This window comes from Musca domestica, unplaced genomic scaffold (genome assembly GCF_030504385.1).
Source record: "Musca domestica strain aabys unplaced genomic scaffold, Musca_domestica.polishedcontigs.V.1.1 66, whole genome shotgun sequence".
Classification (NCBI taxonomy): Eukaryota; Metazoa; Arthropoda; class Insecta; order Diptera; family Muscidae; genus Musca; species Musca domestica.
The window spans coordinates 2,053,617-2,197,795 of NW_026712376.1; the positions used below are offsets into that span (position 1 = coordinate 2,053,617).

At 35.5% G+C, this 144,179-nt stretch overlaps 3 protein-coding genes across 7 annotated transcripts; 1 reads left to right on the forward strand and 2 right to left on the reverse strand.

Moving 5' to 3' along the window:
* Window positions 1–6,113: 6,113 nt before the first annotated feature.
* LOC101900861 (probable serine/threonine-protein kinase DDB_G0282963) lies at window positions 6,114–106,832 on the reverse strand. Of its 5 annotated transcripts, none has more exons than XM_005186956.4 (16): window positions 105,785–106,832; window positions 85,614–85,962; window positions 85,209–85,514; window positions 82,640–82,895; window positions 81,918–82,567; window positions 81,724–81,851; window positions 78,354–78,615; window positions 77,565–78,297; window positions 77,344–77,499; window positions 22,240–22,675; window positions 21,902–21,922; window positions 18,198–18,365; window positions 14,093–14,233; window positions 13,970–14,007; window positions 7,976–8,000; window positions 6,940–7,083 (listed from the first exon to the last, which is right to left on the reverse strand). In XM_005186956.4, exons 1-16 carry the CDS (start codon window positions 106,775–106,777, stop codon window positions 7,078–7,080), a joined length of 4,668 nt encoding a protein of 1,555 aa, XP_005187013.1. In that variant the 5' UTR covers window positions 106,778–106,832; the 3' UTR covers window positions 6,940–7,077. The 5 variants fall into 5 exon arrangements, with proteins under 5 accessions (XP_005187009.1, XP_005187008.1, XP_005187011.1 ...); XM_005186957.4 differs by having other exon boundaries at window positions 6,942–7,080; XM_005186952.4 differs by lacking the exon at window positions 7,976–8,000 and having other exon boundaries at window positions 6,114–7,080.
* A 9,471-nt stretch (window positions 106,833–116,303) lies between these two features.
* LOC131805924 (uncharacterized) lies at window positions 116,304–117,961 on the forward strand. The gene is made up of 4 exons (XM_059129709.1): window positions 116,304–116,686; window positions 116,747–116,965; window positions 117,075–117,222; window positions 117,281–117,961. The coding sequence occupies exons 1-4, from the start codon at window positions 116,456–116,458 to the stop codon at window positions 117,940–117,942; spliced, it is 1,260 nt and encodes a 419-aa protein (XP_058985692.1). The 5' UTR covers window positions 116,304–116,455; the 3' UTR covers window positions 117,943–117,961.
* Window positions 117,962–118,072: 111 nt separating this feature from the next.
* LOC131805936 (uncharacterized) lies at window positions 118,073–119,419 on the reverse strand. The gene is made up of 2 exons (XM_059129724.1): window positions 118,897–119,419; window positions 118,073–118,414 (listed from the first exon to the last, which is right to left on the reverse strand). Exons 1-2 carry the CDS (start codon window positions 119,312–119,314, stop codon window positions 118,110–118,112), a joined length of 723 nt encoding a protein of 240 aa, XP_058985707.1. The 5' UTR covers window positions 119,315–119,419; the 3' UTR covers window positions 118,073–118,109.
* Between the last annotated feature and the right edge of the window lie 24,760 nt (window positions 119,420–144,179).

Genomic DNA, 144,179 nt, shown 5'->3' on the forward strand with positions numbered 1-144,179 from the left:
TCAATATAGTTTTTGTTTTTTTTTTTTTTTTTTGTTATTTTATACATATATATGTATATATATTTATTTTGTATATATTTCAAAAATTTATAAATATGTTTGGATGAAAACTAACATAATTTGCCTGTTTAGCTTAGCTGTTATGCAATTGGAATATGAGAATTGTTATAAATAGAAAACAATAGATTTTAAAGTGTGTCTGTGTGTGTGTGAGTACTTAATATATATATTTAAGTACGCATTTGAAGAATTATTAACAGAATTTGATTTACAACTTAAAAATCTAAATACATTCAATGGTCTAACTTATCGATAATTACAAATAAGAATAAATTGTAGTGAGAGAACATTATTGTATCTATGTAATAAGCGAATTTTAAATTATTTAATTTTTTTAGTTTTTCTTTTACTAAATATTAAAAATATTTGCATGGTGATAATGAGAGGGCGGGGCAGGAATCGAATATACAGGCCAACCAAGTTGTACAATGTTAAAATATTTGTTTGGTTTTATTAATATTAGTCAAATGTGGTTGTTTGTAATGAGATCATGTAATTGGGCAAAGGGAAGTGTTTGTTATACCCTATACAACTCTGTGAATAGGGTATTATTTTTTGCATAATTTTGAAAGGAAAATAATATAAGCGTTGGGTTTACTGAGTCCGCGTGAATGTACACTTCATTGAAAGACAATGGGGTAAACTTTGGGATCATACCAGCAATTGAATCCCTGTTGCTGTATAATTTATCGTTGATGGTATTATAACATTTTTAAAATATTCGCCAGGTTCGTTTAAAAATGATCCACTTTTATAAATAAATTATCCATATTATCGGAAAATATTATCCACATTGTTGAGAATTATTCAATTTTATGAAAAAAAAAAAACTATCCATATTGTAAGATGTACTATCCGATTGTATGAAAATTAAAAAAATAAGAACATTAAGAAACAAGTAAAAAAGCAGCTAAGTTCGGCCGGGTCGAACTTTTAATACCCTCTACCATTTCCAAAGAAATTGAAAATTTTCAAAAAAAGTTCCGAAAACTACCACTTAAATAAAAACCGTTATATGGGGACAATACGAAGACGTGGACCTGCATACGAAATTTTTTGTCATAAGCTGTAGGCCCATTACGAACATCAGATATAAAGTTTGTTACAATTACGGTGAATAATGTCGCAAAAATCATGAAAAAAAGGAGTATCGGGAGAAGGATGGAGGCTATACGAAGATGTGGGCCTGCATACGAATTTTTTTCCCATAAGTTGTAGTATCTATTAAGATCTCTCAATACGAAATTCGAAACGTTTCCGGTAAATAATGTTGCTGAAATCATTAAAATACCGACTATCAAGAGGTATCGTTATATGGGGGCTATACGAAGACGAACTTCAAATACGAAATTTGAAATAATTCCGGTAAATAATGTCGCTAAAATCATGAAAATACCGAATATCGGCAGGTACCGTTATATGGGGGCTATACGAAGATCTGAACCTGCATACACAATTTTTGCTATAGGCTGTAGTACCCATTGGGATCTTCCAGTATGAAATTTGAAACGATTTCGGTGAATAATGTTGCTGAAATCATTAAGATACCGAATATCGGGAGGTATCGTTATATGAAGGCTATACGTAGGCTGTAGTACCCATTACGAACTTCAAATACGAAATTCGAAGTAATTCCGGTAAATAATGTCGCTAAAATCATGAAAATGTCGAATATCGCGAGGTACCGATACGAAAACGTGGACCGACATGCCCCATTTACGAACTTAACCTGTCTACTAGTAAACTATGCATGTATGCAAAATTTTAGCCTTCAATCTCAATTCGTTCGAAAGATAGCGTGATTACAACAGACAGACAGACGGACATCACTAGATCGTCTTAGAATTTTACGCTGATCCAGAATATATATACTTTGTAGGGTCTATTATAAATATTTCGAGGAGTTACAAATGGATTGACAAAGTTAATATATCCTCCATAGAATGGTGGAGGGTATAAAAATTATCCAAGTTGGTGGTTGTCGTAAATTATCCATGGTAGTGGATAACTTATACACGTTAGTGGATAAATTATTTAGATTAGTGTATTAATTTTCCAGGTTTCTGGATCAACTATCAATGTAGGTGGATAAATTATCCTCATTATTATCCACATTGGTGGATACATAATCTACGTTCGTTGATACATTATCCGCATTTGTTTATAAATTACCCATGATGGTGGAAAATGTATACACGTTGCTGGATAAATTACCCACGATGGTGGATTACTTATCCACGATGGTGGATAAATTATCCATGATGTTAGATAAATTATCCACGTTGATGGATAAATTACCCACGATACGTTTTTTGATAAATTATGAACATTTTTGTATAAATTATCCACGTTTGCGGAAAAATTATCCAATTTGGTGGATAAATTATCCAATTTGGTGGATAAATTATACACGTTGCTGGATATATTACCCACGATGGTGGATAAAAAAATATCCACGTTGGTGAATACGTTGTCCATGTTGGAGAAGAAGTATCCACGTTGGTGGATATATTATTCACGTTGGAGGATACATCATCCACGAACAGTATCCACGTTAGTAGGTAAACTATTCACGTTTGTGGATAAGTCATCCATGTTCTACGATAAGTTATCTACGTTTTTGGATAAATTATGAAAGTCTTTGTATAAATTATACACGTTTGTGGATAAATTTTATTCGTTGGTGGATGTATTTGTCACATTTTTGGATGATTAATCCACGTTTGTGGATACAGTACCCACGGTAATGTTTAATTTATCCATATTGGATAAATATTATCGATATTTGTTTATAAATTCATATTGTCGGATAAATTTTCCACATTCGTATGCATGTAGGTGGATATATTATCCAGGTTGGTGGATAAATTATACAGGTTGGTGGATAAGTTACCCTGGTTGGTAAATAGGGACTTTTGCGTTAGCAAATACATTATTCGCCTTACTGGATACATTTTCAACATTGGTGGACAAACAATCGACATTGTTGGATAAGTTTATATATAGATTGACAATTTTCCGAATGGTTTGAAAATATATTCCCGATTTATTATACGCATTTTTTACTATCTACATTGGGAAAAAATATATTCGATATTTATAGCAGTTCATTGTGAATGGAAATAAAGATGTTGACCGGAATAAGTTTTGTGCGAGTTTGGTTGACCTGCATTTGTATTTCAAATATTTGTTCTTCTTCTCATTTTGTTCTCCAGTATTATTTTTATTTTTTTTCTTTCACATTTGTGTTTGTATAAATGTCCCTTCATCATTCACATACATACGATTTCAGTTTATAAATGTTGTTGTTTGACATTGGTAGTTTACATTTAGATTAGTTTTTCATGCTACAAATACGACTGACTATTACTACAACAACATTTCAGAGTGTTCCAAATTCAGAGGACCCAAATAAAGTGTAATTCAGAGGAAGATCACTGAGGAATTATTTAAAAAGAAAATGCTGAGTTTATGGGGCATTTGTATAATATTTAGGCTATGTCGAAATCCTGGAGAGCCTTCAAAAAATATTTAATTGAACCCTGTTTACCAAAATTCAGTCATAGATGAAAGAAGTCCGCTTTGAAGCTAAACTTTGTAGATCGTGTAAAATATATAATTCCACGTTTAATAACAAATCAGAAGATTGACTTCAATACCAGCAGCAGGCAAAAAAAGTAGAAAAGAAGATTGAAATAAGTTAAAAAGTACCTGTCGAGAGTATACATACCTAAGTCAGTTTATTATAATATTTTTGGCATGCCTTATGATTATTGTAAATGTGGACCCTTTATAGTGAAGGTACCGAAGGAGTGGGCCAATATTGTCCATTTCACATCTGACCTAAGTCTGATATAAATATTGCGACGTACCAGGATTGGGCTATACCGACTACTTTCATTCACTTCCTTAGCTTCCGAACCAAGTGAAGTAGGTGGTTGAAATTTTACTCAGCTGTGTTGTAGTTTAGTATTGAAAATGATAAATATACCGACAGATTTAAGGTTTATTTGGGTATTTTATTCCACATTTTATAAAAGTTGTGATTGTTTAAAATTTCGGCGAAGGAGAGGGCCGATATTGCCCATTTTCATACCTGACAATCTTAGCATTTTCCAAGAAAATCTAATAATTCGTTCTCGGTATTGCCCATCTCTGAACAAAATCTGATAATCCTTTCTTTTTTATGAGGTTAATTCTTTCTTCTAAAATGTTGACCTCTTATGTGTGAGGTAGCAGAAGGAGTGGACCGATATTATCCATCTCCGAACTCAATCTAAGTTTGATAATGATATTACGATGTACCACGTTTGAATCAAATCGGATCGGCTACAAATGCCCTGGAACGAATTTTGTCCAAGGAGTCCTAGGTTTCAAAGCCATTATTTCAATGAGCCACGTATTGGCCATATTATATCATATGGCTGATGGTATCAAAACTAAACGAATACTTCATTCAACTTATTTGTCGGCTATAAGTGGCAGAATAATTACTTATTTCAGGTGACATGTCTTTGTAAAAATAATGGATTAATAGGTTGATTTTTCCATTATTTGGTAATGGTTTTTTTGCTGGGTATCCAGATAACGGGGAATATAAAATGGCTTAACAAACCAGATTCTTGTACTATGAAGATATGAAATGAAGGTTGATTTTCAATTATTTGGTAATGGGAAAACTCATTATTTGGTAATGGCATTTTTTAGGTATTCAGACAACATGGAATATTAAATGGCTTAACAAACCAGGAGCTAGGTTTTTTTTTTGTTATGAAAATATGAAATTATGGTTGATTTTCCAATTATTGGTAATAGGTTAATCCATTATTTGGTAATGGAAAAATCCATTATTTCGTAATGGGATTTTTGCTAGGTATCCAAACAAACGGGAATGTTTAATGGCTTAACAAACCAGTACTACAAAAATATGAAATGAAGACCTTTTTTTCAATTACTTGTTAATGGGAAAATCCATTATTTGGTAATGGGAAAATCCATTATTTGGTAATGGAAAAACCCATTATTTGGTAATGGGATTTTTGCTGGGTATCCAGACAACAGGGAGTATTGAATGGCTTAACAAACCAGGAGATAGATTCTTGTACTATGAAAATATGAAATGAAGGTTAATTTTTCAATTATTTGGTAATGAAAAAATCCATTATTTGGTAATGGAAAAACCCATTATTTGGTAATGGGATTTTTGTTGGTTATCCAGACAACAGGGAATTTTAAAAGAACTTAACAGATCAGGAGCTAGATTTCTTTGCTATGAAAATATGAAATGAAGGTTGATTTTTCACTTATTTGGTAATGAGTTAATCCATTATTTAGTAATGGAAAAATCCATTATTTGGTAATAAGATTTTTGCTGGGTATCCAGACAACATGGAATATTAAATGGCTTAGCAAACCAGGACCTAGGATTTTTTTGTTATGAAAATATGAAATGAAGGTTGATTTTTCAATTATTTGGTAATGGGAAAATCCGATATTTCGTAGTGGGATTTTTGCTGGGTATCCACACAAAAGGGAATATTAAATGGCTTAACAAACCAGGAGCTAGATTCTTCTACCATGAAATGGAAACTTTGATCTTTCTTTATAAAATCTCCCTTTGACATTCTTTGAATGATTTCATTTTCAATTTTCACAGAATAAGTTATGTGTCTTTCTCTGGGTAATCACTTCATTTCCATCCACACCTTTTTGGAACACTCTGTATACATTTAGTAATACTTAAGTAGTAGAGTTTCTTTTTTTTTTTGTATTGTATGTATGTTTGCATGTCCGTATATATTTTGTATATAATAATTATTTATATAATAATAATTTTGATAATACTTTTTGCATTTGCTTTGTTTTATATCTGAATTTGCGTTGGTTTTTTCCACCTTTCAGCTATGATTTGAAAAAATATTGTATGTTTGTCGAAGTTTTGTTGTTGTTCTTTATTTTCATGAAGGCGATGAATGTTATTGTTGTTTTGTTTTTCTCTTCATTTTAGCAAAGATTCATTTTTTAAAGATAGAAAAGGTTAATGAGAGTTTGGGTAGGATTTATATATTGTACATAACGGGGTTTTTGGTTTTGCATGTTTGTTTAAAGGCGAATTAACAGGTTGTTACTATTATGCTTGTTGTTATTGTTGTTTGTGTGTGTGTTGTTACAGATACCAGAATCTGTGTTTAGTTTTTATGCGAAAATATATAGTTCTTTTTCATAATTGTGTGCGTTGATTTAATAACAATAAGTGTTGTCCATTTAATTAGAATAATCATAATTGTTGTTCTTGTTGTTGTTGAAAACTAAACTATAGTAACTGTTGGTTTATGATTATTGTGATGATGTGAATGTGAATGATGATGATGATGCTGCTGCTGTGCATGATTATGATGCTGATGATACGGATGCTGCTGGTATTTTAGCTGATGCTGAATAGGCGGCACAGATGTTGTCTGGCTAAACAATTCATTGGCTTTCACAATATCCTGTAACGGTTTAGAACTATGAGTATTTACTGGACGACAGTCTTCGCTTTTGCATTTCCCATTTATTAGGGTGTTTTTGCTTATTTCTTCATACTGTTTTTCATGATACTCCCGCTGTTTTTGTTGGCCATTACTACTATTACAATTCTTGACATTTTCTTCTTCTTCTTCGCATTTTGGTTGTGACTTATTGACACAGCCACTACTGCTCCACTGTTTCAAAGGATCGCCAATTAAAGTAATTTTCACAGGTTTATATGAGGGTGCAATTGGTTTGTCCCATGCAATCGATGCCCGACGCTCTGGAACTTTGTTCGAATTCATAATGGTTGGTTGTGAAAACATTTGTTGATTATAATTCGATAATGTGGTCGAAATAACAGTATGACGTCGAGTTTGATTATTATTGTTATTATTTTGTGTCATATTACCAGGATTTTGTTGCCCAGAATTATGATGTTGTTGCTGGATGACCGTTGTGCCATTGAGGGCCGGAAAATATGTTGTATAACTGGTATATTCCGGCTTACTTCTAAATTCAAATAGAAATGACAAAAAAAAAATTAAAAAAGAAGAAAATTGTTATTATTAATACATTTTGCATCATTGCAATAATTAATAAACACTAATACAACAAGATTTGGTGTTTTCTCTTATTTTTTTAAGGGGAAATGACAGTGGGCAATGGAATCTTAATACATTTAATTGCATGCTCTCTTATTGCACACAAACACACACACATTTAATTATCTTGTTAATATGTATTCAATTAGATAAAAATATTGGAAATTTACCTCAAATTTCTATATTTTATTTGCAGCATGCAATCAAAATTTTTAAATACATATGAATACGATTTTTGTTTGTGTTGTTGTTGTTGTTAATGTATATTATTAGGACAAATAACTGTACAATATGAACTATTAAAGCTTAGGCATATTGAATAACAACAATTGATTTGACATGGGATTCTAGTTGATAGTAATAAAAAAATCATTGAAATAAAACATCCTACTGTTCCGAAAAAATAAAACAAATCACATTCCCCGGATTCGTCCATGACCCCTATTAAAATATGCTGCCAAGAATGTATGGGAACGAAAAATTGAATACTGGTTGGAAGCAATCGAGAACAACTAACATAATATATATTTAATAATAACTAATACATGTTTAAATAAATGTTAAAATTTCTATTTAATATACAATTAACTTTTGTTCGCCTCGCAAATCAATTGTTGTTCAACGGTATAAATTAAAGCTATCACAAATCTGTTAAGTCTATAGTTAATAACAATAATGTTCTTAATCTAATTTAATCATGAGGGACAGTTGTGAGTACACGTATAGGTTAGATGTAGTATACAGATAAGGTTAATTGCACATAACAATATTACAGCCAAGAAAAAATCACAGTAGAATACCTTTTGTTCTCCAAATTGTTGTAGTCTATGTTTTGTGTGTTTCGATAGGATTACGGTCAGTTTGTTTTGTTATAAATTTTATATGGATTAAAAGTTTTTCGATTGTTTTACATAATTGTTTTGTTTTTTTTTTTTAACCAAAAATAGAGGAAAGAGAATGTTTAAGTGTTAGCAGTTATATAAATATAGAAGTAATAACTTATTTGCAAGGCATAGAAATAAATAAATAAGAAATATACTAAAAAAAATAAAAGAAATGTTATTAAACTAAACAAAAGAAATATCAAATTAATAAACAAAATAAAGTAATATAGTAAATGCAGATGCATAAATAATATTTACATAAACTTTAAGCTCTTCGCTAAACTGTGAACATGCATCTTCAAAATGATTTAAACTTTGTATACAATGTGGGTTTGCATATTTTTTTTTTGGATTATGAAAATCGGATGGAAGTTGGTAAGTCGTTTATTATGTTTTACATAATTCTTAGAAAATAGCGGTACTCAAGTCTGATGCGCCCTAAAGAATTTGTTCACCTGTTGAAATTAACTATATATTTATACCCTACAACACTATGGGTTGGGGGTATTATAAGCTTGGTTGGCAAAAATTATGAAACACTTCGAAATATTGGTTTCCCAAATAGGAAAGTAAATATGGATCTTCCTAGCTCGCCGAGCTGAGTCAATCTAGCTATGTATGCCCGTCCGTCCGTCTGCCCTTGTTAATTTGTAATCACGCTACAGTTTGCAATTACGGCCCGATCCGCATTTTTTCCTGATGTTGCAGTTGCTCTGCAGGTCGCAATTATAGCCCAATCAACGCGGAAGTTAGCATGGGGCTAGAGCTTAGGGCTGGCAGAAGCCTTCCAATTTGGATGGTCATCGGGAAATATTTAGTGGGTGAAATTGACCATAACATTAGTGTTAAACAAATGTCAAATTTTTCATTAAACTGCGAATATTTTTAATCCTGGCGAAATCACAAATAGATGAAAAGGTCAATTCTGACCGTTTCATAGATGCCGATAGTAAATATATTGAATATATATAGCGAAATATATGCAATGTGTATATACAATAATGGCTGGGCCAATTTTGACAAATTTTGTCAATTCAGAATGCCCTGTTGGCATAAAATAATAAGATCCAAAAAAAAAAATCCGCACAAAAATATAACAACAATGATGCAAATATAGTTTTTTTATTTCAGTTTTTTTATTTTGTGATTTTTTTATATTTTTTATCGCATGCGATTTTTATACCCTACAACACTATGAGTTGGGGGTATTATAAGTTTGATTGGGTCAAAAATTATGTAACACCACGAAATATTGATTTCCCACATAGGAAAGTATATATGGATCTTCCTATCTCGCCGAGCTGAGTCGATCTAGCTATGTATGTCCGTCCGTCCGTCTGTCCGTCTGTCCGTCTGTCCATGTTAATTTGTAATCACTCTACAGGTCGCAATTATGGTCCGATCTTCACGAAATTTAAAATGGAGGTGGGGCTTGGGTCAGAATAGAACCCTATTTCTTTTGGTGATGATCGCATAATATTTAGGGGTTGAAATGGACCAAAAACTGAAAAAATTCCTGATTTTGCACTTTCTCTACAGGTCGCAATTATAGACCAATCGACGCGGAATTTCGCATGTAGCTAGAGTTTAGGGCTGGCAAAAAGCCTACCCCTTTAGGTGGTCATCGGATAATATTTAGCGGGTAAAATAGACCATATCTTTTTTGTTGAAAAAATTCAAAATTTTTCATTAAACCGCGAATATTTTAAATCTCGGCGAAATCACAAAGCCATGATAAGGTTACTTCTGATCTTTACATTGATGTTAACATCCAACAAAACGGATATATAACAAAATATGTGCGATATATGTTTATCAAAGAAGATATGCTTGAAAAATCTCTTATATATCGAGAACGGCTGAACTGATTTCGACAGTTATCATTAATTCAGAATGGCCTATTGGCAGGAAAGAAAAAACGTCTAAAAAATCGCATAAAAATATCTCTCTAAAGATGAAATATTGATTTTGTAAAATTTTCTCATATTTTTTCAATTTTTTCATATTTTTGACATATTTTCATTTTGAATTAAACATTTGGTAATATTTCTATAGCTAACAAAACTAAGTAGTTAGGATATCAGGATATCATATACAGATCGCATTTATGGCCCGATCCTTACGAAATTTTGCATGGAGATAAGATGAGGGTCAGAATAAAAGCCTATTCTTTTTGGAGATGATCGCCATATATTTAGGGGTTGAAATGGACCAAAAAACTGCAAAATTATCAGCAGGTCGTAATTATGGGGGTTACCGGACATTGCAAAAGCCAATCAGTTTTGGATGGCCATCCAAAAATATTCAATGTGTGAAGGAGTTTGCCAACTTTTGTAGACAAAATAGGAAAATGTCCATTCCAGTGACTTTTTTGGAGAATTCAAAAATACAGGGAAGACGCACTTCTGACTATTTCGTTGAAGAATATAGTCAAATGTCTGTATCTCATATAGATGCGTTTCAGTCAAAAACCAATAATAAATGTTAATCTTTTGCCACTTCTGAGAGATTATAGGTCTTTGGGAAATATTGGTTCCAGATCTAGAAAGACCATTTAAGTGCAACATCTACCAATAAATTGGAAGTAAGCAAATTAGTTTAAGTTGCTACTATTCGAAAATTAGAGAACGAAACCTGATGGTTTTCTTTTATTATTTGTCACAATATCTTCTGGAATTCTTTCGAGTATCTCGCCTATATAAACTGTATCGTTTATTATAGTGTTGTAGGGTATTCAACGGTCGGCCCCGCTCGACTGTAGCCTTTGCTTACTTGTTTTAATTTGAGTTATAATATTGAAGTGTATGTTTTGTAATATTTTTTCACCTTACAACGCAGGAAGGGGTTATTATATACAGATTGCAATTATCGTCCGATCTTCACGAACATTTTCACAAGGCTAGAGTTATGATCAGAAGGGCTAGGGCTATTGTTTTCAAAGGTGTCAGCAAAATATATTTGGGGGTTGAAATGGACCAAAAACCAAAAATGTTCCTGATTTTGCAGCCGTTATGAAGGTCACAAATAGAAACCAAAGGACAAAAATCTCGCATGAAGTTAAAGTTAGGACAGCGAGAAGAATGGACCACTACCTTGGGTGGAAAAATACCAACATTCCCTTTCTACCACAGGCGATATGCAAAATACACTTAAAGGCGAACTTCTGGCTTTTTATGCTGATTTCGTTGAAGAATATAGCCAAACATTGTAGACAAGCAAATAATATAGATGAGTCTAAATTTGGAGATACAGAAGATTGGAGATAATTGCAAAATATTTAGGGGTTCAAATGAACCAAAAACAGAAAAAATGTCCTGATCACACAATTGAAGCCAATCGACACGCCTGAGCAGAGAGTTAAGGACAGGGAAGAATTCTGGCATTTTGGATGACCATTGGATTATAATTAGCTGTAAAATGGACCACAACAACTACCTGCACGACGGAGTGCGTAAATATTGGGCAAATGTCCCTGGTCAAAAAGCTAAGGGTAATATCTGGGCAGTGTTCCGTGGCATAATTTCAAAAGCGAAATCTTCCAAAATGGACTTTTACATAATGGGGCTTCTAACATATTTTAGTGTTGTAGGGTATCACATGGCCGGCCCCGCCGTCTATAGCCTTTGCTTACTTGTTTATTTATTTATATATTTATTATACCCTCCACCTTGGAAAGGAGGGTATATTAACTTTGTCATTCCGTTTGTAACATCCTTAAATATTCGCCGTAGACCCTATAAAGTATACATGTTCATAATCAGCATAAAATTCTAAGTCGATTTAACGATGTCCGTTTGTCTGTTGAAATCACGATACAGCCCACATTATTTGACGTAGAGCGCCAAAATTTAGCAAAACAATTTGTATTGTGTCTAGGATGGTTGGTATTGAAAATAAGATATATCGGTCCACGTTCTGGTATAGTCCCCATATAACGGTACCTCCCGATATTCGGTATTTTGATGATTTATGCCACAATTTTTTACGGATTTGTCTGAAAATTGGTATTTGTAGGTCATAATGGGTCCTAGTTCGCGTGGCGAGTCATTGTAATTATAGGTCCACGTTTTGGTAAAACCCCCATATAACGGTACCTCCCGATGTTCGGTAATTTGATGATTTTTGCCACATTTTTTCACGGATTTGTCTGAAAATTGGTATTTGTAGGTCATAATGGGTTCTAGCTCCTTTAGCGAAACATTGCATGTGTAGGTCCACGATTTGGTATAGCCCTCATATAACGGTACCTCCCGATATTCGGCATTTTAATGATTTTTGCCACATTTCTTCTAATGTTCTTTGTGGAGGGTATTAAAAGTTTGGCCCGGCCGAACTTAATGTTTATACCCTACACCACAAGGTGGTCAGGGTATTATGTCTTTGTGCATTTGTTTGTAACAGACAAAAGGAAACGAGATAGACCCATAGTTCCTTTTGATGATCTGCATAGAATCACTTTCTGAGTTGGTTTATGCATGTCAGTCCGTCTGTCCGTCCGTTCGTCCGTCTGTCCATGTACTCTTGTGAACAAAATGCAGGTCGCATTTATTATCCGATTGAGATGAAATTTTGCAAACAACATTTGTTTGGCCCAAGGACGAACCCTATTGACATTGGAGATAATCGGTACAAATTTAGATATAGCACCCATATATATCTTCGTCCGATTTGCCTTTTATTGTGCACCAAACGTGTAATATCAGCCCGAATAGTATGGAATTTTGCACAAACAACCAAATTAGGCCTGAAAATAAGTATGCCAAATTTTATCAAAATCGGTTCAGATATAGCTATAGCTCCTCCGCAGCCGTAATATGCACTCTGTAACAACAATATTTGGGGAAATATATCAAATGCAGCTCAGAAATACCTGTGCTAAATTTTATCGAGATCGGTTCAGATTTGGATATAGCTCCCATATATAACTTCGTCCGATTTACCTTATATTGTGCACCAAACGTCTAATATTTGTCCAAATGGGATGGAATTTGGCACTTTGGACCGAATTTAGTCTAGAAGCTGGCATGCCAAATTTGGTGAAGATCGGTTCAGATATAGTTATAGCTCCCATATATATTGTTCATCCGTTTTATTGTATTTGTTACCCACAGCCGTAATATGCACTCCGTAACAACGATATTCAGGAAAATATATATCAAATACAGCTCAGAAATATCTTTGCCAAATTTTATCGATATCGGTTCAGATTTGGATATAGTTCCCATATATATTTTTATCCGATTTCAAATTAATTTCGCACCAAATTGGCAATACAAGTCCGAATTTAAAAGATACAGATGCTTCGGCATATTTAGTCCTTTGAATTTTAAATTATAATTATAATCATAGTGTGTATGATTGAATTCTCCCATAAAAACTTTTAATTATTAAGTGGTGCTCAACTAAATTAGCAAAGTGGTGTTGGGTATCATAAAATCGGCCCCGCCCGACTTTAGGACTATCTTTACTGGTTTTAACTTGTTTTTTAATTGTTATTATAAATATAGTCAGGTTTAATCCCATTATTGTCGTTTTGTTTTATAAGAACATAGTTTGTTTATTTGTGGGGAAAGAGAAAGTGGAGAAAAATCAGCATTTACCTGATCAAGTCAAAAAAAAAATTGGTATTTTAAGGTGTTGGCTGATAAATCTTTTAATAAAAATGGACCTTTTTAAATGTAATTCTATTGGATAGAGTACGAAGAAATATGACTCCAAATGATAAGTATTTAAATTAAAATTGGTGAATTTATATGTACAGATTACATGTTCACAAGCCGAGAGCTTATCAAATCAATAAGAAGGAACTGATAAAGCTAAGTTTTATAATTTAAGAAATAATGAAAAAATTAAACCAGGATAAAAAACTAAATAATTAACTAACAAATATTAAAAGACTATCCATATTACCTCGATAAACCCTCCATGCCAATCGACAAAGGACGAGTCTGCAAAGAAAAAGATTAGATTTCGTTTTCTCAATTAAATAAAATAATTCCATACAAACACACACACACACACAGATACACATACCCTTTCAGTTTGAGTTGCCGTGGTAACACATTCCTTTGGCGCTTCAACACTAGTTGGAGCCGTTTTATGTTTTTCCGCCTCCAGCTGTTCAATGAGATTTTTCTGCAAACGTATTGTGCGATCACGATCATCAACTTGACCCTGTTGCCGATCCATGTTTAACAGTTTAATGATCCGAATATGGCGGAATAATGTGCAATGATTGAGAAAAAAAAAAACAATAAAATATTTATTACTTCAAATTAGCTGTTATCAATTTCAATGAACTTGGTATGTATGGTAGAAGAAGAAAGTGGATTGGTAGAGGTAAATTAAAAAGATAATATATTTTTATTTTTTTAATATATTCAATTGTCCAACATTAACGGTGAGCAAGTGTATGTCTTCCATAGGTTTATGCTACATTTGTATAATGTATGAATATATATAATTTTTCTTAAATTGAATCTATAAATTAAATATAAACGGATTTACTATACATTCTATGTATGTGTTGGTATTTGTGTATTTATAGGCAATTAAAATTTCAAAATTTCTATTTTCTGTTTCAAAAATATACAAAATCGATCAAACTGATTCATCAATTGTTTTTTTAATAGTTTTAGAAGTTGTTCCCCGGCTCTTAGTGTATCACTCCATAAATTTACAAGGTTCCAGTACTGAAAACACACATTTCATTCTTCAAAATTCATACCGATATCCTGGCTAATACAAACTTTTGTGTATAATTTTTAAGAATAGAAAAAAAACTATGTTACTCGAAATTGAGCAAATCCCACTCGATCCCAGACTCCCACTCCCAATGTTAAAATGTGCGTGAGGTACCAGACCGAAGTATTCCATTTGCATACTTCATCAAATACAGATAAAAATGTTGGTGTGGGCAAAATTACAAGAAAATCGAATATTTATGTAAAATTTTATGCGAAATCATAAATTCCATATTCATCTCAGGTTTCTGGTTGAGAGATATATTTAGATATAGCAATTTCTACAGAATCGCTGACTTATTTCGCAAGATATGGCTGGTAAAAGTTTTGAAAATTGTGACGCTTTGTGGTGGAGGTACCAGAAGGGGTTGGCAGATATTTATAATCTTCACAACAGATCTTGCGTATTCAAAAATGTTTGGATGTGTGCATTTTGAAGAAAGTTGGATGTTTATTTCGCTTTCTTTGAGCGTTTTGTTTTTTTAAAATCTTGAAGCCTATGTGAGGGAGGTACCAGAAGAAATGGTCCGATTTATAACAAATCTAACACAAAAAATAGTGGGATGTGTGAAAGATCTCAGGTTAATGAAAATATTGAACTGTACCATTTCGCGTTTTATGATCTTCATGGCCCTGCGTGGGGAGGTTCCAGAAAGAGTGGACCAATATATCCCATCTTCACAACAGATCTTGTGTTAGTAGCAATAATGGGATGAGTGAAATATAAAGTGAACCGGATACTTATTTCAGATTTTATAATCGCTGTGGCTATTCAAAACTTTGACCCTCTGTGGGTGAGGTACCAGAGGGAATAGTGCGACCATCTTTATGGCAGATCTTGTGTTGATAGAAATATTAAGATGTGCCAAGTCTGAATGGGATCGGATGTAATTTTGGAGTTTTATTAGCTTCTTGGATATTCAAAGTTGTGACCCTTTGTTGGGGGTGGTACCAGAAAGAGTGAACCAATATATTCCATCTTTAAACCAGACCTTGGGTTAATAAAAATATTGTGATGTATGTAATTTGAAAAAAATCGGACTCTTACAACACATTTTATATAAATTATAATTATTCGAAATTTTGACCCTCTGTGTGGGACGTACATATTGCAGTGGACCATTTTCGCACCTGACCAAGAACTGATACAAATATTAAGATTTGCAAGGTTAGGGCAAAATCCGATTATCCTTGCTTTTTCTGTGCAGTAAAATATTTTTTCGAAAATTTCGTTTTGGCCGTACCAAATGATATATACCCTATGTAGCCATTTGGTTGAGGATATGAAAAGGATTTTGAAAAAATATTAAATAGTCCTTTTTTCTGAATTTTCCAAAAAAAAAGTTAGTTTGTAGACCTTTTATATTGCAGATTCTGAAACTCAACTAGAAAGTTGGAAAGTATATGCCGGTTTGCCGACAGATATAAGTAAGAGCTCCGAAATGTGAAGACGAGCTTCATTCTCTACTCGAATTCGAGCGGGAGTACTCCCGCGAACAAGAAAAAAAATGATCGAGAATGCTCTCTTTTTCTTTACCATTCGATTAAGACCGAGTATTCTCTCGAAGTCGATCTTCTACTCACACACTCTTAGAGTAAACTCTTACTCTTTTTCGAACATTTTGAATCCCAAGGAAGAATACTCTCGAGTGCTGTCCTATAAAACAAAAGTATAGAGGGTACAATTCCTCTAAAACAGGTACTCTACGAGCATTTTCGCTAGCGAATTCTTTTTACTCGCGAGTAAAATTGAACTAATATAAGCTGTGATATAAACCTTCAGCCTATGACATTCCAGGCGAATATGTCAATACAAAACGAAATACGTGATCCATGACATTTTTAGGGGGCGTAGCGAAAGAAATTGGAATATGTTTTCCGTTTTGAGCCTTATGAAAATTTGATTGAAATATTGAATATTAGATCAGTTCAGAAATTCCATTTTGTGATTTAGGATATTTCAAAGTGTTGTCCGTTTATAGCAGAGGGGATACACTTAACTGAAACATTTTAATTTGCGAAGTTTGGAAAAAAATCCGTAACGTTTTCACATTTTATGACAATTAAAAATTGTGTCCCGTTGTAGGTACAACCAGAAAAAGTGGACCGATATTTTAAATTTTTCCACCTGAACTAAATTTTATACAAATATGACGCTGTGCAAACTTTGTTCGTAGTCTTGGACTCCATTCGCCTTATATGAAATTCTGAATTTCATACCGTTCCTATCCTGGAGAAATTATCCTTTTCCTGGAGAAATTCAAGAGCAATCGGTGTATTTCTGCATTTCATGACAGTTTTGATAAGTAAATTGTTTACCCCTTCAAGAGGGAGACAGATTAAGCAGATTTTGTCTATTTTCTCATACAAATATTACGATGTTCTTAGGTCCAGCCTTTTCCGATGCTCCCTTCACTTTTTAAAAGATATTTGATTTTTGAAAATCTTGAACATTTATTACAGAGTTAAGAGAAGGAAACGGTCGATATTATTTGACTTCGAATTCGATCTAAGTTTGATTATAATATTGCGATGTACTAAGTTCGGACCAAAGCGGATACAGCAGAGACACAGAAAGACAACTTCAAATGTCCTGACACGGATTTCAATCTGTTATTTCGATTAGGTATTTTTGGGAGATAAGGCACATGGGGAAAACAAAATTCGATGCAACCTTAACAATTGTGATAATTATAGGAACCTTGAGTAATGTCCCAGTTATTACTCTTTGTCCGAAAAGTATGTCTTATTCGATATGATGTGACTTGAGGAGGTTAATTCATAAAAGAAAAACTTCTAAATGATAAGGATTTTTTTTCTTCTGATTTCATACGAATACATTTTATAATAAGAAAAAAAAACTAATAAACAAGAAGCCACAAAATAAGTTTATCTAAAACGCCATTTAAAAATATAAACTTGTAAGAAAAAGGTTTGAAAATATTTTAAAAGTTTAAATATATTTATTTATGTATAGGGAACATGCTTTACAAAAAAAAAAAAACTACATTCGAATTTGGTTCTCGTTTTTGGTTTCCTAATTTTTTTTTTTTTTTTCAAACACAATATCAATGTTCGCCAATAATTTCAATTAATTGTGTTCAATTTAAAATATGTACTCTATATATAACAAAATGTTACCTTGCCAAACTGAAAATACACACAACGTTTTGTAACAGCAACTAAAGACTTCTGTCATAGAAAACTAACCTTTGATTTGTTATGATATTGTTATTGATTGGCTTCAATTGTTTTTTTTTTCTTTTTTTGTGGGATATTTATATAAATTATTGGTCGAATTGAAATAAGTAGGTTTTCAAAAAACACATAAACTCAACGTGTTGGCAGTCAAAATTAAGCAACAGAAAACTAAATACCAAATAACGTGCAAATACCTGAAGGTAAACCACCTGTCTTCGTAGATCCGAGAGTTCCTGCACCGGGTCATCTGTGGTCGATGATGTTAGGCTGGCCAAATCGATGTCGTCCAACAATTTGCTGTCCAAGCCACAGGATGTGAATAGTTGTCCATTATCATTCTCGAATGGATTGAGAGTTTCGGTCTGTAAGTGTGACATCAACAATAAATTACAGATGTTATTATGATATTGATATTAAAAATTATATAAATAAATTAACCAAAATAAATTAAATAAACTTTAAGCATTTATTCCATGTTAAATCTTGTAAAAAAGAGCTAAAAAAGTATTTTGTTTATTTCGAAAGAGTTGTATACAAATAAAATTAAATTAAGTGATTTTTAACAGTTTAACAATTCATAGGGACGGTTTCGTACACCGCTTGATTACTGTTGATAATAATTGTTAGCCAGGAATTCTTAGATATTGGCCCATGCAACGTCACTATCCTTTTTTTTTTTTTTGCATTTCGAGTACCTATAAAGATATCTGGCCTTCTCGCAAACATTGCATAATGTGGTTAAAGTTTTGCTCTAGTAATACTCTCACTATGTTTTGAGTTCTCAATCTCCCATTTAAAAACTTAGAGGTATTTTGAAGGTTCTTCTCACTTGTTTCTTAAGGGAATTTCCGCAATCTGTCACACGGAGTTAATAATGGTATTTATACCCACCCTTGTAAAATTTTTCAAGAAAGGTCCATGACTTGTGATTGGACATATATCTTGCTCTCTGAAAATCTGTAAGAAAATATTATCCAATACATAAACTTTGAGAATATGCCATAGAAAAATTTAACCAATTCTATAAATCTTAGAAAAACTTTCAGATGTGCGGAAACTTGTTATACCCTACAGCACGTCTTTGTGCATTTGTTTGTAACAGGGAGAAGGAAGCGAGATAGACCCATAGTTATTTTTGAGGATATTTATAGAACCACTTTCTGAGTCTATTTATTCATGTCAGACCGTCTGTCCGTCCATGTATTCTTGTGAACAACATGCATGTCGAATTTATTATCCGATTGAGATAAATTTCTGCAAACAAGGGCGAACCCTATACAATAGCCGATACCGGGTTCAGATAAGGATATAGCTCCCATATATATCTTTATCCAATATCAGGTTTATTGTGCACCAGATGGCTAATATCAGCCCAAATGGACCGAATCTTGGCAATTACGACTGAAATCATCATATAAATCAGTATTTCACATTTAGTGTAAATCGGTTCAGATATAGCTATAGCTCCCATATATATGTTTCATCCGATTCGGTGTTTAAGTCCCTCACATCTGTAATATGCATTCGACAACAATGATATTTGGTACCAGATATCTTATAAAGCTCGGAAATAGCTTTGCCAAATTTCATCGAGAACGGCCAAGATATATATCCTTAAGCAGATTTCAGGTTTATTGTGGGAATAATGGCTAATATCAGCCCAAATGGAGTGAATTTCGGGACATACCTTTCCATTTTTACAACTCGGCTCCGATATATATTTTTTTTTAATATAATCCTTCTCGGAGTGATATCAAGCACTCTATAGCAAACTATAACTGCTCTTAAGCCAAATGTTAATGGTATGATCTACTTGAAATAAATTCTTTTGCTACGGGAGCTCTACTAAATATGCACAGTGGTGTAGGGTATCATATAGTCGGCCCACCCGACTTTTGACTTTTCCTGACAGTTTTACATTCTGCTAGTTCTGTTCAAATGGTAGCTGCTTTGTTCTTAGCTGCTTTGTTCTTAGCTGCTTTGTTCTTAATAATAATATTAGAATATCGAAGTAAGTGCTTCTAGATTGAAATCAGTCGGATCTGCCGAAATGCATCGTATGTGGATTAATATAATACATATGGCGCCCAATACATATGGTTCAGAATAATACATGGACCGACAGAAGGAAAGACATCCATAAATCGATTCAGAAAGTGATTCTATGAGGATCCTCAAAAGTAACTTTGGGTCTATCTCGTTTTGGGCTATAAAAATAAATCCTGGAGGTTTGCAATGAATCAATGACAATCAATGTTGAGAGAGCTGTGAATGATATCAAAAATGTTCTACTTTTAAGCTATGGGAAATCTTGGCCAATTATCTACACTAAGATAATATCCCAGCCGGTTTGGTGGAATAAAAACCTTGCTATTCTTCGTAAAATAACAAGGAGGTACTTAGCATTGATTGGAATGCATATAAGGCTGACTGCAAGAAGTAAAAAAAATAGTTATAGAAGGCTTAACGTAAATCTTGGGTCAGCTTTATTGATTCTCCTCTGGATAGTCTGAAAATACACACAGAATCCCTAAATGAATAAAATAAAATAAATGACAATTATAGCGTCTTTAGGCCATTCTTGACTGCAAGAAAGCACTACGAACAAGTAAAAAAGCAGCTAAGTTCGGCCGGGCCGAACTTTTAATACCCTCCACCATTTCGAAGGAAATTGAAAAATTAAAAAAAATCCGAAAACTACCACTTAAATGAAAGTCCCATATAAAGACGTGGTCCCTAATACGAAATTTTTTGTCAAAGGCTGTAGTGCCCATTACGAACTTCAAATACGAAATTTGTTACAATTACGGTGAATAATGTAGCAAAAATCATGAAAATACACTATTAAGATCTTCCGGTGAATAATATTGCTGAAATCATCAAAATACCGAATATTGGGAGGTACCGTTATATGGAGGCTATACCAAGACTTGGACCTGCATACAAAAATTTTTGTCATAAGCTGTAGTACACATTACGAACTTCAAATAGGAAACTTTAAATAATTCCGGTAAATAACGTCGCTAAAATCTTGAAAATACCGAATATCGGGAGGTACCGTTATATGGGGGCTATACGAAAACGTGGACCGACATGGCCCTTTTACGAACTTAACCTGTCTACTTGTAAACTATGCATGTATACAAAATTTCAATTCGTTCGAAAGATAGCGTGATTACAACAGACAGACTCACATCGCTAGATCGTCTTAGAATTTTACGCTGATCCAGAATATATATACTTTGTAGGGTCTATTATGAATATTTCGAGGAGTTACAAATAGAATGACAAAGTTAATATACCCTCCAGTGAAGGTTATAAAAAAGGCTCTCTTCCTAAAAGCTGTTAGAAAATGGCACTTAGAAACCGGTTGCAAAGTATCTAGGACCATCTGTCCGGCAATATCCCGAAAAAGAATGTTCTCCCTTCTATCAATTAATATGTCCTATGTAAGAATCGGACATACTGATCGGCCCAATATGGGGTAGTTATTTTTAACATGATTATGACAAAATAATTTTTTGGGGGGAAATACCCCCTTACACGGCACCGATATAGAGTCTCTACATGAATTCTTTTTTTTTGATTAGACTTCGTATAAAACACATTTGTTTGTATCTCAAATATTTATATTTTTTAATGTTTGGGCTCCACTCTCAGTCTCTTTTGATGTCCCTAAATGATCATGCTTCATAATAGCGTCTACTAGATTTGACTCTTTAGCTTTCGAACCCTTATTTACTTTATATCCAAAATATAAACTTCCATAACCCCTGTCAAAATCATATATTTAAAATATTTTTTAATATTTTATTATATTTTTTTAAAATATTTTTTTTCAAGATTTAACATCAAATGAATGCATATGGTCTATAAATGATCAATTTTATAAACCTACCCTCGTCAAACAATTTTCATTCTTGAAACAACGAACAAAAAAGAACATAAGATCCAGAAAACGATTAAATACACAGAAAGTGTGCATGACAAGAAGTTGCAAAGTTTGTGCGTTTTTGTGCAGGTATTTTTTGCGTTATTTAATGTTGAGGCGATCATAATGTGCGATACCAAGTAAACCATATGAGTGTACATAAAAAAATGATATAGAAAAGAAGCAATTATTCAAAAAACAAGGAAAAAAACAAACAAAAAATTAAAAAAAAAACTTAAACAACCAGTCATTCCCACGGGAATTCCATGGGTCTTGCAGAACACACATCACTACTATGTACATACCTCCTGCAGTATTTTGCGCAAACGTAACAATTGCTTCTTGAACTGCAGCACATCTTGGATCATAGCATTCCTAAACGATTTATCATACAACATGAGATCGTCCGACGAACTGTGCGTATCGCGTTGATGCTGATGGTAGGCGGCCGATGAAGATGACGATGCTGGATGATGATGTTGATGCTGTTTCTGCTTCTGATGTCTACGCTGCAGCGATGAGCTGGCCGTATTGTTACCACTGCTGTTGTTGCCCTGATTATTGTAGTTGTTGGCCACCGATGATACTGTGGAATTACGTGACGATGTGGCCGTGTTATGGTGACGTCGCGAACTTAATGGAGATCTTGTGCTGTCGGAATCGTTATCGTTGTTCAAGGTACAGTGTTGCTGCATGCGAGAACGATTCAATAAACGGGTTGCACGTGCAGGCAAGTGAGCACTGGAAAACGAGAAAAAAGAGAGGAAAATTATAAGAATTTTTTTTTTATTACTGTGGGAAGACGATGCAGGTTATAACAGTAGATATTGGTTGAAAATGGCATATTTTATATCTGAATAAGGAGGCGTTTTTTTTAAAGAGGGTCTTTATACCCACCACCCCCATTCCATTTGTTATCCATGGACATGATCGGGTCCTAAGGTAATCACTCGAAATTTCGAGGGGATCGAACTATATGGTTTAAGTTTTGGTCATATGCATATTATGTCTGAAATTCTTATCCAATTAAAAATGTGGTGTATAGGTTCACGCTCCTGTACATCCACCCTATACACGGTACATCCCAATATTCGGAATTTGTATGATTGCAGCCACATTTTTAAGCAATTTATTTAAATGTTGGTATTTGAAGTTAGACGTGGATAACAGAATCTCGGACAGAAAGATGTCTATAAAGGTTTAAGTTTTCCTGTGAAGGTGCCTCCCAAAATTTGGCATTTTGACGCTTTTTTTATTATAATCAAAAGAAGAACCAGAAAGACGTTAATCTGTGTAACTAATTTTACCGGGTATATTTATAGAAATATTTTTTCTAAGATGTATTCGGTCGTACATTCGGACGAAGATAGATATGAGAGCTGTATCTTAATTTGGACCGATTCTCACAAATTTCAATAAGCTTCGTTCTTCGCCAAACCATTTCAATATAAAATCGAGTTTCATTTTAAACTTCAAATACCAGAATTTTTGGCTTAAATCGTCACAATATCAAATATCGCATGGAAGCCATGAGAAGATGTTGGCATGTATAAGCAGCTTTCTGCCATGGGATGTAATACCCACTACGAATTCAAAATACCAAATTTGAAACAATACCGCCGAAAAATCTGACATATAGAAACAATAATACCGACGATCACAGTTACATATACCAAAAGATGTATTGAATTCAAAATTTATTTTACCGACTTGAGGTAAACCTAATACCAAGTTTTAGCCGTTTGAGTTCGAAAACATTTTTAATATATCTTAAATCGGGTTGAACCGTTGAAGGAGAGCAATTCCCAAATGAAGGACCGATTTTATCTTTTTTTTTTGCAGAATAGAAGAACTCAAGGCAAACCCCAAATTCCAAACATTAGCCAATTCTGTTGCCAAATCTATATCGATCCCATTAAACAGTTAGACTGATGACCGCAGATGGACATGTGTAAATTATTTGTAAGGGTTATTTCGATGAGTTACGAACGAAACTGTAGCCCTATATATTCTTCTTGAGTTTCAATTAATCTATGTCTGTAAAAGAGGAAAATGTTTGTATGTTTGTAATTTATGGACTCGATAACCTCTGAACAGATTTTCCTGAAAATTTCAAGTATAGTACAACATCGGCTGAAATTAACATAGGCTATATAAATTTTTGAAATTCCACTTGGATCTGGAGATATAGGGTCAGAATCGGAGGTACCTCCCAAAAATTGAGATTTTATATGCACATATCTCTTGATCGGTAACGGAATTTGGAACAAGAATAAATTTGCCAAATTATATAGAAATCAGTTCAGATTTGAAAGCGGCCGAAAGTATGTATGGGAGATATTTTCGGCCGCTTTCAAGTATTTGATGCATTAAAGACGCCGCGTACGCAATTTGGAATTTGTAATGGAACTTGTCTAAAAAGTGTGTTTATCAAAGTATATTGAAATCGGCACAGATTTGGATATGGCTCCCATATATATTTTCGTTTATTTGATGCACCAAACACCATGTTCGATTCCATTGAAATTTGGAATGTGTGACGGGATTTGATTAGAAAATGAATTTGTCAAGTTATATTGAAATCGGGTTAGATTTGAATACAGATCCCATATATATTTTCGTTCGATTTCACATATTTGAGTCACAAAACACGATCCGGTTCCAATGAAATTCGGCATGAGTGACTAAATTTGAACAAAAATAATTTTGTCAAATTATATTCAGATTTGGATATAGCTCTCATATACATTTTCGGCCGATTTTATATATTTGTTGCACCCAACGCGATATGTATGTCCGATTCCAATAAAACTCGGACAGAGAAATTAAATTTGGTACCAAAAAAATTTGCAAAGTATATTGAAATAGGTTGAGGTTTGGATATAGCTCCCATATATATATATTTCGGTCGATATGTATGTCCGATTCCAATGAAATTTAGAATGTGTGGCGAAATCTGGTTACAATAATAATTTTGGCAAATTAATTAGAAATCGGTTAAGATTTTGATATAGATCCCATATATTTATATTCTCGGCCACATATTTGATGCACCAAACACGGTATGTACCTCCAATTTCAATGAAATATGGAAGGTGTGACGGAATTTAGTGTAAAAGTAAATTTTGTCAAATTATATTGAAATCGGTTCAGATTAGGATATGATTTCATTAAGAAGCATTGACCGACAACTCCTTTGCAATGGTATTAGGATTACGGGGAAGTATGTTGCTACCTGGTATTCTCTAATACCAACAAATCATGAAAATACCGAATATCGGGAGGTACCGTTATATAGAGGCTATACGAAGACGTGGACCTGCATACGAAATTTTTTTCCATAGGTTGTAGTAACCATTAGGATCTCCCAATACGAAATTTGTTACAATTCCGGCGAATAATGTCACGCAAATCATAAAAATACGGAATATCGGGAGGTACCGTTATATGGGGGCTACACGAAAACGTGGACCGACAGAGCCCATTTACGAACTTAACCTGCATACTGGTAAACTATGCATGTATGCAAAATTTTAGCCTTCTATCTCAATTCGTTCGAAAGACGGACCGACAGACCGACCGACATCGCTATTTACATCACTGATCCAGAATATATATACTTTGTAGGGTCTATTATAAATATTGCGAGGATTTACAAACGGAATGACAAAGTTAATTTACCCTCCATAGAATGGTGGAGGGTAACAAATTGATAGCTAAATTTAATAGTTTGTATCTGTACAAACATTGCTAATAACCAATATCCACTGTTGTCATTCTAAAATAACCACATTTCCTTTGGGTCTGTATGTATGTGTATGTATAAAACAGGATGCAGATAATAGACCTAAGGTATGATGAACCTTCGTGCGGTGCACTGGTGGACAGAATACGTGAATCATCGACAACATGTTTGGCAGCAGTCAGTATGAAATTGCTTCGTCTCAAATATCTTCGCGTGCTAGCAACAGTTGTTGGTACATTCGATGTTGTTGTAGTTGCATTGTGTGCAGCAGAGCTAGATGCAGTCGTACTGCGTACATTTCTTGCCGATGACGATGACGACGAGGCTAACGTCACCACATTGGCAGAGGTTGTTGCATTGCTTTTGTACAATTTATTTGGGGAATTTTTTGGACTACTTAAGGTTTGAAAATAAATATTGTCATGTGACGATTGTTGTTGGTGTTGTCTTGCAAGATAAGGCGAATGTTTACGTTGGTGTTGTTGCAGTTGGTCTCCTGCCGGATGATGTTGCCTCGTTTTTATAGCAATTGACGATGACGTCCTTGAACGTGTTGGTCCATATGATTTGGCCAAATAAACATTTTGTGAGGTTTTCAAATCGGTGCGTACTCGTCTAGCAGTATTCAGTGAGACATCACACACTTTTTCTTGCGAACTATTTTCCACAATATTTGTTGTAGTAATTGTTGTACATGACATATTGAAGTGTTTTATTGTTGTTCGATTTTATTTTATGCGAGAAATATTCAGATTTTACTTGGTTTCTTTGTACTCTAACTAAAGCTGTTCATTTTTGACTAACGTCATGTTACCATCCTTTTTCGTTTTGTTGTCCATGTTTTCGTTGTCAGTGTGTCATGAAAGTATGACACAATCATGACATGCGCAAACTCATACTCCAAATCTATTTTTTTGTTTTGGTCTACGAGTATTTGTAAGTTATGGTGATAGTTTTGGTCTGGTTCTGTCATTCTCATGGTTACAGGGTTACCTAGTGTATGTTTAGAGTAATGATTTTCGTGATATTTTAAAACTCAAATTATGGAACCTGCAAGAATCTACTATCATTACCAATTTTTTTTTGTGGAAATGAATTTATTAAATTTGTCATTATTTTATAATGTCTTCAAATATTCGTAGGAGACCCCATAAATATTCGTATATATTCGTTATCAGCGTCTTCTTGTTCACCACAAAGTCATAGCTTATCTAAAGTCAGTATGTCTATTTGTTGAAATCTACCAACTTCCCATTTTACTGTTTTGAATTATTACATACTTAAGCGATATGATTTCGAGGCCAGCGGTAATCCTACTTTATTGCTTAAATCTTATAATAAAATATGAACATATTTAAGGTGTATCCTTGGCCATTAGTTTTTGTTCTTTCTCATAGGATACAGGATTTTTTCTTTGTACGTAAATAAAAAGGAGGATTTTAACAAGTTAGGAAATTTCGGTTTGTGTTCGGACAGATAAATGTGCAATGTGCGAAGTTTGAAGAAAACTGGGAAACAATTTCGCATTTAATGAACGATTATTAAAAACTTGGAACCTTTGTGGGAAAGCTACCAGAGGGAACTAACAACTCACATCTTTGTGCTAAATTTAATGTTGCCTATTTCGAATATGTTAAGTTTGAAAACAAAATATTAGGAGAGTTGTTATTACCCAAAGTTTGGGTGAAGTTACGAGAAGTAACAGCCAATATTTTTCATGTTCGCTCCTGACTTTAGTTTTATATAAATGGTACCATGGACCATGTTTGGACCATACCGGGTACTCGAGATATTAGCAAACGCTCCCTACTACGTTAGTTAAAATGGAAACTATTTGTGCATCTCTAAACACCCGTTATACATTTTTCTTTTAATACTTTAAGAGAACTTTAAATTTTTCAAAAAAAAATCTCTCGGAAAATATGCTTAAATGAAACCGTTACATGGGAGCTATACGAAGACGTAGACCTGCGTAAGTAATTATCTGTCATAGGCTGTAGTACCGATTCGGAACTACAAATACGAAACAATTCCGGTGAATATTGTCTCTAGTATCATCAAAATACCAAAAAAAATGGAGGTACCGTTGCCGTTATATGCTTTGCTGCATAAACTATTTTTATTTCATAGGATGTAGTACCCATTGAGACCTTTGAATACGAAATTTGAAAAAATTCCGGTAGATTATGTTGCTAAAATCATCCAAATAGGGAGGTATCTTTGTATGGGGGCTATACGAAGATATGGATCTGTAGTAATAACTTTCTGTCATAGAATGTAGTACCCATTACGAATTTCAAATACGAAATTAGAAACAATTCCTGTAAATAATGTAGATAAATTCATCAAAATGCCAAATATTGGGTCGTACCGTTTATGGGGGGTATACGAAAACGTGGACCTATATGGCCCGTTTACGATCTTAACCTACCTGCTGGAAAATACACATGTGTGCATATTTTTAGCCCTCTATTGCAACTGACAGGCGGACATCGATAAATCGACTTAGAATTTTACGCTGATCCAAAATATATACTTTGTATTGGCTAACATGACCACCACCACATCCACTGTTACCCTTATACCAAAATTCATCCATATAAACCCACATAATCAAACTTATATGCCCAGCTCTATTCTTGCATTCTATACCAATCTGAATACTGCTTAGTACTTTTCGTACACTAAATGCTACGTATCTCAACCAATCAATTTAAATGCTTCAAACTCACAGAAGTCCTAATACCAACTTTTGAGCTCCCTTCCCACACTATATACCCAATTTAGTACTTTTTGTCAAGTTATAGTAAAAACTTCCAAAATTAAGTACAATTTAGTACAGTTCTTACACATAGTACACAATCCTAACTTTAACTTTATTTTTTCCTAAAATTAAACCCCCATACTACCACCTATCAGCATGAGGAGTGATTTCATAGAACATTTCATGCTATAGCTGTTACCGATCGCTGAATAACATTGCCATAACATTTTTTGGTCATTGCTGTGCTATTCGTGAATGAATTTCGAAAATGCCTATTTCTCTCGTTCTTTCACACCATCAGAGACCCTCATGTCACAATTTAGAATTGCAGCTCAAAATCTTCGATTCAGTACTATTTGGTACCTTAAATCGAGTTTCGAAAAAAATCGTAACGACGTCAGAAAACTGTTTTCCAAAATTTTTCATTACTTAGTATTTTTTATACCCTACACCACAAGGTGGTCAGGGTATTATGTCTTTGTGCATTTGTTTGTAACAGGCAAAAGGAAACGAGATAGACCCATAGTTCCTTTTGATGATCTGCATAGAATCACTTTCTGAGTTGATTTATGCATGTCAGTCCGTCCGTCTGTCCATGTATTCTTGCGAACAAAATGCAGGTCGCATTTATTATCCGATTGAGATGAAATTTTGCAAACAACATTTGTTTGGCCCAAGGACGAACCGTATTGAAATAGGAGATAATCGGTAAAAATTTAGATATAGCTCCCATATATATCTTCGTCCGATTTGCCTTTTATTGTGCACCAAACGTGTAATATCAGCCCGAATAGTATGGAATTTTGCACATACAACCAATGTAGGCCTGAAAATAAGTATTCCAAATTTTATCGAAATCGGTTCAGATATAGCTATAGCTCCCATATATATTGTTCATCCGATTTGTTAACAACAATATTTGGGAAATATATCAAATGCAGCTCAGAAATACCTTTGCTAAATTTTATCGAGATCGGTTCAGATTTGGATATAGCTCCCATATATAACTTCGTCCGATTTACCATTTATTGTGCACCAAACGTCTAACGTCTACGACCGAATTTAGTCTAGAAGGTAGTATGCCAAATTTGGTGAAGATCGGTTCAGATATAGTTATAGCTCCCATATATATTGTTCGATTTATTGTATTTGTTACCCACAGCCGTAATATGCACTCCGTAACAACGATATTCAGGGAAATATATCAAATACAGCTCAGAAATATCTTTGCCAAATTTTATCGAGATCGGTTCGGATTTGGATATAGTTCCCATATATATTTTTATCCGATTTCAAATTAATTTCGCACCAAATGGGCAATACAAGTCCGAATTTAAAAGATACAAATGCTTCGGCATATTTAGTCCTTTGAATTTTAAATTATAATTATAATCATAGCGTGTATGATTGAATTCTCTCATAAAAACTTTTAATTATTAAGTGGAGCTCAACTAAATTAGCAAAGTGGTGTAGGGTATCATAAAATCGGCCCCGCGCGACTTTAGGACTTTCTTTACTGGTTTTTTAATACAAATATCCACACATACTCCCACACCATAAGTCGCCCCATATTATTTTAAAAACTTTAGCTCTTCTACTTCGCATTGAGTGCATATTGGTATGGGTTTTGAAAACAAGGTTCACTAAGAATTTGTGCTTTGACAACGTTAAATATTAATGTTAGAAGTTCTGGCTTTAATAGTATAATATTTAGTAATTATAGCTTCGTTTTCTCACGAATTTCCACGAACAACACTTAATATAACATCCCCTATCAATAGATGCCAGCTCTAAAGAAATAGGATTTAAGTTCAAAAACACAGTGCTTACTACATTTTATTATTTTATTATGTACTTCCAAAAACCCCGTCTCACAGCTCAACTTCCCATCAATATTTAAAAATTCTAGTCCCAGCCGTTTTTCTGGGCATTAACCAGGGAATCAGTCACTGGGCATTAACCAGGGAATCAGTCAATCACCTTTTTATTATTTTATTATGTACTTCCAAAAACCCCGTCTCACAGTTCAACTTCCCATCAATATTTAAAAATTCTAGTCCCAGCCGTTTTTCTGCGCATTAACCAGGGAATCAGTCACTCTTCTTATGCAATTATATATCGTCTGACTTAATTGATTATTGTTTTTGATACATTATTTGATACGGCCGAAACGTGCCTTATCGAAATAACGGTTTTAGACCTTAGGTCTCTTCAGACCAAATCCGTTTCATGAAATTTGAAGTCGATATAGGGGTGTCCGTCTGTCTGTCTAGCTGGTGCGCAAGATAACTCTCGAAGGGACTATTCGATTTGGTCCAAACTTGGTACATCACAATATTATTGTCAAACTTAGATCGAGTTCGAAGATGGACATCATTAGTCCACTCCTTCTGGGACCTCCTCCACAAATAGTCAGCATTTTCAAAGAAAATAATTTACACACATAGAAAGAGAAAGGATCGGCCAGTTTTGAGAAGACTTTTCAAATCGCAATATTTTAATCAGTGCTAGGTCAGGGGAGAAAATGGAAAATATCGACTCACTCCATCAAGGACATCCCCCACGTAGGGTCAAAATTTGGAATAATTACAACACTCATAAAATGTGAAATAAAAGGCCAATTTTCTTCAAATTTCATTCATACCTCCAGGTACCTCCCACACAACGGTTTAAAATTTTGATTGGGCAAAACGTCATAAAACGAACAGCCGATTCTATTCAAACCCCGCACATCTCAATATTTCTATCACAAGATCTGTTGTGAAAATCGTAGACATCTGGTACCTTCTCACTAAGGGTTAAATTTTTTAATAACCACAACGTCATAAAAGGGGAATTGAACATTCAATTCTCTTTAAATTTTACACATCTCAGTATTTCTACTAAAGCAAGGCCTAGTATAAAGATGGACGCACTCCTTCTGGAACCTCCCCCACAAAGGGTCAAAATTTGGAATAATTATAACTTTTATAAAATGTGAAATAAGAATCGGATTGTCTTCAAATTTCACACATACCAATATATTTTTTAACATAAGATCTGGTGTGTAGATCGGCCCATTGCTTCTGGTAATATCATATAAAATAAGGGAAGTAGTCGATATAGTCCCAATTTTTGTACGTTGTAATATTGATTTCATACTTAGGTCAGATCAATAGATCTGACAACAGTTTAAAAAATTCGTAACGCAAGTCAAAATATTTTTAAATGAAAGGACATTTGATGAGGGTATACTTTTAAAGTTGTTTTAATTGTAAATTCCATGCATGAAGTGAATACTTTTTAATGATATGAAGAGTTTAAAATCATGCAAATACCTGCAAAAGTATAAAAAGTGTACTGTAACTTTGGTTTTGTCGGTCTTTTTAAAGTAGTAAGAAATTTAGTAGGTTTGGACCAAAATTGCTACATCACATTTATTCCAAATTGTTATTTAAAAACCTCTTTTTAATAAATTATATTATTTCTAAGGTTTTTACCAATTTTCTGTATGTAATTAAATTGAAAGATGGATCGATTTACTAACATACCTTCGTTGCCAAAATTGTTTCAGTTTTAGTACCTATACCACTAACTAACTTGAGATATTTTAGAGTTTTAGTAATAAAATTCTTAGATCGAAATTTCTATAAATATATTTGTTACATTTTCAACAATGTTTGAATGTTGTGGTACGACATTTCAGGTTTTCATTATTTCTGATAAAGCATTTCGTTTCATTGCGCTATGTGTGCGATCAGTCCAATGACAAGTTCAAATTGCCGTAAAACATTTCTCAACATTTTCTTCTATTCCACCTTCCAACATCAAACTGCGTATGTGTTATTGTATGTATTGTGTTTGGTAGATATCTTTTCCAGTTTTTTTATGTTATAGTACTCGAATAATGAAAAACTACACACAACATAAAGAAGAATAAATAATACGCAAAAAGATACCATAAAAGTACATTGATCTTGATTATTACCAACTTCTGTGTTAAAGGCCGGTTTGCAAGAAAAGAGAACCGACATTGAAAATAAATCATCAGACGGATGGCAAGAATTGTGTGTGTGTACATAAGATTGGAATGAGTGGTTATACATATTAAAAATAATGTAAAACGTTAGAACATGTCGAGGCCAAACTTCTTATACAGAATTTCATATATTATATCCAACCTTTAATAACAATACCATGAAGCCGCCTACTGGCCTCAGAATAAAATGTTTACTAATTTATAAGAAGTGTATTGGCACTTCAGTGCCACCCTAATACACATTATAATCAATAATGCGTTTCGCAGCATCATAGTGTATGTCATAGGTATGACATTCAAGATATTATAACCACTAAGAGGGGAGTCCGTCCGTCGCTTTAAAGGGAATAATTCAATATCTTCCCATATTGGAAAGCAATAAAAGCTAATGAGAAATTTTCATGGTAATTAACTGAGTTTCCTGAGTCTTATATTACATTACATTGCAATAAAATTGTCTGACACTTGTGGTTTGCCGTGCTTAACTAAAGAAAAACATTGTCGGTCATTTGTCATACAACACCCATAAAACGATATGTGGGAATACATATTTAGTTCGTTATCTATTTTTATTTGTACATAATCCGGTTTTCGTGGTTGGCTTTAAAAAAAATACGGAAAATGTCCACATAAAATGAGGTAAGGTTTAATAAATGTTTTTCAATATTTACTCACACCTTTGACAACTCTATAGCGCAGACAAGTACCATCCTTGATCTTGTATTGACAAAAATATTGGAATGTGTGAAATTTAAAGACCGTTGGACCCTTAATTCACTATTTAACAAGTGTTTTGATTATTCAAAATTTTGAACCTTTGGCGGAGGTACTTGATGGAGTGAACAATTTTGAGCCAAATTATTTTCTATGGAAATGTAGACCTTTTGTGGGGGTGGTACCAGAAGGAGTGGCCAGATCTTAGTTTGACAAGCAGAAGGAGTGGGCGATCTAAGTTTGACAATAATATTACGATGTATAAAGTTTGGATCGTATCGGATATTCCCTTCGAGAGTTAAGAGAGCCCCAGCCAGCCAAACAGTCAAACGGATGGATGGACAACTTAGGATGGACTCCAAATGTACTGAAACGGATTTGGTCCAAACCGTTATTTTGATTAGGCGCGTTTTGGCCGTATCAAATGATACACAGACTGAGATGAAAAAACTGCAACCAACTTTAGACTGCTGTCATTTCTAAGCCACTCGTCCGACAGCTGTTAAAATTATTCCAGCGACAGCTCATTATATTGTTTACAAGCGTACAAAAGCATTTTGGTGAGAGTTTTTCAGAAAAAAAGTTATTCGTGATGGAATTCAAGCGTGATAGTGTGATTTCTTTATATTTGGCTGGAAAACCACAAGTGGCTATCGTTAGAGCACTACAATTAAATGTGAATAAATTGTTTGTGTCTCGTACCATCGCTCGTTACCCTGATACTGGTAGCGTAGCCCGATGTCAAGGAAGGGGACGAAAGAAAACAGCAACATCAGCAGAAATGGTTCGAAAAATGAAGAAACGACTTGATCGAAACTCTCGTCGCAGTGGCCGAAAAATGGCTCATGAGCTGAACATATTGCAATATTTCGTTCGGCAAATATTGAAAAATTAGCTCGGGGTAAACCCATTGAAATTCCAAAAAGTGCAAGAACTTACACCGCAGCAGAAAGAAAAATGGACTCAAAAGAGCTAAAGAGTTGCTTCGCTTGGCCGAAACTGCCGAATTTGGCTTTCTCCGATGAGAAAACATTCGTTGTCCAGCAGTTTGTAAACAAACAAAATGATCGTGTTTACTTGCCCAAGAGGTCATCTGAAAATGTGCACCTTCGCCATAACAGCCGATGGTGGCTCTCCGTTCGTATTAATCGACCATGGCATCAGAATAAATGCCGAATATTATCGCGAAAATATTTTGGAGGGTGTATTAAAGCCTTGGGCACGCAAACATTTTGGCCGCAGACTTCGGACATTCTAACAGGACTCAGCACCATCAAACTCAGCACGCGCCACCCAAGAATGATTACAAAATACGGTTCCTCGCTTCATTGTCAGCGCACAAAAAATCTCCGGATACCAAACCGTTGGACTATTGTGTCTGGAGTATTTTGGAAAGCAAGGTAGGCACTAGGCCATAATACCGCAGAGCAACATTCGGGCAGCGTGTGACGGTTTCATTGGCCGTTTGAAGGTCAAATGCGTGCCAAAGGTGACCAGTTCGAACAAATCTAAAGTAAAATTGTCCTAACATTTAATGCTATTATCGACATTTTTTGCTTTCATTCAATAAAATTGAGTTAGGTTTAGGAGTAGTATGGAGTTAGGGTTAGGTTCAGAATTGAAGCTTATTATTTTTTGGAGATATCTAGATGATAAAATGGACCAAAACCAAATTATAGACTAATTGACGTAGAATTTCGCATGAGGTTAGAGTTTTGAACTGGGTACAAGGCTAATATTTTGAATGGTCATCGGAAAATATTTAGAAGGTGGATTGAACCATAACTTGTATGTGAAAAATACCAAAATTTCCACTCAGCTGCGAACGTTTTTGTTGCTGAAAGTCAATTCATGGTCAAATCACAAATACATGAAACAGCCAAATACATGAAACAGCCACGAATATAGTCGGATATCTAGAAAATATATACAGGAATCTAGAACAAAGACGAGAAATTGTATAGGCAATTTTCTGCTACTGTGGATGTTATCTATTGCGAATATCGGAAGATGCCGCCATTTGGGGCGATACGAAAGCATGGGCCGACATATCCCATTTACGAAAGCTCAACATCAATTCGTTCGAAGTAATTAGACAAGATATATATCACTAGACCGGCTAAGAATTTTACGCTAATGTAGGGTCTCTGGTTATTGTTTCGCGGTGATAAAGAGGGAATGGCACAATTAATAGACCCTCCATAAAATGGTGGTATAAAAATTCTCTAACCATAATTCATGTAAGCCAAATAACAATTTACTTTAGTTTCACATTTACAATATTTCCAACAATTTTGTATATAACCTACATACACACCATATTTCTCACCAATTATGTAAATACGCCAAGATTTCTTGCAGCAAATACAGACAACTACCTAAATGAACAAAAAAACTGTCATGGAGAACTAGATGCAAGTGGTCGTGGTTTGATATTTACTTGTAATGGAATTGAAATGACAGCAACTGTTTTTACTGCAATTGCCGTTTGTCGGAGTAATGCAGCGTTCGAAAATAAACAGTATGGTACTGTACCGTAGTGTTCTGTACCGTTCCAAGGTGGAGTGGTACACTAAGATAATGTACCGTACCGGAGCACAACCATTAAAAAATATTTTAGTGATACTGTACCGGAGCACAACAAGAATCGTACTGTACCGCAGTCGGAGCACTAAAAAACGTAGTGTTCCGCAGTCGGAGCACTACGAAATCGTAGTGTTCCGCGGTCGGAGCACTACAAAATCGTAGTGTACCGCATGGCGGAACATTAAAAAATAATGTATCGGTAGTGTACCACATATGTGTTGTTTACGATTTGTGAGAAAAATTAGATGTTTTATGTTTTTGATAATGCAAAAATTACTAGCATAATTCAATATTATGAAAATAAAAGCTGGATTTATTTTATTGGTCATGTATGTTTAGATTGGTTGCAAGATTGAAGAAAGTAGAAAAATATGGGAATAGGTAGAAAGAATAAAAAAGGACCAAATCTGAAGTCATAATAATTTGTATTTAACCATTGAAATTTGAAATTTTCTGCGAAAAAGGGTATTTTAGTGGTTGCATTGTAATGGGTTATTATGCAAATCATTTACCTGCTATTTTGTGGTACCGAAAAATGAATGAGTGTTGGTGTAAAAAACTAAATATTTTACAGTATATGGCTGAGTGTTTAAAATCAGTTTTATGATTTCGATTTTTTTTAATGTGGTACATGTGCTACACTACGATTTTTTAATCGTAACAATTGCGGAACACTACGTTTTTTTAGTGCTCCGACTCCGGTACACTACGATTTTTTAGTGTTCCGACTGCGGTACACTACGATTTTTTAGCGCTCCGACTGCGGTACACTACGATCATCGTTGTGTTCCGGTAAAGTATCACTAAAATATTTTTTAGTGGTAGTGTACCGGAACACTACCGCTAAAAATTTTTTTAGTGATACTGTACCGGTACAGTACATTATGTTAGTGTACTGTTTATTTTCGAACGCTGGAGTAATGTGACTCGAATAATGTTGGCCATAGATACAAATTGCATTATAATATGCAGCCATATTTTTTGCTCTCTTTTTTATTTATTTATTTATTTTTTTTTTTTTCAACTAAAACTGTTGGGGTCATATATAGCTAGCTTGCATTATTTCCAATGCGATTTCGGATGTGAAATAGTTAAACCGTTTCTCAATGGCATTTTTTTGAGACCTTCACTCGACATCGTTTGAACCATCATTGTTGGTTAAGATAAATGATATGATTGAAATGCTAAGAAGGTATTAAAATTGAGAAAAGAGAAGTGCAACTGAGAGATATCAAGAGAAATCGTTGTTTCGCAGACAAAAAACGGGTTAACATTATAATGAAAGTATCAGGATGTCCAGACGTACGAATGAAGAATCGGATTTAGTCCGAACATAGTACATCGTAATAATTTCACCAAACTAAGATCGAGTTCGGAGATGGGCGATGTCGGTCCACTCTTTCTGAAACCTCCTTCACAAAATGTCAACATTTTTTGATAAATACAAATCTCCTCTTGAGCAATGGAAGTTCCGTTAAAGTTCAAACTAGCAACTGAACGCTATTTCGTCAGCGAAAAGTCTACCTTAAAATTTTAGATTCGTTCTAACAGGTCGTGTTAGGCGTGTTAGTACTCAGAATTCACAATTTGTTAAATTTTATAAAAAAATGTTAATCAAAACTTCATATATCATTCTAAATTTTCAAACTCTCAAGGATTCTATATATTATTCAAGTTTTTCCTTTTTCGGGAAGAATAATAGGAAACTGTTTACCCTTTACACCAAAAAGACTTCAAAATCTTTCATTTTGAAGTTTGCTGAGGAGGATTTTAGTAAAACAATTGCACAATTGACTCACATTAAATTTTTATGTCCAAAACTATTTCAACGTCTCCATATGTAATCCCTACAAACCGACAGTGTCATCAGTATTACATTTCAGAATTGTAGCTCTATCCCTTCACCCAAAATATTGTAACATTTAGTACACATATCCGAAACAATCTACATCTCTCCACCCTAGACTCCAACAGTGATCCATATTTAGTACTTTTCGTACAATCTTAATACTCATTTGCAAAACCGTTCCATATATCAATCCTAGACACCAGCACTTATCGCAATATAAAATTTCACGGTTTCAGGCTTATCTCTTTACGCAATACAAAATGCACAGGGTGAGATGAAAAACTGCAACCAACTCCAGACTGCTGTCACTTCTAAGCCACTCGTCCGACAGCTGTTAAAATTATTCCAGTGACAGTTCATTATATTGTTTACAAGCGTACAAAAGCATTTTGGTGAGAATTTTCCAGAAACAAAAAATTAATCGTGATGGAATTCAAGCCTGAGAGTGTGATTTCTTTATATTTGGCTGAAAAACCACATGTGGCTATTGTTAGAGCACTCCAGTATTTAAATGTGAAAAATCTTTTGTGTCTCGTACCGTCGCTCGTTACCGTGATACCGGTAGCGTAGCCCAACGTCAAGGAAATGGACGGAAGAAAACAACAGCATCAGCAGAAATGGTTCGAAAAGTAAAGAAGCGACTTGATCTAAACCCGCGTCGCATTGGCCGAAAAAATGGCTCGTGAGCGGAACATATCACAATATTCCATTCGGCAAATATTGAAAAATGAGCTCGGGGTAAAGCCATTGGAATTCCAAAAAGTTCAAGAACTTACACCGCAACAGAAAGAAATTAGACTCAAATGAGCTAAAGAGTTGCTTCGCTTGGCCGAAAGTGGTGAACTGCCGAATTTGGTTTACTCCGATGAGAAAACATTCGTTGTCCAGCAGAAGTCAGCTGAAAGTGTGCATTTTCGGTTGGCCACCAGAAATCAAGCGCCGGCCGTGGTGATGGTGTGGGCCGCCATAACAGCCGATGGTCGATCTCCGCTCGTATTAATCGACCGTATTAAATGCCGAATATTATCGCGAAAATATTCTGGAGGGTGTATTAAAGCCTTGGGCACGAAAACATTTTGGCAGCAGATTTTGGACATTCCAACAGGACTCAGCACGCGCCACCCAAGAATGGTTACAAAATGATGTTTCTCGCTTCATTTCCAGCGAACAGTCGCCACCAAAATCTCCGGATACCAATCTGTTGGACTATTGAGTCAGGAGTATTTAGGAAAGCAAGGTTGGCACTAAAAAATGCCAAAGTGTCGATCACCTCAAGCAAGCGCTTCGCCGGGAATGGCCCAAAATACCGCAGAGCAACATTCGGGCAGCGTGTGACGGTTTCATTGGCCGTTTGAAGGCCATAATTCGTGCCAAAGGTGACCAATTCGAACAAATCTAAACAAATTCTAAAATTTCGAAATTTTTTGGTTTCATTCAATAAAATTGAAAAAAATGTAAAAATTATGGCGTTTGACTTTGTTGCAGGTATTTTTTATCTCATCCTGTATATATTTTCTATATATACGTGGGAGCTTTCTGAACCGATTTTCATCAAGTTAGATATATTTGCGTATACAATAAATTGGGTCGTATGTGCCGATTCATTTATTTTGTGCGGATATTACACATTTGCTGCGCAATAAACGTGAAATTGGATAAAAATATATATGACAGCAACATACAAGCACTTCGCCGGGAATGGGCCAAAATACCACAGAGCAATATTCGAGCAGCGTGTGACGGTTGCATTGGCCGTTTAAAGGCCATAATTCGTGCCAACGGTGACCAATTCGAACAAATCTAAACTTATTCTTAAATTTGATGCTATTTCCGACATTTTTTTCATTCTATAAAATTCACAGAAATATATAAAAATTTTGACTTTGTTGCAGTTTTTTATCTCACCCTGTATATGTATATAGGCATTGCACATCCTAATATTTGGATAAAACATAAGCCGGAATCGTACGTCACCCAAAATCCAAAAAAATGTGATTTCATATTTTTCATGTTCCCATTGCTTTGCCTTGCCAACATTAAAAAAGAGGTAAATGTCAAATATCCGTAAGCCATTTCACCGAAATTTCAAATAATAAAAATTTAAGTGATGGTTTCATTCCCCTCATGATGACTTTCAACAGTAATTTTTAATAACTATAATTATGATGTAATTTCTGATTTCGTGCTGTGTTTACTTTTGGTCGTTGATGTTTTTATTGTCTGTATCTTCTTTCAGTTTTGTTTTTTGTTTTTTTTTTTTTTGGTCTTTATCGAAAATTTCTTCATTAAACAATTACTAATGTTAGTTTGTTGGCCTTTTGTATTGTTAGAGACATACATTGGCGTAGGTAGGTAGAGAACGGTTTTTTGGAATATATCTATAATTTTGGAATATGTATAGTAAAATAATTCAGGCAATTTTTAGTGGGTCTTTCGTTATTTATAATGTTTTATTATTTCATGGAGAATAAAAAAACCCAGGATTTAAACCGAATGAAATTTTTGAAACCACCCAGAACGGTCAGTTTTCCACGTCAATGGTACACTGCAGTTACATTGCCATGGAAGCTATCAGTGAAAGTCATTGCGTGCCAAGCCAATGAAACTGAAATATATTTGAAATAACAGTTTTTTTTTTTGGTGTTTTCTTGAACTACGCGCGATGTTATCCATTCGTCTGGCCTCTCATTGTGTTGGTATTAATCGCATTAATTTTAACAATTAACAAGATACCCACCACCGTGACGAAATGAGCACATTGGAAATATTGTCCAAATGCATCCGTTCCATTTTTTTTTTCAAATACATATTTTGATTGCTAGCAATCCTAAATGACAATATACCGAAATAAAGCACACTGCTGGTAAACATTTGTAAGATATAGCTGTAGCTATCAGCGACAGGGGCAGGTTTGGGTTCCCATCGAACTAGTTATTATTTTTTTTGCCATTTTTATACCCTCCACCATAGTGTGGAGGGCATATTAAGTTTGACATTCCGTTAGTTCCCATTATGTAAGAAATATCCTGGCATTGAACTGTAGGTCTATGTTTTGATATAGTCGTCATATAACTGTACCTCCCAATATTCCGTATTTTAATGATTTGTGTCACACTTTTCATCGTCCGTCCGTCTGTCTGTCCATGTATTTCGGTCCAAATTTAGTTATAGCATATCTTCGTCCGATTTCAATTTTATTGGGCGCCATTGTGTAATATTTGTCCAAATAGGATGCCATCCGATCGAATTTAGCCCAGAAACAAGTATTTCAAATTTAGTGAAAATCGGTTTAGACATAGGCAAAGATCTTAAACAGTCGTAATATGCACTCCACAAAAATAATATTTGGTACCAGATATCAGATACAGCTTAGAAATGTCAGTTTCAAATTGTTATCGAGATTGGTTAAGATTTGGATATAGCTCCCATACGTTTATCCGATATCATGTTTACTGTACACCAAATGGCTAGTATCAGGCTAAATGGAGTGGATATGTCCCATATATATGTTTCATCCGATTTGTGGTTTAAGTTCCATTACATTTCAAATATGCACTCCACAACAATGATATTTGTTCCCGGATATCAGATACAGCTCAGAATTGCTTCTAACAAATTTTATCGCGATCGGTTCAAATTTGGATATAACTCCCATAGATATCTTCTTCCGATTTTACATTTATTGTTCACCATGGAGAGCATTTTTGCACTTTCGACCTAATTTTGCCTAGTAATAAGTGCTTCAAATTTGGTGAAAATCGGTTCAAATATAGGTATAGCCCCCATATATATATTTCATCCGATTTGGGGTTTAAGTCTCTCACATTCATAATATGCGCTCCACAACAATGATATTTGGTCCCGGATATCAGCTACTGCTGAGAATTACCCTTGCCAAATTTTATCGAGATCGATTCAGATTTGGATGTAGCCTCCATATGTATCCCCATCCGATTTTACGTTTATTGTTCACCACATATGTAATATCACCCACAATTGGATAGATTTTTTTCGCATTCAGACGAATTTTTTCTTTTGGTGAAACTCTGGACCCATATATCCATTGTTTCGATATATATTTCTATACCCTCCACCATACTATGGAGGATATATTAACTTTGTAATTCCGTTTGTAACTCTTCGAAATACTTATGTCAGACCCAAAAAGTATATATATTCATGATCAGCGTATAATTCTAAGTCGATTTAGCGATGTCCGTATGTCTGTCTGTATTTTGTATAACCTCCAATATTCGGTATTTTGATGATTTTAGCGACGTTATTCATCGGCTTTTTTTATACCCTCCACCATGGGTAGGAGGGTATATTAACTTTGTCATTCCGTTTGTAACACCTCTAAATATTCGTCGTAGACCCCATAAAGTATATATATTCATAATCAGCATAAAATTCTAAGACGATTTAGCGATGTCCGTCTGTCTGTCTATCCGTCTGTCTGTCTGTTGAAATCACGATAGAGCCCACATTATTTGACGTAGACCTTTGAAATTTGGCACAAGTGTGTGTATTGTCCCTAGGATGGTTGGTATTGGAAATGGGATATATCGGTCCACTTTTTGGTATAGCCCCCATATAACGGTACCTCCCGATATTCGGTATTTTGATTATTTTTGCCACATTTTTCCACGGATTTGTCTAAAAATTGACCTTTGTAAGTCGTAATGGATTCTAGCTCCAGTGGGGTAACATTATATGTATAGGTCCACGTTTTCATGTAGCCCCCATATAACGGTACCTCCCGTTATTCGGTATTTTGATTATTTTTGCCACATTTTTCCACGGATTTGTCTAAAAATTGACCTTTGTAAGTCGTAATGGATTCTAGCTCCAGTGGGGTAACATTATATGTATGGGTCCACGTTTTCATGTAGCCCCCATATAACGGTACCTCCCGTTATTCGGTATTTTGGTGATTTTTACCACATTTTTCAACGGATTTGTGTAAAAATTGACCTTTGTAAGTCATAATGGATGCTGGCTCCAGTGGGGTAACATTTTATGTATAGGTCCAAGTTTTCATGTAGCCCCATATAACGGTACCTCTCGATATTCGATAATTTGATGATTGTTGCCACATTTGTCCACGGATTTGTCTGAAAATTGGTATTTGTAGGTCATAACGTGTGGCAAATCATTGTATGTATAGGTCCACGTTTTGATATAGTCCCCATAAAACGGTACCTCCCAATATTCGGTATTTTGATGATTTTTTGACACATTTTTTCAAGAATTTCTCTGAAAATTGGTAGTTGTTGATCATAATGGGTCCCAGTTCGTGTGGCGAGTCATTGAAATTATAGATCCACGTTTTGGTATAGCCCCCATATAACGGTACCTCCCGATATTCCGTAATTTGATGATTTTTGCCACATTTTTTCACGGATTTGTCTGAAAATTGGTATGGGTTCTAGCCCCTTTGGCGAAACATTGCACGTGTAGGTCCACGATATAGCCCCTTATATAACGGTACCTCCCTAATGGTTTTTGCCACATTTCTTCTAATTTTTCCTTTACCCTAAGGTGGAGGGTATTAAAAGTTTGGTCCGGCCGAACTTAATGTTTTTTTACTTGTTTCAAATTTCTTATTTGAAGTTCGTAATGGATATTTCAACCTATGACGTATACCCCACATATAACGGTATCTTCTTTCGGTATTTATTATTATTATTCAACGGAATTATTTAAAATTTCGTATTTGAAGATCCTAATGGGTACTACAGCCTATGACAAAAAATGCATGTCACCGTCTTCGTGAAGCCCCAATATAACGGCTTTCGTTTAAACCGTAGTTTTCGACGAATTTTTTTTAGTTTTCCAAGTTCCTTCCAAATGATGGAGGGTATAAAAAGTTCAGACTGAACTTTTTTATTTGTTTGATATAATTCTTGTCGAAGAACTCATTTGGTGCGAAATAAAATTTTGTGATAATCGATTTGGAGTGGAATATAACTCCCATATATTAGTTCCTATCGGGTTAAAATTATATAACTGCTTTAAAGCCATAATATGCATTAAAAAAAGTTGGTATGATCGACTTCACATAAATTCCCAGTACAAACGTTTATTTAATACGGGTAGCCCCACTCAATATGCATAGTGGTGTAGGGCATCATATAGTCAGCCCCGCCTGACTTTTGACCTTTCTTTGCCGGTTTTAGTTAAAACAACACATTTTCCTTTTTTTTTGAAAATAATTATTTTGAAAAATCTTATATTTTCGTTTCTGTCGTTGTTGTTGTTTACTGCCATGAATATATAAATTAAACAAAATATTCTCATAATTTCGACAACAAATGGAAGAATGAGAAACGAAACGAAGTAAAGGTACTTATTAAGTTTCATGCAAATTTTTTTTAGTATTTCCGTTTCAGAATATTGGTATAGTTCTCAAACAAAAGAAAAAGTAACATGGCCACCACTGGGTATCACCTCCTTTTGACACACTTTTTGAAACAGAAAAGAAAAATAAAGAAGTAGCAACAATTAATCGTATCGTGGTGGTCTTTGCCTGTTGGATGGCTGTGTGGTAGGTATGAATGTAAATAAGACATACAAGTGTATTTAAAGAACTTTGTCTTAAATTACATCGTCAATTTAAGCGGCACCTGCAGTACAATTGCCGCTCTTGCCGCCACTGTTATAACCTAATACGTTTGTAGTTTGAAAGTCTCAAAAGGAAATGACTACTTCCCTTTGTTACAAAGTACTGAGTCATGAATAGCATTTCTTTATGGTTTTATGAAAAAGGTATTTTTATGAAGAAAAGAATTTGAAGAGAAAAAAAAATGTTGCTCATAACTTGGTAGCACTGTAAGTAACGTTGTTAGGTTAATCTTTTCTTTTAAAATGATTAATGAAATTCCAATTTAATTGATAACTGTTGTTTAAATTTATAATTATGGTCTCTTTGGGATAATTTGTTAATTTTTATATCATGCTATAGCAGAACCAAAAAAACGTGGCTTTGAAAAAATTATACTTTAATCTCCAGTCTAATAATTAGATATTTTTATACCATCCAACATAAATGGTATATTAACTTGGTCATTCAGTTTGTTACACCTCGACATATTAAAGCAAAAATATTCCTCCATGGTTTGTTAAAATCCATATTGAATGGCATTAAATACCAGGGGCAAATGAAAGCCTACTGGTTTTCAGGTCGAAAGTCGTTTGGGACCAACTATATGATACCCTACACCACTATGCATGTTTAGTAGAGCTCCCGTAACAAAAAAGGTTATATTGGGAATTGATGTGAAGTAGATCATACCAACTTTAAACCTTGTTTGAATGCGAATCATGGCTTTAGAGTAATCACAATTTTGGAACTATATCTAACTCTGAATAGATTTAAAACAAATTTGAAAGAGGCCTTTGTACCTCTAGTACAAAAGAACATTGTTGTATAGTGCATGATATGACTTCGATAAGAATTTTATTAAAAACTTTTAATTGGAGCATCAAATGTGCCGGACAAAGTTTCACAAAGTGGAAAAATTCGATTACAATTTGGTCCGATATTACATATATGATGAACACTAGCCGTAAAATCGGATGAAAATATTTATCGAATCTATATAAAACCGTACCGTATCTGAGCTGTATCTGATGTCCGGTATCAAATATTGTTGTGGAATGCATATTACGAATGTGAGAAACTTTAACATAAAATCGGATGAAACATATTTATGAGAGCTATTAGTATATCTGAACCGATTTTCACCTAAATTTGAAGTACTTACTTTTAGACTGAAATTGGTCGAATATCCAACGATTCAGGTCATTTGAACTGATATTGGCTATTTGGTTCACAATTAACCCGAAATCGGGTTATGACAGCTATATCCATATGGGAGCTGTATCCAAATCTGATCCGATCTCAATAGAATTTGACAGAGGTATCAAATTCTATTGATATATGTGGTATCTGATATCTGGTACCAAAGATCATTGTTGTAGAGTACGCATGTGAGGGACTTAAATATCAAATCGGATGAAACATATATACGCGAGCTATAGCTATATCAGAAGCGATTTCCACCAATTCTGATGTACTTGCTTCTAGACTGAATATGGTCGGATGTGCAATAAAATTCAGGTCATTTGGTCTGATATTGGCAATTTGGGGCACAATTAACACGAAATCGGTTGATGATATATATTGGAGCTATATCCTATAGGGTTCGTCCTTGGACTAAACAAACATTGTTTGGAAAATTTTATCTCAATCGGATAATAACCTACATGGACAGACGGACTGGCATGCATAAATCGACTCAGAAATAATTCTATAAAGCTCCACAAAACTAACTATGGATCTATCTCGCTTCCTTCTCTGGACATATGGAGGTAGTTTCGGAAATGTATACTATAATTATACGAAGAGATACAGATAAAATTCTGAAATTTTATATATAAATTACTTATGGTATCTCGAATAGGGGTTTGGAGGTGGTTTCGGAAATGTGTACTGTAATTGTACGAAAAGTACTTAATAATACTAAATTTGGTATTGAGTGAACGAATAAGGCTAAAATCCTCAAATTTGATATTGAGGTCTCTGTTGGTATCTGGTGGTTTTGGAAATGTGTACCGTAATTGTACGAAAAGTACTAAGTAGTAGTAAATTTTGAATCGAGCTGAAATCCCGAAATTTGATATAGATGTCACTGTTGGTACCAGGTGTTGAGATCTGGTGGTGGTTTTGAAATGTGCACTATAATTATTCGAAATGTACTAAGTGGTACTAAATTGGGTATTTGGTAAATGGATAGAGCTGGAATCCCGAAAACTGATTTCAGGTCTCTGTTGGTATCTGGTGGTGGTTTTGGAAATGTGTACTATAATTGTTCGAAAAGTACTAAATGGTCCTATTTTTGCATCAGTGGATCTCTGTTTGTTGTCTAGGATGAATAGATGAAGTTTTTGGATACGCGCACTAAATGTGGAATGGGACACAGCTTGAATTTTGAAACAGGAAATATCACAGAAAGTATTACATTTAATAATATCTGATAGTAAGAATAGTCTGAATTGTAAAAGTAATGTCGGACACGACTTCATATCGAAATAAGGAAGATTTTCCGAAATGTTGATAATTGGTTGTCAATAAAAAGTAAAGGATGTATTTAAATCTCTTCGTAAAATTAAGTATTCAAAAAATAATAATAATACAATCAGATCAAATTTTCGCTAAAAAAGTAGCGGGCACTTGCTAGTTAACATTTATTTTTAATATCTAAACTATTCTTTAGCAGCGTTTTAAGATAGTAAACTGAGGCTTCATTAATCAGCAAATTTCCTTTTTAATATGTTTCGCAAATCATAGATCAACTAGACTATTCCGACAATGTTTTATTGTTGGATTAAAAAAAATAAACTACATTACCATACTTTTAATGCACCACAGCTCTATTCAAAATATGCAAATTTAACGTAAAATGATCCAGTCTCCATGCTGTTGCGCATGCGTTCACAGATGCATAACGAGTTTAGTTTCATCCTCACTTATGGTGAATAGTATATTCCGTTCGCTTCATCCGTTCCGCAATGTTTGCAGTTATTTCCTTCAGTTGTGCAGGTGTTGAGAAATGAATGAACAGAAGAAGTAAACGAGGAGTAGTACTACATAAGCTACCTAGCAAGCTATCTGGCAAGTCAATGCAGCAAAATGCTTGAAACTGACAAATAGGCTGTGTTTAGCTGAATAACAAAGAGCTATACAAATTTGGCAATGTTTTCTTTCAGTTTTTTTTTTTTTTTTTTTTTTTTTTTTTTTTTTTTTTTTTTTTGTTGATTATAGTCATAATAAAGTATCGCAAGTGGTATTCACAATAAAGAAAATGTTATGCGGGTTCCATGGCATATAAGCTACCCAACCCAACGAACACTGGGAAACCGTATAAAAATGTTGTTGTTGTTTATTTCTTGGCAGTCAAATTCATTATCACGATTTGATTGTCAAAATAAAATTCAACAATGTTTAGTTTTTCTATTTTAAAAGCTTTCACATATTGACCTTTAAAATCCTGCAAGGTGTGTGTTTGGCTTCCTCAATGTTTTTTTTTTTTTTTTTTTTGGAAATTTTAAACCTGAAAATTTATTAAATTGTGTTTTTTTATTAAATTACATATTTTAGCAATTTATACTAAATCTATAATAAATAAGTATTCAAACTTCTATTTGCAAAAAGTGATGGAAGAATTCTTGTTAAGTCCGGAACTCGATCTTTGGCAAAGATAAACAAAATTTATAGAAAAATGTATGGGTCATATACAATATCCAGAAAAAGCTAAATAATTAGTAAAAAGCTAAATAATTGTCATTCACTGATTTGACCTTGCCTGTCCATGTCCTGGAAATCTTGGTAATCGCTTCAGACTTCAAATTTTGGCGACATTGACAAAAATGTTTGCCCTATGTTGCATGTAGCTAGAACCCGAAAATATTTATGTGTACAAATTCCATACAACAGTTTGTATCGCGCCGAAAAATGTGTTTTTTTATTTCTATCAGAGCTGTGAAATGCTCGCTCGAAATTGCGTAGACGGCAGAATTCGATCGAATTTGAACGGGAGTACCCCTGCGAGTGAGAACCAGTAAAAAAAGATAAAAAGTCGGGCGGGCCGACTGTATGATACCCCACACCACCCCCTGTACCAAAACACATTTGTGTAGAATGCAGGATATGACTTCGAGAAGGCTTTGATAAAAATAATATATATCGGAGCAATAGATTACTGATTGAAGGTGCGAAAAATCCATACAATTCGGGCTGATATTACATAGTTGGTGTACAATAGCCTTAAAATGGGATGAAGGTATATATATTAAAGCTATATTTAAATCTGAACCGATCTCGATAAAATATTGCAGGGCTATATCTGGAATCTTGTACTAAATTTCATGGTTGTACAGTGTATTCTACGTAAATGAAAGTCGGATTAAACATGTATATATAATCTTGGTAAGCATAAAATTCTTTGACGATATCCGTCCGTCCGTCTGTGGATATCATATCATGTCATATCATAGAACAGTCAATATAGGCCAAAGCTTCGGTATTTTGATGATTTGTGTCACAATTTTTACCGGAAATGTTTCAAATTTGGAATTTGAAGTTTTCTAATGACAGAAAAATGTATTTCCAGGTCCAACCCTTCGTATTGCCTCCACATAACGGTACCTTCCTATATTGGGAATTTTGATGATTTAGCGACATTATCTTACGTATTTAAAGTTCCTAATGCGCACTACCATATGTGACAGAATATTGTCTATGCAGGTCTACGTCTTCGTATAGACCCAAAATAGGGTACCTCCCATATATTCGGTATTTTGATGATTATAGCGAATTTACAGAGTGAGTTGAAAAAACTGCAACCAACTTCAGACTGCTGTCATTTCAAAGCCACTCGTCCGACAGTTGTTTAAATTATTCCAGTGACAGCTCATTATATTGTTTACAAGCGTACAAAAGCATTTTGATGAGAAGTTTTCAGAAAAAAATTATTAGTGATGGAATTCAAGCGTGATAGTGTGATTTCTTTATATTTGGCTGGAAAGCAATGTTCCATTCGGCAAATGTTGAAAAATGAGGTCGGGGTAAAGCCATTGAAATTCCAAAAAGTTCAAGAACTTACACCGCAACAGAAAGAAAATAGACTCAAAAGAGCTAAAGAATTGCTTCGCTTGGCCGAAAGTTGTGAACTGCCGAATTTGGTTTTCTCGATGAGGAAATATTCGTTGTCCAGCAGTTTGTAAACAAAAAAAAATGATCGTGTTTACTTGCCAAAGAGGTCAGCTGAAAATGTGCACCTTCGGTTGGCCACAAGAATTCAAGCGCCGGCCATGGTGATGGTGTGGACCGCCATAACAGCCGATGGTCGCTCTCCGCTCGTATTAATCGACCGTGGCATCAGAATAAATGTCGAATATTATCGCGAAAATATTCTGAAGGGTGTATTAAAGCCTTGGGCACGCAAACATTTTGGCCGCAGACCTTGGACATTCCAACAGGACAGGAGGTTCCTCGCTTTATTTCCAGCGCACAATGGCCACCAAAATCTCCGGATACCTATCCGTTGGACTATTGTGTCTGGAGTATTTTGGAAAGCACGGTTGGCACTAAAATATACCAAAGTGTCGACCACCTCAGCAAGCGTTTCGCCGAGAATGGGCCAACATACCGCAGAGCAACATTCGAGCGTAAGACGGTTTCATTGGCCGTTTGAAGGTAATATTTCGTGTGAAGGTGACCATACGAACAAATCTATACTTATTCTATAATTTGATGCTATTTCCGACATTTTTTGCTTTCATTCAATAAAATTAAAAAAAAAAATAATAATAAAAAAACTGTAAGTCCTGACCTGAATACCCTCCACCATTTGGAACAAATTTGGCAATTTAAAAAAATAAAATCCGTTTACAATTCCTTTAAAATCGTAAAAATACAGAATGTAGCCGTATATTACAATCTATACGACGACGTGGATGCATAAGCAACTTTTGTCATAAGCTATTACAATATTCAAATGCGAAACTTGAAAAAAATCCGTTTATAACGAAGCTAAAAATATCGAAATACCGAATATAGGGAGGTACCATTGGGGTTATAAAACGTGGATCTGCACAGACAATATTCAGTCATAGGCTGTAGTATCCATTACGAACTTCAAATACCAATTTTGAAACAATTCTTTTGAATAATGTAAATGTAAAAGCATCAAAATACCCAATATCGGGAGGTACCATTATATGGGGGCTATACGAAGACGTGGACCTGCGCAGACAATTTTCTGTTATAGGTTGTAGTATTCATTACGAACTGCAAGTGCGAAATTTGCAACAATTCTGGTAAATAATATCGCTAAAATCATCAAAATACCGAATATCGGGGGGTACCGTTATATGGGGGCTATACGAAGACGTCGACCTGCACAGACAATTTTCTGTCATAGGCTGTAGTAGTCATTGGAAACTTCAAGTGCGAAATCTTAAACAATTCCCGTAAATAATGTCAATAAAGTCATCAAAATACCGAATATCGGGAGGTACCGTTATCTGGGGCTATACGAAGACGTGGGCCAACATGGCCCATTTTTAATACCAAAAGTCCTGCAGACATAATACACATTTGAGTAAATTTTTATCAACTAACTTCATTTTGTTCGGAAGTTAGAGTGATTTCCACAGACGGACGGACATCACTAAATCGACATAGAATTTTATGCTGATCAAGAATATATATACTTTGTGGGGTCTAAAATGTATATTTCGAGGTGTTACAAACGGAATGACAAACTTAATATACCCTCCATACTATGGTGGAGGGTATAGAAAATTAAAAATTTGACTTTGTTGCAGTTTTATTTTTATTTCACCCTGTATTCACCGGAATTGTTTTAAATTTCGTTTTTGAATACCGCAAACAGGTCCAAGTCTTCGTATAGGACCCAATTTAACGGTACCTCCCTATATTACTTATTTTTATGATAAGTATTTTCAGTGAAATATTTTTAAAATTTGCAAATTCTCTCCAATTTGTGGAAGGTATTCCAAGTTCGGCCCGACTGAGCTTAATGCTTTTTCACTTGTTATTTTTTTGTTTGTTTATATTTGAAGTCATTCATCTTCAGAATTTCACAAAATTTCAATCATCAATCATTGGGAATTCTTATTTATAAAATGGGAGAAATGAGAATTTCACAAAATTTCAATCATCAATCATTGGGAATTTTTATTTATAAAATGGGCGCGATATACATTTTTACTTATTTAGAATCCATTGAGTTTGGATAAAACATTCAATTTTTCTATCAGAATTTGGCAATACCACTTGTTATTCTTTATTTCAACTTGATAGCCATTTAAACATCCAAAGGTATTGCAATTTCTTGGTAACAGCTCTTAAGACGTTGGGCGCCACTGTTATAAATAATCTAATTTATTCTGTTATAAATGCTCTAAATTATAATATATATGTATTGGCAACTATTTTAAAAATAACAATATATAATGAAACGTCTGACTCAAAAATGGAGAATATTTCAAATCGGAAAGTATCACAATTTAAGGGTTAGAATACCGTACAGGATAGAATAATTTTTTTTATTTAATTTTCCATTATTTTCCATTGTCAAAGAGGGCAGCAGCCAAACGTGAAACACTTCTTACAGATTATGTGTTTATGCTTTCAAAACGTGCGGAATTTGAATTAATAATATCCAAGAGATAAATACCACATTATTTAAAATAATCCGCTCAAAAGTTTGACTTTTTATTTTGAGGGTTCGTAGACTACACCCTTTTTATTTTTGTATGGCATTCTTTGAAATGTTAGGTAAAATATTTTTTTAACTACTGAATTTTCATTGGATTAAGTTTCAACCATAAATAATTTACTTCTATCACCTCTTTAGTATTTATTTACATTACTACGCGGTTAACTGTTGTTTTGTATCCGTTTAACTGCGTAAATTTTTGACAATAAAAAAAAATAAAAAAAATTAGTAAAAAACGGGATATTGGTTATTGTATTTTTTTTAATTTCTTTGTTTTAGTTTATTTCACTCCAACTCCAACACCGCACATTGACACCTTATTTACTGTGGGCGATGTGATGACTTTTGTTTGATATCTGCTTGCGTTGGAGTTCGATGGTGGTCTACAATTTCCCATTTCATTGTCAACAAAGCGTAACTGAGCAACCGGTATCTACGATGACGGCAAACAACAACAGCAACGCAAGTTATTCAATCCATGTGAATTGTTGTATTTGTGGTTAAAACCATGAGATACATTTAAACACACGGTTTTATGTTTAATTTCATTTGAAATTTTATCTTATCTTTTTCCTTGCGTTTTCATGGATAATTGGGAAAATTGAAATTTCGTTTTTCTTTCCTTTTTTTCAGGTGATAGGTACTAACATTTACTTTCCAGCTTTATCTTAACATTGGCTTGATATCACAGAATTTTAATCATAATTTCAGTTGAAAACATTGGTAGCGCACGTTGTGTTTTCGTTTTGTTTACGGCTTACGCTCACGTTTAAGGCACGTTTTTACTCCATAAGATCCGTTGTTAAACTAAGTCGTTCTTGCATTGCTACGAACCATATGAATAGAAACAAAATGGAATGTGGAACAAGAGAGCAGATACAGCAGTGTAGTGATAACCAAGCAAACCTAGTTGGGGGAATTTAATTTCAATAAACATAGGCGTAAGCGTAAAAGTAAACCAGCAAGGTAAAGTCAAAAGTCCGACAATTTATTACCCTACACCACTAAGCATATTTAGTAGAGCTCCCGTAACAAAGGAATTTATTTGAAGTAGATCATATCACCTATCAACATTTGGCTTTAGAGCAGTTTTAATTTGGTTTCAGAGAGAACTAACATATGGGAGGCATATCCAATTCTGAATCGATTTTTACTAAATTTGACGGAGACATTTCAATCTTTCATACCAAGTAACATTGCTATAGAGGGCACATATCACTTTGAGAAGGATTACATTAAAAAAATAAAATTCACTCCATTTGGGCTCATATTGGTCATTATTTTCACAATAAAATTGAAATCGGAATAAGGATATATATGGGAGCTATATCCAAATCTGAACCAATCTTGATAAAATCTATAAGGTATCTGGTATCAAATATCATTGTTGTCGAATGCATACTACGAGTTTGAGGATGAAACGTATCTTTGGGAGCTATAGCTATATCTGAACCGATTTTCTCCAAATTCGATGTGCTTGCTTCTAGACAGAATTCGGTCGGATGTACCAAAATACAGGACTTTTGGACTGATATTGGCCATTTGGTGTACAATTAACCCGAAATCGGTTAAAGATATATGTGGAAGCTATATCCAAATCTCAACCGATTTTGATGAAATTTGCAGAGGTATTTCTGGGCTGTATCTGATACCAAACATAATTCTTATGGGGCGCATATTATGAATGTGGGGGACTTAAACACCAAATCGGATGAAAGCTATATATGGGAGCTATATCCAAATCTGAACCGATCTTGATAAAATCTATAAGGTATCTGGTACCAAATATGATTTTTGTCGAATGCATATTACGAATGCGAGGGACTTAAGCACCAAATCGGATGAAAGCTATATATGGGAGCTATATCTGAACCGATCTTCACCAAATTCGATGTACTTGCTTCTAGGCTAAATTCGGTAGGATGTGCCAAAATGTAGGACTTTTGGATTGATATTGGCCATTTGGTGCACAATTAACCCGAAATCAGTCGAAGATATATAAGGGAACTATATCCAAATCTGGACCGATCTCGAAGAAATTTGGCAAAGGTATTTCTGGGCTATATCTGATATCTGGTACCAAATATGATTGCTGTCGAATGCATATTACGAATGTGAGGGACTTAAATACCAAATCCGATTAAACATATATATGGGAGCTATAGCTATATCTGAACCGATCTTCACCAAATTTGAGGTACTTGCTTCTACGCTAAAATTTGGACTGCTATTGGCCATTTGGTGCACAATTAACCCGAAATCGGTCGAAGATATATAAGGGAGCTATATCCAAATCTGAACCGATCTTGAAGAAATTTGGCGGAGGTATTACTGAGCTGTATCTGATATCTGGTCCCAAATATCATAGTTGTCGAATTTTTATTACGAATGCGAGGGACTTAAACACCAAATCGGATGAAACATGTATATCCGAGCTATAGCTGTATCTGAACCGATTTTCAAATTTGATGTACTTGCATCTAGACTGAATTCGGTGGAATGTACCAAAATTCAGGTCATTTGGACTTATATTGCCCATTTGGTGCACAATTAACCCGAAATCACCATTTTAATAGAGTTCGTCCTTGGGTCAAATAAATATTGTTTGGAAAATTTCATCTCAATTGGATAATAAATGCGACCTGCATTTTTTTTCACAAGAATACATAACATACAGACTGACATGCATAAATCGACTCAGACATCGACTCTACTCCGTCAAATTTAGTAGAACTTGATTCTGACACATCTCCCATAAATTAGTACCTTTCCGCTTTATACTATAACTGCTTTAAAGCCATAATACGCATTCGAAAAATATCGTAGTTGGTATGATTCAATTCTCATAAATTCCCCATAAAAACGTTTATTTGTTATGGGTGGCTATACTTAATATGCAAAGTGGTGTAGGGTATCATAAAGTCGGCCTCGCTCAACTTTTGGTTTTGTTACTTATTTTCTTTACATTTTTGCATTGCCCACGTGTACTTATTGTCGGTGTGTTCCCCCATTAAGTAAAATGAGTTACATCAACAAGTTTGCTACTGGAATCCTACATCAATTACGCAAATTGACAATATCCAATATGAACAATTTTAAGGTCGATAATACTGTTTCGAACACAACTCTCAGCGAACATTTCACATGTTCTCTTATTCACAACAAAAGAGAAAACATCCGCTCTCATGTTTCATTTTCAAAACGTTTCCACAATAGCCAAACTATCTTATATCTGTAGTTTTGCTTAACGTGCAACCGATTGTAGTAAATGAAATTATCTCCCAGGTATTTCAAATGGTCATGGACGTTTGTTGTCAGCGGTTGGTGGTGGTGGACGGGTACCCAATTTCTTATTTACTTCTTACTGTTGTTTTTGTTGTTCTTGATGTTGTTGTTTTGTATCCCACAATTTTTAAGAAGCAGAAACAAATATACTCTACCTACTCTTGTCGGCAAAAAAAAAAAAACGTAAAAATACAAATGCCAACATAAGTATATAATAAACAGGTTCACAGCCAACATTTGACGGCGAACATTTCTGTTTCTTGGTTCCAAACCGCCCAAGACAATAGCAAGTGGTTGGTTGCTTGCTTGCCTGCCTTTATCCGACACATTTTGCCCATACAAAATCGTCTGGCTGGTTAGTTAGATGGAGATTGGCGTTGATTGCCATTTTCGTGGACTGTGACAGTAGGTATTGCAAATGAGATTTAGTTTAATTTACACTTCTTGAAAAACGGCAAGAGTAGAATTTTGAACATATTTCATCTCAGATATTAGTATTAAGTGGCATATTTCGCCATTACTCAAAACTTCGTCTCAGGCGAATCTGTTCTTCTGTGTGCACACATATTCTATGTTTTATAAATATAACATTTTTTACGTTTCGTCGTTCGTTCTCATTCCTAAAAAATAATATAACATTTCGACATAAAAAATCTGTTACGATTTCTACCAATTTTATGGGTTTAGGAGCTTGAAAATATTTAAAAAATTCCGTAAAACAATACCTCTCAAATGAAACCCCTCATATGGGGGCTACACTAAGACGTTTTCCTTCATAAGTAATTTTGTGTCATAGGCTGTAGACAATTCTGGTGAATAAACTCATTAAAAATACGAAAACGAGAATTTGAAACAATTCCGGTTAATATTGTCGCTAAAATCATTTAAATACCGAATATCTCGAAATACCGAAGGTTAGGTTATATGGGTCTATAGTAAGATTTGAATTTGCATACGCCATTTTTTGGCATAGGCTGTAGTATATATTACGAACTTTAAATACGAAATTTTAAATATTTCCGGTAAAAAAATACTGTTAAAATCATCACATTAATTGGGAGGTACCGTTATAAGGGGGCTATATGAAAACGTGGGCCCATTTACGAACTTAACCTGCCTACTGGCAAAATACGCATGTGGGTAAAATTTTAGCTTTTTATCTCAGGTCGTTCAAAAGCTGGCATGATTACAAGAGACGGACAGACGGATATATATAGTATATTGTAGGGTCAGACATGAATACTTCGAGGAGTTACAAATGGAATGACAAGAATGGTGGAAGGTATAAAAAAACAATTACTTAAAAAACGGAAATCGATTTTTCCCGATAGTCACATAAAACTATAGAAAAAATGCAGAATTTTCTCTGAATTTCGGATCAAAACATTCGACACTTGTCTAAATTTTGAATGATTCAATCGAATTTTTCCCGATATGCGGGTAAAACTATAGAATAAATTCAGAGTTTTTTTTTTCCAAATTTCGTATCTGAAAATTTCGTATCATCTGAAAATTTTCAGAATTTCAGATAAAATATTCGACATTTTCCGAATTTCGAATCCAGATTTTTTCCGAATTTCGGATCAAACTTTCGAAAATTTTGCGAATTTCGTATCAAACATATGTTCCGAATTTTCCTTTTTATACCCTACAACACTATGTGTTGGGGGTATTATAAGTTTGATTGGGCCAAAAATTATGTAACACCACGAAATATTGGTTTCCCACATAGGAAAGTATATATGGATCATCCTAGCTCGCCGAGCTGAGTCGATCTAGCTATGTATGTCCGTCCGTCCGTCTGTCCGTCTGTCCGTCTGTCCGTCTGTCCATGTTAATTTGTAATCACTCTACAGGTCGCAATTATGGCCCGATCTTCACGAAATTTGGAATGGAGGTCGGGGTTGGGCCAGAATAGAACCCTATTTCTTTTTGAGATGATCGCCAAATGTTTAGGGGTTGAAATGGACCAAATACTGAAAAAATGTGGGATTTTGCAGTAGCTATACAGGTCGCAATTATAGACCAATCGACGCGGAATTTCGCATGTAGCTAGAGTTTAGGACGGGGAAGAAGCCTGCCAATTTGGGTGGTCATCGGATAATATTTAGCGGGTAAAATAGACCATATCTTTTGTGTTGAAAAAATTCAATATTTTTCATTAAACCGCGAATATTTTTAGTCCCGGAGAAATCACAAAGCCATGACAAGGTTACTTCTGACCTTTACATTGATGTTAATATCCAACAAATCGGATATATAGCAAAATATGTGCGATATATATGTCTATCAAAGAAGATATGCTTGAAAGATCTCTTATATGTCGAGAACGGCTGAACTGATTTCGACAGTTCTCATTAATTCAGAATGGCCTCTTGGCAGGAAAGAAAAAACGTCTAAAAAAATCGCATAAAAATATCTCTCTAAAGATGAAAATATTGATTTTGTAAAATTTTCTCATAATTTTTCAATTTTGTCATATTTTTGGCATATTTTCATTTTGAATTCAACATTTGGTAATATTTCTACAGCTAACAAAACTAAGTACTTAGGATATCAGGATATCATATACAGATCGCATTTATGACCCGATCCTTACGAAATTTTGCATGGGATAAGATGAGGGTCAGAATAGAAGCCTACTCTTTTTGTAGATGATCGCCATATATTTAGGGGTTGAAATGGACCAAAAAACTGCAAAATTGTCGGCAGGTCGTAATTATCGCCCGATCATCACGCACATTTGAAAGGGGGTTACCGGACATTGCAAAAGCCAAGCAGTTTTGGATGGCCATCCAAAAATATTCAATGTGTGAAATAGTTTGCCAATTTTTGTAGACAAAATACGAAAATGTCCATTCCAGAGACTTTTTCGAGAATTCACAAATACAGGAAAGGCGCACTTCTGACTATTTCGTTAACGAATATAGTCAAATGTCTGTATCTCATATAGATGCGTTTCAGTCAAAAACCAATAATAAATGTTAATCTTTTGCCACTTCTGAGAGATTATAGGTCTTTGGGAAATATTGGTTCCAGATCTAGGAAGACCATTTAAGTGCAACATCTACCAATAAATTGGAAATGAGCAAATTAGTTTAAGTTGCTATTATTCGAAAATAAGAGAACGAAACCTGATGGTTTTCTTTTATAATTTGTCACAATATCTTGTGGAATTCTTTCGAGTATCTCGCCTATATAAACAGTATCGTTTATTATAGTGGTGTAGGGTATTCAACGGTCGGCCCCGCTCGACTGTAGCCTTTGCTTACTTGTTTCTTTTGCGAATTCTAAAAAAATTCGTCACGAAACTCTAATGATCTTCCAGATCTTTTTACAAAAACTTTTAATACCCTCCACCTTAAGGTAAAGGAAACATTAGAAGAAATGTGGCAAAAACAATTAAAATGCCGAATATCGGGAGGTACCGTTATATGGGGGCTATACCAAATCGTGGACCTACACATGCAATGTTTCGCCAACGGAGCTAGAACCCATTATGACCTACAAATACCAATTTTCAGACAAATACGTGAAAAAATGTGTAAAAAATAATCAAAATACCGAATATCGGGAGGAACCGTTAAATGGGGGCTATATCAAAACATGGACATATACATGCAATGTTTTGCCATCAATCATCAAAATACCGAATATCGAGAGGTACCGTTATATGGGGACTATACCAGAACGTGGACCAATATATCTCATTTTCAATATCAACCATCCTAGACACAATACAAATTGCTCTGCTAAATTTTGGCGCTCTACGTCAAATAATGTGGGCTGTATCGTGATTTCAACAGACAGACAGACGGACATGGTTAAATCGACTTAGAATTTTATGCTGATTATGAATATGTATACTTAATGGGGTCTACGACGAATATTTAAGGATGTTACAAACGGAGGGTATAAAACCTTTCCAAGGTGGAGGGTATAAAAACTTTCATAATATTGGGCAATCATATACAATTTTTTCCGAGTTCATTCCGAATTCGACATCAAAATTTGGAAACTTGTGCAGAGTTCTTTTCAGAATTCGGAGAAAAAAATTTAGCTGGCAAGTAACTGCATCACAGAGTACGTATGTCAGTCTATAAACCCCAAGATCTATGGTTCGAATCTCTTTGCCAACAAATAAACAACTGACAGAGAATCGGTAGTATTCACCAGGATACTTAAGTTTTACATCTACCAAGCAAAAAACGAGATTTCATTTCCACCAAACATGGATTTTTTTGCTAAAATCTCTGTTGAAAACCCTACACCGCACTATAGCCAGTCAAACATGTTACCTGGAATCATTCGGAGTTAGCAACACAACAAACGCCAAACAGTCATCCTACCACTAACAGAAACGGTAACAAAAATGTTGCCATAGCAAAAGGAATGCGGCATTTATAAAATATAACATCCATAAATATGAGGAAAATGGGAAAAAGCGTCAAGCCACCATCTTCTAACTATGGGCAAAAAATGTACAATGGAAAGAAGACAGAAATATATTTACGGTAAGTGGATACATATATTTTCGAATTAATCGAAAAACTTTTTGGAAATACCAGCCAACTATATTATATTCCTTTCTAGTCTGCCCTATAGTGGATAGTAAAATAAGCTTGTCATTCCGTTAGTAACTAATCTATATAATAATAGGTTTAACCAAGCACGAGTGTCAATTTTTCGAAATTCGAAAATTGCAATTCTGGCACAATATCGAAATTGTCGTTTTTTCGAATTTGGTAGGAGATATCGAAAAAATTGTTAACGGCACAAATGACTACGATCCGAGTACAATACAGCACAAATTTAATTTTTTCGAAATTCGAAAATTGCAAATCTGGGATAAATTTTTTCAAAAAAAAAAAAAAAAAAAAAATAATAAAAATATTTTTCGAATATTTTAGAAATTTTTTTTTTTGAGAAGAATTGTAATTCGAATTATTCCATTTGTAATTCGATTTTCTCCTAATGTAATTAGAATTATACCATTTATAAATAGAATTATTCTAATCATAATTCGAATTGTTCCATTGAAATGTCGAAAAAAAAAATTGAAATAATTCGAATTAATTCAATTGTAATAGGCCGCCGATATTTGACGCAGAAGGAGCATAGAATGGTGTCTCCATTGACAAAATGGAAGTGTCGCGGAATAATAAATAAATAATGTACGACTATATGGTACTATAGTAAATACTGAAATTATTCAAAATATTACACCTGTTTCCATTGGAAATTGTGGCTGAAAATTCCCGTAATAGCGATGTATGAGGTATCCCTATATGTGAACTATATCAAGTAGACGCCATAATAAGAACTCTTTTAAATGGAAAACATTCAACCAATTTTGGTATTTCGATCCTTACGCGTGGACCTGCATAGGCAACTTTTGTCATAAACCGTTACAATATTCAAATGCGAAACTTGAATAAAAAATTCGGTGAATAACGTAGCTAAAATCATGAAAATTACGAATATAGGGAGGTACCGTTATATTGAGGCTACACGAAGACGTGGACCTGCGCAGACAATCTTCTGTAATAGGCTGTAATATCCATTACGAACTTCAAATACCAAATTTGAAATAATTCCGTTGAATAATGACGCTAAAATCATCAAATTACCGAATATCAGGAGGTACCGTTATGTGGGGAGGTACCTTCACAGACAATCTTCTGTAATAGGCTGTAGTATATATTACGAATCTCAAATACCAAATTTGAAGTAATTCCGTTGAATAATGTCGCTAAAATCATCAAAGTACCTAATATCGGGAGGTATGGGGGTATATGGGGGCTATACGAAGACGTGGATCTGCACAGAAAATATTCTGTCATAGGCTGTAGTACGAACTTCAAATACCAAATTTGAAACAATGTCGGTGAATAACGTCGCTAAAATCATCAAAATACCGAATATCGGGAGGTACCGTTATATGGGGGCTATGCGAAGACGTGGATCTGCACAGAAAATTTTCTAGGGTACGAACTTCAAATACCAAATTTAAAACAATGCCGGTAAATACTGTCGCTTAAATCATCAAAGTACCCAATATCGGGAGGTACCTTTATATGGGGGCTATACGTAGACGTGGACCTGCACAGACAATTTTCTGTCATAGGCTGTAGTACGAACTTCAAACACCAAATTTTAAACAACTCCGGTGAATACTGTCGCTTAAATCATCAAAATACCAAAGAAAGGTAGGTACCGTTATATGGGAGCTATACCAAAACGTGAACCTACATCATCCAGTTTCAATACCAAAAGTCCTGCAGACAATACACATATGAGCAAAATTTTATCAATCTACTTCAATTCGTTCGGAAGCTAGAGTGATTTCCATAGACGGACTGACATCGCTAAATCGACATAGAATTTTATGCTGATCAAGAATATATATATACATTGTGGGGTCTCCTCCGCCTCCGCCTCCATACTATGGTGAATGGTATAAAAATCTCTATCAAATTTCAAGGTTCCATCCTAAATGTTGCGAAATTTAACCCAAACTTTAGGAGTACCCTTGTATATTATGAAAACCATATAAATACCTTAACAAAGCTTGGCCTAAAAGTGCGATACGTTTCGGAGATATGGAATATTGAAAACAAAAAACTAAACAAATACAAAAACAGGTAAGTTCGGCCGAACCCAACTTTTTATAGCCTCCATTTTTTGGAAGGAATCTAACAAATTAAAAAAAAAAAAACTCCGCTTATAAACCGTTATATGTCGATTTTACGAAAACGTTGACCTGTCATAGGTTGTAGTACCCATCACGAACTTTAAATACGAAGTTTGAAACAATTCCAGTGAATAATATTGCTTAAATAATCAAAATACCGAATAAAGGGAGGCATCGTTGTATGGGGGCTATCCGACGTGGCCCATTCACGAACTTATCCCTGACTCCTATCTCAATTCGTTTGAAATATAGCGTGATTACAATAGACTAACAGACGGACTTAATCAACTTAGATTTTTACGCTGATTCAGAGTATAACAGGGTCTTGAGTACTTCCAGGAGTTACAAACCTTTGCCATACGTTATAGTTAATACACCCTCCATAGTATGAGGGAGGGTAAACTAATATAATATTATTGATTGTCCGACTCCGAACCCCTACCCGTGCTGCAAAAAAAAAAAAAAATAATAATAATATTCCATCAACATTCAAATGTATGGTCTTCACTTTGTTCTTGACCTAATAAGAATAGCGTCTCAATGTTTCACAGAAGTACACAATAGGTTAACAGAATACATTCCTTAGAAAAAGTTTATTTCATCATTATCATCATTTGATGATGATGCTACCCTGTTCTCTTCTCGAACGGAGTGGTAAAGTTGTTCCATGGCATGGCATGGAATTTGTTGAAGTTTCGTTTTAGTTTGTTTGCTGTTGTATGTAGTGGCGAATACATGTTACATTTGTTTAGCCAGTGTCGGATATACATTAGAACGTCTATATCTATCTGAAGTTGTGGCTAAAACCATGACAACAACATGAACTACCAATCGACATTCTTTTTTTTTTTGACTGGGAAGAATGTTGTTGCAAAAACAATTTTAACGGCACATTTTATGTTCCTCTATTATCGCCATAATAATATCAACATAAAACATGTACAGAAACGAACAATGGACAATTGGCACAACAGCTTTATTGTTGTTCTTTTTTTCGAGATTTTGCAGAGATATATGTAGGTATGTATATGCGGTCATATGAATATAACTGGTTTTGCTGAACATATTTAGCGAATGTTTTCGTCTTTGATTCAATGCCACACTTCTGACATCCTCTTTTCGCAGAAACAAACAAAACTTCGAAATAATTTGAAATGTTGATAATCATTATTTGATATTTTGAAAGCAATGTCGATGGAGTACACATAATTATACCTGGCTACGAGTGAGTAGATGCTTGAATTCGGGGATATTTTCAAAATCGAGAACTTAATGTTAAACTGTGTTAAATGAAGAGAATGTTTTAAAAGATCGGTTTGGTTAGCAGATTTATTCCTTTCGAATGTAACGCGAAGATTAAGTAATCTCCACCTAAATTTCCACCAACTTTGGAGGTCATCGAATGCACCTGCTTTAATTGCTTTGCAATTAAAAAAGGATTACTGCATTAAAATATTAAATTAATATTTAATTTCTTTCGAATTTTTACTCGAATACTTATATGTATGCACAATTCTGGCGAAATAATAAAAATTGTGTATTATTTCAAAATGGGAAATTAATAACATAAAAACGTAAATAAAAGAAGTAAGCAAAGGCTATATTCGTGCGGGGCCGACCATGTGATACCCTACAACACTACAATATATTAGAAGCCCCCTTATGTCCAAACCCATTTTCGAAGATTTCGCTTTTAAAATTATGACACGGAGCACCGTCCAGATATTACGTTACGCATTTCAACGTCGTGTTGTTAGTTGTTGTGGTCCATTTTACACCTGAATAGAATCAAATGGTCATTCATTCCATTCATGCGAAAATCCGTGTCGATTGGTCTCAATTTTGTGACCAGGAAGTTTTATTTTTTTGGTTCATTCCAAATTTAGACTCATCAATATGATTTGCTTGTCAACGATATTTGGCTATATTCGTCAATGAAATCAGCATAGAAAACCAGAAGTTCGCCTTTTGTGTATTTCGGTTATCGCCTGTAACTAATAATACCAGTATTAGTTCTACCCGCTGTCCTAAACTCTAACTTCATGCGAGATTTCGTGTTCTTTGGTTTCTATTTGTGACCTTTATAACGGCTGCAAAATGAGGAATATTTTTAATTATTGGTCCATTTCAACCTCTAAATATATTGCGGACATCTTTGAAAACTATAGACATAGCCCTTCTGAGCCTAATCCTACCCTTGTGAAAATTTTCGTGAGGATAATTGCAATCTGTATATAATAACCCCAACCTGTGTTATAAAGTGCAAAAATATTACAAAATATACACTTCAATATTATAAATCAAATTGAAATAAAAACAAGTAAGCAAAGGCTACAGTCGAGCGGGGCCGACCGTTGAATACCCTACACCACTATAATAAACGATACTGTTTATATAGGCGAGATACTCGAAAGAATTCCACAAGATATTGTGACAAATTATAAAAGAAAACCATCAGGTTTCGTTCTCTTATTTTCGAATAATAGCAACTTAAACTAATTTGCTCATTTCCAATTTATTGGTAGATGTTGCACTTAAATGGTCTTCCTAGATCTGGAACCAATATTTCCCAAAGACCTATAATCTCTCAGAAGTGGCAAAAGATTAACATTTATTATTGGTTTTTGACTGAAACGCATCTATATGAGATACAGACATTTGACTATATTCGTTAACGAAATAGTCAGAAGTGCGCCTTTCCTGTATTTGTGAATTCTCGAAAAAGTCTCTGGAATGGACATTTTCGAATTTTGTCTACAAAAATTGGCAAACTATTTCACACATTGAATATTTTTGGATGGCCATCCAAAACTGCTTGGCTTTTGCAATGTCCGGTAACCCCCTTTCAAATGTGCGTGATGATCGGGCGATAATTACGACCTGCCGACAATTTTGCAGTTTTTTGGTCCATTTCAACCCCTAAATATATGGCGATCATCTACAAAAAGAGTAGGCTTCTATTCTGACCCTCATCTTATCCCATGCAAAATTTCGTAAGGATCGGGTCATAAATGCGATCTGTATATGATATCCTGATATCCTAAGTACTTAGTTTTGTTAGCTGTAGAAATATTACCAAATGTTGAATTCAAAATGAAAATATGCCAAAAATATGACAAAATTGAAAAATTATGAGAAAATTTTACAAAATCAATATTTTCATCTTTAGAGAGATATTTTTATGCGATTTTTTTAGACGTTTTTTCTTTCCTGCCAAGAGGCCATTCTGAATTAATGAGAACTGTCGAAATCAGTTCAGCCGTTCTCGACATATAAGAGATCTTTCAAGCATATCTTCTTTGATAGACATATATATCGCACATATTTTGCTATATATCCGATTTGTTGGATATTAACATCAATGTAAAGGTCAGAAGTAACCTTGTCATGGCTTTGTGATTTCTCCGGGACTAAAAATATTCGCGGTTTAATGAAAAATATTGAATTTTTTCAACACAAAAGATATGGTCTATTTTACCCGCTAAATATTATCCGATGACCACCCAAATTGGCAGGCTTCTTCCCCGTCCTAAACTCTAGCTACATGCGAAATTCCGCGTCGATTGGTCTATAATTGCGACCTGTATAGCTACTGCAAAATCCCACATTTTTTCAGTATTTGGTCCATTTCAACCCCTAAACATTTGGCGATCATCTCAAAAAGAAATAGGGTTCTATTCTGGCCCAACCCCGACCTCCATTCCAAATTTCGTGAAGATCGGGCCATAATTGCGACCTGTAGAGTGATTACAAATTAACATGGACAGACGGACAGACGGACAGACGGACAGACGGACGGACGGACATACATAGCTAGATCGACTCAGCTCGGCGAGCTAGGATGATCCATATATACTTTCCTATGTGGGAAACCAATATTTCGTGGTGTTACATAATTTTTGGCCCAATCAAACTTATAATACCCCCAACACATAGTGTTGTAGGGTATAAATAGCATGTGATAAAAAATATAAAAAAAAAAATAAGAAAAATGTCACAAAATAGTACAAAATCTATATTAACATCATTATTATTATCTTTTTATGCGAGTTTTTTAGATTTTATACTTTTATGCCACAAGGGAATTCTAAATTAACAAAATTTGTCAAAATCGCTCCAGCCATTCTGGAGATATAAGCATTCTAGCTAACATCCCCTTCCTTTGCACATATACATTGTATACATTTCGCTATATATACAAAGACCTAAAATGGTAAAGACTAGACAAAATGCATTTTCAGCAAATGGTTTGTGTCTGTACTATCCAGATAACAGCTCACGACAGGACCATGTTAATATAAAAAACCCATTTATAGAAATATAAGACAAACAAAATTTGAAAAATCCAAAAATTGGGTTTCAAAATTTTACTCCATAGACTTTTCCAGTTAATTGCATATTGCCTAAGCGGTTTTAATCGCTTAATATTGCTAACTATGTTGTTACAATATCATAACAACAGAGGTATTTTCACAGGGTTGTCATTTCTTGACTCTGTCTTGTCCCATCTTTACACTTCTATGTCTTTGATATATATCCGATATTTTTACTATCGGCATCTACGTAACGTTCAGAATTGACCTGTTCGTCTATTTGTGATTTCGCCCGCATTAAAAATATTCGCGGTTTAATGGAAAAATTGACCTTTATTTATCACAAATGCTATGGTCTATTTCAACCACTAAATATTATCCGATGACCATCAAAATTGGAAGGCTTCTGCTCAGCCCAAAGCTCTAGCCCCATGCTAACTTTGATTGGTCTATAATTGTGACCTGTAGAGCAACTGCAAAATCGGGATTTTTTCAGTTTTTGGTCTCCAAAAGAAATAGGGTTCTATTCTGATCCTAGCCCCCCCTCCATTCTAAATTTCGTGAAGATCGGGCCATAATTGCGACCTGTAGAGTGATTACAAATTAACATGGACAGACGGACGGACGGACATACATAGCTAGATCGACTCAGATCGGCAAGATAGGAAGATCCATATATACTTTCCTATGTGGGAAATCAATATTTCGTGGTGTTACATAATTTTTGGCCCAATTAAACTTTTAATACCCCCAACACATAGTTTTGTAGGGTATAATAAATTAAACAGGTAAAAAGACATTAAGTTCGACCGGGTCGAACTTCTAATACCCTCCAACATTGGGTAAATAAAACATTTTTATGCAAAAGTATCTGGATTCTAACGTGTGCCACTCTAAACTACAATTTCCAGTAAGATCGGTAAGAGAATGGTTAAAGCCGATATATGGGGGGCCATACTAAAACGGGAGCCTATATAGACAATTTTATACTACAACTATTGCGAGTCTTAAATACCAAATTTTACCTAATTTCGTGGGTAAATGTGACTAGGATGTCTAGGATCAATATGGACAATGTTTTGACGGCGGTTGTAGAACACATTATGAAGTGCAAATACCAATTTCACGCAAATCTATTAAAAAACATGGCTTAAATCGTCAAAATGTCGAATACCCGATGGAACCGTTATATGTGCGCTATAGGAAAACGTGGACCTAAATATTCAATGTTCTGCCACCGGAGCTGGAACCCATTACGAGCTACAAATACCAATTTTTAGGCTAATCCGTACGAAAATGTGGGTAAAACCAACAAAATACTTAATACAGGGAGGTACCGTTTTACGAGGGCTATACGAAAACGTGCATCTACAGGGTGAGATAAAAAAAACTGCAACCAAATTCAGTCTGTTGTCATTTCAAAGCCACTCGTCCGACAGCTGTTAAAATTATTACAGTGACAGCTCATTATATTTTTACAAGCGTACAAAAGCATTTTGGTGAGAATTTTCCAGAAACAAAGGTATTCGTGATGGAGTTCAAGCGTGATAGTGTGAGTTCTTCATATTTAGCTGGAAAAGCACAAGTGGCTATCTTTTGTGTCTCGTACCATAGCTCGTTACCGTGATACTGGTAGCGTAACCTGACGTCAAAGAAGTGGACGAAAGAAAATAGCAACATCAGCAGAAATGTTCGAAAAGTAAAGAAGCGACTTGATCGAAACCCTCGTCGCAGTGGCCGAAAAATGGCTTGTGAGCTGAACATATCGCAATATTCCATTCGGCAAATAATGAATTATGAGCTCGGGGTAAAACCACTGAAATTCCAAAAAGTTCAAGAACTCACACCGCAACCGAAACAAAATAGACTCAAAAGGGCTAAACAGTTGCTTCGCTTGGCCGAAAGTGGCGAACTGCTGAATTTGATTTTCTAAGATGAGAAAACATTCGTTGTCCAGCAGTTTTTGAACAAGCAAAACTATCGTGTTTACCCCTTTCGGGTGGCCACCAGAACTCAACCGCCGGCCATGGTGATGGTGTGGGCCGCCATAACAGCAGATGGTCGCTCTCCGCTCGTATTAATCGACCGTGTCATCAGAAAAAAATGCCGAATATTATCGCGTGGTACTTAAACATTTTGGCCGCAGACCTTGGACATTCCAACAGGACTCAGCACGCGCCACCCAAGAATGGTTACAAAATGAGGTTAATCGCTTCATATCCAGGGCACAATGGCCACCAAAATCTCCGGATACCAATTCGTTGGACTATTGTGTCTGGAGTATTTTGGAAAACAAGGTTGGCACTAAAAAATACCAAAGTGTCGATCACCTCAAGCAAACGCTTCGCCAGGAATGGACCAAAATACCGAAGCGCAATATCCGGGCAGCGTGTGACGGTTTGATTGGCCGTTTGAAGGCCATAATTCGCGACAAAGGTGACTAATTCGAACAAATCTAAATTTATTCTAAAATTTGATGCTATTTCCGACATTTTTCTGCTCTTATTCAATAATATTTTAAAAAATGTAAAAATTATGGCGTTTGACTTTGTTGCAGATTTTTTTATCTCGCCCTGTATAGCAAAATAAGTTCAGTATATATGTAAAGGAATAGATTTAATTATTCCGCTTAAAAGTCAAGAACCGCTGGACTGATTTTCTTAATTCTGATTAATTTGGAATGGTATCTTGCCTGAAAAGAATAAAATCTAAGAAAATGGCTTAGAAATCAGCCAATAAAAAATGAGAATTTTTTGTTACATTTTTTTAATTTTTGTTATATTTTTTATCGCTTGCGATTTTTTTTTAATTTGACTAACACTTTGAATAGCATATTTTCTACCACTTGCAACACTATATGTTAAGGGTATTATATACAGGTCGCAATTATCGTCCGTTCCTCACGAAATTGCATAGGGGTAGGGTTGGGGTCAAAATTAAAGCCTTTGGTTTTGAAAGTGTACATTTCGGGATTCAAATGGACCAAAACCGAACAATTTTCCTGAGTTTTCTTGGAAACGCTTTCAACATAGTGTTGTGTTGTAGGGTATTACACAGTCGGCCCCGCACATCTACAGCCTTTGCTTACTTGTTTGTCATAGGCCTATTGAAAATGATAATTATTGGTTCAGCCCCAAGGACAAGTTCATCCTTTTTGGCGCTAATTTTACACCAATTTTACACCATAGGATGGAAAAGCGGCAGTCCCCGATAATCGTTATTCTCCTCAATTTAACCACATCCTTCAAAAATTTAAAACTTGGCATTTGGAATTTGCAATATGTTCCATTGCCTGTAGCAGAACTTTGACTATATAGGTCTACGTTTTTCCACAGCTCTCATATAGTGGTGCCTTTCAATATTCGATATTTTCATGATTTTAGATATGTTATCAAACAATAAACATCAGATGACTTCAAGCGTCATAAAAATGCACACTTTGACATTTCAAAATATGACAGCCACAATAAGTGAAAGGGTATTAGAAAACTTTCCAATTGTTTGGAAACAGCTTCCTTTTGTTATATTTAAAACACCTTTCTAAAAAATCTTCCCACCAAAAAGACAACGAAGCCGCCAAAATAAAATAAAATTTGATTTTTTTTTCTTCAAATTCGAATGTAACTCGATGAATGCTATTTGAATATTCACATTACCGCGACTGTCGACCTGGCTGGATGGCTGATGCCAAACAATGATTTTCGGCTACAATATGCCCCAGTGTAAATACAATTAACCGGCAGTCCAATTGGAAAAAACAAAAGGAAAGAAAAACAAAAAAGACGGTGTAGTTGAATGGCACATGGTTACACTTGTCGAAAATCAACCTATGCACATTGCCAAAAAAATATGCAAAAAGAAAAAAAGAAAATGACAAACAATAGGGACTATTCCGGTTGAAATCTGTTTGATGCTTAGTTTTAGACGTCCACATCATATTGGGGACAAAAACATCTTCCCCTGGAATAGAATGTGGTTTTACAGCAATGAATACGATCGGTAAGAAATTCAAAATTTTTTGTAAAATGCTTTGAAATAAAGATATCTTAAACCAGGATGAAGATATATATGGAAGCTATATCTAAATTTAAGACGATCTCTATAAAATTTGGATGTGGTATTTTTGAGGTCTATGAGATATCTGGCACCAAATATTATTGTTTTAGAGTGCATATTATGAAAGCCAAATCGAATGAAACATATACAGCTACATCTAAAACCGATTTTCACCAAAGTTGAATTAGGCTGAATTCGGTCGGAAGTGCTAAAATTCACTCCATTTGGACTGCTATTTGCAATATGGTGCACCAAAAATATAAATCTGAACAGATCTTGATCTGGTACAAATTACCATTGTTGTGGAGCGCATATTTGGAATGTGAGGATCTTAAACACTAAACTCGGATGAAAAATATAGCATACACTTAGTGCCAACCGTGCTTTCCAAAACACTCCAGACACAATAGTCCAACGGATTGGTATCCGGAGATTTTGGTGGCCATTCTGCGCTGGAAATTAAGCGAGGAAGCTCATTTTGTAACAATTCTTGGGTGGCACGTGGTGAGTGCGATGGTGCTGAGTCCTGTTGGAATGTCCAAGGTCTGCGGCCCGAATGTTTGCGTGCCCAAGGCTTTAATACACCCTCCAGAATATTTTCGCGATAATATTCGGCATTTATTCTGATTCGATTCGAGCGGAGAACGACCATCGGCTGTTATGGCGGCCCACACCATCACCATAGCCGACGCTTGAGTTATGGTGGCCAACCGAAGGTGCATATTTTCAGCTGATCTTTTTGGCAAGTAAACACGATCATTTTGTTTGTTTACAAACTGCTGGATAACGAATGTTTCCCCATCGGAGAAAACCAAATATGGCAGTTCACCACTTTCGGCCAAGCGAAGTAACTCTTTAGCTCTTTTGAGTCTATTTTATACCCTCCACCAAAAAAAGTATGGAGGGTATATTAAGTTCGTCATTCCGTTTGTAACTCATCGAAATAATCATTTCAGACCCAACCAAGTATATATAATCTTGATCAACGTAAAATTCTTAGACGATTTAGCCCTGTCCGTCCGTCTGTTGTAATCACGCTACAGTCTAAACGAATTAAGATAGGAAGCTAAAATTTTGCACAGATCTCTCTTTTGTATGCAGGCAGGTCAAGTTCGAAGATGGGCTATATCGGTCCACGATATCGTATAGCCCCCATATAACGGTACCCCCACGGTATTCGGTATTTTGATGATTTTAGCCACATTTTTCAATGGAATTGTCTGAAATTCCACAAAAGGAGTCTCTTGTGGACATTTTACCCCTTCAAAAAGAATTGTCTATATAGGTCCACGATATCGTATATCCCCCATATAACTGTACCACCCGATATTCGGTATTTTGATGATTTTACCCACATTTTTCATCGGAATTGTCTGAAAATCCACACAAGGCGTTCCTTGTGGGTGCTTTACCCCCTGAGAGAGAATTGTCTATACAGGTCCACGTTATCGTATATCCCCCATATAACGGTACCTCCGATATTCGGTATTTTGATGATTTAACCCACATTTTTCATCGGAATTGTCTGAAAATCCACACAAGGCGTTCCTTGTGGGTGCTTTATACCTCGGTAGAGAATTATTTATATAGGTCCACGATATCGTATAGCCCTCATATAACGGTACCCCGATATTCGGTATTTTGATGTTTTTAGCCATATTTTTCAACGGAATGGTCAAAAGGGGTTCTTTGTACAACAGAGAATTCTCTTTATAGGTTAACGATAACGTATAGCTCCCATATAACGATACCCCGCGATATTCGGTATTTTGAAAATCCCCACAAGGAGTTCCTTGAGAGTACTTTACACGCAGACATAGATTTGTCTTTATAGGTCCACAATATCGTATATCCCCACATATCGGCGCCTTCTTATATTAGATATTTTAAAGATTTTAAAAGAATTTTTAATGGATTTTATTTTTTTTTTTTTTTTGAAAATTTTCTAATTCGTTCCAAATGGTGGAGGGTATTCAAAGTTCGGCCCGACCGAACTTACTGCTTTTTTAATTGTTCTTTCTGTTGCGGTGTAAGTTCTTGCACTTTTTGGAATTACAATGGCTTTACCCTGAGCTCATTTGTCAATATTTGCCGAATGGAATAAGCTCACGAGTCATTTTTCGGCCACTGCGACGTGAGTTTCGATCAAGTCGCTTCTTTACCTTTTGAACCATTTTTGCTGATTTTGTTGTTTTCTTCCGTCCACTTCCTTGACGTGGTGGCTACGCTACCAGTATCACGGTAACGAGCAATGGTACGAGACACAAACGATTTATTCACATTTAAATGCTGGAGAGCTCTAAAGATAGCCACTTGCGGTTTTCCAGCCAAACATAAAGAAATCACACTATCACGCTTGAATTCCATCACGAATAACTTTTTTTCTGGAAAATTCTCACCAAAATGCTTTTGTACGCTTGTAAACAATTTAATGAGCTGTCACCGGAATAATTTTGACAGCTGTCGGACGAGTGGCTTAGAAATGACAGCGGTCTGAAGTTGGTTGCAATTTTTTCATCTCACCCTGTGTATCCCATATCTTAACTATCAGGATCACGGTAATGGTCAAAAGTGATCTTTTAATATATATGTGATTTGGTCGCGATTATTTTTTTTTTTTTTTTTTTTTGACATAAAAGTTATGGTTTATATTACCCGATTGGTTTATAATTGTGGCCAGTAGAGCAACAGCAAAATCAGGAAAACTTTCTGTTTTAACCCTTAAATACTTTGTGATCTTCTTTAAAAACAATAGGCTTTTATTCTGACCATAACCCGACTTCTAATATCGGGCCATAGTAACACCCTGTAGCGTGATTACAAATTGACATGGACAGACGGACGGATGGACATACATAAATGTATCGACTCAGCTGGGAGAGATAGGAAGATCCGTTTATAGTTTCCTTCGTCGGGGACCAATATTTCGAGGTGTTACACAATTTTTGGCCCAATGAAAAATGTACAGGGTGAGATGTAATTTCTAAGCCACTCTTCATTCAGCTGTTAAAATGATTCCAGTGACAGCTCATTATGTTGTTTAGAAGCGTACAAAAGCATTTTGGTGAGAATTCAAGCGTCATAGTGTGATTTATATATATTTAGCTGGAAAAGCACAAGCGGCTATCTTCTGTGTCTCGTGCCGCCTGACGTCAAGGAGGTGGACGAAAGAAAACAACAACATCAGCAGAAATGATTCGGAAGGTAAAGAAGCGACTTGATCGAAACCCACGTCGCAGTTGCCGAAGAATGGCTCGCGAGCTGAACATATCGCAATATTCCATTCGGCAAATATTTAAAAGTGAGCTCGGGGTAAAGCCTTTGGAATTCTAAAAAGTTCATGAACTTACACCGCAACAGAAAAAAATAGACCCAAAACAGCTAAAGAGTTGCTTAGCTTGTCCGAAAGTGGTGAACTGCCGAATTTGGTTTTCTCCGATGAGCAGTTTGTAAACAAACAAAATTATCGTGTTTACTTGCCAAAGAGGTCAGGTGAAAATGTGCACCTTCGGTTGGCCAAAAGAATTCAAGCGCCGGCCATGGTGATGTTGTGGGCCGCCGTAACAGCCGATGGTCGCTTCCCGCTCGCATTAATCGACCGTGGGACTTATGGGAAGGTGTATTTAGACTGATCATTAATTCATAATTCTCCCTTCAAAGATTAATTTAATTCTATTAAAGTAGCGATTTCGGATGTAACTTTTTATAATTTTTACTACTATAATGACTGCATAACATAGGATTTTTATACATTTATCATTAACTATTTTTTATTGCTCGAACAGACTTTAATGCCTGCAGCATTCTTTTTTATTTAAGTTTGCTTTCATTTGTGGCTTTGTTTTTTGGTGTTGACTGAGCGACTTTGTGTATTTCCAATTTTGGTTTGCAGCAATAAAATCATTTTCTGGTGAAAGGTCAGGTTTTTACGTGATTGGGCACCGGCAGTATGCTACAACGTATTTTGTGTTGCCTGCTACCCAATGTTTGTGAGTGATTTTATTTTTTGTTTTTATTTCTTTGGCATTTTGAGTTTATTGTGTTTTTGTTGTTTTTGTTTTTCCCTCATGCTCTTATAATTGATTACAGCGGTTTCGTTTTAATGAATTCATACTAAGAAAGTAGTTACGGCATGCGGGAGTTTGAAATTGTATTTTGGTTTTATTTTTGTGTGGGCTTCTTTTTATTTTTGGTAAGCAACTGTGGGAAACTGAATAAAGAAAAACAGGGGTTAAAGTGGAATGACACCGCAAACGGTAACTTCTTTTATTACCAAATTTTTGTATTTTCACTGTACCTTTTATACGTCATAAAATATTTTTTCGTGAACGGTGTTTTCTTGAGATGGAAAAAAAAATTAAAATGAGTAATGGAAACATCTTAACCATAACTAAATATATTCAACAATGAAAGAATTTAATTACATTAAATAGACATTATTCTGTAATTTAATTTGGAAAGGCATCTATTGGCATCACCGATTTTAAAAAATAATAATGGAATTCGACAGTACACATAATAAAATAAGGGATGCGGAATCAAGCCATTATAGAGCTATAGCTATATCTGAATCTCCAAATTTGATGTACTTGCTTCTGGACTGAATTCGGCCAGATGTACAAAAATTCAGGACTTAACCGGAAATCGGTTGAAGATATATATATATATATATATATATATATATATATATATATATATATATATATATATATATATATATATATATATATATATATATATATATATATATATATATATATATATACATATATATATATATATATATATATAGGACCTATATCCAAATCTGAACCGATCTTTGTAAAATTTGGCAGAGGTATTTCCGAACCCCATAAGATATCTGGCTCCAAATATCATCGTTGTCGAATGCATATTACGAATTTGAGGGACTTCAACACCAAATCGTATGAAACATATATCTGAACAGATTATCTTCGAATTCGAAGTACTTACTTCTAGACTGATTCAGGATTTTGAAATCGGCCATTTGGTGCACAATTAACTCGAAATCAGTTGAAGATATATATGGGAGCTATATCCAAATCGGTACCGATCTTGGTATAACTTAGCGGAGGTATTTCTGGGCTGCATCTGATAACTGGTACCAAATATCATTGTTGTCGAATGCATATTACTCTTGTGAGGGACTTAAAACTCCAAATCGGATGAAACATATATAAAGGAGCTATAGCTATATCTGTACTGATTTTCTCCAAATTTTATTTACTTGCTTCCAGATTGAATTCGGTTGGATGCGCCAAAATTCAGGTCATTTGGACTTATATTGGCCATTTATTACACAATCAACCCGAAATTGGTTGAATATATATATATATATATATATATATGGGAGCTATATCCAAATCAGAACCGATCTTTAGAAAATTTTGCAGAGGCATTTTCGAGCTCTATAAGATATCTGGAACCAAATATCATTGTTGTCGAATGGATATTATGAATGTGAGAGACTTAAGTTCCAAATCGAATGAAACATATATATGGGAGCTATGGTTATATCTGAACCGAATTTCACCATATTTGATGTACTGGCTTCTAGACTGCATTCAGTTGGATGTGCAAAAATTCAGATAATTGCGACTTATTGGAAGATATATGAGTGCTATATCCATATCTGATCCGATTATTTGAATTGGGTTCGTTCTTGGGCCAAACAAATATTGTTTAGAGAATTTCATCTCAATCGGATAATAAATGCGACCTGCTGTTTGTTCAAAAGAACACATGGACAGACGGACGAACGGACAGGCGAACTGACTGACATGATTAATTCGACTCAGAAACAAGTTAAAAAGCAGTAAGTTCGGCCAGGCTGAACTTTTAATACCCTCCACCATTTGAAACGAATTTGAAATTTTTAAAAAATTACTATCCGTTAAAAATTCTGTTAAAATTTTAAAAAATACCGAATATAGCTGTTATATTGGAGTCTATACGACGTGGACCTAAAAAAGGCATTGTTTGTCATAACCTATTACCATATTCAAATTGGATTCTTGAAATAAACGGTAAATAATGATTTGAAATTTGAAACAATTCCGGTAAATAATTTCGCTAAAATCGTCAAAATACCGAATATAGGAAGGTACCGTTATACAGGGGCAATACGAAGACGTGGACCTGCACAAACAATTTTCTGCCTTAGGGTGTAGTATCCATTTTGAACTTCAAATACCAAATTTTAAATTACTTCCGGGAAAAAGGTCGCTAAAATCATCAAAATACCGAATATCGGGAGGTACCGTTATATGGGGGCTATACGAAGACGTGGACGTGCACAGACAATTTTCTGTCATAGGGTGTAGTATCCCTTTGGAACTTCAAATACCAAATTTTAAACAATTCCGATGAATAATATCCCTAAAATCATCAAAATACCGAATATCGCGAGGTACCGTTATATGGGGGCTTTATGAAAACGTGGACCTACATGACCCATTTACCAAATTAATTTAGCCTACTGGTAAAATAAACATGTCTGCAAAATTTTAGCCTTCTAGCTCGATTCGTTCGAAAGATAGCGTAATTACAACAGACGGACGGACGGACAGACAGACACACAGACAAACAGACGGACATCGCTTAATCGACATAGAATTTTACGCTGATCAAGAATATATATTTTTTTAGGTCTTACATGAGTATTTCGAGGAGTTACAAACGGAATGACAAAGTTAATATACCCTCCATAGTATGGTGGAGGGTATAAAAATGATTCTATGATGATCCTAAACAGTAACTATGGGTCTATTTCGCTTCCTTCGCTTCCTGTTACAAATAAATGCACAAAGACATAATACCCTTACCACTATGTGGCGTATAGAATATATAAAATACAATGTGAAAAATCAATTTACATATGACACTAACATCAAGTCTAATCGGCCCTTAAGCAAAAAAATATATTTACTTTACAAAAGTATTCTCTTCTATCTGATTCCCAGAATGGAAAACAAATTCATGAAAATCACTGCAAACTTACGAGATAACAATGGGAGGCACGCTAATCCAAATGTCTACAAAGTGGCTTTACTTACGTTATATCTCGATCTTTGTTTTTCTTGGAATTATTTCTCAGAAGATTATTCAACTCTTTCATAACATCGCTACCTTTGCGATCTAGCTCGGAGAACAGCTCACTGTCATCAATTTTATTTAAATCAGAACCACTGCGACTTTTGATGGACACCGATCTGTAATATTACAAAAAACACACAATTAATGTTGAGTGTGAAACACATGACAGACAGACTCTCACCTATCAATCGAATCCATGCTGCTGGCCATATCGAAATCCATCATCAAATCATCGGAACAAATTGATTCGCATGGCGAGAGCGTGTCGAGCGACTCAGCCCGTTCCATCACTGCCTTGCGCACAGACAGAGGTGTACGCAAACTCAACTCCATGGCCTGGTATAGGGCACTGCGTGACCTATTCGTTTGGCTGTGTATGGAGTTGCGCAGCGAACTTAAGCTCTCCATCAGAGTTGGTGTATCGGTTCGATCTCTGCGCGATGCGCCGCTCTCTGCCCCACCATCCTGTGATTCTTGATTGAATAGTAGAGCCGGCTGATCGGCTATCTCATCATCAATTAAATTACCACAGTCCGAGAGGGACAGAGAACGCGAGCAGTGAGTTGGAGTACCGGGCGATAGAGGGCTAGCCAAGTCTAATTCTGGCGAAATTTCATCGATATCCTTCTCCTGCAATTCCTCATTGATTTTGTGTTTCTTTTGTTTGCAGGCCGCTCCTTCGGATTCGCTACTACTGACCAAGCTGTCGGTAGGTGAAGTTTCGTCATCCAATAGAAATGTGCTACCCTCCAAAGCCATTTCGGCAAATTTAGTCTCATTCAATGAGTGGCAAAGGGTTTTCGGGCGTTCCACCATATCGTCCATGACGTTATCGGATAGTACATCTAGTGTTGTGGATTCTTTTGGTAAAGCATCGATTTCATCGTTGAGCGTAACAGGTTCAGTTAGTGAAGCTATAAAAATAATGGGTTAAAAATTGCTCGAAATTAAATGAATTATTGCTACATACATAATGTGCTGATTTGTACATCGGTATTTAGTGTGACCAGGTCATCATCATTAATTTCAAACGACAGATTACGTGTGCTTTCCTTTTTCTCCTCTAGGAGTTTATTGTCCTGCTTATTGCTATCCTCACTGCTATCCAAACTTAACGTACTAAAATCATTCGCTGCCAATGACTCGCCTGCATTACACCAGGATGAAATAATTGAACTTCCGGGAGACGATGTTTTGCTGGAACATGTATTGATGTCTTTGAATTGACGTTCCTACAAATGAAAAACAAAAAGAAATAATTTATTTTTATTTTGTTTACCGAGTACTTCACAAAGTGTAATTTGATGGGGTTACACAGGAGATAAATTTATTTCACAGTTTGGATTTCCTTCAAAAGTTTTCAGTATCCATATCATGGCCTACATAAGTATCCATATCATGGCCTACATAGTAATCTTCTTCCTTTACCTTTTATGAGATATGTGATCATTTTTAGAAAATGATAAAATGTGCGTGAGGTATCAGATATAGTCGAATGAAAAATTCAATTTCACACTTCACCTAAAACAGATAAAACCTCAAAAGTCTGGCGGGGCCGACTATATGATACCCAACACCACTATGCATATTTAGTGGAGCTTTCGTAAAAGAAAAGTTTATATTGGGCATTTCTTAGCTCTATAAGATATCTGGTACAAAATATAATTATGGTAGAGTGCATATTCCGAACTTTGGAGATTTAAACACCAAATCAGATGAAATATATATATGGAAGCTATAGCTATATCTGAACCGATTTCCACCAAATTTAAAGTACTTACTTACTATACTGAATTCGGTCGGAAGGGCCAAAATTCACACCATTTGGACTGATATTAGCCATTTGGTGCACAAGAAACCTAAAATCGGATGACGATATATATGGAAGCTATATGCAAATCATAACCGAACTTGATAAAATTTGATTTACGAATTGCTAGGCTGTATCTGATATCTGGTGCTAAATATCAGTCTCGTGGAGTGCATATAACGAATGTAAGGGACTTAAACACCAAAATCGGATGAAACATATATATGGGAGCTATAGCTATATCTGGCCCGATTTTCACCAAATTTGCAGCACATGGCCGAATTTGCTCCGATGTAAAAAAATTCAAATTTAAAATCGGATGAAGATATATATGGGAACTATATCTAAATTTGGACCGATTTTCACCAATTTTAATAGGGTTCGTCCTTGAGCCAAACAAATGTTATTTAGAAAATTTCTCTCAATCGAATGATAAATGCGACCTGCATTTTGTTTACAAAAATACATGGACAGACAGGCGGACGGACGGACATGCATAAATCGACTCAAAATGTGTTTCTATGCTGATCATAAAAAGGAACTATGGGTCTATCTCGTTTCATTCTCCATGTTACAAACAAATGCACAAAGACATAATACCCTTACCACTATGTGGTGTAGGGTATAAATATTGGTATTGGCAAAATTTAAAGAAAATTGAACATTTATATCCGATTTTATGGGAAATCATAAATTTCATATGTATCCCAGGTTTCTGGTTGAGAGAAATATCTAGAAGTAGCAAGTTTTAAAGAATCGCTGACTTGTTTCAGAATTTTCGACAGATAAAAGTATTGAAAATTTTGACCATTTTGTGAGTGAGGTACCAGAAGAAATGGTCCGATATCTACCATCCTTATAACAGATCTTATGTTTATGGAAATATTGAGATGTACCAATTCTGAATGAAATCGGATGTTAATTTCGAGTCTTATGAGCTTCATGGATATTCAAAATTGGGACCGTTTGTGGGGAGAGTACCAGGAGGAGAAGACCGAGATATCCCATATTCACAGCAGATCTTGTGTTAGTAAAAATAATGGGTTGTGTGAAAAACCGGATGCTTATCTCGGATTTTATGATCGTTTTGGCTATTCAAAACGTTGAGCCTTTGTGGGGAGGTATCAGAAGAAATGGACCGATTAGATCTTGAGATAATATAAAATATTGAGATGTTCGTAGTCTAAATGGAATCGGATATTAATTTTGCGTTTTATGAGCTTCATGGATATTCAAAATGGTGACCCTTTGTGGGGGAGGTATTTGATGGAGTGGACCGATATTGTCCATTAGTCCACCAGACCAGACACTGATGCAAATAGTAGGATTCGCATAGTTGGAGCACAATCGGTTCAACCTTTCTCTGTCTGTGAATTATTTATTTATTTTTTTTTGAAAATTTCGAGTTTTTTTAGAGGTACCAGAAGGAGTGGACCGATATATTTCATATTCATACCAGACCTTGGGTTAATAAAAAGAATGTTATGTGTGTAATTTGAAGACAATCGAACTCTTATAACACATTTGATAAGCGTTATAATTTTTAAAAATTTTGACCCTTTGTGGGCTGATGTCATTTTCGCCGAATTTTTTTATTTTTTGAAAATTTCGACCTTTTGTTGGTACCAGAAGGAGTGGACCGATAATCCAATGGGCTTATTGGGAGGCGATTTCGGAGAAATTTTTTTTTTACTTTCAGGAACGGTCAATTGGCTACCTAGATCGTGCGATTTAACGCCCTTAAACTATTTTTGGAATGAGTATGTTGCTTATGGAAATACTTTTACAGCATGTGGTCATATGATTGAATCCTTTCTGGAGCAATACAAGGAAATTGGTATTTTTGTACCAAAAGTTTTGAAAACCCTTAAAATGTCGAAAATGGACCCACTAAGGGGTACTAAGATCTATATACTACATTAAAGCCTATGTTCTTGCCTTTCAAAATGCCAAATGGGCTGATATCTTTTGTAGTTCCGAATATGTTTGTGATAAAAATCATAAAACTGAGATTTTCTCTACGAATATGTATCAAAGCAGCCTTCGGCTGGGACTAAAGGCTTCCTCATCTGGCGTATGTCCAACATTAGCTACGCGATCCATAGTTTTTCTAAACGTTATAATTTTTGTATGTGGCCGGCACTTGGGATTTTCTCCTCTGGGATATGTCCAACACTGGCTACGCAATCTATAGTTTTTTTAAACTTAATATTTTTTTTTTTAATTTAAGGTCAATCCGGGGCATTACGTCCGCTATGTCCGGATTGACCTTTATTATGGGGGTTATTACCAAAAAATCGAGACATAATCCACATAATTGCAATGGCGTTGGGATTATGCTCGAGCACCACTGTCGCTTTCATTTTTATTTTTCCGAATTGTACGTGCTTTTAAAGCTTATAGCTCTTCGAATTATATATCTTTTCAATGGATACTAAAACGGTACCGACCGAATTTAAGCAAAGATTTTGACATTGATTTAGATCCGATTTAAATTATTTAATTAAATTAAATATTCAAAAAAATGCACCTTTGCTCCTTTCTCCGTGGCCGATCTATCCAGATGTAGCTTTTCTTCGTCAACAAATTCACTATCTTCCTCCGAAGCTTGCCTCGATGTTGATTGACTTATGTTACCCAAATCAGTATCCAATTTTACTAAAATTACACAAGACTCAAATAATTATTAAGCCCTCCTCCAAAAAATATTCTTTCCCTGAGTACCTGTTTGTTTCTGTTTATTTTCAGCATTGCGTGACTCATAGGATTCACGACTCAATACCGTATTGGAGCGTATCAAACCGCTAAGCGGTAGTGGCACAGTTTGATTTTCAGTTGGCAACTTTGGTAAGGCCAAAGGTTCAACAATAGAACTATCTCCACTCGACAAGGAGTCATCCAAATCTCTCACCTCGAAACGATGACGACCATTCATTACCATCTGTAAATTACGTGGACGACTGCGACTTCGTTTCGGAGATGATTTGTGGGCGCCAGTACTCATTCGACTGGAACCGGAACTGTCGAGAGCCATGTCAAGACTAGCAATACCCGAATCAGCAGAAATCTCTCGGCTGCCGGAGAATGTTCGTCGAGTGCTGTTTGTCATATGTTTGGCTGCTTTGGAATCTGTCAGTGGATGCTGTGGACGGTTCCATGAATTGTCTCTGGTGCGTGACGATGTCGATGAGGAGGAATTGTATGAAGTGCTGGCTGGAGTTGTTGGCGTCGATACATTAATGCTAATGGGTACAGCAAATTCCGGCTTTGGTAAACTGACTGTCTGCAGAGTGTATTTGGTATAAGCTGTTGCAGTTGTTGTTGCCGGAGCCGTTGTCGTTGAGGCCAATGGCAATCTGGCTGTGGGCCGTAGTCTAAGTAATACAAAAGAAACAATAATATATATAGAAGGTCTTAAAAAAAGTCAATTTCTATGCACTACTTACATGACATTGTTGTGCATGCCCGTTGTAATGACATTACTTTTTGCCATTCCTCCATAGCCATGGCGACCACTTATACCAGACACAGGTGGCTGCTCAAAGAACTGACGTCTGTCATACTCAATGGTGCTGTTTTGTTTTAAATTGAACGTTATCGTCTTGGGCTGAGTGGCACGAGGTGCAGCACTTGCTTCGGTATCGCTTTCATTGGATGTGGATGGTGTACGTCCGGCATGTGCGCTCTTTGAACGACGTTTCACTTATAAATGGGAAAAATAATGTGACGTTAGATAAAAGCATTATAGGCACATTAAAGAAATATGAAACATAAAAAAGGTGAAAAAACCAAAAGAAAAACTTCTGGTGTCGTTGGGAAACTGTTTAGTTAGAGTCTGAGGCAACATGCTTATGTAAGCCTAAAACATCCTTTTAAAACTGATGGAATAAGGTTGCTTCAATTTTATGATTCTTACATTTTTCTTTTACAAAACCATTTTGAAAAATTATAAAAAAAATATTGAGGGAAAATCAACTAATTTTGGTCAATGCGTTAAAAAATGCTGGTGTCAAATCTGTTTACGTTCGAAAATTGTTTATTAATTATTCAAAAAATCTTTATTTGGAGCAAATGGACAATTTGTTCATAAATTGTTAACCGCATTCCTTAACTATACTAAAAGGCCATATAATTTATTTTCTCATTCTACATTACTGTTTTTAAAGCCTCAGCTATATAGCTATAGAGGGTATATATATTTCATTTAATACAACCAAAATGTGCCTCATCGAAATAATAATCGATAGGGTCTGGCCATAACTCTCGAAGCGAGTATCCGTTTTGGTGCAAACTTTATATATCGTAATATTATTGTCAAATTTAGATTGAGTTCGGAGAAGGGCAACATCGATCTACTCCTTCTGGTATCTCCCCCATCGACAAAATTGACACTGAAAATAATTCACCTCATAGAACAAGAAATGATCTAATTTTGTGCAAACTTTGCAAATCCTAATATTTCATCAGTGTTAAGTCTGGTGCGAAAATAGACAATATCGGTACCTCCCACAAGGGGTGAAAATTCGGAATAATTAAAACTCTCATAAAATGGGAAATAAGTATCCGATTCCTTTTAAACTCGGCACATCCCAATGCTTCCATCAACGCAAAGTCTTATATGGGAATATTTTGATGTATTGGCCCACTGTTTCTAGTAACTGCACCATAAAGGGGTCAAATTAACACTAATATTTCATCAGTGTTAAGTCTGGTGCGAAAATAGACAATATCGGTACCTCCCACAAGGGGTGAAAATTCGGAATAATTAAAACTCTCATAAAATGGGAAATAAGTATCCGATTCCTTTTAAACTCGGCACATCCCAATGCTTCCATCAACGCAAAGTCTTATATGGGAATATTTTGATGTATTGGCCCACTGTTTCTAGTAACTGCACCATAAAGGGGTCAAATTTTTGAATAACAAAACGCGAAATAAGTAACCGATTTTCTTCAAATTTCACACATCCCAATATTTTTACTAAAACAAGATTTGGTGTGAAAATTTGATATATCGGCGGATTCCTTCTGGTACCTCCCCCACAAAAGTGACAGAAACTCTAGGTCATAACGGGTCCTAGTTCGTGTGGCGAAACATTGTATGTATTGGTCCACGTTTTGGTATAGTCCCCATATAACGGTACCTCCCGATATTCTGTATTTTAATGGTTTTTGCCACATTTTTTCCTAGTTCGTGTGGCGAATCATTTGTAATTACAGGTCCACGTTTTGGAATAGTCCCTATATAGCCGTATTTCCCGATATTCGATATTGTCTAAAATGAATATGTCTAAAAATTGATATATGGGCTTTAATGTTTCCTTTACCCTAAGGTGGAGGGTATTAAAAGTTTGACCCGGCCGAACTTAATGCTTTTTTACTTGTTCAATTTTATTTTATATTTTTTTTGTTATGTTTTAAATTTGTTTGGGTTGCCAAAAGAAATCAACTCTGACTAGGATATGCCTCCCTCACATTAGTGTCTTGCGATTCAATTTATATTTAGCCGTTTAAAAAAAGATTATAGTTGATATGATAAACATAAATTCCCAAATACAAACGTTTAATTGTTAGGGGTAGCTCTACTAAAAATGCATAATGGCGTAGGAAATCATGTATCCGATCCAGCCCGACTTTACACCATTCAAAACTGTTTTAATTTCTCAAATATGGATTTACCGGTAATTATTTTTAGCAAACTGAGAAAATTCAAGGGACTGATAAATAATAAATATCTCCTGCCTGTTCAATAGCCCTGCCTTCGAGGACCTTAGCTAAACTCTTCTGATCGTTTTTTGTTGAATGTTAAATATTTCTACAACATTAATTCAGCCATTTGCTTGCTATTGATATAAATCGTTATCTTGAATTTAAATTACGCTTTGAAATAAATGCAAAACGTGCTGTCGTTAAAAAAAAAAAAACTTTTTGAGCAGGTGTTCATTCCCTTCAATTACAAAATACTAAAACACCTCACTTCTCCACTCACACACACATCGCTAAAAACAATACTTACAGTTACTCACGAGTTGTCCTTTGATGTTGTTTCCTGCTATAGCATTGTTATTGTTCTCAACATTATCGTTTGTTTCGTTCTTACTACGGGATGTTATATCTGTAGATGATGGTCGTATCGGTCCACGATAGCCAAAGCGACTGCCGGCACCAGGTAGTAGAACATTTCCATTACCACCACCACCACCACCTCCAACGCCCGTCAACAACCCTGTTGTATTGTTTGTGACTGTTGATGTGTTGCCCGAGTTCAAGTTGTTTGCGGCCACTGCTCCCATTTTATCAAAGTGAACATTGTTGAGTAAATCTAATTAAAAATCGAATAATTAAAAAAAAATAGAAAAACATATTCATAAATGAATATTGGTTATTTTGTTTTATGGGAAGTATGCCAAAGTTGATTTACCTGCATTGCCATTATCATCCTTCGTCATTGTTGGGTTGGTTGTTGTCATACCTGTTGTACTTTTCACATCATTTCCAACATTAGTTTGAGCGAACTTCGTACCATTGTCTGCTGTATCATAACCACCCGAATCAATTTGCTCAGCCGAAATGTCAGCTTCTGTGTCATTCGTACAGACATTATTACATATATCCTGTTTCTTTTTGCCGTTTTCTCCCTTTAGCAATTTTTTCAATTTTTTAGGCGTTGTATTGAGATTTTTGCGAAATCCAAAAGACATGGCCGTACCTTTGGTTTGAATTTCACCTGCATTGTGTTTCTTTGAATGCCTTTTGCTTTCGGTTTGACCCTAAAAATGTCAAAGAAAAATGTGTATAATTGAATTAGACAAGAGAGCATATATATGTACACATAAATAAATGTTTGTTTGAAATGAATGAGTTGGCCACAATAAATGTACACATGGGTGAGTTCAAAATAGAGATGTCGTTAACCATAAAACGTGGGGTTCTCTGTTCTCCTTTCATACAGACATTGTAAACTACGAATAAGAAAAGATATAAAACAATTTAGGGTTGGCAAAACAATGTATAGGCACATGTGCCACTTTCAGCACTGCTTGTAATGACAGCTACATGCCATTTGCCTTACTAGTAGGCAATATTGACAGTAAGTCAAACAGTTAGTTAGGCCTAGAAAATATATAAGAAAAAATAGCTTACTATTATCTTACGAAATGATTAGACTAAAAGACTCAAGCCACGAAGTCGGATACAAATTATGTCAAGTAAAATGCAGCTAAGTTCGTCCGTGCCGAACCTTTTAAACCCATTTGAAAGGAACTAGCTCATATAAAACCAGTAAAGAAAGTCCTAAAGTCGGGCGGGGCCGATTTTATGATACCCTACACCACTTTGCTAATTTAGTAGAGCTCCACATAACTATTAAAAGTTTTTATGGGAGAGTTCAATCATACACGCTATGATTATAATTATAATTTAAAGTTTAAAGGACTAAATATGCTGAAGCTTTTGTGTCTTTTAAATTCGGACTTGTATTGCCCATTTGGTGAAAATTAATTTGAAATCAGATAAAGATATATATGTGAGCTATATCCAAATCTGAACCGATCTCGATAAAATTTGGCAAAGATATTTCTGAGCTATATTTGATATATTTCCCTGAATATAGCTGTTACAGAGTGCATATTGCGGATGCGGAGGACAAAAATAACAAATCGGATGAACAATATATATGGGAGCTATAGCTATATCTGCACCGATTTCGATCAAATTTGGCATACTTATTTTCAGGTCTAATTTGGTTGAATGTGCAAAATTCCATACTATTCAGGCTGATATTACACGTTTGGTGCACAATAAAAGGCAAATCGGACGAAGATATATATGGGAGCTATATCTAAATTTTTACCGATTATCTCCAATTTCAATAGGGTTCGTCCTTGGGCCAAACAAATGTTGTTTGGAAAATTTTATCTCAATTGGATAATAAATGCGACCTGCATTTTGTTCACAAGAATACATGGACAGACGGACGGACGGACGGACGGACGGACGGACAGACGGACTGACATGCATAAATCGACTCAGAAAGTGATTCTATGAAGGTTCTCAAAAGTAACTATAGGCCTATCTCGTTTCCTTCTCCATGTTACAAACAAATGCACAAAGACATAATGCCCTGACCACCTTGTGGTGTAGGGTATAAAAATCCACTGAAAAAAGCAGCAAAAATTTAAAAAAACGCAACAAAGTCAAACGCCATAATTTTATTTTTTTTTTAGATTTTATTGAATGAAAGTAAAAAATGTCGGAAATAGCATAAAATTTTAGAATAAGTTTAGATTTGTACGAATTGGTCACCTTTGGCACGAATTATGGCCTTCAAATGGCCAATGAAACCGTCACACGCTGCCCGAATGTAGCTCTGCGGTATTTTGGCCCATTCCCGGCGAAGCGCTTTCTGGAGGTGATCGACACTTTGGTATGTTTTAATGCCAACCTTGCTATCTAAAATACTCCAGACACAATAGTCCAACGGATTGGTATCCGGAGTTTTTGGTGGCCATTGTGCGCTGGAAATGAGGCGAGGAACCTCATTTTGTAACCATAATTGGGTGGCAAGAGCTGAGTGCGATGGAGCTGAGTCATGTTGGAATGTCCGAGGCCTGCAGACAAAATGTTTGCGAGCCAAAGGCTTTGATACACCCTCCAGAATATTTTCGCTATAATATTCGGCATTAATTCTGATGCCACGGTCGATTAATAGGAGCGGAGAGACCTTGGACATTTCAACAGGACTCAGCACCTTCGCACTCAGCACGCGCCACCCAAGAATGATTACAAAATAAAGTTCCTCGCTTCATTTCCAGCGCACAATGACCACCAAAATCTGTGTATACCAATCTGTTAGACTATTGAGTCTGGAGTATTTTGGAAAGCAAAGTTGGCACTAAAAAATACCATAGTGTCGATCACCTTAAGCAAGCGCCTCGCTGGGAATGGGCCAAAATACGGCATAGCAACATTCGGGCAGCGTGTGACGGTTTCATTGGCCGTTTGAAGGCCATAATTCGTGCCAAAGGTGAACGATTCGTACAAATCTAGATTTATTCTAAGATTTGATGCTATTTCCAACATTTTTGCTTATGACGTTTGACTTTGTTGCAGTTTTTTATCTTGCCCTGTATATACACTGTAGGGTCTAACAGTAGTGTTTCGAGGAGCTACAAATGGAATGACATAATTATATTACCCTCCATAGAATGGTGGAGGAATCGGATAAACATTCAAGGTACCTTAAAGATAAAATTTTAGCAGCCTACTTTATTTTTCAACCTACTTCGTTTCGTTCGACTGATTTCCCCAAACGGACAAGTAAACAGACGGACGGGCATGGCTAAGTCAACATAGAAGAATTATTTATATTGTGTATTATCTAAAATACTTATTTCGAGGAGTTACAAAGGAAATGACAAACTTAATGTACCCTCTATAGTATGGTGGAGGGTATAAAAACACTTCGCTTTAAATTGGATGTGTGTGCCAAATTTCGCAGAGGAAACTCTTCTTTCTTCTCTTTTGTCAAATTATATTATTTGGGTAAAAAACGTCTTATGCTATGAATCATATCAATTCAGATAGCAAAATACAAGAGATAAGATTAAAAGCAGATTCATTTTTTAAACCTGACAACATTTTCAATAGAAATCAAGTAAAAACAAATTAAGTTCGTCCAGACCGAACTTAAAATACCCTCCATCATTAGCCACTTTAAACTATAAATACCAGTAAGATCGGCGAGAGAGGCGTAAGAAGCGTAAAATTTTCAAAAATCAATAAAGTGGGTGAGATGAAAAAACTGCAACATAGTCAAATGCCATAATTTTTAAATTTTTTAAATTTTATTGAAAGCAAGAAATGTCGAAAATAGCATCAAATTTACGAATAAGTTTAGATTTGTTCGAATTGGTCACCTTTAGACACGAATTATGGCCTTCAAAGAAAGAAACCGTCACACGCTGCCGGCGAAGCGCTTGCGTGAGGTGATCGACACTTTGGTGTTTTTAGTGTCAACCTTGCTTTCCAAAATACTCCAGACACAATAGTCCAACGGATTGGTATCCGGAGATTTTGGTGGACATTTTACGCTAGAAATGAAGCGAGGAACTCATTTTCTAACCATTCTTGGGTGGCGTGTGCTGAGTCCTGTTGGAATGTCAAAGGTACGCGGCCAAAATGTTTGCGTGGTCGAGGCTTTAATACACCCTCTAGAATATTTTTCGGAAAATATTCGGCATTTATTCTGATGCCACGGTGGATTAATATGAGCGGAGAGCCACCATAACTGGAATAAATTTAACAGCTGTCGGACAAGTGGCTTAGAAATGACGGCAGTCTGAAGTTGGTTGCCGTTTTTTCATCTCACCCTGTAGACAATTTTATGCTACAAACTTTTTTTCTATTCCAAGTCTTAAACATCAAACTTGGAATAATTCCGTGGGTAAATGTGACTAGAATTATAAAAATACCGAATATCGGTTGTTACCATTATATGGAAACAGGGGACCAATATAGACAATGTTTTGATACCGGTCGTAGAACCGAGTATGAACTACAAATAACAAATTTTTAAAAATATATGTTAGAAAATGTGGTTTAAATTAAACACCGAATATCCGAAGATACCTTTATACATAAGTGTGTGGACCTACATATACATTGTTCTGCCACCGGAGATAGAACCTATTACGAATTAAAAATACCAATTTTTAGACAAATCTCTGAAAAATATTGCTAAAACTATCAAAGTACCGAATTTCGCGAGCTAACGTTTAATGGAGGCTGTAGTAAAACTTGGACATATACAATTACCAGCAGTAGAAAACTATACTAACTCTTAATATCAAATTTTAAAGATGTGGCAAAAATCATCAAAATACCGAATATCGGGAGATACAGTAATTTGGATTGCTATACCAATACCAATGATCCGATATATCTCATTTCCAATACGAACCAAAAGCTCTACGTCAAATAATGAGGGCTGTATGGCGATTTCAATAGACAGACAGATGGACAATCGACATAAAATGTTATACTAATATTGAATATATATATAATTTATGGGATCTACGGCGAACATTTAAAGGTGATACAAATGGAATGACAAATTTAATATACCCTTTTTGAAAAGGTAGAGGATATAAAAACTTTTATTTTTTATGTAAATAAATCTTACATAAAATTTTAACCTAATATTGAATTCATGGTTTGTCCATAGATGTCAATGAATATTTCTCAAAAAAAGGTCAAACAGGCATTTATTTACTTTGTTTTAAAGCAGAAACGTGGTGATGTCGGGTATCACATCGGCACGTACATATATGAGCCTTTTTAGCTTATGCTTCCATTGTTTGCAAATCCTAATGACTGCTTTGGGAAACTAATGAATAAGGACAATCGAAATTATTTTTATCATTTTCTTCTTTTTATATTTGCCAACACCTGATCTTGTGCTAATAGAAATATTGGGATGTGCTGAATTTGAAAATAATCGGATGCTCATGTCGCTTTTTATGAGCTTCAAATGTTTGATCCGTTGTGGAGAAGTTACCAGAAGTAGTGGATCCGTATCTACCATCTTCAAACGATATCTTTCGTATATTGGAATGTGTGAAATTCAAGGAGAATCTGACGCGTATTTCACATTTTATGAGAGTCATAATTATTCAAAATGTTGACCCTTTGTGATGGAGTGGACCGATATTGTCTATCTTCACATTTAATTGTACAAGGTGAGATAAAGATCTGCAACAAAGTCCAATGCCAAAATTGTTACATTTTTTTTAAATTTTGTTGAATAAAAGCAAAAAATGTCGGAAATAGCATCAAATTTTAGATTCCTTCAAATTGGTCACCTTTGCCACGAATTGTGGCCTTCAAACGGCCAATAAAACCGTCACACGCTGCCCGAATGTTGCTCTGCGGTAATTTGGCCCATTCCCGGCGAAGCGCTTGATAGAGGTGATCGACACTTTGGTACTTTTTAGTGCCAACCTTGTTTTCCATAATACTCCGGACACGGAAATGAAGCGAGGAACCTCATTTTGTAATCAATCTTGGGTGGCGCGTGATGAATGCAATGGTGCTGAGTCCTGTTGGAATGTCCAAGGTTTGCGGCCAAAATGTTTGCGTGCTGAAGGCTTTAATACACCCTCCAGAATATTTTCGCGATAATATTCGGCATTTGTTCTGATGTCACGGTAAACACGATCATTTTCTTTGTTTACAAACTGCTCTTCGGAGAAAACCCCATTGGGCAGTTCACCACTTTCAGCCAAGCGATCGAACTCTTTAGCTCTTTTAAGTCTATTTTCTTTCTGTTGCGGTGTAAGTTCTTCCACTTTTTGGAATTTCAATGGTTTTATCCCGAGATCATTTTTCAATATTCGTTGAATGGAAAATTGCGATATGTTCAGCTCACGAGTCATTTTTCGGCCACTGCGAAAAGTCGCTTCTTAATTTTTCGAACCATTTCTGTTGATGTTGCCATTTTCTTCCGTCCACTTTCTTGACGTCGTGTCACGGTATCGAGCAATGGTACGAGACACAAAAGATTTATTCACATTTAAATGCTGGAGTTTGCTAACGATAGCCACTTGTGGTTTTCCAGCCAAATAAAAAGAAATCACACTATCCCGCTTAAATTCCATCACGAATAACTTTTTTCTGGAAAATTCTCACCAAAATGCTTTTGTATGCTTGTAAACAATATAATGAGCTGTCACTGGAATAATTTTAACAGCTGTCGGACGAGTGGCTTAGAAATCACGGCAGTCTGAAATTGGTTGCAGTTTTTTCATCTCACCCTGTATATTTCCCATCTCCAAACTTGATCTAAGTTGGACAATAGTATTGCAATGTATGTTATTTCGATGGAGCAGCCGTATACAGGGTTGCCCACATTCGACGGACCAATGTCGTCATCTTCGGCCATTACGATGACTCTTTGGGCCCATTCCACTCGACGAGGCTTGTCCGCAGGCAACATTCTTTGCGTCAATCAAATCAATGCGAATAATCCGTTGCAAAGTGGACCGAGCCATGCTCAACTGCTGAGAACGGGGTTTTTGGGATGTTCTTGGGGACCTCTCAACACTGGTTCGTACGGCAGCGATATTCTCGGCCGATCGCCTTGGTCGACTTTTATATGGCCTCTTCGGATTAGAAAGAGCCTTGCCAGTCGAAATTTTTTCGTATAAACGCTTAATGGTGTTCTTAGAAGGCGCACTTCTCACATTTTTTAATGTTTTAAAAGCACGTTGAGTTTTCACAATTGACTTCGTGTAAATTTCACCTATTTCAGAGCGCTTGCGTAGCGTGTATTGGTTCATGGTAAAAATCTGCTTGGACTGGCGCTTCAAACGCGGTATGTCATTAAGCGATGTGACATCTCTGTCAAAAGTCATGGCGTTGCCAGATGGGTCCGTCGAATATGGGCAACCCTGTAGTTGAGTGTATAAAAAATGCACATCTCGAATTCAAAACAATTTCATTGAAATATCTGAATTCATTAATATACGTAAAAATCCCGAGCGAAATCATGAATATGTCCAATATAGGGAGGACTTTTATATGGGGCTATAGGAAAAAGAGGACCCATATAGACTAGGTCTGCCAGAGGGATTACTCATTACTTCAAGAATCATATTTCATAAAAGACGGTTGAAAAAAGTGGCTCAAATCTTAAATGTACGGTATATTCTGGTGTACTTTACATAGCGTTTATACGATATCGTGCCCCTTTTCGGATGTAACCTGCCTATGGATAAATATAGATATGATGGATAGAAGGATATGGTTTAATTACATAGAATTTTACTCTGATCACGAATATGTGGATATAACATTGTTGGGAATATGGTGGTTATTCAAGCATTTTCAAAGAATTAATTTTAAATAAACTTTATGTTTTGTAGCTGATTGAAATTATCTGTTCCTTAAAATTCCAAAATTTTCGTAGGCAGAGGGCATTTGTTCACAGAAAGTTATAATAGGTTCACCGTCGTATAATAAATATTTACTGGGCTTTTTATCGAGTTGGTTAAATTTTACTTTTGCCATGAGTTTTAGCTACCGGACCAAATTCGCCTCCGGGAGTTGAAAGAGAAACATTTTATTTCTTATTTTTTTTTACAATTCAATATATTTATTACCTCAGACGATGTATAAACCATTACGTTGTTGCTTGATATTATACAATTAATGGAGATAGGTACTATAGAGTGAGTTTTCCAATATATATACTCATTTATATATATATATATATATGTGCACTTATGTGTACCAGCCCGTGTAGACTATAACTTTAAACGACACAGTGGCGACTCACGTCAACCGCCGCAGCAAAACATTGATGACTAACAGAGTAGAAACGATAAAACGACCCAAAACATCGGAACTTCGTCTGAACATATGGTGGAACCCATTCTCGCCGCTCTGCAGCCGCAAAATGCGGCAATAAACAAACCAAAACAACAGCAACTCGCAATCCACACACACGTAAGGAAACAGGGAAACAAAACAAAATAAAAACGAATACAAAATAATAATTCCGTACAAAAACACACACATGTCATCTTTAGGGGATAATAACAACAACGTATGCACTTGACACAATCCACATTCGTGGAAGTGGAAAGCAATTGAATATCCTTTTTGTGTATACCAAGAGAAGATGTTGAACATTTTGCAGGATAAAAGTATCAGACGTACGCACAGAGCCACACACATACACCACTTTTTCACAAAAATGTGTAACGGTGTAGGACTTGCACAAGAGTAGGCCCAATAAATATTGGGCTCTAAAATCTACATATTTTCATTTTTTATGATAGTCCGTTTTTCTATCCGTCGATTGAAATCAAATTAGAGGTCACAGGAAAATAAGATATTGTATGATTGGTATTAAAAATTGAAAATAATATACCCCCTGCTATCTTATACCGTCCACCATCCTGTGTATAATATATGCTACACCGTTTGTGACTCCTAGAAGTAAGCATTTTATACCCCACAAAGCATACATATGTTATTGATCGGCATGAAATTCTATGCCGATTAAAATCATTCTAGCATCCTAACAAAATGGAGCAGGCTAATGACATTTTACTAAAATGTATTTTAGATATGTAGAATTTTTCGCAATGAAAATGGACCATATAGGTTGATTTGGTAAAGCTCACATCGCCGATGTATCGAAAAACATTTCTGGACAACTGTACCGCCTGATAAAAGGTATTTTTGGGATTTTAGTCATATATTTCAACCGAAATTCCAGTGGGTATCCTACGGGCATAAAACGGACTTCCACAGACTGTTTCTATAAGCCCAAATTGTTGTATAGATCCCACCTAACTGCACATGCCGACTCCGGTGTTTCGATAATTTTGTCCATATTTTTAACGGAATTTTTAATAAATTGGTATTTAAAGTTCGCAATCAATACCATCTTAGTTTTCGAGCTATACCCTAATTTTAGCCATTATGTTCGCACTGTATTCAAGCGTCATGTTGGACTCATGTATAAAGTGACTTTTCTTAATTTATGTTTACCATTTCTAAAGCATACTTTTAGGCGTTCAAAACAATTTTTATGCTAAAGCAGTAAAGAAATGCCAAAACTCGCGTGGTCCGACTTTATAATAACCTACACCACTTTTCATATTTAGTTGAGGTACCCATAACAAATCAACTTTTAATTGCGTTAAAGCTTTTATAATTTAAAGCCGTAAGGGAGTAATATATGAGAGGTATATCCTCCCCTTAATCGGTTTCTACTAAATTTGACGGAGGCATTAGAGCTGATATTACATTTATGGGCACAATAAACGTGAAATCAGGTGAAGATAAAATTTAGCAGAGGTATTTCTATGCTGTATCAGATACTGGGACTAAATATCGTTGTTCTGGAGTGCATTTACGGATGTGTGAGAGATAAATGGGGGACCTATTGCTATAACCGATTTTCAAATTTGATACTTTTTATTCCATAACCAATCCCAGCTTATAGTAAACATTTGGTGCACGATAAATTTGGAATCGTGTAAAGATATACATGGGAGCTATATCCAAGTCTGAACCGGTCTAGATAAAATTTGACAAAGGTATTTCTGATCTATATTTGATATATTTCCCCGAATATCGTTGGTACAGAGTGAATATTACGACTGTGGAGGACAAAAATAACAAATCGGATGAAAAATATATATGGGATCTATGCTATATCTGAACTGGTTTCCACCAAATTTGCGACACTTGTTTCTAGGCTCAATTTAGCCGTATGTGCAAATCCCATTCCATTTGTACCAATATTATTTGGTGCACAATAAAAAGCACATCGAACGAAGATATATATGGGAGCTGTATCTAAACTTTCACCGATTATCTCCAATTTAAATAGGATTCGCCCTTGGGCCAAATAAAGATAAAGATAAGAAAGAATCATTGTAAAAGCTTCCAATGCTTCCAAAAAGGCACAGTATCGTGCATATTCAAAGATGCTGCGAATCGTATATGTAACTATGAATAGTGAGCGTGCATGTTGCCAGTAGGCAGGTTAAGTTCGTAAATTATTATATACCCCATATAACGGTACCTATCAATATTCGGTATTTTAATGATTTTTGCGACATTTTTTCATCGGAATTGTTTCAAATTTCTTATTTGAAGATCTTAATCGGTGCTACTGCCTATGACCAAAAATTACATATGCAGGCCTACGTCCGTATATCACCCATATAATGATAATTTACAATATTCGGAATTTTTATAATTTTTTAGACCAGAATTGTTTCAAATTTCGTATTTGAAGTTCGTAATGGCTACTACAATCTGTCTATGCAGCTCCACGTCTTCGTATAGCTCCCATATAAATGTACTCCATTTATTCCGCTTTTACGACATTATTCAAAGGAATTGTTTGAAATTTCGTACTTGAAGTTCGGAATCGGCACTACAGCCTATGCCAAAAAAAATACTTATGCCGGTCCGCGTCTTCGTATTTGCCATTATTACGGTTTTCATTTAAGCGGTATTTTTCGACATTTTCAAGTTGCTTCCAAGTTGTGGAGGGGTTTGAAAGTTCGGCCCACCCGAACATAGCTGCTTTTTTACTTGTTTTTTTTTTTAACTTTATTATAGCTCATAAAATATCACCCTTTATTTTGGAACTTATGGTAGCATTTTATCTTTAAATATAAAGGAGTAGTGAGATAACTGACTGACTGAATGTGAATCAACGCCCAGGCGAAATGTCTGAAGCTAGAATCTTGAAATTTTTTCCCCAGAGCCAGTCTTCGTGCCATAAAGCTAGGATTTTGAAATACGTACTAAAAGGATACGAAGAGTCCTAAAAATTAAATACTAAAATTATATACTTTGAGCTGCAATTCTGAAATCAGAAATGAGCGTCACTGTTGGACTGCAGGAGAGATGCACTAAGGGGGTGTTTGAAAATTAATTAATTGAGTTATCAAAAGTTCTAAAATGGTACCCTTTTTCTAAAATGATACAATTTGGTATTTTGTGAACGAAAACAGCTAAATTTGGTACGAAAATAAATTTTGGAATGTAAGTTTGAAATATGGTTTTGGAAAGCTGTAATATGACTGCGAACTGTACTAACTGGTACTACATTTTGAAAACTTTGGATGAAGCTGCAATTTTGAAATTTTATATTGGAGTCCCTGTTGTTGTAGGTTTGTGATATACTACAAGTGCCCGGAAATTGCTATATTGTACTATATTAAGTACAATTTGGTATTGATTGAGCAGATAGTGCTTAAATTCTGAAATTTTAGTATTGGGATCGCTTGTCATGTGTAGCCTGGACATATGAAGGTGGTTTCGGAAATGTGTATTATAATTGTACGAAAAGTACTGAATGGTACAATTTTGATATTGGGTGAAGGGATAGAGGTAAATTTCTGAAATTTGATATTTAGATTACTTATGGTATTTGCGTTTGAGATTTGGCGGTGTTTTGGAAATGTGTGGTATAACTGATGAAAGAATAGAGTTGAAATCATGAAATTTGATATGGATGTCACTGTTGAAGAATAGGTCCGATCTCTACCATCTTTTTAACAGATCTTGTGTTGATGGAAATTTTGAGATGTCTCATTCTGAATGGAATCAGATGTTAATTTCGCGTCTTATGAGCTCCATGGATATTCAAAATTTCGACCCTTTGTGGGGTCGTGAAACATCCCATCTTCACAACAGATCTCGTGTTAGCAATGTGTGCAATATAAAGAGAACTTGATGCTTATTTCGGATTTTATAAACGTTTTGGTTATTCAAAACTTTGACCCTTTGTGGGGGAGGTACCAGAAGGTATTGAGCGATATATTCCATCTTAACACCAGACCTTGGGTTAATAATATTATTGGGACGTGTGAAATTTGATGACAATCGGACTCTTACATCACATTTTATAAGAGTTGTAATTATTCAAATTTTGACCCTTTGTGGGGGTGGTACTTGATAGAGTGGACCGATATTATCCATTTTCGGACCTTACCTAACACTGACGCAAATATTTGAATTTGTAAAGTTGGAGCAAAATTTTTTGAAAATTTCGACATTTTGTGGGGAAGTATCAGAAGGAGTGGACCGATATTGCACATCTAAGAACGCGATCTAGGTTTGACAAAAATATTACGATGTACCAAGTTTGGACCAAATCATATACTCCCATCAAGTGTTATCGTGCTCACCAGCCAGCCAGACAGACGGACGGACATCGCTAGAACGACTCCAAATGTCTTGAAACGGATTTGGTCTAAAACTGATATTTCGACTAGGCACGTTTTGACCGTATAAAATGATATATACCCTCTCTAGCCATATGGCTGAGGGTATAAAAAGAAGTTCATTATTTTCTTCACACTAATAATGTAAAAAAAAACTTTTAGTTATCATGTCTTGGTAAATACTTATACCCCACTTAGCGGTTTGGATGTAATTCATGAAGGCCCGTCAGTAGGCGCCATAAACCTCAATTACTAGAGACACACATAAATACTTTAAATCTGCCCCGTCTGAAATATGACAAACGCAATAAAATTAAGGATACTTTTTATCTTTCAAAATGTTTTTTTTTTTTTTTTTATCAGCTGATTAAATATCTGTCAAGTGTATTAAATAGTTGTTGTATATTTTTACCATATTGTCTTCTGAATCGAAATTTGCTGTCAATTCTAGAACTTCAATGTCGTTATCATTGAGTAAATTTTGGCTTTGCTGCTGATGCTTTAAATCGAACTCCTCGTATTCTTCTAGATCGATGACGAGGTTTTCACATTCATCCATCTTGTAGGTTGCGTATTAATCGTCGAGCCCCCTGTTTAGGTGGGCCAGGTTGTATTGAATTTTCAACGTTGCTACGTTTGCTTCACAAATACACACAAATTTACAAGCTCTCTTAAGGGAGTTTTTTTTGTTATTTTCTTTAAATTTATTAACTTTTCTTTATTGGTATTAACTCTTATTTAACAATTATAAATTGAGCACTTCTTTTTCTTTGCTTCTTCTTCGAAAAAGGTCCTTGAATAAAGGACAATCATTTTCATGTTTAAGTGACTTTTTCTTTGTATTTTAGATACTACTTTTCCGGTTTGGCAATAGCTTGACAAATTATCTTCTACTAATTCACTTTATTTAATTAGAATAATTTACTGCTTCCGTTATTGGTTTAAACAAATTTGCTTTTATTTTGTTGTTTCTTTTCTTTTTTTCTATTGGTTTTCTTCAACAATGAACTAGTCCGATTGTTTAAATTGCGAATGAATGAAAAATGTCTGTGACACTGGAAATTTTTGGGTTTTCATGGCATTGCAATTCGTGTGGATGTTATGACTTTCCCATAGGACATGCGCAGTGACAATAAAAACAAACAATTAATTGGGAGATACCGAAATACCCAGTGCTAGCTATTTGGGGGTTGTTTTAAGGTCTATTGTTATGTCACAGCGACACCTGGTAAAGGGTACAACACATTGAGGTTGGTGTCCTTAATAAATTTGACGGTGCCCTGCAGGATGGAATATGAATTGGCATATGAACTCAGTAGTTTAATACTCTAACACTGTTATCGACAAAAATCGGTAAAATTAAATCCCGTTTAATTAGCTGTGTTCGGTGACCTTCCCAATAAGATTTATGAAAAAATGATAATATGTCAAAAATCAAACAGACGACTTTAGTAAGAATGAAAAGCTGTTTTCGTAAATGCTGTGCGCCAAGAAAAAGGCTAACAACTGTGAAATGAACCGGAACCATTTTAAATTTCTAATGTGAAGTAATAACCATTTATAGAGTTTACTAGATCTTACTCGATATACAGGGTGAGATGAAAAAACTGCAACAAACTTCAGATTGCTGTCATTCATAAGAAACTCGTCCGACAGCTGTTAAAATTATTATGTTATTATATGGTAAGAATGTTATTATTTTGGTGAGAATTTTCCAGAATAAAAAGTTATTCGTGATGGAATTCAAGCGTGATCGCACTCCAGAATGTAAAAGTGAAAACATCTTTTGTGTCTCATAACATCGCTCGTTAACGTGATACTGGTAACGTAGCCCGACGTCAAGGAAGTTGACGGAAGAAAACATCAACATTAGCAGAAATGGTTCCAAAAGTAAAGAGGATTGGGGGATCTGTGACCAGAGGCTAATCCATATTAAAGTCTCTAGTGATAGGCGTCGTAATGCTCTGCCAATCAAGGTCAGCTGGTGGACAAGTGAATTAGATTTGATGCGGAGATCTGTCGGCCGTCTCAGGAAGAGATTCCAGATGTCAAGACGGATCAATGCTGATGATTTAGCCCAGCGCAAAGCCGAATATTTGTCAGCTCTAAGAGCTTATAAAGATAGCATATCCAGAAGGAAGGATGAAGATTGGATAAACTTTATACGTGGTAACCGTGATGACCCTTGGGGGAAGGGATAATGGATTTAACGTCCTTCCAGGCATCTAATTCGTTGTCTTCTTGGAATGACAGTGTGGCAACCCTATTGGAAAACTTCTTTCCGGAGGCTGAGGCGGCTACTTCTATATCCTTTAGTGGGATGTTTGGTAACCCTCCTCCTCTGAACAGCGCACAGATCGCCAAAAGTGTGGGCAGCATTCGAAGCCGTAAATCTCCAGGTATAGATGGTATAACTGGAAGGATGGTGAAGGCTGTTTAGAGAGGTATCCCGGAATACCTGGAGACTATTATTGGTAGTTGTTTCAGAGAGTGCAGTTTTCCGATGGTGTTGAAGAGAGCCCGTGTGGTAGTCCTCCTGAAGTCGCCTGATAAGGACAGGAGAAATCATCGCTCTTATCCTGTCATCAGTCCTCTTGCAAAGGTACTTGAGAGAATACTGGTGTCCAGACTGATGGAGATATATGGTGAAAGGTCTCCCATACACCTGTACAGTTTCAAGAAGAGTTGTAGTGTTGAGGATGCCTGGATGTTTGTTAAGAATATAGTGAGTCAGTCATCTGTCAAATATGTCCTTGGTATATTTGTGGACTTCAAGGGTGCTTTTGATTACCTTTTGTGGGGTAAGGTCCTCAGGAGACTTGAAGATGTTGGTTGCAGAGAGCTCGACCTATGGCGAAGTTATTTTTCAGACCGAAGTGCATGTGTGGTGGGTGCTAGTGGCAATGTTTGGAGAAGGGGGACGAGGGGTTGTCCACAGGGTTCCATCTGTGGTCCATTTATTTGGAATATTATGATGGATCCCCTTCTACACTCCCTCTCTCAGTCATATAAAGTTTGTGCCTATGCCGATGACATTCTTATCATTATCGAAGGTCCAACTCGTGCTGAACTGGAGAGATGTGGTCAACAAGCAATGAGTGTCACTGGTGGTGTAGAGGTAGCTGCTGACAAAACATCTATGATGCTCTTTAAGGGTAGATTATCGCATGAGCGTCCTCCGCTTATTAGATCCAGTGACAGAATTATAAAATACGAAGCAAAATTGAGGTACCTGGGCATTATGGTTAGTGAGAGGTTGAACTTTCTGACGCACATTAAATATGTGAAAGATAAGCTGCTTGCTGTAGTGGGTAAAGTAAGAAAGATCCTTAGAAGCGATTGGGGACTCAGCAGACGAGCTGTACGTACCATATATGGTGGGCTTTCTGTTGCTTGTGTTACGTATGGTTCACCGATCTGGTACAATACAGTAATGTCTGCTGCAGGGTTAAGGAAAGTTTTGACTTGTCAGCGAGTAGCTTTGCTTGGTTGTATGCCTGTGTGTAGAACAATTTCGACGGACCACTTCAGGTTTTACTAGGTGTTTCTCACCTTGGTTTGGAGGTAACGCGTCATGGCATCGCCTTTAACATTAAGAGAGGTTTACCTCTTGTGAAGCATGACTGGGTTACATCGTTAGATGTGTCTCAAGCTGTTATGATGAATAAAGATCTACTCCTAGAGTGTTTCATTGCAACCTGGAGATTGCAAAGAAGATTGAATGAGAGTCCAAATGGAAGGGTCACATACAGCTTTATTTCTGGTGTGACACTTGTATTGTATCGTCCAAACTTTGGTTTTGGTCTTAGTCTTGGATTCATACTGACTGGTCATGGTTCCTTAAATGCTATGTGACACTGCTGAATGTGCATGTGGTAGGGGTCGTGAGAACCCCGTGCATGTGCTGACGCGGTGTCCATTGTATGAGGACATACGAGACACTGATAAAATGGGTTTGGTTTTTGTTGATGAATGCTGCGAAGATGAGGGTACTTTTCGTGCCTTAGACGTGTTCTCCAAGCTGTTCTGGAATCTGAGAGCTAACCATCACGTAAATATATCCTGGTAATTTTTGTTGCTGTGCCTACTTCAGGCTCTAAATTGCAGGTCTTCCTTGGCGGTTGTTGGTTTTTGTGGCACGCTGTTAGTGTCTTCGTTGTTGTTTGATGTCTTTTCCATATGTTGTGGAATCTTTCGTGAGGAGGGTCTTGTTTATTGTTGTGTTTTTGTCCTTACTTGTGAAGGAGATGACCATGTATTTGGTCCCAAGTCATCCGTGAGGGAGACTGAGTCGTTGTTTGTGCTTCCACTGTTGATGTACGTTGTTGATACATTGCTGGTTTGTAATGGCGTTGGCCACCAGTCCAGGACTGTTTGGAACCCAACTGGTAGTAACTTCGGTTACAAAGCCTGACCGGAGGCTATATTCTGGTAAAGCGGGTGCCATGTGGCTCTGGTTTAAACCCAAATCGCGGGGAGAGTGTATTGGTCGAAAGTGGAGTTGCATTATCAACCGGGTGCTGAACCATAGAAAGGCAGGAGTTTAGATAGGCTCCGCTCGTAACCAAGGAGGTGGCGGCGTCCAAATACGTGGAAGCGAATTGGTACCCACTTTTGTGGGGGCGTTGGTAGACGCATTGTATTCACCCGGGGTTTGGAGTCCGTGGGATTAAGCCATAGCGGCAGGTACCCACGTACTCAAAATCAGAACCCTCCAGAATATTTTCATGATAATATTTAGCATTTATTTTGATGCCACGGTCGATTAATACGAGCGGCCGGCACCATGGCTTGAGTTCTGGTGGCTAACTGATGGTGCACATATTCAGCTGACCTCTTTGGCAAGTAAAGACGATCATTTTGTTTGATTACAATATGTTGGACAATGAATGTTTTCTCATCGGAGAAAACCAAATTCGGCAGTTCACCACTTTTGGCCAAGCGAAGCAACTCTTTAGCTCTTTTGAGTCTATTTTCTTTCAGTTGCGGTATAAGTTCTTGCACTTTTGTGGAAGAGCTCATTTTTCAATATTTGCCGAATGGAATATTACGATATGTTCAGCTCACGAGACAATATAAATATAAAGAGAAAAATATAAAGAGATAACACTATCACGCTTGAATTCCATCACAAATAACTTTTTTTCTAGAAAATTCTCACCAAAATGCTTTTGTACGCTTGTAAACAATATAATGAGCTGTCACTGGAATAATTTTAACAGCTGTCGGACGAGTGCCTTAAAGTAGCTGAAGTTGGTTGCAGTTTTTTCATCTTACCCTGTGCATCTGTCGGCAAAATCCATCACTACAAAAACAAAACTTTGCTGTGAAAAAGATCTGCCAATAGAACTTGAGTCGAACCTGGAGAGTTTCTAGTGTATAATTCGCATATGCTAATTTGCAATAAGTTCGAAATATATACTACTTTCCAGAGAACGGCCCTTGTAAGCCATCATCCACACCAAATATGCCTGATGAGCCGCTTAACCAACGGCGAAACGCGTCGCATAGTGGTGAGTGTGTGATAGTGTCTATCTGGCTTTCCTTTTCACTGCAAATTTCAGATCATTAAGCTCGTCTCGAAAGAGAAAACAAACACATAAATCATAAAAAAACATATGATCTTCGCCTTAACAAGGCAAAACTCAAAACCGACTGATATTTTTTTAACTTGTTTTTTTTTAATACTTGATTACGTTGTAATTTTTAACTTTAGGCAAAAGTACAAAAATCTGTATTGTCTACAAATGAAGGATTTAGATCCTCATATAGAAAAAAAAAAAACAAGAAAGACGGTATTTTTCACGATATACCAAATCATAAATCAACAAGTAAGCAAAGGCTACAGTCGACCGGGGCCGACCGTTGAATACCCTACAACACTATAATAAACGATACAGTTTATATAGGCGAGATACTCGAAAGAATTCCACAAGATATTGTGACAAATTATAAAAGAAAACCATCAGGTTTCGTTCTCTAATTTTCGAATAATAGCAACTTAAACTATTTTGCTCATTTCCAATTTATTGGTAGATGTTGCACTTAAATGGTCTTCCTAGATCTGGAACCAATATTTCCCAAAGACCTATAATCTCTCAGAAGTGGCAAAATATTAACATTTATTATTGGTTTTTGACTGAAACGCATCTATATGAGATACAGACATTTGACTATATTCGTAAACGAAATTGTCAGAAGTGCGTCTTTCCTGTATTTGTGAATTCTCGAAAAAGTCTCTGGAATGGACATTTTCGTATTTTGTCTACAAAAGTTGGCAAACTATTTCACACATTGAATATTTTTGGATGGCCATCCAAAACTGCTTGGCTTTTGCAATGTCCGGTAACCCCATACAAATGTGCGTGAGGACCGGGCGATTATTACGACCTGCCGACAATTTTGCAGTTTTTTGGTCCATTTCAACCCCTAAATATATGGCGATCATCTCCAAAAAGAGTAGGCTCCTATTCTGACCCTCTTCTTATCCCCATGCAAAATTTCGTAAGGATCGGGCCATAAATGCGATCTGTATATGATATCCTGATATCCCAACTACTTAGTTTTGTTAGCTGTAGGAATATTACCAAATGTTTAATTCAAAATGAAAATATGCCAAAAATATGACAAAATTGAAAAAATATGAGAAAATTTTACAAAATCAATATTTTCATCTTTAGGGAGATATTTTTATGCGATTTTTTTAGACGTTTTTTCTTTCCTGCCAAGAGGCCATTCTGAATTAATGAGAACTGTCGAAATCAGTTCAGCCGTTCTCGACATATAAGACATCTTTCAAGCATATCTTCTTTGATAGACATATATATCGCACATATTTTGCTATATATTCGATTTGTTGGATGTTAACATCAATGTAAAGATCAGAATTAACCTTGTCATGGCTTTATGATTTCGCCGAGATTTAAAATATTCGCGGTTTGACGAAAAATTTTGAATTTTTTCAATACAAAAGATATGGTCTATTTTACCCGCTAAATATTATCCGATGACCACCCAAATTGGTGGGCTTCTTCCCCTCCCTAAGCTCCAGCTACATGCGAAATTCCGCGTCGATTGGTCTATAATTGCGACCTGTATAGCTTCTGCAAAATCCGACATTTTTTCAGTATTTGGTCCATTTTAACCCCTAAACATTTGGCGATCATCTCCAAAAGCAATAGGGTTCTATTCTGGTCCAAGCCCCACCTACATTCTAAATTTCGTGAAGATCGGACCATAATTGCGACCTGTAGAGTGATTACAAATTAACATGGACAGACGGACAGACGGACGGACGGACATACATAGCTAGATCGACTCAGCTCGGCGAGCTAGGAAGATCCATATATACTTTCCTATATGGGAAATCAATATTTCGAGGTGTTACATAAATTCTGGCCCAATCAAACTTATAATACCCCCAACACATAGTGTTGTAGGGTATAACAATGCCAAAATTCAGATTTCTTCTCATTGATATATAAATAACTTCATATCATTTTCATCTGATACGTCAACCTTTTAAATTTATTAAAGTATTCTATTGCTTATTCGTCGTTCACTTTAACAGGAAATATTTATTACGTCAATTCTAACACCTTCATAAAAATTCTTCTTAATTTTCCTTTCTAATTCCACAATTATTCGAAATTTAGTTTTAATTAATGAAATATTTGAAATAGAAACTAATTTTGCGGTAGATTTAATGAAACCTAATTGGGATTTGTGTGCAATTAAATGAAATTGTAGTTATATTCCTTAGTTTCATATTGAACGAGTTCAGGCGATGGTTATGCAAAGTGTATATTCGCAAATGCATATTTCTTCTACTTACCTTTGCACTTTGTTCCGTGGAATTTTCCGCGTCCTCGACGTAATTGTATTCTTTTGATTTCTTCAATTTCTTCTTAGAACTGTTTATCCGTTTTTCGGGACATTCCTGCTCCTGCTCCTCCCGATGTTGATTTCGGTTGGCCATGGCCAAGACAGCTTGTTGTGTGGTGTCATCGTCTTGTGCGCCACGATGAGGACGATGATGATGATAGAGGAGTAATTCCGTCAAGTTTTGTGGTACATCAACGAAATAATTATTGTTGTTAGTACTTTGGCGGTGGTGGTTATTATTGGCAAGGTTGGTGATATTGTTATTGTTGCTGTCGCCATTGTTGTCGATGATACTCATTGTGGCGAAATATTTATTTGTAAGCGAATCGCTGTGATGGCAAGAGTCTCCAGACCCAACAATTGCAATTGTAGTATAACTGTCATCGTCCACAACAGACTCTATGACGTCTCCATAGTCATTACAGTCGTCATTTCGTTGGGCCGCATTGTTGTCGTCGTCATTATCATCGGCAACGTTATTTTCAAATGCATCATTGCTCTTGTTGGGCCAATTGTTAGTGTTGATCTTTGGCTGATTTTGCTCCACAGCAGCCAGCAGTCGGTATACAGCCGTTCCATGGTCCGGTGAATGTAAACAAGTGTTTTCGTGGTTATTTTCTTGTTGCGATGAAAGATGCCAAACTTGTTGTCCGTCCGCATCCAGTGCAATGTGTTCGCAGCTGTGTGCCTGTAGAATGTGCCCCTTGGCCTTTGGTCCGACGTCTGCTCTATGGACGACAACCACCTCGCCACTGCCATTTGATGGTGCACAAGCATCGTTGACAGCAAAGTACTCGCATAATTGATTCCTATGCTTGTCCTTAAGTGCAATATACTCTGAACTTTCGTTGAATTTACTTAAAATATGGCTGGCTGTTGCCAAATCTTTTTCAGATAATGCTATCGTAAGAGATGTTGGATTTTTCGATATACACTTGCCCATAGGTGATAACTATTTGTTGTTGTTATTGTTGCTAGTGGATATGTTCAAGTATTTGAAGATGGTAACGATGCTGGCAATGATGCCTGAAACGTAAGAAAAAGAAAAAAAAAGGACTTAATCTAAAATGTTTGGATAATGTTAGAGGTGTCACCCATGAATATATCTTCCAAAGGTGGTGTAGTGGTTGTGGACTATACACAAATACACTTGTTTTTTGTTGTCATTACAGTAAAATGTAAGAAAGTAAGTTAACCGTGGTATGTTGCAACATACATTATCACATGTGGAAATGACGAACAGAGGTCAATCTCACGGAGTTTTTGCCCTATTGAACTAATTTCCTAAATGTGTTTTGGAATTCGCTATTTTTGTAAGGAGAATCGGGTTCAGTGAATCTTAGCTCAAAAGCCCAAAAAGTTTGAAGGTTATAAACGAGTTTTCGAAAGAAAATTTTGATAAAAAAAACAGTTATCAAAAAATTGCACACGAATCTTTCCGAAAAAAAATATAAGACATTTAAAGTGGTTAGCGCAGACCCCAACCTTTTTTTCTCGATAATGGACCTACCACCCCGTGGTAGGTTCATTTAAATTGTTTTTTATACCCTCAGTCATATGGCTAGAGAGGGTATACATATATCGTTTGATACAGCCAAAACGTGCCTCAACGAAATAACGGTTTTAGACCCAAGGTCTCTTTGAACAAAATTCGTTTCAGGACACTTGAAGTCGATTTGGCGATGTCCGTCTGTCTGTCTGTCTGTCTGCCTGGCTGGTGCGCACGATAACTCTCGAATGGAGTATCCGATTAGGTTTAAGCTTGGTACATCGTAATAATATTATCAAACTTAGATAGAGTTCGGAGATGGACAACATCGGTTCACTCCTTCTAGTACCTCTCCCAGAATGGGTCAAATTCTTGAATAACCATGAAGCTCATAAAACGCTGAATTAACATCCGATTCCAGTCAGATTAGACACATCTCAAAGTTTCCATCAACACAAGATCTGTTATGAAAGTGGTAGAGATCGGATCATTTCTTCTGGTACATCTCCCATATAGGGTTCAAGATTTTGAAAAACAAACCGCTCAAAGAAAGCGAAATAAGCATCGAGCTCTCTCCAAATGTTACACACACAAAAAAATTTGCTAGCACAAAATCTGTTTTGAAGATGATATACAGGGTGAGATAAAAAAAAACTGCAACAAAGACGAACGCAATAATTTTTACATTTTTTTTAGATTTTATTGAATGAAAGTGAAACAAGTAAGCAAAGGCTACAGTCGAGCGGGGCCCACCATTGAATACCCTACAACACTATAATAAACGATACAGTTTATATAGGCGAGATACTCGAAAGAATTCCACAAGATATTTGTGACAAATTATAAAAGAAAACCATCAGGTTTCGTTCTCTAATTTTCGAATAATAGCAACTTAGATGGTAGATGTTGCACGTAAATGGTCTTCCTAGATCTGGAACTAATATTTCCCAAAGACCTATAATCTCTCAGAAGTGGCAAAAGATTAACATTTATTATTGATTTTTGACTGAAACGCATCTATATGAGATACAGACATTTGACTATATTCTTCATCGAAATCAGCGTTAACGAAATAGTCAGAAGTGCGTCTTTCCTGTATTTGTTAATTCTCCAAAAAGTCTCTGGAATGGACGTTTTCGTATTTTTCTACAAAAGTGGGCAAACTATTTCACACATTGAATATTTTTGGATGGTCATCCAAAACTGCTTGGCTTTTACAATGTCCGGTAACCCCCATTCAAATGTGCGTAAGGATCGGGCGATAATTACAACCTGCTGACAATTTTGCAGTTTTTTGGTCCATTTCAACCCCTAAATATATGGCGATCATCTCCAAAAAAAGTAGGCTTCTATTCTGACCCTCATCTTATCCCCATGCAAAATTTCGTAAGGGTCGGGCCATAAATGCGATCTGTATATGATATCCTGATATCCTAACTACTTAGTTTTGTTAGCTTTAGAAATATTACCAAATGTTTAATTCAAAATGAAAATATGCCAAAAATATGACAAAATTGAAAAAATATGAGAAAATTTACAAAATCAATATTTTCATCTTTAGAGAGATATTTTTATGCGATTTGTTAGGCGTTTTTTCTTTCCTGCCAAGAGGCCATTCTGAATTAATGAGAACTGTCGAAATCAGTTCAGCCGTTCTCGACATATAAGACATCTTTCAAGCATATCTTCTTTGATAGACATATATATCGCACATATTTTGCTATATATCCGATTTGTTGGATGTTAACATCAATGTAAAGGTCAGAAGTAACCTTGTCATGGCTTTGTGAGTTCGCCGGGATTTAAAATATTCGCGGTTTAATGAAAAAATTTGCATTTTTTCAACACAAAAGATATGGTCTATTTTACCCTCTAAATATTACCCGATGACCACCCAAATTGGTAGGCTTCTTCCCCGCCCTAAACTCTAGCTACATGCGAAATTCCGCGTCGATTGGTCTATAATTGCGACCTGTATAGCTTCTGCAAAATCCGACATTTTTTCAGTATTTGGTCCATTTTAACCCCTAAACATTTGGCGATCATCTCCAAAAGCAATAGGGTTCTATTCTGGTCCAAGCCCCACCTACATTCTAAATTTCGTGAAGATCGGACCATAATTGCGACCTGTAGAGTGATTACAAATTAACATGGACAGACGGACGGACGGACGGACGGACATACATAGCTAGATCGACTCAGCTCGGCGAGCTAGGAAGATCCATATATACTTTCCTATGTGGGAAACCAATATTTCGAGGTGTTACATAATTTTTGGCCCAATCAAACTTATAATACCCCCAATACATAGTGTTGTAGGGTATAAAAATATCGGAAATAATTTTAGAATATGTTTATATTTGTTCGAATTGGTCACCATTGGTATGAATTATGGTCTTCAAACGGCCAATGAAACCGTCATACGCTGCCCGAATGTTGCTCTACGGTATTTAGGCCCATTCCCGGTGAAGCGCTTGGTTGAGGTGATCGACACTTTGGTATGTTTTAGTGCCAACCTTGCTTTCCAAAATACTCCAGACACAATAGTCCAACGGATTGGTATCCGGAGATTTTGGTGGCCATTGTGCGCTGGAAATGAAGCGAGGAACCTCATTTTGTAACCATTCTTGGATGGAGCGTGCTGAGTGCCATGGTGCTGAGTCCTGTTAGAATGTCCAAGGTCTGCGGCCAAAATGTTTGTGTGCCCAAGGCTTTAATACACCCTCCAGAATACTTTCGTGATAATATTCGGTATTTATTCTGATGCCACAGTCGACTAATACGAGCGACCATCGGTTGTTATGGCGGGCCACACCATCACCATGGCCGGCGCTTGAGTTCTGGTGGCAAACCGAAGGTGCACATTTTCAGCTGACCTCTTTGACAAGTAAACACGATCAATTTGTTTGTTTACAAACTGCTGGACAACGAATGTTTTCTCATCGGAGAAAACCAAATTCGGCAGTTCACCACTTTCGGTCAAGCGAAACCACTCTTTAGCTCTTTTGAGTCTTTTTTCTTTCTGTTGTGGTGTAAGCTCTGGCACTTTTTGGAATTTCAATGGCTTTACCCCGAGCTCATTGGAATATGGAATATTGGGATATGTTCAACTCACGAGTTATTTTTCGGCCACTGCGATGTGGGTTTCGATCAAGTCGTTTCTTTACTTTTCGAACCATTTCTGCTGATGTTGCTGTTTTCTTTCGTCCACTTCCTTGACGTCGGGCAACGCTACCAGTATCGGGGTAACGAGAGATGGTACTAGATACAAAAGATTCATTCACATTTAAATGCTGGAGTGCTCTAACGAAAGCCACTTGTGGTTTTCCAGCCAAATATAAAGAAATCAAACTATCACGCTTGAATTCCATCACGAACAACTTTTTTTCTGAAAAATTCTCAAAAATGCTTTTGTACTCTTGTAAACAATATAATGAGCTGTCGCTTGAATAATTTTAACAGCTGTCGGACGAGTGGCTATGAAATGACAGCATTCTGAAGTTGGTTGCAGTTGTTTCATCTCACCTTGTATATCTTTATCCGATTTGACGTTTATTGTACACCAAATGGTTAATATCAGCCCAAAGAGAAGGTTTTTTGGCTAATTCAGCCAAGAAGCAAGTGCATAAAATATGTTGAAAATCGGTTCAGATATAACTATTACTCCATATATATGTTCAATCCGATTTTGTGTTTAAGTCCTCCACATTCGTATTAAATCGGTTCCACATTCGATTTGGTACTTAGTACCAAATATCAGATACTGCTCAGAAATACCTCTGCCGAATTTTACCGACATCGGTTCAGATTCGGATATAGCTTCCATATATACCTTCGTTCGATTTGAAGATTATTGTTCGCCAAATGTGTATTATTAACCTAAATGGGAAGCATTTTTGCAGAGACTATAACATTTAGCCTAGAATCAAATGTTTTAAATTTCGCTTCAGATATAGTTAGAACTCTTACTTATTTGTTGTATCCAATTTTACATCTAATCCGCATAATACACTAGTGAAAATCGATTAAGATATGTATAGCTTTTATAGGTTAGTTTTAGCCTATTTCAAATTTAAACCGGTTTGAATCCTTAATACGCACTTAACACCTAAATTGTCAATATGAAAGTTTATTTGCTACACGAGACTCTACTAAATTGTCATAGTGGTGTTGGGTATCATAAAGTCGGCACCGCCCGAATTTTGTAGTAAATTACTAGTTTGCTTTTACATCTCTTGTCACCTCTATATCATATTTCATATTCGTCATATTTAATATTGAATAGAATTTCAGAAATTATGATTTGAAGGGAGAGCGGCAACTATTAAGGTGTTTCTGAACAACAATTATACCTTTATTATAACTTAGAAATTAGTCACCCGATCCTCTCGAAATGGTCACAAATAATTTCAAAAGTGGACCAAAATTTATATCCAAATGATCTGCTGAAATTTTAAAACAACTACAAAAATATTTTGAATAGTGTAGATTTTAACAATTTACTTCACTACCTCAACTAGCTCCCTCAGCTCCCCCACAATCTCGTCTTTTTAGGTTTGCATAGGAATTTGGTATTGAACATGATACGCAAGAGTATTCATTGCATTTGTTTTTTTTTTTTTTCTTTTTTTGGTTATTGCGGTTGATCTTAAAATGTTTTCTTTTTGGCTAATAAACTATGGCTCTTAAAGACGGTATCGTATCGTATCGCATCAGTGTCAGGTCTGTTGCTGCCGCAGCTACTACCACATCTTGCCCTTCTCGACAGGAAAAGTTAAGTTTACTTAGCACAAATGTTATTTCGATGTAAGATATTGCTCCGATTCAATTCAGTGCCAAAAGCATGCAATGCCTTGAGTATCAATGTTAGCGTCTCACATAAAATTGCTTCGTCTGTTGAGTTTTGTGGCTTTTTGGCTGCCGCTGTCGATGTTGTTATTGAACAATTGATAAGAATGCCATATATGTACATCGATGTCGATACATACCTACGTACGTTCATACGTACGTACGTACGTTCATACTGTGTGCTGTGTTCTGTACGTAAGCCGGTGAGTATTGATGCACTTTGAACTGCTATTATTTTTCTTGTTGTTTGCCAAACACTTGGAATTGTTTAATTTTGTATTTTGTGCACAATACGATTTGAGAACGAAAAATTGTTTTCCTTTTCGAAGCAGGCATAAACAATATAATCATTGCTTATAATCGGAGATTTGAAAAACAATCTAAGAATAACTGTATTACAGTAATTAAATGTTCAGTGGAATGGGTTTTTCTATGAATCATATTGCAATGGCATTTTCGCAATTTAATTTTCAGTAACAAAATTAGTGAAAATTTTACTCTGGGAAATTTATTTTAGTTTTTAGCTATTGGATTCCAACTCAACAGAATGTATGAAACCACCTTTTAGAGTCTACAATCGCTATACCGTTGCAGGCCCACCTAATACCCAACGTTCTATATAAAAATATTCACCTTCCCCGCCATAGTGAAATATTTTGTACTCCAGTAGTCCTCGAATGCGCATGGTCCATATCTTCAGAGCCACCAAAGAAAATCTTAATAAAATATTATAATTTTTCTAAATTTAGTATTTTTTGTTCCAAATATTTATATTTTTTCTACGACATCTTAAAAGACTAAGATTAAGTAGTGTTGGCACGTTCCTACCTCTTCCAAATTTTTTGAAAATTTCGGGTTAAGATTCTTTGGAACCCGGGAATTTTAGGTTATAGCGTCTTCGGCAATATTATTGATAAGAATACTGGATTATTTTCTTTTTTATACCCTCCACCGCACATAGTAGGGAGGGTATACTAAATTCGTTATTCCTGACCTGACAAAGTATATATATTCTTGATGTTCGCTTGTTGTAATCACGCTAGAGTCAAAACGAATTAAGGTAGGAATTTAAAATGCACAGATCTGACTTTTGTCTGCAGGCAGGTCAAATTCGAAGATGGGCTATATAGATCCACGATATCGTAAATCCCCCTTATAACTACACCTCGGTTGATGATTTTACCCAAGTATTTCAATGGAATCGTCTGAAAATCCACACAAAGAATTCCTTGTGAGTACTTACCCCCTGGAAGAGAATTGTATATATAGGTCGATGTTTTAGTATAGCACCCATATAACGGTTCCCCCAGATGAGGTGTCTTTATGATTATAGCGACATTATTGATAGGAATTGGGCATATTCACGTCTTCGTTTAGCCCCCGTGCAACGATACCTCCCGATAGTCGGTATTTTGATCATTTTATCGACATTATTACCTGGCATTTAAATTTCGTATTTAAAGTTCGCAATGGCTTAGAAATGACAGCAGTCTGAAGTTTGTTGCAGTTTTTTCATCTCAGCCTCTATAGCTCCGATATTGTATAATATAGCCTTTTAGAAGTCATATCATGCGCTCTATAGTAATGCTATTATGCTCTAAAGGCATAATACACATTCACAAAAGATTCATGGTGGTTATGATCTACGTCACATAAATTCCTTAAATTCTTGTGACAGAAAATTGCATATGCAGGTCCACGTCTTCGTATATCCTCCTTATAACGTTACCGTCTTAAATTCGGTATTTTTATGATTTTATCGGCATTATTCAACGCCATAACTTTTGACAGAGATGTCACATCGCTTAATGACCTACCGCATTTGAAGCGTCAGTCCAAGCAGATTTTTACCATGAACCAATACACGCTACGCGAGCGCTCTGAAATAGGTGAAATTTACAAGAAGTCAATTGTGAAAACTCAAAGTGCTTTTACAGCAGTAAAAAATGTGAGAAGTGCGCCTTCTAAGAACACCATTAAGCGTTTATACGAAAAATTTTCGACTGGTGATCGGCCGAGAATATCGCTGCCGTCCCCAGCCAGTGTTGAGAGGTCCCCAAGAACATCCCAAAAACGCCGTTCTCAGCAGTTGGGCATGGCTCGGTCCACTTTACAACGGATTATTCGCATTGATTTGCATTTGTTCCCGTACAAAATTCAATTGACGCAAAGAATGTTGCCTGCGGACAAGCCTCGTCGATTGGAATGGGCCCAAAGAGTCATGGGTCCGTCGAATATGGGCAACCCTGCATATGCAGATTCATGTCTTCGTATAGACCTCGTGCAACGATACCTCGGTATTTTGATAGTCGATATTTTGATAATTTTAGCGACATTATTACCTACGTCCTCGTATAGCCCCCATATAACGGTTTTCATTTGAACGTTCTTTTAGTGTTTGACCAGACAAAGGACAACTCTACTTGTAATACAGGGTGAGATAAAAAAGCTTCAACAAAGTCGAACGCCATAATTTTTAAATTTCTTTTTTTAATTTTTATTGAATGAAAGCAAAAAATGTCGAAAAATAGCATCAATTTTTAGAATAAGTTTAGTTCAAATTGGTCACCTTCGGCACGAATTATGGCCTACAAACGGCCAATGATTGATCTGGGGTATTTTGGCCCATTCCCGGCGAAACGCTTACTTGAGGTGATCGAACTTTGGTATATTTTAGTGCCAACCTTGCTTTTAAAAATACTCCATAGACAATAGTCCAACGGTTTGGAATCCGGAGATTTTGGTGGCCACTGTGTACTGGAAATCAAGCGAGGAACCTCATTTTTTGCATTTGTACGAGACACAAAAGATTCATTCGGTTTCAAATGCTGGAGTGCTCTATCGATAGCCACTTGTGGTTTTGCAGCCAAATGTAAATAAATTACACTATCACGCTTGAATTCCATCACGAATAACTTTTTTTTTTCCTGGAAAAATTAAACTATATAATGTTTTCCAATCTCACCGTGTATAATTGTCCCCTTATTCGGAATTTTGACGATTTTAGACACACTTTCTTACATATTAAATTTAATTTTGTTATTTGGACTCTACCTCCTGTGGCAGAACATTGTATCACTGATCGACGTTTTCGTATATACTTCATATAATTGTACCTTCACATATTAGGTATTTAAGCTACGTTTTTAAACGGCAGAGCTTCTTATTCGAAAAGCATACAAGCCACTGTTGCAGAATATTTTCTAAAAGGTCCACGTTTCCCTATAGCTCCCATAAAACGTTACCTACTGCTATTCGGTATCTTGAAGATTTTAGCAATATTTTCTGATGAAATTGCTTTAAGTTGGATTTCATAGAGAGTTCTATTCCTATAAGAGAACCATTTCCATACAGGTCAACTTTTTTCTGTATTTTAGCCACATTTTTTATATAATTGTTAAAAATTTGGGCTGTACGTTCATTGTGACAGAAGTGTCGTATATCCAGGCAGATATGTCTTCTTATACCTTAGGCCACACTGAGGAACAGGGTATCATGTCTTTGAGCATTTCATTGTAACAGGCAGAAGAGTACGAAATGGTCCCATAGTTTCTTTTGATGATCTTCATAGAATCATATTCTGAGTCGAATTATGAATGTCCATCCATCTGTCCATGTATACTCGTAAACGAATTACATGTAGCATTTATTGAATTTTAGCACATACGTCCAAGTTAATATATCTGGCAATTTTGGTGAATATCGGATTTTTGCAGATACGACCGAATTTAGCCTTGAAGAAAATACTCCGTCCGACTTTTGACCATGCATTTCTAGGTTACTTGTTTGTTATTGTATTCTGAGGCACATACTCAGTTTATCTATAACTTTCGACTTACTTTTAATGTAATATTTGGATCATCTTGCTTCCGAAGATTGATGTAGCTATTATTGAGGATATATTAAGTTTGTCATTCCGTGTGTAACATAAATATTCCTAAATCCCTAAATATACGTCGTAGACCCCATAAAGTGTATACATTCATGATTAGCTTAAAATTCTAAAGGTAAGGTCACATTGAGCAAATATTTGACACAAATATGTTTTATCATATTTTCCCAAAAAAATGTTGTTTTTATACAGAGTTGATTTTGTGTTCACATTGCTCACATTTATTTCACAAATTTTGTTTGTTCAAACACCCATCAAATAGTGGCAAATAAAGCAATGACAAAACAGGTTTGACGTGCGGTCACATTTGAAAAATATATTTGATTAAAAAGCAGTTTGATCAAACTATCAAAAAACAAAAAATTGTTTGGTCGAAATATTTAAAAGAAGCTATGCAGCAGGAAGAGGCGCTTTTTATTTTATGTTGTGGTGCAGCATCATATATTGCTGTCAAAGAGGACGAATCCATGAAAAATAGAAAGAAAAGACCATGGGTTCGAGAATGGTTGCGTCAAAGAAAGGAGGAAGGATGTTGCGTCAAATTGCTGACTCAACTGCGGGCTGAAACACCATCGCTCTATAAAAATTTCTTGAGGATGAACGCGGCAGATTTTGACAATTTGGTGAGTTTGCGTATAATTGAGATGAAATCTATAATGTTTCTATCATGGACCCCTTAATAGCTTAAATTAACTGCACCACTTTTAACCAAGAAGACGACACAATTACGTGAGCCGATTTCAGCTTCAGAACGGTTAATGGTTACACTGCGATACTTGGCAACAGGCGAGAGTTTCCGTTCTCTGCAATTCATATTCCGTATACCTCACAACACTATTTCAACTATCATTCCTGAGGTTTGCGATGCTATTTATAAGGTTCTACAGCCTGATTATTTAAAGGTAAACTATTAACTACAGCGTAAGTTCGGTCTGGCCGAACTTACAAACGGAATTACAAAGTTAATATAGCTTCCATAGTATAATTGATAAATTTGTATTGCTTATAAAGACCCCATCAACGGAAACAGAATGGCTAGCAGTATCGGAAAAATTTTATGAGAAGTGGAATTTCCCAAACTGTATTGGGTCTATAGACGGCAAACATGTCGTTATGACAGCGCCTTCTCATTCCGGAAGCATTTACTTCAACTATAAAGGCAAGTTTATTACTTTACCTATATTGTAATCAATTATTATTATTTTAATTTGTTATAGGAACTCACAGCATTGTACTCATGGCTATTGCAGATGCTTCCTACAAATTTTTATATATTGATGTTGGGTCCAATGGAAGAATATCAGATGGTGGAGTTTTCCGAAAAACGTCATTTAATAAAGGTCTGGTTAACGAAAAACTAAATTTACCACCACCAGAACCATTGCCAGGCAGAACAGTTTCAGTTCCTTATGTTCTTGTTGCGGATGATGCATTCGCTATGACACCCAATATATTAAAACCTTTCAGTGTCCGCAATATGAATGCAATTCAGAGAATTTTTAACTATCGTTTGTCTAGAGCTAGACGAGTTATAGAAAACGCATTTGGAATTCTGTCTGCCCGCTTTCGTGTACTACGAACCCCAATAAAGGTTGATCCACCAAAAGCAATAAAAATTACTACTGCCTGTTGTGTGTTGCATAACTACCTGATGTGCCGCAATAATTCGATATACTTCAACCCAAATCTAGTGGACCACTATACACAAGATGGAACACTAGTACTAGGTGAATGGCGCAGTGAACGGGCCTCTGATAGTCTTATAAATCTACAACCTCATCGGTCTTATATTGCACCTAATTGTTCTACTGTAAGGGACGAGTTTTCCCAATATTTTGTAGAAGAAGGCGAAGTTCCCTTCCAATACAAACATATATAAAAGTTTAAATAAAATGATATAAAACAATTTAATTGTAAAGATTTTATTTACAAGCTTTTAAAACAAATGAGATTCATAAAACAGAAAAATAAAAAAAAATCATTAATTATTTTAAAAATTAATTAAGTGATAAGTCAGTCATATAATAAAAAGAAAATAGGGATGTTTTAACACTCAAATAAATGATTGCTTCTCTCCTCTTCCAAACATTGTAAAAAAAACAATGTAACTTTATTTCTAACTGAAGCAGATCCACTGTCACTGAGTGTCTTCAGCTCACTTAGGAGATAGTTTGCGAATGACGTGTTGGGATCCAAGCTGTTTTGGTTGCGTTCTTTCATTGCAGCAACTGCCTCCCGCATAGTCTCCGCAATTTGTGTTGTTGCAGATTGTACAGTTGGAGCCTGTAACCGCCGTGGTGTTGATGTTGGTGGTGGCGTTGGCAAAGATGGCGATGCACAAACATCAAAAGCTGTAGAAATATTGAATTGAAATATTAACAAGGTAGAGATTTTAATATATATATACAAATACGGAGCAAGGCGAGCGTAGGGGCTAAGCTCGGATTGACCTAAACAAAATGGTTATTATTTGAAAGCTTTTGGAATTACCTATCCAAAAAGTGGTCGGGGTTGTTGGAACCGGTTCCGGAGTAATACAAGAAAAATTGTATTTTAGTACCATTACTTTTTGAAAATTCTCTGAAAACTTGAAAATGGACTCCATATGGGGTATAAAGATGTCCATACTACATTATGCATTGGTATAGTATAATGAAGCATGGACATTTTTATACCCCATATGGAGTCCATTATCGAGTGTTCAGAGATTTTTCAAAAAGTACTGGTACAAAAATACAATTTTACTTGTATTGCTCCGGAACCGGTTCCAACAGCCCCATCATACGACCCATTTTGTTAACCTCTAAACTCGCCTTATACCAAGAATACTTACAATTACTTTCTGAATCTATTTCTATTAATATGTTTGAAATTGTGTCTTGCGTCTGAGCCTCTTCATTTCGTCCTACAAACTTCATGACATTAAAAAATCTCCATTTAGGTGGTTCAATTGCGCCTTGTCCCGACTTTGTTTTGGACCTGGCCGCATATCCTCGATACTGTATCCTCAAGTTTGTCCACTTTGCGGTGAGATCTGCAGGGGTATATTTATCATCAAATTGTTCGGAAATGTGCCGCCATGCGTTGTCGCGGAGTATTTTGTTGTGGTATCCATCACATCCCGCATTCCACAGACAACTTTGTTCCTCCACTAGAGCAATGAGTTTAAAAATATCTTCCTCTGCCCACTCCTTTGCAACCTTTGGCTTTCCCCGAGATTTCTTCTGCGGCACTTCATATTCCATTTCCATTTTATTTATTCGTTTTTTTTAGAATCACTTCTCACTTTAACTTTTAATTTTTCCTTTTTGTAGGTAAACGTTTATCTGCACAGCTGTTTTGCATGTCAATGTTGTCAATGTCGTATTTGAAATAAAAACGCTTTTAGCGATCAACGTCTTTTGGGATTTTAATATACAACTTTTCAGTTGTAAATCGAATAATTTTGGTTTTAATTGGTAACATTCCATTTGTAATTCGAGAAATAATTTGTAATTCAAGTTATTGCGTTTATAATTCGAATGTGTCTAGTTGAATTGAATTTCAATCCAGTTATAAATTGAGAATTCTATTTGTAATTCGAATAATTCCATTTGCAGTTCGAATAAAACTAAATAGAATTGCAGTTGGAATTCTCAATTTAAAAAAGGAAATTATTTGAATTACAGACATATTTCTTAACTTACAAATAAAATGTTACGAATTAAAACTAAAATAATTCGCTTTACAACTGAAAAGGTGTAGTATAACGAACAAAAAGATATTTGTATGTTGTTTTTATCTGCAATGCATTTGCGGTATTAATGTAATTATATAATTTGTTAATATCAAATTGCTTGAGAAAAGTGATTTTTAAATATAAAAAGCTGACAACAGTGATGCAACAGCTGTTATTTCTCACTGTTTTCTCATACAAAACCATTGCAAGGTCAAATAAATGTTTACTCTAAATAGAGGAAAATATTTGATTACAGGTGTTCACATTGTGGCCACATTGATCAAAATTTTCTTTGCAGGCAAATAACTTTGTTTTCTCGAAATCAGCTGTTTTTGTGTTTGCCCTACAAAAATATTTTGTGGTCAGATTGTGGCAAAGAAATATTTGAACTTTTTCGTCAAATATTTGCCCAATGTGACCTTACCTTAAGTCGATCTAATGATGCCTGTTTATCTGTCTGTCTGTTTAAATCACGATGCAGCACATATTATTTGACGTAGAGCTTCAAAATTTGGCAGAACAATTTGCATTGTGTCTAGGATGGTGAGTATTGAAAATGAGATATGTCGGTCCACGTTTTGATATAAATCGTCTATATTCGGTATTTCAATGATTTTTGTCACAATTTTTGTCTAAAATTGGTATTTGTAGTTCGTAATGGATTCTAAATCCTGTTTCGGAACACAGTATGTCCACGTTTTGGTATTGCCCCCACATAATGTTACCTCCGAATATTCAGTATTTTTATGATTTTTGCCACATTTCCCAACGGATTTATCTAAAAATTGGTATTTATAGTTCATAATAGGTTCTAGCTCCGGTGACAGAACATTGAATACTTAGGTCCACGTTTTCCTAAGCGCACATATAACGATACCCACCTATACTCGGTATTTTGATAATCCTAGTCATATTTACCCACGAAATTGTTTCACGAAATTTGGTATTTTAGTAGATTTGGTAGACAACAATCCTTGAAGTATAAAATTGTCGGTTTGCCCGTTTTGGTATGACCCTCATAAAACGGCCTCACCCACTTTGTTTTTTTTTTGAAAATTTTTACAGCATTATCCAAACGTTCTAATTGGTGTTTGTAGTTTAAAGTGGAACACGTTTGAATTCTGATACTTTTATATACAAATGTTTTCTTTACCGAAAGTTGGAGGGTATTAAAAATTCGCCCGGCCGAACTTAATGTTTATTCACTTGTTTACCAGTAAATCATACTAGTAATAATATGTATAAAATCTTTTTTGTTTTAATATGTAAAAAATATATAATATAATTTCAGCCAAAAAATGTTATAACCGAAAATATTTAAATAGTATTTTTAAACATTTTTATTATAAAAAATTGTCTAACTCATCTTTTATATTGCATAACTGTAACTGTGTACAAACATAATCGAATATGCTTTTTAACTATAAAAGACTGTTAGAAAATATATCGAAACACAAATTACAATCACGTACATATTTGAACTCCTGAAGAGTACTCCTTCGTTCCAGATCATGTTTTAGTTTTTCAAAGCACGAAATAAAACAAAGTATTCTATCCATTTATTTCCACCATCGAGGCACTTGAAGTTTATTGTTGCTTGTTTTGCTTTTTATTTGTCATGTAGAGGTGAACTGATCCTTTTAGCATGATTTATGATTTCACCTGCTAAGGGAATTAAAATGTTTTTCTAGTTGTCCAGGCCTCACACATCCTTCAAGCAATCTTATCATTGTCGTCATAAAAACTCATTGCATATGCACATAATAATATGTTTGCAAATACTTTTTTTTTGTTGTTGTTTTTCTTTTCCTTTTTGCCATCGTGTGGATGATTAATTGAAAATTTATTTTATGTCACAGCAGCAGCAGTAGCGTAAAGTGTTTTTACTTTCGTAAATCAAAAATTCTGTACGATTAAGGATGACGCAGAATACCAAAGTACATAATGATGTTAGCGAGAGTCGGTAATTGAATGAACTTTGAATTTAGTTCATTTTTTATATCTTCTTTAGATAGAGAACAAAAGCCCAAACTAATGGTAATGTTAACGCACATAGTAACATATGTAGGTGTGTACAAACGTATGCTCGGAAAGTGTAACACGTACAATATGTACTTTTTTTACAAATCCTCTATTGAAAATTGTTATTTCTCCTCTGAAATAAAGTATATTCATGTGTTTAATAAACTTGAAAAAGAGTCGTTTTAGTGTGGAGAGAAAAAAACTTCGGGGAATTGTCTTTTAAAACGTCGGTAAACCTATTAATGGAGACTTTGCAGAAATTTGATTATGTGTTGCAAATTAGAAGACCTAAATTAGATGAAGTTTTAATAAAACCACTCTATGACTTAGAGATGTTATGTTGCCTTAATGTAGATTTATTAACTTCACATTTTTTATATCCTACACCGTACATGGTATGAAGGGCATATTAAGTTCGTTATTCCGTTTGTAACTCATAACGATTAGAATTGACCAGTTTGTCTATTTTGTGATTTCGCCGGGATTAATTATCGGTTCAATGGAAATTTTGTCTTTTATTTAACGCAAGTGTTATGGTCTATTTCACCCACTAAATACTACCTGATGACCATCAAAATTGGTAGGCTTCTGCCCCAAGTTCAGCCCAATGCTAACTTCCGCTTCGATTGGTCTATAATTGCGACCTGTAGAGCAATTGCAAAATCAGAAAATTATTCAGTTTTTGTTCCATTCAAAATTTCGTGAAGATCGGGCCATAATTGCGACCTGTAGAGTGATTACAAATTAACATGGACTGACGGACAGACGGACGGACGGACATACATAGCTAGATCGACTAAGCTCGGCGAGGTAGGAAGATCCATATATAGTTTCCTATGTGGGAAACCAATATTTCGAGGTGTTACATAATTTTTGGCCCAATCAAACTTATAATACCCCCAACACATACTGTTGTAGGGTATAAAAATCCAAAAAGTACAAGAATTTACACCGCAACAGAAAGAAAATAGACTCAAAAGAGCTAAAGAGTTGCTTCGCTTGGTCGAAAGTGGTGAACTGTCGAATTTGGTTTTCTCCGATGAGAAAACATTCGTTGTCCAGCAGTTTGTCTACAAACAAAATGATCGTGTTTACTTTCCAAAGAGGTCAGCTGAAAATGTGCGCCTTCGGTTGGCCACCAAATTATCCATCAAGCGCCGGCCATGGTGATGGTGTGAGCCGTCATAACAGCCGATGGTCGCTCTCCGCTCTTATTATTCGACCTTGGCATGAGAATAAATGCCGAATATTATCGCGAAAATGTTCTGGAGAGCCGGAGATCTTGGATATTCCAACAGGAATCAGAACCATCGCACTCAGCAATGAGTTTCCACGCTTCATTTCCAGCGCCAATGGCCACCAAAATCTCCGGATACCAATCCGTTGGGCTATTGTGCCTAGAGTATTTTGTAAAGCAAGGTTGGTACTAAAAAATACCAATGTATCGATCAACTCAAGCAAGCGCTTCGCCGGGAATGGGCCAAAATACCGCAGATCAATATTTGGGCAGCGTGTGACGGTTTCATTGGCCGTTTGAAGGCCATAATTCGTGCCAAAGGTGACCAATTCGAACAAATCTAAACTTATTCTAAAATTTAATGCTATTTCCGACATTTTTTGATTTCATTCAATAAAATTTTAAAGAACAATTTAAAAATTATGGCGTTTAACTTTGTTGCAGTTTTTTTTATCTCACCCTGTAGTTCAGTTTTTTATGTTGAACATCAACCGTTCGGATGATGTATCCAAATCTGAAACGATTTCAATTAAAGTTGACAGAAGTATTTCTGAGCTCTATAAGATATCTGATACAAAATATCATTCCTGTGGGGTGCATATTACGGTTTTGAGGGACTTAAATTCAAAATCGGACGAAACATATGTATCGGGGCTATAGCTATATCTGATCCGATTTTCACCAAATTTGAAGTATTTGCCAAAAACCTTAAATCTCCTTTAAAGTTATATGAGGGCTATACCAAAAACGTGAACCTATATGGCAAATTTCCTACAGACCTAAATAATATAGGAGTAAAATTCTATGAATCTACTTCATTTCATTCGAAAGCTAGAGTGATTTCCACAAACTGACGGACGGACATCGCTAAATCGACATAAAACCAGTAAAGAAAGTCCTAAAGTCGGCCCGGTCCGATTTTATGATACCTTACACCACTCTGCTAATTTAGTTGAGCTACACATAACAATTAAAAGTTTTTATGGGAGAATTCCATCATACACGCTATGATTATAATTATAATTTAAAGTTCAAAAGACTAAATATGCCGAAGCATTTGTATCTCTTAAATTCGGACTTGTATTGCCCATTTGGTGCAAAATTATTTGAAATCAGATAAAGATATATATGGGAGCTATATCCAAATCTGAACCGATCTCGTTAAAATTTGGCAAAAATTTCTGAGCTGTATTTGATATATTTCCCTGAATATCGTTGTTACGGAGTGCATATTACGGCTGTGGGTAACAAATACAACAAATCGGATGAACAATATATATGGGAGCTACAGCTATATCTGAACCGATCTTCACCAAATTTGGCATCCTACCTTCTAGCTCCACATAACAATTAAAAGTTTTTGTGGGAGAATTCAATCATACACCCTATGATTGTAATTATAATTTAAAATGCAAAGTACTAAATATGCCGAAGCATGTGTATCTGTTAAATTCGGACTTGTCATGGTACAATGAGGAGGTAGAACAGCTTCGTAAAACTGCAGAAATACAGCCCTGATATTTTGTGTTCTTTTTGCCTGAAATGCCTGGATGTTCTCTCAAAAATATGATTCTAATTGTTCAATTATTCAATTCCATGGCAAATCTGGTTAATATCATTAATGTGCGCCCGCAGTTTAAGTTTCTTCCAATTATTGATTTTGAACAGATTTTGTCTTTGGTTTGCAAAACAACAAACACATACTCAAAATTGGCAAAAGTCCGGCACACTTAGAAACCAATTGTAATCAGCTGGGAGCTCTACCTTACCTTTTTTATTGTACCATGGGACTTGTATTGCCCATTTTGTGCACAATTAATTTGAAATCGGATAAAAATATATATGGGAGCTATATCGAAATCGGAACCGCTCTCAATAAAATTTAGCAAAGGTATTTCAGAGCTGCATGTGCTATATTTCCCCAAATATTGTTGTTACAGAGTGCATATTATGGCTGCGGAGGACAAAAATAACAAATCGGACGAACAATATATATGGGAGCTATACCTATATCTGAACCGGACTTGTATTGCCCATTTTGTGCACAATCAATTTGAAATCGGATAAAAATATATATGGGAGCTATATCGAAATCGGAACCGCTCTCGATAAAATTTGGCAAAGATATTTCTGAGCTGTATTTGATATATTTCCCTGAATATCGTTGTTATAGAGTGTATATTACGGCTGTGGGTAACAAATATGACAAATCGGATGAACAATATATATGGGAACTATAGCTATATCTGAACCGATCTTCACTAAATTTGACATACTACCTTCTAGACTCACTTCGGTCGAATGTGCCAAATTCCATCGCATTTGGGCAAATATTAGACATTTGGTGTACAATAAAAGGGAAATCGGACGAAGTTATATATGGGAGCTATATCGAAATCTGAACCGATCTCAATAAAATTTAGCAAAGGTATTTCAGAGCTGCATGTGCTATATTTCCCCAAATATTGTTGTTACAGAGTGCATATTATGGCTGCGGAGGACAAAAATAACAAATCGGACGAACAATATATATGGGAGCTATACCTATATCTGAACCGATTTCGATCAAATTTGGCATACTTTTTTTCAGGCCTAATTTGATTGTATATGCAAAATTCTATACTATTCGGGCTGATATTACACGTTTGGTGCACAAGAAAAAGCAAATCGGACGAAGATATATATGGGAGCAGAAAGTGATTCTATGCAGATCATCAAAATGAACTATGGGTCCATCTCGTTTCCTTTTGCCTGTTACAAACAAAAACTTCTAAATCTGATCATAACTTTTCATTCTTTTCGGGTTTTGCACAAATAAGATGACAAACTAATATTGACAATTATTTTCGAAATAAATATTTAAATCTGTTGGGATTATTCGCTAAGTGTTCAGCACTTAACTTTATTTTGTCATATTTCTAGCCGTTGTTCTTGTTGTTGTGAAGAAACAAACTTTTTAACTAACTTAATATAAGTCATACTCTGGCGGAGTTTCCACAGCAACAATTCATTTTATAGCCACATATACGAAAGAGTTTTTCATTGAAAGATTATATGTGATTTGTTCCCCAAGGACAATTGATGGACGTTAGGAAGCAAGAAACTAAATGCCAAGAACTGCCGGCAGAAAATTTTATGAAATGCCAAAAATAAATTACAAAAATAAAACAATTTACAAGTTTTTGTAATAAAAACTAAAAACAAATCATTCAACTTTTTTGTTGTTTCGTTTCTTTAGTAGAACAAAGTCTTAAACAAGTAAGCAAAGGCTACAGTCGAGCGGGGCCGACCGTTGAATACCCTACAACACTATAATAAACGATACAGTTTATATAGGCGAGATACTCGAAAGAATTCCACAAGATATTGTGACAAATTATAAAAGAAAACCATCAGGTTTCCTTCTCTAATTTTCGAATAATAGCAACTTAAACTAATTTGCTCATTTCCAATTTATTGGTAGATGTTGCACTTAAATGGTCTTCCTAGATCTGGAACCAATATTTCTCAAAGACCTATAATCTCCTAGAAGTGGCAAAAGATTAACATTTATTATTGGTTTTTGACTGAAACGCATCTATATGAGATACAGACATTTGACTATATTCTTCAACGAAATCAGCGTTAACGAAATAGTCAGAAGTGCGTCTTTCCTGTATTTGTGAATTCTCCAAAAAGTCACTGGAATCGACATTTTCGTATTTCGTCTACAAAAGTTGGCAAACTATTTCACACATTGAATATTTTTGGATGGCCATCCAAAACTGCTTGGCTTTTGCAATGTCCGGTAACCCCCTTTCAAATGTGCCTGATGATCGGGCGGTAATTACGACCTGCCGACAATTTTGCAGTTTTTTGGTCCATTTCAACCCCTAAATATATGGCGATCATCTCCAAAAAGAGTAGGCTTCTATTCTGACCCTCATCTTATCCCCATGCAAAATTTCGTAAGGATCGGGCCATAAATGCGATCTGTATATGATATTCTGATGTCATAACTACTTAGTTTTGTTAGCTGTAGAAATATTACCAAATGTTTAATTCAAAATAAAAATATGCCAAAAATATGACAAAATTGAAAAAATATGAGAAAATTTTAGAAAATCAATATTTTCATCTTTAGAGAGATATTTTTATGCGATTTTTTTAGACGTGTTTTCTTTCCAGCCAAGAGGCCATTCTGAATTAATGAGAACTGTCGAAATCAGTTCAGCCGTTCTCGACATATGAGAGATCTTTTAAGCATATCTTCTTTGATAGACATATATATCGCACATATTTTGCTATATATCCGATTTGTTGGATGTTAACATCAATGTAAAGGTCAGAAGTAACCTTGTCATGGCTTTGGGATTTCGCCGGGATTTAAAATATTCGCGGTTTAATGAAAAATTTTGAATTTTTTCAACACAAAATATATGGTCTATTTTACCCGCTAAATATTATCCGATGACCACCCAAATTGGTAGGCTTCTTCCCCGTCCTAAACTCTAGCTACATGCGAAATTCCGCGTCGATTGGTCTATAATTGCGACCTGTATAGCTACTGCAAAATCCGACATTTTTTCAGTATTTGGTCCATTTCAACCCCTAAACATTTGGCGATCATCTCAAAAAGAAATAGGGTTCTATTCTGGCCCAACCCCGACCTCCATTCCAAATTTCGTGAAGATCGGGCTATAATTGCGACCTGTAGAGTGATTACAAATTAACATGGACAGACGGACAGACGGACAGACGGACAGACGGACGGACGGACATACATAGCTAGATCGACTCAGCTCGGCGAGCTAGGATGATCCATATATACTTTCCTATATGGGAAACCAATATTTCGTGGTGTTACATAATTTTTGGCTCAATCAAACTTATAATACCCCCAACACATAGTGTTGTAGGGTATAAAAATATTTTTTTACCCCTCATCATAGTATGGAGGGTATATTAAGTTTGTCAGTCCATATGTAAGTTCTCGAAATATAATTTATGGTGTCATTTCAACTGTAATTTAGAAATTCGTTTGTAATTCGAAACATTTTAAGTATTATATCAGAATTCTAGTACTATATCGAAACAATCAATCGTAATTTGGGAATTTCATTTATAATTCCTTCAATTCCATTTGAAACTTGAATTTCATTTGTCATTCGAATCATCATTTTTATACCCTCCACCATAATAACACCGCGAATTATATATTTTAGACCCCACAAAGTATATATTCGCAATCAGCATAAAATTCTATGTCGATTTAGCGATGTCCGTTGTTGTGTGGAAATTAGTTTCCGAACGAAATGAAGTTGGTTGATACAATTTTACTCAAATGTATATTATGTCAGCAAGACTTTTGATATTGAAAATGGTCATGTAGGTCCACGGTTTGGTATAGCCCCCATATAATGGAACCTCCCGATATTCGGTATTTTAATGATTTTATCGAAATTTTTCACCGGAATTGTTTCATAATTTGTATTTGAAGTTCGTAATGGATGCTACAGCCTAAGACAGAAAATTGTTTATGCAGTTCCACGTCTTCGTATAGCCCCCATATAACGGTACGTCCCGATATTCGGTATTTTGATGATTTTAGCGACATTATTTACCGGAATTGTTTCAAATTTGGTATTTGAAGTCCGTAATGGATACTACAGCCTATGACAGAAAAATCTGTGCAGGTCCATGTTTTGGTATAACCCCCATATAATAGTACCTCCCTATATTCGGTATTTTGATGATATTAGCTACATATTCGCTATTTTTTCAAATTTCGCATTTGAATATTGTAATGGCTTATGACAAAAGTTGCCTATGCAGGTCCACGTCGTCGTATAGACCCTAATGTAACGGCTACATTCGGTACATTTAAGATATTAATGGATATTATTTTTTGAAAATTGCCAAATTTGTTCCAAATTGTGGAGTGTATTCAAAGTTGGAGCCGACCAAACTTACAGCTTTTTTGCTTGTTATACCCTCCACCATAGTATGGATTGGGTATTAAGTTTGTCATTTCGTTTGTAACGCCGCGAATTATACTTTTTAGTATATATAATCTATATATTCAAAGTATATATATTCTTATTCAGCATTAAATTCTATGTCGATTTAACGATGACCATCCGTCTGTCTGTCCGTATGTGCGTACGTCCGTCTGTCGTCTGTGGAAATCACTCTGGCTTCCGAATGAATTGAAGTAGGTTGATAACATTTTACTTAATTGTGTGTTTCAACTGCCAGACTTTTGGTATTGAAAATGGGTCCACCTTTAGTTATATCCGCCGTGTAAGTGTACTGCATATATTTGAAGTTCTTAATAGGTGCTACAACCTATGAGAGAAAATTGTCTATGCAGATCCAGGTCTTCGTATAGCCCCCGTATAACGGTACCTCCCTATATTCGCTATTTTGCTGATTTCAGCGACATTACTCACAGGAATTGTTTCAAGTTTCGTATTTGAAATTCCTAATGGGTACTACAGCCTGTGTTAGAAAATTGCCTATACTAGCCCACGTCTTCGTATAGACTCCGAAATAACGGTAACTCCTTATATTCGGTATTTTTAAGATTTTAATAAAATTTTTAACCGATTCTATTTTTATACCTTACAACAATATATGTTGGGGGTTAAAAATTATGTAACACCATGAAATAATGGTTTCCCACATGGGAAAGTATATATGGATCTTCCTATCTCGCCGAGCTGAGTCGATCTAGCTATGTATGTATGTATGTCCGTCCGTCCGTCTGTCCATGTTAATTTGTAATCACTCTACAGGTTGCAATTATGGCTCGAAATTTGGAATGGAGGTGGGGTTATGATCAGAATAGAAGCCTATTGCTTTTGGAGATGATCGCATAATATTTAGGGGTTTAAATGGACCAAAAACTTAAAAATTTCCTGATTTTGCAGTTGGGCTGTTCAGAAGCCTTCCAATTTTGATGGTCATAGGGTAATATTTAGTGGGCGAAATAGACCATAACATGTGTGTTAAATAAGAGTCAAATTTTCCATTAAACCGCTAATATTTTTTAATCCTGCCTAAATAACAAATAGACGAAAAAGTTAATTCTGACCATTACATAGATGCCTATAGTAAATATATCGGATATATGCCAAGAAAGTGGATTTAACTAGAATGCTTATATCTCAAGAACCGATGGTCCGATTGTGAGAATTTTCGTCAATTCAGAATGCCCTCTTAGCACAAAAGTATAAAAGCTAAAAAAAATTGCAATAAAGATGCTGATAGTGATGTTAATATAGATTTTGTAGTATTTTGTGATCTCTTTTTATTTTTTCATATTTTTATCGCATGCAATTTTTGTAATTTTTTTTTCACCTTACAACACAGGTTGGGGTTATTATATACAGATTGCAATTATCGTCCAATCCTCACGAAAACTTTCACAAGGGTAGGGTTAGGCTCAGAAGGGCTAATCCTATTATTTTCAAAGATGACCGCAATATATTTAGGGGTTAAAATGGACCAACAACTAAAAATGTTTCTGATTTTGCAGCCGTTATAAAAGTCACAAATAAAAACCAAAGGACACGAAATATCGCATAAAGTTAGAGTTTAAGACAGCTGGTAGAATGTAAAATAATACCAACATTACCTACAGCTATATCCGAAATACACAAAAGGCGAGCTACTGGCTGTTTATGCTGATTTCGTTGACGATTATAGCCAAATATCGTAGACAAACAAATCATATAGATAAGTCTAAATTTGGCGATGCAGAGGGGCCTCTTGCTTTTGATGATGATCGCAAAATATCTAGGGGTTCAAAGGAAGCAAAAACCGAAACAATTTCCTGATCACACAATTGAAGCCAATCTTCCCGGTCCCTTACTCTCTTCTCAGGCTTCACGCCAGGGAAGAATTCTAGCATTTTGGATGACAATTGGATTATATTTAGCTGTTAAATAGACCACAACAACTAACAGCACGACGGAGTGCATAAACATTGGGCAAATGTCCCTGGTCAAAATTCTAAGGGTAATATCTGGGCCGTGCTCCGTGACATAATTTCAAAAGCGAAATCTTCCAAAATGAATTTGGACATTAGGGACTTCTAATATATTGTATTGTTGAAGGGTATCACATGGTCGGCCCCGCACGACTGTAGCCTTTGCTTACTTGTTTATTATTATTTATTTATTTATTTTTTATACCCTACAACACTATGTGTTGGGGGTATTATAAGTTTGATTGGGCCAAAAATTATGTAACACCACGAAATATTGATTTCCCACATAGGAAAGTATATATGGATCTTCCTATCTCGCCGAGCTGAGTCGATCTAGCTATGTATGTCCGTCCGTCCGTCTGTCCGTCTGTCCGTCTGTCCGTCTGTCCATGTTAATTTGTAATCACTCTACAGGTCGCAATTATGGCCCGATCTTCACGAAATTTAGAATGTAGGTGGGGCTTGGACCAGAATAGAACCCTATTGCTTTTGGAGATGATCGCCAAATGTTTAGGGGTTGAAATGGACCAAATACTGAAAAAATGTCGGATTTTGCAGTAGCTATACAGGTCGCAATTATGGACCAATCGACGCGGAATTTCGCATGTAGCTAGAGTTTAGGGCGGGGAAGAAGCCTACCAATTTGGGTGGTCATCGGATAATATTTTGCGGGTAAAATAGGCCATATCTTTTTTGTTGAAAAAATTAAAAATTTTTCATTAAACCGTGAATATTTTAAATCGCGGCGAAATCACAAAGCCATGACAAGGTTACTCCTGATCTTTACATTGATGCTAACATCCAACAAAACGGATATATAGTAAAATATGTGCGATATATATGTCTACCAAAGAAGATATGCTTGAAAGATGTCTTATATGTCGAGAACGGCTGAACTGATTTCGACAGTTCTCATTAATTCAGAATGGCCTCTTGTCAGGAAAGAAAAAACGTCTAAAAAAATCGCATAAAAACATCTCTCTAAAGATGAAAATATTGATTTTTTAAAATTTTCTCATATTTTTTCAATTTTGTCACATTTTTGGCATATTTTCATTTTGAATTAAACATTTTTAAATATTTCTACAGCTAACAAAACTAAGTAGTTAGGATATCAGGATATCATATACAGATCGCATTTATGGCCCGATCCTAACGGAATTTTGCATGGGGATCAGATGAGGGTCAGAATAGAAGCCTACTCTTTTTGGAGATGATCGCCATATATTTAGGGGTTGAAATGGACCAAAAAACTGCAAAATTGCCGGCAGGTCGTAATTATCGCCCGATCCTCGCGCAAATTTGAATGGGGGTTACCGGACATTGCAAAAGCCAAGCAGTTTTGGATGGCCATCCAAAAATATTCAATGTGTGAAATAGTTTGCCAACTTTTGTAGACAAAATACGAAAATGTTCATTCCAGAGACTTTTTGGAAAATTCACAAATACAGGAAAGACGCACTTCTGACTATTTCGTTGAAGAATATAATCAAATGTCTGTATCTCATGTAGATGCGTTTCAGTCAAAAACCAATAATAAATGTTAATCTTTTGCCACTTCTGAGAGATTATAGGTCTTTGGGAAATATTGGTTCCAGATCTAGGAAGGCCATTTACGTGCAACATCTACCAATAAATTGGAAATGAGCAAATTAGATTAAGTTGTTATTTTTCGCAAATTAGGGAACGAAACCTGATGGTTTTCTTTAATTATTTGTCACAATATCTTGTGGAATTCTCTCGAGTATTTCGCCTATATAAACTGCATGGTTTATTATAGTGTTGTAGGGTATTCAACGGTCGGCCCCGCTCGACTGTAGCCTTTGCTTACTTGTTTAATTTCCAAATTCGATCCAAATGGTGGAGGGTATTCAAAGTTAAATTTTTTAGACTTTAAAATGGAATAATTCGAATTAGAATTAAAATGTAAATAATCACAAATAGAATTCTCGGGTTGAAATATTGAAATATTTCGAATCATACCTGAAAATGGGTGCAGTATTCCAAAAATAGAATGAATGGATTCTTAAATATATTTTGACTTTTGTTATGATTTTTCACATTATTGACCCTCTATGGACTAGGTGAGCGAATATTGTTCATTTCGTATCGGACCTAAATATATAATACGTGCCAGGCTAGGAATATATTGGTTACTTCCTTCACTTTATATAAAACTAGCTGGCCCGGTCCGCGTTGCCGGCCCGTAGTTTTTGTCTATTATGCATATTTGTCAAAGCATAGTTATTCAAAGATATGAATGTTATAAATGTTCACGTACTGGTCGATTAGTTTTTAATTTTTAGTCAAATGAAGAGTAATTTGGAATTTATTGTACTTTGTACAACTCATAATTGAGGGCTAATTGATTTAAGAGTTTGAGTTTATTACTTTTTACTTTTTTAAACCCATTAGCACCTCAGATTGTGCATTAGAGTCCTCAAGTCGCCCTATGTCGGTCTGTTTGTCCGCCAAAAGGTGAACTTGAGGGGGTACTATTACATGGAGAAAATTCTAAAATTTGTAGATATGTTGAAATTTTTGTGTAAGATTTTCACCCCCAATTACACATTTTTAGCCAAATTCTTTGAAATATGGTAAAATGCGAAACATCGACCTACATTGAAAACTTTCTTCACCCCTTATAATCCAAGATGACAAATAGAGGCCAAATCGAAAATATAGCAGAACAACATAGCATGTCAAACTGAAAAAAATCACGTTATTTAAATAAGTAAAAATAGTTTTATCCACCTCATAATTGAGGTCAGACTGATTTCAGAATAGTCAAATGTTATTACTATTTTACACCCATTACCGTAATATGGGAACTAATTTTATTTGTCATTTAAATTGTAAATTGGAGACCCCATAAAGTCCATATTTTTCATCATAGTATAATTCGATGACGATTCAACAAATATTCGGCCCCGTGCTACTTTCTTATATTTGTAATTTGTTCATGTTTTCACAATTTATTTCATATAGATGTATATCCCAAATCTACGTTCCCAACCAATATTCTCTTGGGGGTTACAAATTCAATAGAATACAAATTTTTCTTTTCTGACCACACATTAGATGTGAAAGTGGACTTGGGGATACTCCAATGTGGGGACTTTACATGAATAAATTTATATGTGGCAATTATCTGTACGATGGTTCTTTACCCCAGGTTAGCATAAATACAATTTTTTAATGGTCAAGAACAATATGGGCCCTACTCCGAAAATCTTATGCGAAGAGGTTCTCTACCCCCTTAGAAACAAAGATGCCAAATAAGGGCCAAAAATAGAAGAAAGTGGCGAAGACTCCAAAAATGGCTTAAATCATACGATGGTTATTTATGATCGATATCATGACCTGCAAAGGCGATTTAAGGTATCTTAAATGTTCAGGAAAAATTTTTTGGAAGAATAGAAATCCCATTCGCTCTACTATTTTGCACCCTTTATATTTGGTATTTTACTGATTGTACTCCCAAAAATTTTTGCATTTTGAGCACTCATTGGACGGATTATTGTCACATGAAAGAAGTAGGGCCACGCTTTGAAATAAGCCCCATTAGTCTTTTTATGTCATTTTATTTGTTTAAATGTCTGCGCATCTTCCAGCTGAAGCACGATGTAGGCCCTGGAGTTGAAAGGTAGATGTCAGTTACCTTCGTATTTCGCACTTATTTCATTTTTTTTTTTTTTTTTTTTTTTTTTTTGTTTGGTGAAAAATTGTATATAGTGAAAAATAATTCTTTATTTTGTTCACAAAAAATCCACTGAATTCAATATGATATTACAAATAGAAAAAAAATGACAAAAGAAGAATAACAAATTGAAAAAATCTTCAACTTGTTCGCTGATTTTTTACAGCAACTGTTTAAAGATCCTTACAAAGTTTGTCAATAGAATGTACTTATGTTTTAAAATTCAATTCCAATGGAAATTTTTTTCGATATTTTCCCGTTTTGAGAATTGTTGCAATGAGATCTCTTTTTTCGGAATTTTTTTAACGATTTTGAAAAAGTAATTATCTTTTAACTTTGGTGTGACCGCATTAAATTATTTCGGTATCATCTATTCCGTTTCGCCACCACATAATTCGGTACTACACTTCCATGTAACCCGCCATCAATTTCAGTTCTCAAGAAATCAAGTCAATTAAATAAATTGGTATTAATATTCGAATTCAAAAATAAAACATAAAAAACACTACAAATGTACATTAGAAAAAAGTAAGTCAAAATGGAAAAAATCATGCAAAATAAAACATTACTATTGTAAATTTCAAAAGTCAAAATGAAAATGTTAATATATCACATTTTTACACGATTTTTTTTGGATATTATCCCATTCGGATAAGAGACAATTCCGAATTTGTATGAATCATTAAAATCAGTTCAGCGGTTCTTAAGTTATAAGCGTAGTAACTAACACAACTTTCATTTATATATATAGATATATGATAAATTTTAGAAAATGTTAAAATGTGTGTGAGATATTAGATATAGGCTACCGAAGTATTCCATTTTCACACTTCAACTTGTACAGATAAAACAAGTAAGCAAAGGCTACAGTCGAGTGGGGCCGACCGTTGAATACCCGACAACACTATAATAAACCATACAGTTTATATAGGCGAAATACTCGACAGAATTCCACAAGATATTGTGACAAATAATTAAAGAAAACCATCAGGTTTCGTTCTCTAATCAACTTAAACTAATTTGCTCATTTCCAATTTATTGGTAGATGTTGCACGAAAATGATCTTCCTAGATCTGGATCCAATATTTCCCAAAGACCTATAACCTCTCAGAAGTGGCAAAAGATTAACATTTATTATTGGTTTTTGACTGAAACGCATCTATATGAGATACAGATATTTGACTATATTCTTCAACGAAATCAGCGTTAACGAAATAGTCGGAAGTGCGTCTTTCCTGTATTTGTGAATTCTCCAAAAAGTCACCGGAATGGACATTTTCGTATTTTGTCTATAAAAATTGGCAAACTCCTTCACACATTGAATATTTTTGGATGGCCATCCGAAACTGCTTGGCTTTTGCAATGTGAGGTAACCCCCATTCAAATGTGCGTGAGGATCGGGCGATAATTACGACCTGCTGACAATTTTGCAGTTTTTTGGTCCATTTCAACCCCTAAATATATGGCGATCATCTCCAGGTAGGCTTCTCTTCTGACCCTCATCTTATCCCCATGCAAAATTTCGTAAGGATCGGGCCATTAATGAGATCTGTATATGATATCCTGATATCCTAACTACTTAGTTTTGTTAGCTGTAGAAATATTACCAAATGTTTAATTCAAAATGAAAATATGCCAAAAATATGACAAAATTGAAAAAATATGAGAAAATTTTACAGAATCAATATTTTCATCTTTAGAGAGATATTTTTATGCGATTTTTTAGACGTTTTTACTTTCCTGCCAAGAGGCCATTCTGAATTAATGAGAACTGTCGAAATCAGTTCAGCCGTTCTCGACATATAAGAGATCTTTCAAGCATATCTTCTTTGATAGACATATATATCGCACATATTTTTCTATATATCCGATTTGTTGGATAATAACATCAATGTAAAGGTCAGAAGCAACCTTGTGATGGCTTTGTGATTTCGCCGGGATTTAAAATATTCAAGGTTTAATGAAAATTTTTGATTTTTTTTAAACACAAAAGATAGGGTCTATTTTACCCGCTAAATATTATCCGATGACCACACAAATTAGTAGACTTCTTCGCCTAAACTCTATCTACACGCGAAATTTCGCGTCGATTGGTCTATAATTGCGACCTGTATAGCTACTGCAAAATCCGACATTTTTTCAGTATTTGTTCCATTTCAACCCCTAAACATTTGGCGATCATCTCCAAAAGCAATAGGGTTCTATTCTGGTCCAAGCCCCACCTTCATCCTAAATTTCGTGGAGATCGGGCCATAATTGCGACCTGTAGAGTGATTACAAATTAACATGGACAGACAGACAGACGGAAAATCTAACATTTATATCTAATTTTATACGAAATCACAATTTCCATATTCATCTTAGGTTTCGGGTTGAGAGTAATATTTAATGCTTGTTTCGCAAGTTATGACAGATAAAAGTATTGAAAATGGCGATCCTTTGTTCACAATAGATCTTGTGTTAGCAAAAATGTTTTTACTGTCCATTTTCGCACCTGACGTAGAACTGATGGAAATATTAGGATTTACAAAGTTGGAGCAAAATCGGATTACACTTTCTTTTTCTGTGCAGTAAAATATATTTTTGAAAGTTTTGAAATTTTTTTGGGGGAGGATTGTGCCGATTTTGCCCATCTTCGAAGTCGATCTAAGTTTGATGATAAGATTACGATGTACCAAGTTTGGACCAAAGTGGATACTCCCTTCGTGCGCACCAGCCAGCCAAACAGACAGACGGATGAATATCGCTAGATCGACTCCAAATGTCCTGAAACGGATTTGGTCCAAAGAAACCTAGGATTTAAAATCGATATTTCGAAGCTCTCTAGCCATATGTCTGAGGGTATAATAAATGGGCATTTGCTGAGGATATACATCAGTCGACAAAACCGACAGATACGTTCTTAGCTTGTTTATCTTTTGATGGATTTTGTTTTTTTACCGCAACCTTAAATGCAATTATATGGTCCTATTTTTCATTTCGAAGATATATCTAAAGCTTTGTCTATTCTATCTATATGAATGCCATTAAAATCTTCCCCATTACAGTTATTCCATTATGTTTCAGAACGAAACTCACTTCACTGAAATTATGTTTATTAAACATCATAATCATCCGCATTGGATTCTTCCCAAAAAGTATGCCTTTGATTAAGGCACTTTTGTCCTATTTCAGATAATGATATGAAAAACAAAGACAAATTATCTAAGATCAATAGCAAGACAATGTAAGCATAAGAACCCCTACGCCGTAATATAATTTATCGGTTGTTGCATCTATGCATTTCTTCAATACGATGTAATGCCTTGTTGGACCATTGGACGATTGAGGGAGAATAAGCCAACATGTTGAATTAATAAAGGGTTCCTCCCCCTATATATAGAACGTATAGAACGGGAATTTTCATTGACTACGTTTGGATGTTGTTGCTTGTTCTGCCCGCTCCATAGCTACATTGTGTCTTCATCTGCACTTACACACATTGATACCCTCGCATACATGTGTTTGTGTATATTCCGTTATCACAGTTTGTTAGCCATGGTCTTATATCCATTATGTTAAATAAAAGAAAAGTCATAAAACCTAATTGAAAAGTCATCAACATTTATGTTTGTATATATTTTGCAACAGCACCACTCAAGCAGTCAAACATAATACCCAAAGGATTTACTGTGTTCCGAACCCCGGAACACAGTACAAATATCTTCGCACAACCAACATTAACACCAACGCATCAGTTTACATTGGCCTGCAGAGCAGCACCACGCTGACGGACGAACGCCGTAGAAACGAGTGAATGGACATATTGGTGGAATGCGTCACTTAATGCTTACACGCTTCAATGGAGAAAGTAAAATTGAAGTGTGCCCCTTCGGCATCAGGACAAAAAAAAAGTAAACAAAGCCCAGGCATTGGCATCATCTTCATCATCGATGCAAAAACATATACACACTCATACTCCTTGGCATGGGCGAATATATGCAATAATATAAATACTTATGGTACAGCAGGAGTCAATAAAAGGTCCACACATGTTTTGGGTTATAATTATACAATGTTTTCATTATACCCTTAGTCATATGGTATCATTTGGCCAAAACGGTTCTAGACCCTAGGATATTTAGATTCGAGTCCGTTTCAGGATATTTAGAGTCGATCTAGTGATGTCCGTCCGTCTGTCTGGCTGGCTGGTGCACACGATAACTTTCGAAGAGATTTGGTCCCAACTTGGCACATGGTAATATAATTATCAAATAATAGTATAATTATCGAGTTCGTTGGTGGGTAATATTGGTCGACTCCTTCTGGGTTCTCCCCCACAAAATGTCGAAATTTTCAGAAAAAATGTTTTACTGCACAGAAAAAGAAAGGACAATCAGGCTGTGCTCCAAATTTGCAAATACTAACATTTGCGTCAGTGCAATGTCAGGTGAAAAAATGAACAATATCGGTCCACTCCATCAAGTAAGTAGGATTATAAAATCCGAAATAAGCATTCGTCCCCCTTCATATTTCACACATCCACTTATTTCTATTTACACAAAATCTACTGCGAAGTTGAAGTATATAGGTCCACTGCTTCTAGTACCTCCCCCAACAAGTGTCAAAATCTTGAATATCAATGAAGCTCATAAAACGCAAAATTATCATCCGATTCAATTCAGACTTGGTACATCTCAATATTTCTGTCAACACATGATCTGTAATAAAGATGGTATATGTCGGATCATTTCTTATGGTGCCTCCCCCACAAAACGTCAAAGTTTTGAATAAAAGAAAGGATTATAAAATCCGAAATAAGCACCCGGTTCTCTTGCTATTTCACACATCCAATTATTTCTCCTAACACCAAACTTGCTGTGAAGATGGGTGAGGTGAAAAAAACTGCAACCAATTTCAGACTGCTGTCATTTCATAGCAACTCGTCCGACAGCTGTTAAAATTATTCCAGTGACAGCTCATTATATTGTTTACAAGCGTACAAAAATATTTTGGTGACAATTTTCAAGAAAAAAAAGTTATTCGTGATGGAACTCAAGCGTGATAGTGTGATTTCTTTATATTTGGCTGGAAAACCACAAGTGGCTATCGTTAGAGCACTCCAGCATTTAAATGTGAATAAATCTTATGTGTCTCGTACCATCGCTCGTTACCGTGATACTGGTAGCGTAGCCTGACGTTAAGGAAGTGGACGGAAGAAAACAGCAAAATCAGCAGAAATGATCGGAACCCGCGTCGCAGTGGCTGAAAAATGGCTGGTGAGCTCAACATATCGCAATATTCCATTCGGCAAATTATGAGAAATGAGCTCGGGATAAAGCCATAGAAATTCCAAAAAGTGTAAGAACTTACACCGCAATAGGAAGAAAATAAAATCAAAAGAGCTAAAGAGTTGCTTCGCTTGGCCGAAAGTGGTGAACTGTCGAATTTCGTTTTCTCCGATGAGAAAACAATTATTGTCCAACAGTTTGTAAATAAACAAAATGATTGCGTTTACTTGCCACAGAGGTCAGCTGAAAATGTGCACCTTCGGTTGGCCATCAGAACTCAAGCGCCAGCCATGGTGGGGGCCGCCATAAGATCCGATGGTGGCTCACCGCTCGTATTAACCTTCGGAATAAATGCCGAATATTATCTCGAAAATATTCTGGAGGGTGTTGTTATGTGAAGCTCTAGTAAATATGAAAAGTGGTGTAGGGTATCATAAAGTCGGCCCCGACCGACTTTAAGACTTTCTTACTGGTTTTTCTTCTGTAAACGTTTAGATCGTATTATTTATTATAATGATGATAGTTTCCTTGTGTAAATCTTCCAAAATCTGGCAAAGTTACATTAGAGAGCTTAAAACCTGAGGCTGGATTTTTGTTTTATGAAAATCTGAAATAAAAACCTTACTGAAGGCGAAAAATGTGAAATAAAAATGGGTTTCTTTACATTTTTATAAAACAAAAATCCGGTCTCAGGTTTTAACCTATCTTAAGTAACTTTGCCAGATTTGGAAGACTAACCGTCGGAATAAATGCCGAATATTATCTCGAAAATATTCTATAGGGTGTATTAAAGCCTTGGGCACGTAAACATTTTGACCGCAGACTTTGGACATTCCAACAGGACTCAGCACCATCGCACTCAGCACGCGCCACCCAAGAATGGTTACTAAATGAGATTCCTCGAATCATTTCCAGCGCACAATGGCCACCAAAATCTCCGGGTATACTATTGTTTCTGAAGTATTTTGGAAAGCAAGGTTGGCACTAAAAAATATCAAAGTGTCGATCAACTCGAGCAAGCACTTCTCCGGGAATGGACTAAAATACCGCAGAGCAACATTCGGGAAGCGTGGGACGGTTTCATAGGCCGTTTTAAGGCCATAATTAGTGCCAAAGGTGACCAATTCGAACAAATCTAAACTTATTCTAAAATGTTATGCTTTATCCTACATTTTTTGGCTTTTGCGTTTGTTAAAGTTTTTTATCTCACCCTGTATAGGTCAACTGCTTCTAGTACTTCCCCCCACCCAGGTCAAAATTTTGAATATTCGGTTCCGATTCCATTCAGACTTGGCACATCTCAATTCCATTCAGACAATATCTGTTATAAAGATGGTAAAGGTCGGACCATTCCTTCTGGAACCTCCCCCCACAGAGGGTCTAAGTTTTGAATCACCAAAAGATTATAAAATTCGAAATAAGCATCCGGTTCTCTTCATATTTCACACATCCAATTATTTCTACTAACACAAAATTTGCTGTGAATATGGGATATCTCGGTCCACTCCTTCTGGTACATCCCCCACAAAAGGCCAACATTTTAAATATCCGTGAAGACTTGGTACACCTCAATATTTCCATCAACACAAGATCTATTAAAAAGAAGGTACAGATTGGACCATTTCCTTCTGGTACCTTCCCCACATACCTTCCCCAATAGGGAAATAAGTATTCAACTCTCGTCAAATTTCACACATACAAACATTTTTTCTAACACATGATCTGTTATGAAGGTCGTATATATCTGAGAATTCCTTCTGGCTCCTCACCCACAAAGAATCACCGTTGACAATACTTTTATCTGCCATCCCTTGCGTAACAAGTCATCGAGCCTTTATAATTTGCTATATCTAAATATATCTCTTAACCAAAAATCTGAGATGAATATGTAATTTGTAATTTCGCATAAAATTGGATATAAATGTTCGATTTTCTTGTAATTTCGGTATGGGACCAATATTTTTGTCTGTATTATTTACAATTTCCTAAAAATTATCACAAGTCTCATATAAACTGAGAGAAATAACCAATATAATCCAAACCTGGCACTTCGCAATATTTATATCATATTTATGTAGGTCCTATACGAAATGGACAATATTGGTCCATTTCTTCGGAACCTACTCCATAGAGGATCGACAATTTTAATAATCGTAACAGAATTCAAAATAAATTTAAATAATCTTATATTCACTGAAGGTATTTTTTCACTGATACACCTTTTTATGGAACCCTCAGTTTGGCGAACAAAAAGGGGATGTTTAGCACAAAAGCCATTTAAGGCCTTTCATAACACTTGCCATTTACGTTGTGTAAACACCACATAACAGGGACTGTGTCAACGCCAGAAAACATCCACACACACAGCCGTAGATGGGAAAAAATCCAAAAAAAAAAAAAAAAACTTAAGGAATGTAAAATTATTGACACCAAAGTCATATAATAACACATACATACAAATGTAAATAGCAGCTCATAAATATCTATCTGCCTCTTGGTTTACTTTCTTGAAGTTGGCGTTACCGTAATTCCCAATATAATTTCAAAGCAAGTTAATCACACACACGCACACACATATCGGGCACAGTTTTTATTATGGGACCGACTCCATTAACCTCAAAAGACGTAGCAAGGATACAGTATAGTTAGTGTACGTGTATACACAAGGTGGTCCACAAAACGCAAGGAAATTCCCACATACATACTTACATGGGCTTACTAACGTACATAGTAGCAGCATTATTCTCCGAAACATCTGTGTTTACAACTTTAACTCTTTATTATGGAATTTACACATAGGTATTGTGCGTGGTTTATGTACGCTACATATGAACTGAGAGTATATATTTCACACACACAGACGCAAGTACATGCCAATGCAAATTTGAAAAAAAAAAACAAATTTAATGTGTAATTTCTATTAATAATCCCATTAATACATTTCTGATCATTTTGCGGGAATTTCAGGAATTTTGTTTCATGTGCCTATGTAAGCGATCTCCTGAATTGATCTGCTTCAAAGATCATGGCAACATTTTACAATATATTGGGCTGTAAATTTGTATTTTTGATTTCCCAGGGGTAAACAACGTTCCTATAGAAGATTTTCTTCATACCCAATAGAAATTTAGTAAAAACATTCGCAATTTTAAGCACTTCTGGTAAATATCCCTGCATACATAAAAATATAAGGACGATGATTCGAAGGTCTGCTCCTGCCAGAGAAACAAGAAAACACTAAGTTATCTCTTTCAATGTCCGAGGAAAACTGAATCAAAAACAAATTAAAATAAGTAAAAAAGCTGTAAGTTCAGCCTGGACGAACATTTTAATTCACTCCACCACTTGCAACTAATTTGGCAATTTCCAAAAAATAAAATCCGTTAAAAATTCTGGTAAAATCTTAAAAATACCGAATACAGCCATAATATTAGGATTTGTACGACGACGTGGACCTGCATTGGCAACTTTTGTCATAAGCCATTACAATGCTTCAAATGCATAGATAAAATCCTCAAAATACTTAATATAGAGAGGTATCGTTATATGGGGACTATACGAAGACGTCGACCTGCACAGACAATTTTTTGACTTAGGCTGTCTTAGGCAAATAACAAATTTAAAAACATTTCGGTGAATAATGCCATTAAAATCATCAAAACACCGAATATAGGGAGGTACTATTATATGGGGGCTATACGAAGACGTGGACCTGCACAGACAATTTTCCATCTTAGACTGTAGTATCCATTACGAACTTTCAATACCAAATTTGCAACAATTCTGGTGAATAATGTAGCTAAAATCGTTAAAATACCGAATATCGGGAGATGCCTTTATTTGGGGGGACTATACCAAAACGTGGACCTACATGGCATATTTTCAATACCTGCAGTCATAATATAAATTTGAGTAAAATTTCATCAACCAAGTTCCTACTACTTTCGTTCGGAAGTTAGAGTGACCCTCTATGAATCCATTTCGTATCGGACCTAAATAAATATTGCAACGTGCCAGATTTGGGGTATATTATATATATACCATTTTTATACTTAATCTAATACATATAAAAAAGATATTGTCATGGGCAAAATTACAAGAAAATCGACATTTATATCTAGTTTTATGCAAAATCCTAAATAACGGTAAATTCCATATTAATCTCAGGTTTCTGGTTAAGAGAAATATTTAGATCTA

What these genes read in the sequence shown, in the direction of transcription:
- LOC101900861 (XM_005186951.4), bottom strand. Translation starts at nt 106,777, where the DNA reads ATGGGCAAGTGTATATCGAAAAATCCAACATCTCTTACGATAGCATTA. An exon ending in AGGACAACTCGTGAGTAACT is followed by an intron (nt 82,896 to 85,208) that starts GTAAGTATTGTT and finishes CCCATTTATAAG; the next exon opens with TGAAACGTCGTTCAAAGAGC. An exon ending in CCACGGAGAAAGGAGCAAAG is followed by an intron (nt 78,616 to 81,723) that starts GTGCATTTTTTT and finishes TTTCATTTGTAG; the next exon opens with GAACGTCAATTCAAAGACAT.
- LOC131805924 (XM_059129709.1), top strand. Translation starts at nt 116,456, where the DNA reads ATGCAGCAGGAAGAGGCGCTTTTTATTTTATGTTGTGGTGCAGCATCA. An exon ending in TACAGCCTGATTATTTAAAG is followed by an intron (nt 116,966 to 117,074) that starts GTAAACTATTAA and finishes TTGCTTATAAAG; the next exon opens with ACCCCATCAACGGAAACAGA. An exon ending in CATTTACTTCAACTATAAAG is followed by an intron (nt 117,223 to 117,280) that starts GCAAGTTTATTA and finishes AATTTGTTATAG; the next exon opens with GAACTCACAGCATTGTACTC.
- LOC131805936 (XM_059129724.1), bottom strand. Translation starts at nt 119,314, where the DNA reads ATGGAAATGGAATATGAAGTGCCGCAGAAGAAATCTCGGGGAAAGCCA. An exon ending in AATAGATTCAGAAAGTAATT is followed by an intron (nt 118,415 to 118,896) that starts GTAAGTATTCTT and finishes ATATTTCTACAG; the next exon opens with CTTTTGATGTTTGTGCATCG.